Source organism: Equus asinus, chromosome 27 (genome assembly GCF_041296235.1).
Source record: "Equus asinus isolate D_3611 breed Donkey chromosome 27, EquAss-T2T_v2, whole genome shotgun sequence".
Classification (NCBI taxonomy): domain Eukaryota; kingdom Metazoa; phylum Chordata; class Mammalia; order Perissodactyla; family Equidae; genus Equus; species Equus asinus.
In genome coordinates, this window is record NC_091816.1 from 24,239,481 (window position 1) to 24,367,191 (window position 127,711).

Consider the following 127,711-nt stretch of genomic DNA (forward strand, 5'->3'; position numbering starts at 1 on the left):
ATGCCTCCCAGCTTCTACGGTTCTGTTATTCTCTGATTATGTATTTATTTTTGTTTGTGCTTTGAAAATAAGGAAGTGACCTAAATACTTGGAAGTTGTCATACATCAATCGATATCACTTCTATTATGTTTTCCGTGCATATGTAAAATTAGCTTTGGTGGGCAAATTGTCTACTGTAACAGATACACTTGCAATTGCCCCATCTCTGTTCCAGAGGGAAAGGCTTACTCCCGCAGCTGCTGGTCTGTTGCCTGCAGACAGCGCTCCAGGGTCAGCCTCCTCAGGGAATTGCTCTTGGCTAAAGAAAACCACCTTGCTTGAGGCATACCGTAGCCTTCCAGGGAGCAGCCTGTTTCGAGTGACTGATCCATGTGGGAGTGTAAATACCTCGTCCATCTACCCCAACTTGGGACAACTCTGAAAGGTTCCACCAGCTCCAGAGCTCCTGGTGGGGTTGGCTGAGGTCTTGGGAGAGACTAAATCACAATCCAATTTCTCCCTCTGTCCAAACTTGCTTCTTTATCTTCCTCAGCACAGAGCACCCCCAATCAAAGGCCTTCATGCTAATCTCCCTTCATCATCTGTTTCCCAGTTAATCCAACCCCATCATTCATTTAGCCCTCCCAACAACATTAGGAAATAGATCCAATTATTAGCAAGCTTGTGGAGGTCCGTTTCCACAATCACCCTACCAGAAAGTGATAGAGCCGGGATTTAAACCCAGGCACCCTGGCTCCAGCATCTCCACTCTAAACTACTATAATATTTTGCCCCCTTGTTCTCATTCACTTCTCAGATTTTATACAAGTTTCCTCAAGTGTACATCTCAAAATCATTGCTTGCGTGCATGTCTATTTTTTCAAATACTGAGTACGTTTTCATGTCAGTCTGCAAAGGTGAATGCAAGTTTTGAAACAGACCCAAAAAACAACTTTCGAGATAAATCACTCCAGTTAGGAACCTGGGAAACCATCCAGCAGTCCTAAATCCAGCCCCTCCCCAAGTCTTTTGAAAACAGCAACGAAGACAAAAAGAACAAAATCCTCCTGTTTGATGTTCTGCAGGTGGAGAGAGTCGAGGAAAGTCAGTCCCCCTTGTGGATCCTGGGGGTGGCGCAGACCGGAGAGGTCGCTCTTCACACCTAGATTACTATTTGCGGTTCCTACCTCTGTTGGGGCAACAGCCAAGCGTGGGACCGTGAGCATCCCAGGTGAGCCCCTGGTGCTTCCTGAACCCTCTCACCCACCATGCCTACCTGCACCGATGTTCTCCACCGCTTTCAGAGACCATCAACTGTAGAGAGAGACTTTCTGTTCTGTGAGGGGGTAAACCTGGTTGTCCCTATAAACCAGGGAGCCCATCACAGGTGGCTGCGTAGACTGATGCAAAAGGTGGTGACAGTAGGCAGGGTTCTGACTCAGCTCTGCTGCCACCACACTCAGTGATTTTAGGGAAACTGTAGACCTCACTCCATCTTCAGTCAAATGAGGATAATAACATTGTTCTTCCTTCATTTAAAGCAGTTGTGAAAAGTAAATGTGAGAATAGCTGTAGCATTGCTTGGAGGTGACAAGTATAGTTTCCAGAATACACTGTTACCTCCTCTGGAAACAGACGTGGAGAATCAGGATTACTGTTCGTCAAAAAATATTTCAGGAGCCAGCCCCACGGCCGAGTGGTTAAGTTCGCGTGCTCTGCTTCCGAGGCCCAGGGTTTCGCCAGTTTGGATCCTGGGCGCGGACATGGCACGGCTCGTCAGGCCATGCTGAGGTGGCGTCCCACATGCCATAACTAGAAGGACGCACAACTGAAAAATACAACTATGTACTGGAGGAATTTGGGGAGAAAAAGCAGAAAAAAAAAAAAAAAAGATTGGCAACAGTTGTTCGCTCAGGTGCCAATCTTTTAAAAAAAAAATTTCGTATCCTTTTCTTTCTTCCTACAGACAACTCAAATCTTATGTATATCACTAAATGGCCTCACGTTTTTCCTTCTTGGGTGAGGTGTTGGTGTGAATATATATTAGCTTAATAGCCGTCTAATCCCCAGACCAAAGGTCTCTGATTGGAGGTCATGGACAAATTCAGTTTACAAACAAAATGGATTTTGACTCCTATAGTGTTGTAGTTGTTTTTTAAACTTGAATTCGCTGACAGTAAAAACCCAGATTCCCAGCTTTGTTAAAAAATATCAGAAGATCTGGCCTCTTTCCCACATTACAACAATAGGCTGGTGCAGACTAGCAGCTGCCCTTTTAGGTAGAGCACATTAGCTCCAATTTGCCACAGTCTCCACCATTCCCTATTACAGCCCTCTCACTGAGGCCAAGTGTCAGTTGCAGTTTATCATCACACTTGTAAATCCATTCTGCTCCCTTGAATTACCTGGCCCCCCAAAGTCTTTTGAATATGTCATTTCTTATTCTCAAAAATGCCAGGTTAAAGTCCTGGCCAATGGACCCAAAGGCATACTTTCTTAGGTGGAATGGACTTGTGGTAACCCCAGTGCTCTTAACTGTTCAAGTTGGTTCAGGCACTGGGGTTCATGAGCCTAAACAATTGATAGGCTATTTGCAGTCTTTACAACTCAGCTTCAAGACATCCTCAGACATACTTGAAAAAAATGGTTGTTTCTGTTAGTTGATGGTGCCCTAAAGCATTGTTTACAGCCTTCCACTGAATGTCTTTGAGGCCAATGCTGTTTTAGAATAGTCTCTAGAGTCTTCTGTTTCCTCATTCCCACTGCTACTGGTCATAATTAACACCCTCATCTTATCCACAAAATATTATATCACTGGTCTTTTTGTCTCATCTCTTTTTTTCTCCAATCTATCTGCTTTACTGAAGCTCAAGTTGATCTTCCAGCAAAACAAACATGATCAGCTCTCTCTTCCACTTATAAAACACCTTCTGGCTCCTACTTCCTGAAGGATAAAGTTTGAGTTCCTTGTGAAAGACTCTCCCCCATCTAACCCTAAACCGCTGCTCTGTCCCCATCCTCTGCCACATGCTGGATTCCTCGCAGCTCTCCATGTGCACCCAGGCCTGTCCCAGCAGGATTTGCATCATCTATTCCCTCAGCTTGGAATGCACCACCCACACTTCTCAGGTCATAGAATTTCAAAGACCAGTACATTTTTTTTTTAGAATATTTTTTATTTTGCCTTTTTTTTTTTCTCCCCAAAGCCCCAGTACATAGTTGTATATTCTAGTTGTGGGTCCTTCAAGTTCTTCTATGTGAGCCACCAGCACAGCATGGCTACTGACAGACGAGTGGTGTGGTTCCACACCAGGGAACCTAACCTGGGCCGCCGAAGCAGAATGCACCAAACTTTAACCACGAGGTCATCAGGACTGGCTCCCAGTATGTTTTTTTAAATGTGGGAAATGTGTGTTGTTTTTATTAAGCTAAGGAAGAGAGACTATAAATTATAATAATACTATTTATTATCACCTTGATTTCACAAGAGAAAGAAAAACTGCCATACTCCAAAGGTACAAAGTACATCATCTCAAACCCAAGTTCCTTTAAACTGCATAAATCTAGCTTTTCGAAAAACTTACTACCTTGCCCTTATTTTTCTCACTTCCCCTCAAACAAGTGAAACATTAGTCACCAGTGTCTGTCTTGGGCTTGCTTTTGAGACCCACTCTCCTACCCATCTTTTTCTTTCTAGAAAATTCCCACCCATCCTTCAAGATCAAGTCTGAATGCTGCTTCTTGAGTGGAGTCTTTCCTGAGTCCCTGAGTCAGCGTTAGTCTCTATCCCCTTGTTTACGTCCTTGTGATGGGGTAATATACATGGGTTTTAGTGGAGGTTTCTTGGGCATATGGAAGAGAGTGTTATGCCACAAACCACTAAAGCCCCTTAAAAATATTCTTAAACATACCCTCTTCTCCCAAATTTTCATCCCCTATTGCAGCTGTGCTCCTCTCAGTGTCTCTTTTTAAAACTTCTCCTTCAGCCTCTCTAGGCTCACCGCTCCATCCTCATTACCGCAAACTGCACTGGAAGAGACTTCAGTAAATCCTGAATCTGTCTTCAGCCCAAATGACAAAGCGCTGTGCCTCAAGCTTCCTTTAAACCAGCTTGCCCTTCTCCGTCTACTTAAAGTCTTGTGGCCCCAAGGAAACCGGCAAACTGAGAGATACTCAGGGCAGAAAAAAGTCACCCTGCTGTGCCTTACACACACACACACACACACACACACACACGTGCATGCACATACATGCATACACAATTTTTTTAATGAAACAATGAATGAATGAAAGTAGCCAGTATTGACACAGTCCATGAGATGCCATTGTTCAGTTCTTGGGAACATCCCTGGTACCTTCTGTCATTTGATGCATTTCTTGTTTCTGTAGCCACAGTCTCCCTCTTGTCTAGAATGAGCAACAAAACATTTTTAAGACATCGGGGCAACTTCACTAGGACACCAACATCTGGCAGCCCGTCATTATGGGAGATAACCATGCTGAAACGTGGATGAAAGTCATGCTCTGTCTTGTGTCCAAATCAAAGGCAGGAGTCTTTAATGGTGGAATAGAATGGACCAGATGTGCTTGCCCAAAGGGCTCAGTGTGCACAGGCTTATAGCAACTGCATTCATTGTTGTTCCTCTGACCCCGTTGGCCAGCTTCCTGGCCCTGGCTGTCAGTTCAGTTTGAGAACTCAGGGAGGAAAGGCCCCACGTTGACTTTGGCCTGGAGACCCGAGAAATCTACAGCATAACTGTACCTAGACTTCCTAGAAACTGTCTATTGCTTAACCAGACCTGCTATGGGCAGGGTCTCATGCCAGCAATGCACATCAAGGAAGGCACAGCTTGGCTAATGATCAATGAAATTCTCTGAAAAAATCATGCCCTCTGTGTTCTTTCCTCTTCTACAAACCGTGGGCACTGTTGATTCCCTGGGGGCTCCTTCACTATGTCAAGGCTGTTCCTTATCTGCTTGGAGACAAGACTGCATAAGCCATGGCATGTGACACTGTATTATTATGTTATGTTTTTGTTTCTGTTTATTGGGATGAATGAAGGGGCAGGTGGAGAAGGGAGCAGAAGGGTGTTTAGTTTTTATCAAGATCCCTTGGTTCCAAATTTAGTCACTGAAAGAAGCAATATCCTTTGGTCAGCTTCTCTGAGGATAAGGCAAAGCATAGTGATGGAAGATGCAGGCCTTTCGCAAACAACCAGGCTGGTTCCCCGGCTGTCCTGGTCATCCCACAGCCCTTGGCTGCCCCTAGTGAGGCCACCTTCCTCCCAACTATTGAACTGCTCACATAGTCCAGTCACCCATGATTTCCAGTGACTCTGGAGGTGTCTGTTCTCTCCTCTCCTGCTCCCTCACTACTGGCTTCCAGACATCTCTAGCCTGTATAGAAACTCCTTCCACCACTGCAGCCTTTTTAATAGGCTCCTTACCCTGCTGACTTAAGCTCCCAGGCAAATAATTCTTTAGTTGAGTTTCATTTAATCCTTTACAAGTACTTTCCTTCCTGGGGGGGCTTGGCCCCCACCATGGGATGAGTCAGGGCACATCACTCATAGCCTCCCAGAGGCTCAGAGCCCAAGGCCCATGCTGCCGGTGAGTCTGGCTCATTCAACATCCTTTCCACACCTGTGCGGAGTTTGTCTTCTGGGGACCTTGTGCTCAGACCTTATATCTGTCAGAGCCCACCGAGTGACGTCAGACACTTCTGCATGTGTCAGAATCCCAGCGCTGGTCAAGATTCAAGTGACTTTCCATGGAGCTTCTGGCAAATCAAGGGTGTGTCTAGATGGTTGGTCAAAGGTGTCTTAACATCCCTTGATTTGAAGGAGCTTTGGCCTGTCCCCAGCACCTGGACTGTCTCTGAAGCTGCACACTGCAACACAGCTTTGGCCCAGTCAAAACTCCGTTGCCGGAGTTTCTCTGTTTATGTGGCAGAGAAACGGCACCCCTCTCTCCCCACCTTTTATAAGAAATGGCTCTGAGACCCTCCTGGAGGATGAGAAAGTGGACGTTAAATAGGAATAAGCCCCTTTTGTGATTCTAGCAGGCCTTAGAAGGAGAACATCAGAAACCAAACTGCCTTCCACCTCCTAACAGGACCCACTGACTTCAAGAGCAGAACAAGTGCCTTGTTAATTGAGGAGTCTCTCAGTATGGGTTTCAGCTCTATTGTCTCCAGGAAAAATTATCAACCTTCGTCTCTGAGAGATGTGTTTGTTTTACTAGATTAGCTAGCTAAGTCCCAGCAGGCCTGCAGCCCTCCTTGTGCCCTGTGTGGGAGGAAGAACCCAAGAGTGAGGGGCATCCTCTGGAAGCAGTGGAGTTCTTCAGAGGATGGGGCAACTTATAAACAGAGACACCGGAAGAAGCAGGGCTGTGGTGGCATGGGAGGAGCATGGATGCAAATCAGCAGTTTGCAGGGGTCGGAAGTGTCCTTGGGGGTCTCCCACAGAAGACTAGGTCATGAGAGGCCATGAGGAAGAGTAAGTTTTTAGGTAGAACTTTAGCGCTCACTCTCTTACATTGTAATTCCTCTATTTTTTGGGGGGGATTTTTTGTGTGTGTGTAAAATATACATAACATAAAATTAACCATTTTAACACTTTTTTTTTAAAGATTGGCACCTGGGCTAACACCTGTTGCTAATCTTTTTCTTTTTCTTTTTCTTCTTCTTCTTCTTCTCCCCAAAGCCCCCCAGTACATAGTTGTATATTCTAGTTCTTCTGGCTGTGCCATGTGGGACTCCGTCTCAGCATGGCTGCATGAACGGTGCTAGGTCCACACCCAGGATCCAAACCAGCGAATCCCTGGGCCAAGCAGAGCATGCAAACTTAACCCTACTCAGCCACGTGGCCAGCCCCAAATCCATTTTTTTTAAGTGTAGAATTCAGTGGCATTAAGTACATTCACATTGTTGTGTAAGCATCACCACCGTCCACTCCCAGAACTATTTCACCATCCAAAACAGAAACTCTATACCCACTAAACACTAACTCCCCATTCTGCCTCCCCAACCCCTGGTAGCCTCTGTTCTACTTTCTTTCTTTATGAATTTGCCTATTCCAGGTACCTCATATGAATGGAATCATACGGTAGTCCTTTTGTGTCTGGCTTCTTTCACTTAGCATGATGTCTTCAAGATTGATCCATGTTGTAGCATGTGTCAGAATTTCCTTTCCTTCTAAGTCTGAATAATATTCCATTTCTCATATAAACCACATTTTGTTTATCCATTCATTTGTTAGTGGACATTTGGGTGCTTCCACCTTTTGGCTCTTGTGAATAATGCTGCTATGAACATGGGTGGGAAAGTCATTGTAATTCCTTTTTACAATTATCCTCACCTTGCAGTCTGGTGTGCTAATGTGGTGGAGATAGGAAGGGTCAGGTGCAAAGGGGAGGTGCTAGCCCTCCAGCCCACCAGCACATCCCCCCAGGCTCTAGCTGGAGGGGACCACAGTTCAGAGTCCCACCCAGCAACATGGGCAATGGCGGAAGCCCATGATGACAGGGGAACACCCAGTGAGGACATTTGCAGGAGAGAAAGTGCGGCCAAGCTTCCAATCACTTCTCTATGTAAGAGAATGCTGACCCCAGGGAGGGGATGGGGGCCCCTCGCACATCTGTTTGGTGATTGCATTCATGGTACACAGAAACAGTCTGCAAAGACGTGAATCAAAATGTTTAGAGTGCTTATTTTGATGTTACTGGTGATATTTACTTTCATATCAAATAAAAATAGAACTATTTCCATTTTTTAAAAATGAACGCCAGGTTGATTGCTCAGGAAAAAAATAAAATTTTTTCTTTTAGTGCTTGCATTCAAAATACAACTGTTGTCAACATTGTAGTTCAACTGTCCCTTCTTCAGGCTCTGTCCAGGAGCACATTTTTGTGCATCAGAATTGTCAAAAATCTTATCAAGGTTTTTTGATGTCAGTCCTAAAGACAGTGAGTCGTGGCTTAATTGAGTATCCACAGTGCACATAATGCTGTGTTAGGAAACTACAAATAAGACAGATATGTATTTATATTCTTGAGTTATTGTAGTCAAAAACAGATTGAATCCATGTAATACAGATAAAAATAAACATAAGGTCAAATTTCCATCAACCTCAGTAGAAATGCTTCTATCACATGTACGTATGTTTAGAAGGTGGAAAGTCATGCACTCTGTGGGCTCAGTGTCCTTGGGGTGCAGTTTTGGGGCAATCCAGAGGCCCTGCTACTCCTCTTGACCTCTGCAGGCCCTGGAGACCACGCCCCTGAATGGACAGGAGCACGTTGCCACCTCAAATGCCTCCATGGCAGGAACTGAAGAGTGAAGCAGACAGGGTATAAGACGGTGACCATATCATTTATCTTCCAAGTGCAAACGCTTTTAAGAGTGAGAAGGGGCTTTATTACTAACTGTACGGGGACAATTGCCATTGACTGGGGCCAGCTAGGTAAGTCAGGATATATGCTCCTTCTAGATATAAGCATATGGAATGAGGGGCCTCTAGCTTTAACTAGAGAGCACATCCTTATCTAGAGAAGGGAAATACAACATCCTTTAAAATAGGGACCAAAGCAAACTCAGGGCCACTGAGTTACAATGTTTGAAAGCAGATCCCTGCTTCGCAGTTCCTCCAGGGGAGCAGAGCAGAGCATCAGGCCCACGCTTCCTCTGGGTGTGCTGCAGAAGCTGAGCAACTGACACATGGGTGCACGCGATTCTCCCTTCTGTTACACCGAAAACTGGAAACAACCGAAACGTTCACTAATATGAAATGATTGGGGAAATCATGGGCTATTCATGTTAGCTTTTACTGATAACGTCCTTAAAGATTTTTCAGTGCAATGGACAAAAATCTCATGGTATAATGTTGAATCCAAAAAAAGACCACGAAATGACACATATAAAATAAACCTAATTATATTGTATATATATACACACCCATACACATAAGCATGTGTGTATATATGTCTATGAAAGCAGGAAAGAGATGTATGAAAGTGTAGTTTACCTCTGGGAGATGGAGTGAAGAATGATTTTTGTCTTTTCTAAATTTTCTATGAGTTTTTTTTTTTTTAAAGATTTTATTTTTTCCTTTTTCTTCCCAAAGCCCCCCGGTACATAGTTGTGTATTCTTCGTTGTGGGTTCTTCTAGTTGTGGCATGTGGGACGCTGCCTCAGCGTGGTCTGATGAGCAGTGCCATGTCCGCGCCCAGGATTCGAACCAGCGAAACACTGGGCCGCCTGCAGCGGAGCGCACGAACCCAACCGCTTGGCCACGGGGCCAGCCCCTCTATGAGTTTTTTTTTATAGTAAGTATATATTGCACAACCAGAAAAAAGTGCTTTATCTATGTGCATGAGAGCTGAATATACATGTACATGAGTGCATGTGTCTTCTGTTTTCTCACGTGGTCTGTCCAGCATCTGGTCTACTCTACCTGGCCAGAGAGTCCTGTGTCATCTTCCTACCCTCAGCTTTGGGTGGTAGTCAGGATCATGGAGGGCCCATGGAAGAGTCAAAAAGAATCCTCAGAAAATATCTGCTCCCTAAATTCTCCGCCCAGCCCGGTGCCAGGAAGGAGAGGTGATGGAATCTTGTTACCAGATTAGTAGAGGGGCTGTACACATACTCACAGTGAAAATTTTTCCTGTTATTACATGATCTTCAGACACGGGCTTTCCTGTGCTTAATCTGTTTTCTCAACGATATCCTCTCTGCCCTCCCCACCCCACTAGAAGGAAGGTTTTTGTTGTTGCTTTTTTTTGCGTTCAGAGCAATTCTGTTGGTAAGGCTGGATCCCATTGCCTGGCCAGAAAGGGGAACCCATTCAAGACCTCTGTCCCCTGTGGTTCTATGAGTGGGGAGATGCGTAGGACGGTTGTCACCACACAACCTAGGAATACGACCCGACATAGTCTGTTTAGCTACTGGTTCTTTGGATTAAAAAATATCACAGAATTTGGCAATGTAGCTCTGTTCTCTTCGGAGTCAACAGCAGTATATTTTGTTTCGTGTATTTACTTGTGCATACCGTACTTCATTAGAAAAGGCTTTGAGATGGCATAGCACAATTTATATTTTTGGGTTTGGTTGCACTTATTCAATTTATAATTCTTGGTTTGCCAAAATTATTTAATAATATTTTTTAAAAAGAAAGAAAGAGGGGATGGCCTGGTGGCATAGTGGTTAAGTTTGCCCACTCTACTTCAGTGGCCTGGGGTTCGCGGCTTTGGATCCCAGGTGTGGACCTACACACCACTTATCAAGCCATGCTGTGGTGGTTTCCTGCATACAAAATAGAGGAGAAGTGGCACAGATGTTAGCTCAGGGACAATCTTCCTCACAAAAAAAAAGAAAGAAAGAAAGGAAGGAAGAAAAAGAAATCAGAAGCAAGGGAAAATAAAAGTAGAGGAGGAGACCAGAGGGAAAGTTCCTGCACAGAATGCCTGTGGTGAGGTCCTGCACAGTTATAAAGGCTGGGTGGGACACTCAGCCAAGAGCTCCCTATTGGTTAAAGAGAATCCCAAAGAGAAGAGTCACTTTATAACTGATTCAATGAGGAGGGGACCATGAAGCAGTCTTGCTTTACGGTTCTAATCATTTTAAAGCACGAGCAGCAGATAGCTGATACTGCATGGAAACTTGTGTTGAAGGTGGCAGAGCTAAAAGATGGAAGGACGCCAGGAGCCTGAATCTCCGCCTGGAGGAAACCTGCCCACCAACCAGAAATTTATATTAACCATTTAGGAGTTTGTGTGTCATAGTAGCTGACCTGCCCTAATACACTCAGGAGGAGAACTTATTATTGCACAAATTGGTGTCATCATCTTTTTATATGTTCGGGTCCCCTTGCTTCAATCAGACTGTAATTGGAGCATACCTTTTCGATGTTGTTCTTCTTATGTCTCCAGAGAGCCTGGCATAGAGCCCTGCACACAGTAAGCCTTCGGTAAGTGCTGAAGGACCAGCTTGACAAGCTCCCAATGGGATGAAACTTGTGCTTTGTTTTCAACAGTGTTTAGTATAGGATTATGTGCTACTGGTCACTTTTAATAAAATTTCTTGCTATTGAAGAACTTGAGACCCAAAACTCATAAAGAGTGGAAATCTAAGGGAAAGAAATAAAATGGCCATGTCCAAAAATCCATTGGGAATTTCACTGAAAGATGTTTATCTCTTTAATCCTGGCAGTTATGGAATGTACTGGAAGCTTCAGTAGAACTGAAATGGAACTGTGAGTTGGGAGCAGGCTTGGGGTCTCTTGGCCCAACTCTGCCACTAATTGTGTGACCTCCAGTTTCCTTGCCTGTAAGATGAAGTCAGTGGTTCCCACATGAACTTCCACAGACTAATGTCACATTGGCTACCATTCAGTTATATCTCTACATCTATATCTCTATATATCCCTCTGTGATTTTGATGCACAATTAGATTTGGGAACCGCTGAACTAGGTGATCTTAACCCATGAATCCATCTTTTATAACATGGAAACATAAATTTACTTTCCTGACCTAAGTTTGTAGAACTTAGAACTAGAAAGAGACATAGGATTGACTAATCCATCTCTTTGGGGAAAAAAAACCCCAAAACGAACAACCGAAAAAACACGCCTAGCAAGTCCAAAGATGAAATGGAAAAATAAACATGTTTTTAAAAAGATTTGGTAGAGGAAATATTTTCTTTGACAGGATATCAGAGAATTTGTCAAGAGTTATTAAACAGGGAAGTCAAAGGTTCCATTGCAGGAACTTAATAAATATTTGTTGATTAACCAATTGATGTGGTAATTCAAGCAGACAAGGAATTTTGTCGCTGTTTTAAAGGCAGGATTTCTAATTGCCCATTCAGGATAAAAATATGCTTTATGCTCTCCTGTGCAACCTAAACTATCTATTCCATTATTCAAACCAACATCAAAGAGGATTTAACGTATCCTTTGGCAACCAAAGATAGAACTTCTTTCAGGCAGATATTAATGGTTACTGTTTAGTTATTGCGAAATATTACATGGTCCATGCCCCACGCTTGACAAAGCAGGTTTGAATTCTGGGCCTTCCAGGAATTTCAGGCAGAACTCTGTAACCTTCGGGGGCGGCTTCATTCCTGGCTGCTGGCTGTTTACCACGCTTCTGAGCAAAGCCCAAAGGATGATGGTGGACCTTTTCAAAACAGAAAGGATCCAAGGTCCTTTCAAAAGCACAGCAATCACAAGAACTATTGATTCTGAAATCGAGCAGTTTCCAGTGGTACCAAAGAATTGGCCTATTATAGTAATCAGAATATATCTTCTATTCAACACATTCCAAATTACTTTCTATTCAAATTGTATTTTTATTCAATGTATTCAAAATGTTCATTCTTCAAAATGTATTCCCCAATTAGCCAGCACCCTGCTCCCCACTCCCTCCACCGCCTCAGTCAGTTGTTCCCACCTTTATTTGGAGAGCTTGGAGCGTACTTGAATGCTATTTGCTCTAAGTTGTTCCCTTCATCCCAACAGTGCACTCACATTTCATGTAAATTTGAATTATGCAAATTTTAAATAATACTGTGTAAAATAGTAATAAAATATCACCAAAAGGGCAACATTTAAAATAGTGCAAATTCCTCCAAATTTGTATGACTTGTCCAGAATGGCATAACAAAGCCAGAATACTGACCTTGTGAAACTTAAACCATGTTTAGTCCCTTTTCTGGTGGCAGCCCCACCTTAGTGGTGGACAGAAACCCCCACAGGCCTGGGTCGGTATGAGGGCAAATCATGCTGCAAATCACAGGTCAAGGCTTTCATGAGTGATTTTGGGGATCAGAATTGGCCACCCCAAAATGTGTCTCTTTGCCTTGATTATTTTTAAAAACAAAAGACTCTGAAAAAATCTTTAACCTTCCCCCTAATTGCCTAAAAGAATTTAAGATAGAAGGCCCTTCCAGGAAGGAGCGGCTACTGAATACGTGAGGTAATTGTGGTGAATGTAAAATGTGTCTCTGGGGTCCCATTGTCTATAGATGGCCCAGCAAACACTTGTTTAACAAACATTTGCATTTCCATCTCCATATAAATTGCTTTTCTCTATCTTGAAGCCCCAAACCACTAGCCCCCACGTCCTCCTTTGTCTTTAGCTGAAGATGGTGTTTAAGGTGGCGGCTTTGGCCATTCTGGCAAGTCACTCAGTTTTCCTGAGTTTCTCCCGTGTTTGCATGTTGTTAAACTTTGTTTGATTTTCTCCTGTTATTCTGTCTCCTGTCGATTTAATTCTTAGACCAACCAGAGGGACCTACATAGTAGAGGAATTGTCTTCCTCCCCTACAGTGACTGTAGTGCTGTTATTTCAACATTCATTGTTTTAATAGTTTGACATCTTTTCTATCCTCTGATAGCACCATCTAAACTTTTTTTTTTAAGATTTTATTTTTTTTTTCCTTTTTCTCCCCAAAGCCCCCTGGTACATAGTTGTATATTCTTTGTTGTGGGTCCTTCTAGTTGTGGCATGTGGGATGCTGCCTCAGCGTGGTTTGATGAGCAGTGCCATGTCCGCGCCCAGGATTCCACCTGCAGCAGAGTGGGTGAACTTGACCACTCGGCCACGGGGCCAGCCCTGCACCATCTAAACTTTTATAAAGCTGTGAAATTGAAAATGTACAGTAAATTACTATGAAATAAAGTTAGATGCAATAGATAAAGAGGGCCTGACGCTGGCCGTAACCCATAGTGCTGTTAATTTAGGAGAATGTCTATGCAAAATAAAAGGGATAGTTCTAGGACATTTTTTTAAAACATCGTTAGAGCAAAAATATGCTGCTGTGATTGTAGACTTGTGCGCTGAAAACGTCTCCCCTCAGCCGTTTTGCGATTGTAACTACGTGTGGGAAAATCAGACTTGAATGAGGTGTGTTCTGAATGATGTAGCTCTTCAGGAATGCAGTTGACCTTAAAGCGTTTTCATGTGACTATAGCGTATACGCCTCCCAGATTGTAATCTCTTTGAGAGGAAGCAGAAGCCATCTGTTATTTGTATATTCCGCGCTCTAACTACCTAATAACGATAATGGTGATCTTGTCACAGAATTTCACTGTTTACACAGTGAGTTGTCTTGATTCACCCTCGTGAGGATCCTGAGAGGTGAGATTTCTTATCTTCCCCATTTTACAGACGGGGACCCAGAGGTGTAAAGAGATTTATTGATTTGCTCATGTCACTCTGCAAGGAGCGGTAGAGAAGGAAACTGTCAGATTGATCACTGAACCAGGAACCTACAGGCATGCGAACGGACTTCTGACATTTGCCTCACTCTGAAGTCCAAGTCTGACTCCTTCCTTTGTATATACGCACGTTCTAGCCACACAGAGGACGAAAACCTTTCTCTACCTCCCTCCTGCATTGTCTGTGTCTGTGGTCCCCTGCCTGTTTCCCTGCAGAATCACTTAGTTAAGGCAACAGTTTCGTTGGAGGCTGGCTGGTGATCAGGAAGGGTCCCTTGTGGGCCCTGATGTTCTGTGCATGGAAATGTGTCTCTAGAAACGGTGAGGAGAGGAAGGGCACAAGCATGTCAGAGCAGAACTGTCTTAGCTACAGGTCCCAGCAAGAACAGCAGAAGTCAGGGGACAGTATTCTGCTTTCAGTCATAACTAATCATGAGATTCCAGACGAGCCCTTTAACCTCTCTGGGCTTAATTTCCTCATTTGTAAAATCAGAGTAACACTGGTCCAAACTACCTTACAGACTGTTGTGAATGGTGGGAATGTTTTCTTTCTAACGCATGCCACGTAGGGCAGGACAAAGGCAAGGACCTAACAAGAGTCTCCATGTTGCCAACACCCCCACCCACCAGCCCTCCCGGCCCCCTGGCGGGCGAGGGCGAGACTTTGTTGTTGCTTATTTTCAAAATAAACTCAGCTTTTCGAATTCAGAGAACCAATAACAGATATGATAGCTGGTCAAAGAAACTGAAATAGGTGTTTATAAGCAAACCTACTTTGCTAGGTTTTACAGATAGAAAATTAAATTGTCTCCCCTTCTGGTCTATCAACTTAAATCTATAAAATTATCCAGGTATAAGGAATGAAATCAGTTTTTAAAAAACGTATGTTGGAAATGCCCGGAATAGGTAATTTAGATGCCTTAGTGAGGAATCATCTCTCCTTGTTCCAAAGTGTGTCTAGGGGAGAGCTTTGCCAAACCAAAGGAGATCTGGTAGGGGACTTGTCCTTGTCATCTGGAAGACAGTGTGTGGCTGTGCTCATAACACAAGGAAGAAGGAGGGCCATTTAGTTAGGTCTGAAAAGGCTTGAAGCTCCCACACACGCACAACCCTGGGGAGGGGGCTGGAGAAAGGCTACAGCACCCCTTCTGCTCTCCCCAGGCCACCACCAGCCAGCATCCTGTCCTTTGGTGCCGGCCCTCCTCCTTCCAAGCTGTCTCCGGTGAGCATGGGATTCCACTTGAGTTAATATATCTGTGGAAAGTTGTCATAGATGGTGGGATTGCCAGGAAAGGAGAGCAATAAGTTTTGTCTTGTGATCAATTAATTCTGGCTGCCTGGGGTGCCATGTTGAGAATGAGTCTCAGGCAAGACCTGGCTCAGGGACAGAGAGTAATGAGCATCCATTCCACATAGCTGCATCCCTTCTCTCAGGCTTCAAGCTCCCTTGGGATGGTCTTGGCTGGCAGCCTATGGCAACCAAGCTTTTTTGTTTTGTTTTGAACACACCAGAATTGTGCATAAGGCATGGGTGTTGTATAAGTCAGGGTTCTCTAGTGAAACTAAATATACCGAGAGAGAAAAAGAGAGACTTATTACAGGATTGACTCATGTGGTATGGAGGCTGAGAAGTCCCCCGATCTGCTGTTTGCAGGCTGGAGACCCAGGAAGGCAGTGGTGTAATTCAGTCCGAGTCTGAAGGCCTGAGTGTGAGGGGCTAATGGTGTAAGTCCCGGTCTGAGCCCAAAGGACAAAGATCCAGGAGCACCTATGTCCAAAGGCAGGAGAAGATGGATGTTCCAGCTCAGAGAGAGCAAATTTGTCCTTCTTCTGCTCTTTTGTTCTATTCTGGCCCTCAGTGGATTGGATGATGCCCACTGGTGAGGGCAATCTTCTTTACTCTGTCTACCCATTCAAATGCTAATCTCTTCTGGAGACAGACTCGAAGACACACACAAAATAATGTTTTACCAGCCATCGAGGCATCCTTAAGCCCAGTCAAACTGACACATAAAGTTAACCTTAAGCAGTGTGTGAGTTTGTGCATTGAGAACAAGGGCCCTCCGTCTTGCTTGTTGTGTAAATTAATTATGTAAATGTGGAGTTCACAGAATCCTCAGATCGTAGATGATCTAGTTGAGCTCCAGACCCCTCCCCCCCCATTCAGCACCTTACGTACTTGCCCATTCGGAGGATGAGCAGGGAGGTTCAGGAATGTCACATGACTTGCCCAGGGCCACTCAACCATTGGTAGAAGAGCCAGGACTAGACTTATTTCTTCTCACCCTCCTGTCTTGGGACGCAGCTTGCATGACCTGGTTATCTGTCAGATGGGAGACACCATGAAGATCAAAGCCTGGAACTAGGTGTACCTACCCGAATGGGACAGGCACGTGGAGAAGATACTGAGAGGCCTTTGCTAAAAGCAGCTAGCGTCTGGAAACAGAGTGAGGTCTCTGAAGGCTGTGGCTGCAGAAAGAGGTGGTGTAACCCAGGACAAGCTGGGAGCAGATAATGTTGGAGATTTTTCAGGCAGGTGGTGCCCTGGTGGCAAGGAGCAGGCCCCAGGCCCTGGGCCCATTTTCAGGACAGGCGTCCTGTTCCTGGGGGGGTATCTGTCACTGGAAACTCAGCCCCTCAGGAATTCAAGTGGTTAGCAGGATGCAAACATGGATACTCAAGGTTAAGAAACAGGGCAGGAAGCCAATGATTGGGTCACAGATGGGGTTCATTTTGGGGAGTAAAGGAAGAGCGTTTAAAGCAGAAGCCATAACAGGATGTCAGAGTGTTGGTTAAAGCCACCAGGCTGTGGGCAGGGTTGGCCCCAGAGGCCAGACTGAGATCGAGCCTGCAGGTTTAGGATGTTTAAAGGGGAGGGTGCAAGGACAAAACTGAAGGCTGCTGACCAGGTAGAACTTTCCACTGACGTTTAGTCCAGTGCTCTTTTCTAGTAAATATTTATCTGTTAGAAGTTCTGCACAGTTCTGGAGACTTTTCACCCTTGTACCTAACAACACACATGAAAGAAAGGTAAAGATATGAGGTTCTGATTCACTCCTGCTGGTTTGGGGAAAGCAGCTATATTTACTCAGATTTGGCAATCGCGTATTGGATAACTCAAGTAAACGAAAGTCATAGCCCTCAGACAGATTCTTCCATGCCTAAGCTTCAAGTTCTTCATAAATGCTGGGAAAATGGGCATTTGAAAAGCCTAACATAAGTCATCCTTTCGAAGAGTCAAGCAGGGCATACAATGTGCGATTTTGTCCATGAGATGATTGTCATCAACGCTCGTTCTCTGGAAGAGGGGATTGAGATCCATATCTGAGGCAGGAGAGAGCCAGGGGAGGAATACTGGTTTCTGAGCATGGCTCTGCCACTGCAATTATTCTGGACCGTGTCCTCGTCTGTGACCGGGGGACCACACCCCCTAGAGTGATGAGGATTAAACGGAATTGTACCTATTTAAGGGCAAAGAAGGAAGTTGCAGAGAATCATTCTCCTAAAACTTAAATCCACAATCCCATCCTTCTTTCTCAGTTACTCAGATGTTTTTGGCTCAGCTCGGGGGTGAGTACTCCGCTGGATTTGGCCTGTGTAGACTGAGCCTTGTGACTAACTCCACTGTCCCTCAGGAGCTTGGTGGCCAGTCTTTCTAGCAACAACTCACCTGTGTCTAATCACACTTGCTCTCCTAGAGCAGTAGAGAGAGGCTTATATTCCTCTCAGTGTCCATGCATCTAAAAGTACTGGGATCAAGTCATATCAAACTAAGGGTGAGGAAAGTTGTAGAGATCCAAGAAAAGAGGATGAATGAGGTTCACACGGGATCCCCATGGCTCCTTTGTGACCCCCCCCTTGTGGACTTTCTCTCATCCCTTGTTCTCCCAGGGACACATCACCTATCCACCCTTGTGGGGCAGGCAGCTCAAGCTGGACTCACTTCTGAGTGTCCACAGGACGTTGCCCTCGGGAAGTTGCCAAAGCCTTTAGGCAAGGAACTGACCGCACTAGAATTGGCATGGTCCAGCCCGGAATCAGAGATGGTCCCGATGGGCCTTTTCAGGGCATATGGCATTTATTTCCTGGACAGTTTCTACGTGTCTGCACTGAGCCATCTGCTTTATATATATGTATGTATTCTCACAAAAACCCTAAAGAGTACGGTAAGCCATTGTAGAGGTGAGTAAGATGAGGATGATAGCAGTTAAGTGGCTTGCTTAATGTTGCCAGCTAGCAGGTGGCGGAGCCAGAACTCAAGCCCAAGTCGGCTTGAGAGCAGAGCGCATGCTGCTTATATGACACCACGAAACCTCCTCCCCGGAGAAGTGCTAGTTGACTGGGCTCGGGACGGTAGGGCTGTGTGCTGGAGCAGAGGGATCAGAAGCCCACAGCCTGATAGATCGAGGCCGAGGGTCCAGCACTGCCAGCTTAGACCCCCCCTTCCCTCTTCTTTTTGCCTCCTCCCTCCTGTTCCTTTATTAATCTGGGGGAACCCCAGGGAAGTGAGGGGAGCTCGGGTTCAGTCTGGAGGTGCACCCAGACAGCGAGGCTCTGTAGACCAAGCAGATGAGCCAGAGCTGTGAATTCAACCTGACAGGGAGTCATTGGACATGTACCAAGTGCTCAAGGCAGACAGCTTGTGTCTTCATTAGGGAGCAGGACAGTCACCCCATTTGTCAAATGCCAACCAGGGTTGTATATGACTAGGGGCCAGAAGGAGGGCTCCAGGTGGCGAGGGCTCAGTCAGTATTTGAGAGCAAAGGAGAGCAATGTGGGTGATGGGAAAGGCTCTCAAGAGACACAGGGACACCTGTCCAACTTCAGCCTAAGCAATGTCTGGTTCACAGTAAATATTTGTTGAATGAACAAATAAAAACCAAAGGGTGGTTTGAATTCAGACAGGAAGAAATGAGTTGAGATGACATTCTAAGAAGGAGAAAAATCACCAAAGAAGTCTTAGGGGCAGGAATAAGTGAGAAGAGGGACGAGAAACGCCATGGTTCATGTTGGGAGGAAGTGGCAGATAACATTGAGTAGTTGTGCGGAAGTGACAAATGCAGTGCCTTGAATGTCTAAGAAGTGTCTGTTCCGCCCTATAGACACATGCTACTTGCAAGCACTCAGACATCTCCACTTAGGTGTCAAATAAGCATCTCAAACTTGTTCCAAGCTGAGCTCTTGATTTTCCTCCCAAATTCCTGTTTTCACATCTTAGTTGACGGCAACTCCATCCTTCCACTTGCTCAGGTCAAAATCTTGAAGTCATTCTCGGCTCGTCTCTTTCTCTCACAAACTACATCTGATCCGATTAGGAAAGAAGACTGGCTCTACCTTCCCAGTTGTTGCGGATTCTAGGATGCAACCCCTTTGCACCACCTCCACTCGCCAGGCCCCCAACACCTCCTGCCTGGATCACCAGGTGGCCTCTACGCTGATCTCCCAGCTTCCTCCCTGCTACCTTACAGTCTGTATTTCATGCGGCCCCCAACAGCACTCCTTTAAAATGCAAGTCAGATCACGTCACTCTACTCAAAACCCACCAACAGCTGCCATCTTTCTCAGAGGGAAAGGCCAAAGTCCTTAGAATGTCCTGCAAGGCCTTCGGTCCTGTGCGCTCCCCTCCCCCTCCACAGCCTCACCTTGTCCCGCCCTTTTCCGCCACTCACTCCCTCTGCTCCAGCCATGTGGGCCCCCTGGCTGGTCCTCAGATGCTCCTACTCCAGGGCCTCTGTAATTGCTCTTCCTTCTGCCTCTAAAGCTCTCCCCCAGATATCGACATGGCTTCCTCACACTTCCTTCATGTCTTTCCCCCATGTCACCTCCTCAGTGAGTTCTTCCCTCACCATCTAACCTAAGATTGTATTACTCTTCTCCCTTGGCACTCATACTCCTCCTTGCTTTATTTTTCTTCATGGAATTTATTATAGTCTGACATACTACCTGCTTGTGTCTTTCTCCTGCAACGAGAATATAGGCTTTGTGAGGACCAGAATTTTTGTGTTTTGTTTATTGCTGTGTATCTAGCCCCTAGAACTCTGCCCAGCACATAGTAGGAATTCAATACATCTATGATGAATGAATGAATGAATGAATGAATGAAAACTTGGTCAGGGAGCATGTTGAAAGCAAATAACAACAATAATAACACCAAAACTGTTTAATTTCAGCTATTGTCTGCATATTGGTTAAACTCCACCTTGGTTTAGAAAGACTCCCCTTAGCTCTGTCTCACTGTTGGTCTTCTCTCTGTCTACCACTGTCAGATGGAGGTTTGCAGTTCAGTTGACAGAGAAATTAGATGGGGTTAGGAGTTGAATTGTGTCCCCCAAAAAGATCTGATGTCCTGCCCCCAGTAGGTCAGAACGTGATCTTATTTGGAAATGGGTTCTTTACAGAGGTAATCAAGTTAAAATAAGTCATTATGGTGGGTCCTAACCCAATATGACTGATGCCCTTATAAAAAGGGGAATTTGGACACGAGACAGATGCTCAGAGGGACAAGACGGCCAGGTGACGATGGAAGCATAGAGACTGGCATTATGCTGCCACAGCCGTGGAGCCCTGGGGCCCCCAGAAGCCAGGAGAGAGGCTCTTGGCCCTCAGAAGAAACCAGCCCTGCTGACACCTGGTCTGTCTCAGACTTCCAGCCTCCAGAACTGCGAGACGACAATTTCTGTTGTTGGAAGCCAGCCAGTTTGTAGTCTACGTTACAGCAGCCCTAGAAAATGAAGACAGATGGAATGCTTCCTCTTGGCCAGTCAGTCAGCCTGATTTGGGCAGAAAATAGAAAAGGCAGACCTCACTCACCCTGATGCTGGAGGTGGGATGTGGAGACGGACTGGAGTGAGTATGGTAGGACATGGGCCTGACATGAGGAGCAGAAGAGCCACATAAGGACAGAGTGGCGCTCTGCAGACCAGGGTTTTGTTCGCACCCCTGCCATGCATGGCCTGTGTTGTAGGCAAACCGCTCCACCATTTAGGCTGCCACGTCGTCCCCTGCCAAATGAATTTTTGGAGGGAATCTTGTGTATGGCTCCAGCCAGCACTCCATGTTCCATTGTTTGATGGCATTCTTTGAGGTCCAAGCACCAGCAGAAGTCAAGAAAAAGAACATTTGTTTAAACGGTGACTATGAACACATTTTTTAAAATAACTATTAATTTGCAGAGTCCAATGGAACAATTAAAAACCTTTGTTCCCCTTAGCTGGCTTTTCCTCAGCTTTTATTTCTAGCCTGGGCTGATGTCATTGATAAAATGAATGGAGAGATGAGTCAGTGCTTGAGTGGGGTGATCGGCCCTCCGTGGTAACTGCTAAATTAAGCTAGCTGTAGCCTTTTAAGTTCAAATTAAAAGCAGAAGTGGGGAAAAAAAAATCATGGTGAGGAAGTGGCCCAAGGGAAGATAATTTTTGGTCTGTTAGAGAATAGTTTGTGCAGGGGGCTCCAAAATAATACATAATTGGCAAGCTTCTTCTCAACTCTGCTACTTTAGTCCCAGCAGAATTATATGTCAGTTGTATAAACTGCTAAAAATAATTAGCAGTTTTACAAAAAAAAAATCATATCCAGACGGAAAAGCTGGTGTCCTGGGAGAGCTACGTCTCTGAAATATCCAGATTTGGAAGCGAGATTAACCGCCTTCAAAACCTGCCGCGGCGGTCTGTCATCACTTCAGCGTCGCAGCAACCCAAAGCAAGCACTCCCTCCCCCGAAAATGGGGGGCGGGGGGCAGGGAGATTGTGCCAGATTCGTCTGGACAAGACACAGCTGTTGTCTGAGCCGGAAACAGGGACTAGAGGTCGTCTGTGCAAGCTCCACTCAACTCAAGAAATTGGAATATGACCAACCAATTCATTCAATATATCCTTACGAGAACCAACCACTTCCCAGGTGCTAGACCCTAGGAATACAAGGCAGACGCTGTTCCCGCTTTACAGAGCTTACAATTTCCCATAAAACATCTGGAAATTATGATAAAAACTGTAAGGGAAACAGAAAATCACAAAGGCACTTGACTTAGCACGATCAGGGAAGGCCTCTTAAAAAAGGTGAAATTGAGACCTGACAGATGAGGAGGAGCTAGCCGAGTGAAGATTAAGAGCCAGGCCATTCCAAGCAGAGGGAACAGCATGTGCAAAGGTCCTGAGTTAGGAAAATTAATGTCTCCTACTGAAGCAGAGGGAAACAGAGAGATAAAAATCCACGAGTTGGACAGAGAGTTGTGGATCTAAGAGGACCTTAGAGAGCCATTTGCCAAACACCATTATTTTATATTTTCTAAAGTTGAGCAAGTCTTGTTACTTTCCCTAAAGTCTCACAGCAAGTCAGTGGCAGAGGAGAACCAGGATCTGGAACTCTGGACTATTCTTTCTTACCAATTCCTCTCTTTAACCAAGCAGAGCAACTTGAATTTATCCCAGTCCTGTTCTTCCAAAATATTAGTAGCTCTGTGTGTCATACAACAAGTGAATTGCAGATTTGGCAGCGATATGAGGTCATTTTATGTTATTGCATGCATGCGTTCATTCATTCATTCATTCCACGGGTCACTGCTCTCCTCTGGGAAGACTGTGTGCCCAGAGTATTGCTACTTTTGTGGCAACTGCACTTCATCACACTGCTTTTATATCCCGTGTACTTGCCTGCAGCCTCCTCCAGGCCTAGAGGTCCATGAGGAGGTCAGGATCCATCCTGAGCACAGAGAGTCCCCTGTCCTTAGCCCAGCATGTAGAAGGTGCTTCATTGATATTTGCTGAAAGCAGAATGAATGACTGAATGGATAGATGAATCAATGCAGATTGAATATCCTCAGCTCCTAATTGGAAAATTCACCTGTGAGAATGTAGTTCTGTACTCATGATGCTCCAGGCATGTCTTCAAACACCATCAGCAGGGAGGTGATATAACATGAAATGCTTATCTGCCGTTAAAGACCATTAAAATTCAGCAGCAAATTTTACAATGACCATGGTATTCATGAATATTTTCTAAATTTTATTTCTCACTGTTTCCAATTAGTAATGTATGCATGGTTCCAAGGTCAAAGCAATATGTCAAAGTAGACTTCGTGAAGCCTCACTACCATCTGTCCCCAGCTATTCTATTCCCCAAGCCCCGGCCCCACCCCTCTGCGTAGGGCCACCATACCAACCAGTTTGTCTAGGACAGTCCCAAGCTATAGCTATTGCCTTGGTATAAATATTAATAGTGACTCCTTCACTCTTAAAGATATCCCATTTAGGCAAAAAGTAATATGGTCACCCTATCTATAGTTAACCACTTGCACTACTTCCTTCAAGCTTTCTTTATGCAGAATCAAGATAATAAGAACATTTATTCCTATGTTCCTCTCTTTCTCATCTATTCTTTGCAGCATCTTGCTTTTCTCCTTTACGACTTGGAGCCTTCTCTGTAACAGAACATAGAGATGGTCCTCATCTTTCCTTTCTTCTCCTCTTTTGTTTTGGAGCTGCATGGCACCCATTGTGTGGACGACTATGGCTTATTAAACCATCTGCTATTGATGGGCAGCTGGATTGTTTCCAATCATTTGCCATTACAATCAATGCGGCCCTGCTCTATCATTTACACATGTGCAGTTGTGTCTGCAGGAAAATGCTCAGAAGGAGGATTCCCGAGTCGGACGGCATTACACGCCTCTGTAATTTTGATAGATCTTGCCAAATCTCCCTCCACTGGAGTAGTGACATTCTGCAATGCTAAAACAAAGTAAGAGATCCTGTTTTTCTACAATCTTCCTCTCAATGTCTCACTCACTACGTGATGATGCAGAATTGGAAGCTGTGACCGAGAAGGGAACACTCCTGGCTTAGATCTTCTCCAGAACCAGACGTGGCTCCCCAGACCCACCAGAGAAATGCTAGTATATTAAGATTTTATTCCAATAAGTGATGTAAGTTTTTAAAAAAAATTCTTTAAATTAAATGCTTTCATCAATACCAAGAACTTTCAGTATTTTCCTATCCTTTTTTCTTAATGGTTAACAGTTTTTCTACTAAATCTCTTCAAAATATGGTTGCTAACCACTGGTGCTTCTTTATCTGATGCATAGAGATTGTTAAGAACTACGGAAGATTGTTTTGTTGATAGATATGTGTGGGTGCAGTAATTAGGTACATAGCATTTTGGAAATACTTACATCGGGCTAATGATGTAAGTTGAGTTAATTGCTTACATCCCACTGTTAGAGTGGCCTTGTTAGAATAAAGAAAATCAGCTTAAGTGGAAGATGAAAATCACGTTTCGTTATTTAACTCATTACTAAAGAATTTCTCAAACTGTGGGCCTGGGGCCACCTACTTCTGAATCATCTGAAGTGCTTGTTGACAGGTTGACTCCTGACTGCCTTTATATCTGTCAGGTTTCTCTCTACTGGTCTTTTCACATGTCATTGTTCTGATCATTATCACTGTTGTCCATAGTTATCGATCAAAAGCCATGTACTGGACACCAGAAAAATACTGTGGAGGAATCTCCTAGCTCCCCTCACCTAAATTTTTTTTTTTTTTTTTGGTGAGGAAGATTGGCCCTGAGCTAACATCTGTTGCCAATCTTCCACTTTTTGCTTGAGGAAGATTGTCACTTAGCTAACACCTGTGCCAATCTTCCTCTATTTTGTATGTGGGATACCACCACAGCATGGCTTGATGAGCAGTGTGTAGACCTGCACGTGGGATCTGAACCTAGGAACCCTGGGCCGCCAAAGCAGAACACACGAACTTAACTGCCACACCGCTGAGCCGGCCCCTCACCTTGATTTTTAAAAAGCATATGTTTTTTCTCTTTTTTTAATTGTCTCGTGATTTTTTAAAAAGCATTTCATTATGAGAATTTTCAAACATAGGTGAAAGTAGAGAGAATAGCACAATAACCTCCATGTATCCACTATCAGCTTGAACAATTATCGACTCATAGCCAGTTTTGTTTCCTCTATATCCACACCAATGTTCCCCCACCCCTAGAAATCCCAGACATGATATATTTCATCAGTAAATATATTTTAGTATGTATCTAGAATTCTTTCTACTCCCAAGAAGAGCAGTCGATAGGAAAGGGGTCTTAAGAGGCCCCTGGGGTGGTGGAGAGAGGTCATCCTGGAGGGAAGATGGCTCAGCTGGGTGTCTGGTGCCTCTCCTCTGGGCTGGCTGTTAACCTGCTATGAGCAGTTTGTGCTAGGCACATTGTGAGGTCCCTCCTGGCTCAAAGACGCAGATTCTGTGCTATCTCCCGAAGGGGCTGTGCCTGCTGATCTGTTCGAGGGCCAGAGATGAGAGCGTTCACTGAGGCTGTGCCCCGGGCTGGGGAGGGGAGGACCGCTGAGCACTGGTAGCTGAAACACATTTTTGCTATAAGGGAAGTGCTTTGTTATGGCTTGAATATTTTGCCAGACTTTTCCCAACTTCAAGAGATTTTGGTTCAGAATTTCAACAGCATTTTGCCCTCATTCCCCTGCCCTGTGCCACCACTCAATGCTAAAAAGCATTCTTTCCTCTGCGATCCTCAACATCTTGCCTGAAGTCCATCTTTTTCTCCCTTTTAAAGAAAAAGAAGGAAGGGGCAAGGGGAAAGGGGCATATGTGTACAGATGTGTACGGTGACGGATGGCAACTAGACTTTTGGTGATGGACATGATGCGGTCTATATAGAAGTCAAAATATAGTGATGGACACCTGAAATTTATATAATGTTATAAACCAATGTGACCTCAATAAAAAAAAATAAATAAAATTTTAAAAAGAAAGAAAAAGACGGCCATATGCAATCTAACAATTTCTGTTTTTATCGAGAAAACCCAAGCACTTCATTGACTGGTTACAAAATGCTGCTTTATGACTTTACAGCCATGATAGGCTATCGTTCGTAATCCTCTAGAAGCCTAAAAGCCTTCAACTCCTTGTGCTGGTGACCTGGGCAAGCCCTGTTGCATAACAGACAATGGGAAACCAAAATACTTTGTCCGAACCAAGGCTCACCCACATCACATCAGTAACAGAGACGGCAAGAATGAACCACACACCCGAACTGCTGGCACTGCCAAAGAAACCTTATAATCGTCTCAGAGTTATAAAGTTTCCTACAAATTGTGAGAGGGCATGTTTGAAGGGTAGGCTCCTGATTGATCTTTGGCCCCAAAAGCAAAGGGCTTCTTGCTGTTGGAACTGCCTTTCGTGAAGTTGGCCATTTCGTGTTCTGGTTTCTGCAGGTTCTTTTTACTCCAACAATTCCCAATAGCAAAGGTCTTTCATCACTACATGAACTCTGTTTAAAAGAAACACATTTCTTCAGCCTTAAGACACCATCCTGCTGTCTTGTGAAAGCCCATGGTTTCAGCGCAAGAAGCAAAGGATTGGGACACAGGCTCACATTTGTCAGCTTCGTCAGTGCCTTGTTGTGCGACTGTCCAGGCATTTGGGTCCTAAGGACACTTGAAGGAAGCCTGTTGAATGAAATCAGCCATCGTACAAGGCACTCTGGAAAAAAGAAGAGACACCACGTTCCATTTTTCTTGTATCATTCACAGCTTGATAAATTGGACCTGAACAAAAATTTGAAAAACATAAGCAAAGAGATGTAAATTGCAACAATAAACTACCTTTTTCACTCGTATAGTTGACAAATATTTCAAAAGATGATAATACCCTAATTTTAGCAATGGTGTAGGAAAAGGATTCACTGATAACAGGAGTATAAGTTGGTACAACGTTTCTGAAGAGCCATTTGACAGTACATGTCAAAAAATCCTTTAAAATGCTTGTGCTTTAATCTACCAATCTCTCGTCTAAGTATTTATCTCAAGAAAATAATCAGACTAGAGTTCAAAACTGTCTGTAACAGGTGTTTGTGACAGGACAAATTAAGTGTCCAAGAAGGAAGATTTGATTAAATGAGTTGTTATAAATTCATAAAATGTAAATCTCTGAAGTCATAAAAAGTTATGAAGTAGAGCCGTATTGATCGGCATGGAAATATTCCCTGATACATTTTTTTGTCTTTTGCATGTATTTCTTGTCTGTTTTTCCCCCTCTTTGCAATGTTGGAGGCTCCCATCCACTATGGCTGACATCAACGAACAGGGATACTGAGTATAGAAGTCAGGTGCTCAACCCATTTTTATCTGAATAGACATTAGAGTTCTGACAGGATATGAGTATTGTTAGCAATTTCAAGAAAACCCACTGGTTCCCTTAGAGAAATGAAACTCAGAGATCATTTGGAGGTCAAATATACCTTTAGGGGGCCCAGCCCCATGGCTGAGTGGTTAAGTTCGTGGCTTCCCTTCGCGGCCCAGGGTTTCGCTGGTTTGGATCCTGGGCGCGGACATGGCATCGCTCATTAGGCCGTGCTCTGGCGGCGTCCCACATGCCACAACTAGAAGGACCCACAACTAAAAATATACAACTGTGTACGGGGGGGGCTTTAGGGAGAAAAAGGAAAAATAAAGTCTTAAAAAAAAAATCTCTTTAGGAAAAAGTAGCTGGACTGTGTCGTCGCAATTCTTCTCCTTGGATAGTCACTTTCCATGATCGCCCTTGGAGGAGTCTAAGGAGGGACTATTTTCTTATCCAATATTTTTCACAAAAAGGTCTTGATGGAAAAGTGAAATCTGTTCAGCTGGAAAATTAGAAATAAAATGACAAAATGCTGATTTAATATTAATTTAATATTGAGATAGGTGAAAAGGAAGGAAAAGTCTTTGAATCTAAAAGGTATGTTTCTAGACGTTACTTGCAAAGGGAGAAAAATGGAGCACAAACATCTGAGGTGGGTGGAGAAAATGCTTAACAACAATTAGAAATTGGGTCTAAATCCTTCCCAAGCAGTGCTGTTATAAATTTAGAAATTTGTTCATTAAATAAACATTGATCAAGTGCCTATTGTGTGGCAGCTTGGATATGTAAAGATGAGCAAATACAGTCTCTTCTCCCCAAAGAGCTCCAGTCAGTCCAGACTGTCCTGGATTTGGTAGGGGGCCTGGAACGTGTTTTTGTTCTGTTCTAGGGAGCCAAGCCCCATTCTACATAACCGTCAATGATCCATTCAATTAATTTTTCCCAAACTTGATTAAAGTAATTTAACTTACTGGTTGTTTCAGTGTCACATAGCTATAACCTGTCCCCTGCATGTTGGGGTGTCCTGGGGCTCCGTCCTGGGCCTTCTTCTCTTCTTTATACACATTCCTAGGTGACCTCATGTAGTTTCATGGCTTTAAATAGCATCCATATGAGATGACTCTAAATTTGTCTCTCCAGCCTCTGCCTTTCCCCTGAGTTCCACAATCAAATTTGCAATTGCCTATTTGACATCCCCACTTGGACGTCTAGTACACATCTCGGATCTCTCTGGGGACCATGGCAGCATAAGATCTGCTCCACCTGGCCAGCCCTGCTGGCCGGTGCTAAACTCTGCTGCTGCTGTTGCTCACATAAGAGCGGGAAGGAGGAGGAACCCTCCTCCCTCGGTTGCCAAGTTGTTCATTGACTCAGTTACTTCCGCTCCTCTTTTCTCTTGATTCTGAGCCTGGGATTCTGCCAGAACCCCGCCTGACCCTTCGTCTACCTTCCCCTGCATGTGTTTTGGATTCAGTCTCCTCAATTCACATGACCCCATCTGCTTTTTATCATTCATGAATTTTCTCAAAGTTTTAAGCTTTCTGGTTGCGCTGCTTCTTATTTTATATCTCTTTTTAATTCATTCTTTTAATGTTTTAAAGTATTTTTTTCTGGGAGGTAGAAACGTGCACTTAGTTTTCCGTCTCGATTCAGTATCCATTCTCTCTTTCTTACAGATTCAGTGTTATACTGAATATAAGCCAGTCTAATAACTCAATCATTCTGTTAATTATCATTCTGTACTCTAGGATTATAATGTCTTCAGGGGCTATGGAGATGCGGAGCGCCACTTCATCCAAACGCTAAGTGACATGCAATAGTTTGCTGAAGAAATAGAAAGCAATCAGAGGTCTAATGGTTATTGTTCCCTTTAGCTATGAATGGTCGCTTCTCACGTCCTTCAGCGTGTCTTGCTATTGTAATTGGTGGTCTTATGTATCATACTATCCCCTCCCCTTTAGACAAGAAAAATGCATGTGCTTTATGGAAGCTTTTGCTTCTCAAACTCCCCCTTTAGGGGGAAGAGATAATTTCTGTTTTCACAATTACATTAAATAAGAAAAAGTTTATATATGAGAAATATAAGGGCCGGCCCTGTGTCCGAGTGGTTAAGTTTGCAAACTCCACTTTGGCGGCCCAGTTCACTGGTTCAGATCCTGGGCGTGGATCTACACACCACTCATCAAGCCATGCTGTGGTGGCCTCTCACATAGAGGAACTAGAATGACCTACAACTAGGATGTACAACTATGTACTGGGGCTTTGGGGAGAAAAAAAAAGAGGAAGATTGGCAACAGATGTTAGATCAGGGCCAATCTTCCTCAAAAGAAAGAGAGAAAGAAAGAAATATAAAACAAAATGAGGAATGCTCTTGAAATATTACAAAGTGAAAAAAAGGAGATGCAAAGCTGTAAATACCGGGAAAACTCAAATGTCCACCAGTAGATGAATGAACAAAATGTAGTATATACACGTGATGGAATAGTATTCAGCTTTTGAAAGGAATGAAATTCTGATACATGCTACAACATGGATGAACATTGAAAACATTATGCTAAGTGAAATAAACCAGACACAAAGGGACAAATGCTGTATGATTCCATTTATATGAGGAACCTAGAATATGTAAATTTGAGGCCGGCCCTGTGGCGTAGTGGTTAGGTTCGCGCTCTCTGCTTCGGTGGCCCAGTTCACAGATTTGGATCCTGGGTGCGGACCTACACACCGCTCATCAAGCCATGCTGTGGTGGCATCCCACATAGAAGAACTAGAAGGACTTACAACTAGGAGATATGACTATGTACTGGGGCTTTGGGGAGACAAAAAAAAGAGAGGGAGATTGGCAACAGAATTAGCTCAGGGCCAATCTTCCTCACCAAAAAAAAGAAGCATACCTTTAAAAAAAAAAAGAAAGAATATGTAAATTCATAGAGAAATAAAGTAGAATAGAGGTTATCAGAAGATGGGGGAAGAATGGGGAGTTATTACTTAACGGAGAGAGTTCCAGTTTGGGATGATAAAAAAGTTCTGGAAATGGATAGTGGTGATGGTTGCACAAGATTGTGAATGTACTTAACGCCACTGAATTGTGCACTTAAAATGGTTAAAATGATAAATTATGTTAATTTCACCACAATTAAAAATTCATAGAAAAAATTATATGCACAAATTTACAAAAAAGTGCATGCTTTGAAAAACGTAGGATAATGTATAACTAGATATTAAGATATCTCTGAATACTGATTGACTCATTCAAAAAATATTGATTCTTACAAAAAAGGCATATTAAATGCCTACTGTGTGTCAGTTGCTTTTCTAGATTCTGAGGATAAAGTTGGTAAATAAGACAAATGGCCCATTACCCTAATGCAGGGGTAACAGATATTGAGATTATAAGAAATTCTTTCTTTTTTGACTCTCTATATTTTCTAAATCCTTTTCAATGAGTATTCTATTTTTATACTCAGGAAAAACCATAAGTGGAAGAAGGGAAAGAATTATGAAAAGCAATGTTGGCTTGAGGTGGACTTTCTCCCTTTGTTTAAACTCATACCCCACCAACACAAAGAGGAACAGGTCTGATGATGATGGGTAAGGGGGTGAGACGGAGTCAGAGATCGAGGAACGAGCGAGACCTGTGGTGCCCATTCAGTCTACCATCCTGCTCTTCTGCCTGTTATGTTTTGGGCTTTCTGGCTTCCAGAAGCATCTGGACAGCAGTTAGTCTGTTAATCCTACGCACTCTATCCCAATCTGATGGTGGTTTACATCAATGTTCAAAAAGATTAACAGCTTAGCTTTTCTCGTGTCAGGATTTTATCCCTTTAAAAATAGCCTGGCAATAACTTTCAAGTAATTGTTTTGGCCCGCTCTCTCCTTACAATAGGCCATTAAACGTCTTCTAGAGACTCACAAAGCTGCTTGGAAAATATCAGGCAGAGGTTAGTAGGCTTACAGCTCAGCACCTCTCCACCATGAAATGGTTGCTATTTTTTGGCTCCTCTTACAACAGAGCAAAACTAAGAATAATTTCAGGGCTTTGCGATGTAAAAAGTCCCCGGGGGCCTCATTTCTACATCCCCTCTCCACCTCTGAATAACTGGCCCTGTGTGATTGTTCATTCTTGTCTGATCTTGGCTGGGGTTATGGGAGGGAGGCTGACCTGGATGAGTGGAATTTGACTTTCTTGATCATGATGCAAAGAGGAGCCCCCACCCCCTGCCCCCTGTGCAGAGAGAGAGGAATCGTTGTACTTCCTTCTGTGAGAGATGAGAGATCCACAAGATGAGAGCTCAGCATCTCTGGCTGAAGCTCTCCTGTAATTCTTCTGTAACCTTTGGCCTAGGGGTCTATCTTAGGCAGTATTTCCACACTCTTTCTGTCATTGAACTAGATTTTGGAGGTATATGCACATCTGGTTTTTAGGCTGTGAGCACCCAGTAGGCTGATACCACGTTTAATTCTAGCTATTCAATGAATGTTTAATTTATAAGTATATGATGTGTGAATAAAATCAGCCTTGATGGCTTCATTTTAATCTTATTCACAAGACAAATTTTACTCTATTTCCCCCACAAGCAACTGACATTTTTTTCTTCTCCATTCCAATTCTCTTCATCTCCTTCTCCCCCAAATCTCCAGTTATCAGTTCTTCCCATTGAAAATTCCTTCTCTACTCTCTGTTCCTACTTGTTCGTGACCTAGTAGCTTTATCTGGGAAAGCCTGTGTGGTTTGGCAGTTATAAAGCACAGGCTGCCTGAGTTCAAATTCTGATTCTACCAGTTGTTTGCAACCTCTGCATGCCTCGGTGTCCTCATATGTAAATTGGGGTTAATAATAGAAACTATGTAGCAGGCTTATTGGAGGAGGGGTAATGAGTGCAAAGTATCTAGCATGGAATCTGGCAATTGAAGAAGGATTTAACAAATGTTGTTAGTGATGTCAGCTAAATGGGTATAGGTTATAACATTATTTAGCTATGCAGTCCTATCTTCATGGTCTCTGTCCAAATCCAGACTTGATCAAGTGAGGAGAAAATGGATAATTGGCTTCTGAGGAACAATCTGAAGAAACGGTTGGCACTAGAGGAGAGGTGACTGAGAAGGGTAACAGCTCCCGCCTGCCCAGCACTGTCGGCTCTGGGAGCACTTCCGTGTGCCTCAGCCCCGTCGCCCTCCAACAACCCAGCCATCTTCCCAAAGACTGAACTTCGGCAAATCACAAGCTCACTGACATTCAGTGACCCTATTTATCAGCTGTATTATTTCCCCCTTTAAAAGGAAGAAGCTACAACCTAGATATATAAACCATTTGTCCCAGGGACACACCACAAATCAGAGACAAAGCTGAGTTGAAATTCCAGGTCTTGAGAGGACCATTCTAGGACCTTTGAGAGACACAGACCTGCTGGGTCTGTTCATTTCCACTTCATCCGCCACATTTCCACTTAATCTGTCCTGCTTCCAAGGGCCTTTGTCCTCCTAGTCAAGTCCCAGCGAAATTCTCTCATACTCCCAGCCCCAGAGCCAGTCCCGGATGCCACACATGCAAAACGTGAGTCTCTTCACCCCTCCTCACATACTTAGTGGGGATTGAGAACAAGCCACCAGCCCAGACCAGATCCTGTGGCCTGGCCACAACTGCTTGATTCTGATGACTCCCTGAGGGACTTTGCTTTCTGTCAGAGCTGGCAGCTTCCAGAAGCATCCTCTCTCTCCCTTTGCTCATCTCTAGCTGGGCAGTCCCTCCTTAGTTCTGATCTGTTGCCCGGTCAAGTCTCCAGGCCACGGGGGACCAGCCTTATCTCAGTTCAGTTGTCAGTGGCCTTGGCACCCAGCCTGGCTCCATCTCTAGGGCTTGAACTGACCCACAGCATCATTTCCTTCCATAAACAGACAGATTTCAGGGAACAGTGCCTCATCCTCTTGGCTCCCGAGCACTTGAAGGCTGCCTGTGTTCCCATGTCCCAGGCCTTGCTCACCCAATTTACAGACTCTTTCTTTACCCACTGCTTCAGAAACTGGGGGCCTCCTTCTTGCTTACTTCCCATCACCCATTTCGTCAATGGACCTATGATGTTTTGCGTCCAAGTAGCTTCCATTTCAACACAACCATAGGATTGCTAGGGTCTCTTTATGGAACAGAATTGGACTATCCATTCCAACTGTGACATTGGGCAAGTCCTTTTACTGCTCTGAGGCTTTACTTCCTTCTAGTTAAGATGGGCATTAATTTGATGACAGCTTTCTACCATAAAACTCTGTGAATTTCAAGCTGAGACATGTTTTCTGTTACCTGAGGTCTTTGAGGGAGAAAATATGGTTACCAGGCTAATATCTTTAAATAAGTGTGTCTGTCTTCCGGAGGAGATTCTGAAAATTTTCTCCACCATGGATAAAGAGCTGTAGTCTTTATTTCCAATGCATATCCCTCATGCTTTTGCTTGAGGATGACTTTTTCTATCTATGTAAGCTAAATCATAATGGTCATTTTTTTCTACTTTCAAACTACCTTTAACATTTCTGTAAAACACCCTTAACTTTGTATGGTAAGCTACTTGCATGAAAAGTGTGATAATTTCCTTCAATATGAAAGTGGTTTGGAGACCTAAAAGAATAAAAATAAACCTTTAAAATGAAATATCACCCACGGGGCCGGTCCAGTGGCGCAGCTGTTAAGTTCGCACGTTCCGATTCTCGGCGGCCCGGGGTTCTCCGGTTTGAATCCCAGGTGCGGACATGGCACCGCTTGGCACGCCACGCTGTAATAGGCATCTCACGTATAAAGCAGAGGAAGATGGACACGATGATCAGGGCCAGGCTTCCTCAGGAAAAAAGAGGCGGACTGGCAGTAGTTAGCTCAGGGCTAATCTTCCTCAAAAAAAAAAAAAAATGAAAAATGAAATATCACCTTGATGCCATTATGGAACATTGAAGTCACGGGATTTCAACGTTCTGTATTTTCAATTACAGTATGTGCTGTAATTGTCGGCTAAATGATTAATTTTCATAGTTCTTTTCTCATTTCTGCTTCTTAAGATTTCTTTTTATTTCTTTGTTTCTTGGTGGGACGGGATTAGCTCCCACCATGTCACTGCAGAAGCCGCATTAACTTAGCAAAGCATTAATTCGACAACTAAACTTTCACAATCCTCATTTACGCAAATATTCTTACCAAAAAGCATGTGAGACCCATATGTTTTTTGAGTCAACACAACCCAAAACATCTGTTTGAAACATAAAGTTAAATCACTCCAGGTTTACAGGCATGTTGATTGGTAGAAAAATATGAATCATTACCTGGATTTTTTTCTTATCCAGCCTAATCCTATATTTTCCTCCACAGAGATTGACTCATCAAGCCTATTTCATCCTCCTAGGAACATAGTGAAATTAATTTCCCAGTCACCGTTGCATCTATGTGAGGCCGCACAACAATGGAATGTAGTGGAAGTGATACTGCCACTTAGGGGCTAAGGAAGTTCTCTTTTCACTTTCCCCAATTGCTGATTGGATGATACCAAGATGATCTTGAAACCTGGTGTCAAAGATGGCAGAACTGCACAGGAGGAGATGTGCCACCAAATTGTTACACGGAAGCCCACCCACCTAACACCCAATTGGACTGTGAGGTGAGCCATTAGAGTTCTGGGGTTGTCTGGTGTAGCAGTTAGCAGACCTGGCTAATACAGTCCTCTCATCCTTTAGGTTGAGCAAATTAGAGAGTGCAGTCTTTAGAGTAAGTACCCTTGCTGCATGGCGTGGTCAAAGATGGTGCTCTTCATGGGATTGACAACACTCCTACTGCTTACTGTGCCTTCACTGTAAGTAATATAATTGACATGCCCTCAGCAGAATGAGAAGGGAGTTCAAAGTCAGGAATGTACACTCTCCTTCAGTTTACCTTTGTTCATCCATGGCAGCCAGTCCCACCTGTCAGTGTTCAGAAGCCTAGCAAGATCGCTCCCTATTTTGGCATTTCATGAATACAGCAAAATGGGCTCTCTGGTGTGACTCAATCTCAGAAACCAAAAGAAAGCATCCCCATCCAGCCCTTTACACTTCTCTCAGATCATTCATAAACATAATCTGGTTTCTTTCAAAATAGTATGATTATCTAATTTCCTTCATTAGTAGCTAGTTAAGCAATGCTTTTGGCTTTCCATGACCCAATTTCCTGGGTCCCTGAGTTCATTTAAGGCTTTTGCTCTTACTCTTGCATCAGCTACGATCTCACTTCTTTAATGTAACCTCCTGTTTTTCTGTTTAAATGTACTTGTGTTTTTTCTATGTTATTTACAAATATGAATGTCCTGGAACCCTTTGCATTATTTCTAGTCCACTGCATCTTCACACACATGTGTATCTCTTTCCCTGCCATTTCCTGAAAATGGATCTCAGGCCATTTCCTCTTGGATCTATCTCTTCTTTAAGAGCAAGAACTTTGAAATTAGAGCTCAATAATGTAGAGATCTACTGTTTCTATTTCCCTGTACCACAGTTGGCACCAACTGTTTTTATGAACCTCCCCTCCTGGTTCAGGCCTCTTACAGGATTATCTAAACAGAAACCATTGGTTGCCAAATCAAATCAAACAAGATAATATCCAATTTTCTCTTTTTTCTCTCACACTTCTCCTAATGTTTAAATTTCTCCATCAATCAATTCATAAAATGCTCTGGTACATTTTCCAGGAGCTCTAAGATGAGAACAGAAAGATGAAAACAGAAGAAATACAAGCAAGTTCATACGTAACATGTGAGACTCATTTACATAAACCATTTGAGAATAAGATAGTATATAAAACTAGTCATCTAGTAGATATAAAAAGTGCCTTCAGGATTGTAGAGGGGAGAGATAAATGTGTGCTGGAGAAAAGGGAAGATTTAGTAAAGATGGGATTTGGCCTTTAAGGACTGGTAGGCTAGAGCAATAGGAAGGACAAGCATTTCATACTTGGGGAATATCATGAACAAAGGCACAAAGGCAGAAATAATAGTAACAGTCACAGTGGGTCTATTTATTATGCATCTGTTATGCGCTTTGCATCATGCCAGGCCCTTTCCATTCGTTGTATCTAATCCTTACAGCAATCCTGGGATTATGAGCTGGGTATTTTACAAATAAGAGAACTCAGATTTCGAGAAGTACTAAATGTCAGAACCGTGATTCAATGACTGTGCTCCACGCACTACATAGGAAGGTGGGGGCAGTTAAGAAGGATACCACCCTGGAGAGTAGGAGGCAGTAAACTAGACAGATAGGGGAAGCTAGGTTATGGAGACACTGGATGTTGAACAAGGATGCTGGACCTGACCTGATAAGTAACAGGAAACTGTTGTCGATTTTTTAGCGCATACATAGCACAACAAACTTTGGAGTCAGACAAGATATGAGTTCAAGACCATATTCCACATTAGCTGTATGACTCTGAGAAATGTAGTTGAACTTGCTAAGATTCAGTTTTCTCATTTGTAGAATGTGTTTAACGGCAGCATCAATTTACAGGGTTGAAAGACTGAAATGAGGCAATGCTCTTAAAGCTTCTGCTAAAGTACTTGATAAAATAAGCGTTTAATACATGATCCTATTGCTACCAATGTAACTGAAACAGAGTTTAAGGAAGATAATTTAGAGAAAAACAGCTAACAGACTATTCCCTGGAGAGATGTGATGGGATGGCTCAAGATTCTTGGGATAAGGAGAGACCAGGTAGGAATGAGTTTACAAACATGGCCGAGATGAGTCCACAGGACTTGGTGACTGATGTAAGGGACAAAGAAAAGGAAAAGCCCAAAGACAGAAATTTAGGAGAATTTGAGAAGTGTGATAACATGACCAGAAATTGGGAAGTGAAGGAAAGAGTTAGTTTTGGGGGATAAATGATGAGTTGAAAACAGTACATGTGTTCGGTGGCAGATGGTAGTTAGTCTTTGGGTGGTGAACATGATGTAGTCTACAGGGAAATGGAAATATAATGATGAAAAAAATATAGTAAACTTAACCAATTGCAAGACATCTTACCTCTGAAAATTTACAAAACGTATGACCACGTGAACATGATTCTGGGCCCCTCCTAGGGCCTTGGAAGAAGGAGTCAGTGCTAATGAGGGGCTCTGAAGCCAAAGCTTCACTAAATTCATGGCAAATCCACCTTTCTACTCCATCTCTCTCAGTTTTGTTTCCTCATCTACAAAATAATAATAATAATATTTGCTTTGCCCATTTGAAAGGTGGTTGTGTCAAACATAATGAAATTATCTAGGTTTTTTTTTTCTTATCACTAGACAATGAGTTAAGCCAACTTTTATTGAAGCTTAAATTGTGATATAGAAATACATTTCAACTGATTTAAGTGCAACACCATGAAGAGAGAAATTATGGAGCCAAATTTTCCTTTCTGTATAACACATGCTAGGATTAGTTTAGATTGCTATTCAATCTACAGTTTTCATTTTTCTAGGCTTTGTTTCACACAAATGTGTTCAGTTTTTCAACATTCAGTAGAGATCTTAAATCTATTAGGAAAAAAAAATCAGACCTCAAGCCAACAAATGTCATTAAATCTATGGGCCACTGTTCAAGAACAAAATCCATTTTGAGCATTGGTCCTCAGACGGCACCGAAACATCAGGTACTGTGCGCTAGTTACAGAATCCAACTGACCCACTGATTGGAACCTTCTTCAATAAACTTTGACCCAACAACATGCTTAAAATATGTCAAGAGTGTTCCAATCACTTGATTTCAAACCAAGTAGATTTTATGTTTAGACACACTAAAAAAGTGTTTCATTTATAAATACAGAAGGAACAAAAACGTCACTGCATCATTCCAGAAAGGATCAACAAGATTTTGTGAGGATAAGACGAAATGCAAAATTCAGTTGACTTCGTTGTTTTCTCAGCTGTTTAAATCTCATGGTATTTGCAAATATAGCTAAAAGATGCCAACTCTTGAAAGCTCGTGTTTCTAGTCATTTCCCATTGACCATTTTGGAATTTTGTGTGTTAAGTATTATGGAGAGCATTCTGCTTCAATGTGTAGGTCTGACAAACCTGAACTGTTGTGATCCTGGGCAGTCATTCACCTGATCCTACGAAACCATGGTGAAAGAAATACCAATAAGAGGAACAGATGAAGTCAGAGCACTATCACATCCATCACAGTCACAAGATGGCAAAGACATTGATTCTGCTTTGAACCAAAGTTGATGGCATATTAATCGAAACTAGTGGGAATGGCAGCTAAAATAAAAGTTAACGTGAATGATCTGAGCTGACTTGACTTATTGAATCCAATACAACCTTATCTCAAATCTCCTTGCTGATAAACTTAGTGTTAACAATTCTCTGATACTACTGCTTAGCACGTTAGTAAGGGCACGGTACTCGCAAGAAGCTAATCTCATTTACTAGGGAGCACAGAACGGCGCGTGGTTCCCATACAGTTCAGCGAGCATATACCAGTATCCATCTACCTGTCTTCCCTGCTAACCAACACAAGAAGTTTATTATCACTATCTCCCAAAAGAGCCCATGCCAATAAAAAGAGGCCAAACTCCCTTGACCTTAAAAGAAAATTAAGTTCAGGCTCCACCCTCCTTCCCACTCTGGGATACAAGATTAGTATAAACCCACAGTGTAATAGTGTGTTGCTTTCTTGGGGGAGGGGGCTATGGAGGGGAGACACCATGGTGAGGAACAAAATCAGTTAAAGGGATAGAAGTGCAGGAAGCAATAATGCTAAAATAGTAACACACAAAATGGATAACTACAATCATTTTCTTAAGTGCACTTGACTCGTGGAAGAAAACCTTTAATTGCTGTTGCAAACAACATCTGTATGAAGTAGAAATTGGTTTCCATAACATTAGTAGAGAATACGTTCTAGAAAGTGGAGGTAACTGGGTATAAAGTCCTGGCAGCAATTTAATAGAACAGTCCCGGATGGCTAGGCTGAGGCCAACACCTGATGAGGCTGGAAGCCTTGTCTGTGGGGAATCTTGGATGACACTTCGAGGAATATTACACTGTGCGTAATCCAAATTGAATTGTTTTCACGAGCGTTGTAAAGTTTCCCATCATAAAAAGATTTTCTACAAGCACTTCAGTTTCACAGCAAGAGTGGAGTAGGATATCTAAACACAGAAGACAGCATTTGTGCAAGATATCTAAGTCCTTGAAATAATAATGCACACAATTCAAAATGATTACGCTGTCGTTACATCTAGTGCTTTCTGCAACTACAAGGTGGTGGTTATGAAGAGAACAGCACCCAGGATCAATATCTAAAGAAGAGCCACGTCTTTCTTCTATGCGTGTCCTCTTTTTGTGTTTTTTCTTCATTTTTCTTCATTAACTCTGATGTTGTTGCTGCTGCTTAGCAAAATTGGTGAAAACAGAATTGTAACCATTGGACATAGCATTCTGGCAATCAAGACATTTAAAACCTTCAGTTTTCTGGAGTCAAGAAAGCAATGTGCCACATTTAGAACTCTGATTTACATGGAGGGGGTCACACATTTTCCTGGCTTGAAGCCTTCCCCAACTTTTCTGATCAGGTCATCCTAGGAGGTCTGACTTAAGCTGATTTCAAAGCTAAGAAAAAATTTCTAGTTACGTAATGTGAATAGCCTACTAAGTTCCTTCTGATTTCTTTCCAATCATTGAACACCCACAAGGATTGAACAGAGTGCCCTCAATGACAGAACCTGGCATCAGGTCACGAATTCCACTCTCATGAGTGACATCCTTTGCAGTAATACCATCTTTCATATAGAACTGCTCCATAACTGCTGAGTCAAGCTTACTCAGCAGAATTTCCAGGGTTTGATCCCGCTGACACATCACCCAACTTTCTAGGACCAAAGTACAGAAGTACCGACAATCAGAATTCCTACATCTCGTACAATACACAGTTTCATTTGGGAGAATTGCATTAAGAAACACTATCTCTTCCTGGAAAGTCCGATGTGGGTACCCTTGGTGAGAAGGCTTCATGAAATGCTTAGGAGAGTAAAAGAAGCTTTGAATGGAGTCAAACCCACTGTAAACCCTAGCAAGTTTCAATGGGGGAACTAGTGCTTTCAGAAAAAGGTGGTACCACATGTCTTCAAAATGAAACATCTCCTAGAGACAAACATGCTACTGTCACTGAGCACAAAAGCTTCCTGCTTGTCAGTTTTTGTCACACTTATGATTGAACATTGCACATCCTTCAAAAGTATGCCCTGATGGGATCTCGGGTTGGTGCGGACATCCCCAGATCTTCGGTTTGTATGAGGTTGCTACCTGGAGAACCAAGCCTCCAGCAACTTCCAGGTCCCTTCCAAAAACTGTGAAGCTTCCACCACCATGAGCCCAGCCAACAACCAACAACCATAGAAAAGCAACTAAATTAAGTCTCTTCTGCTGCTGCCATGGATTGTTCCAGCTATGTTACTAAAGTTCAGGTTCTTTTTTTGGCTATAATTTTACATTAACTTTTTTTTAAAAAAAGGATTAATAAAATTTTCCCACTTTTTTTTGTTGTGAGTGAAAGTTGAGCGTGAGTCTGTTAGAAACAGAGGCAGATAGAGTTCAGTCCCTTGTAGTCGGCTGTTTCTCCTCTGAGGCAGAGAGCAAGGCCCACTAGAGTACGGGTCACACTGTGGAAGCCGAAATCATCAGTTTTTTTTTGTTTTTTTTTTTTTAATTTTACTTCATTTTTTTCCTTTTTCTCCCCATAGCCCCCCAGTACATAGTTGTATATTCTTCGTTGTGGGTCCTTCTAGTTGTGGCATGTGGGACGCTGCCTCAGCATGGTCTGATGAGCAGTGCCATGTCCGCGCCCAGGATTCGAACCAACGAAACACTGGGCCTCCTGCAGCGGAGCGCGCGAACTTAACCACTCGGCCACGGGGCCAGCCCCCGAAATCATCAGTTTTTGAAAAGTACTTTCTATTACTATTTAATGCATCAGTAGAGTTTATTCTCACGTATATTTTCTAAATTTGGCTACCACCATCTCTCCCTTCCAACATTCTCTTCTTACAAAAAAACTTGGACGCTCCACCCATTGAGAGGTGGAGTCTCTGTTCCCTGTTGGAATTTAGGTCGGCTTGTGACCACAGCAGAAGTGATACTATGACTCCCCAAGTTAGGTCATAAAAGGTGATCCATTTTCCACCTGGCTCTCTTGGGATGTTTACTCTTGCAACCTAACAGCTGTGAGGAAGTCCAAGCTATAGAGAAGCCCACATAAGGAAGAACAACTTCCCAACCATGGAGGGAGCCATCTTGAAAGTGGATCGGCCAGCTCCAAGTAAGCTGACACTGAGTGGAACAAAGACAAGCTGTAGATTCATGAGCAAGATAAATGATTGTTGTTGTTTTAATCCTTGAGATTCTGGAGTGGTTTTTCATGCAGCAATAGATAACTGATACACCATCCATCTTTCCAATTAGCCCAGCTCCGCTCACTCCACACTGCACTTCTCCCCATTCCCCGATCACACCTTACAATTCCCTCTCCCTAGACCTTTTCTGACACCATTTATTCCATTGGAATCTCCTCTTCCCATTGAAATCTTACCTATCCTTGAAGGTTTCACTCAATTGCCCTTCCTCCCCTCATTGAAGCTCCCCTCATTGCCCCAATTGACTGTGATACCATCCTCCTCTTGAATCTTGAAGAACTTTGTTTCTACCACTTGTGTAATGCTTATTGCCAGGATTGCTAGTCAGCATATTTATCAACTGGCAAGGCCAAGTGTGGACCAGTCAGAAGGGAGGCCTGCCGATTTATTAATCCTGTGATTGTCCTCCACCTTGCAGCAAAGTTGCTTCCACATCGTCTTAGCCTGTATACCTTGAGGGTAGGGCACTACCCATACTTTTGTAAGTGTTCCCATCCCCCATGCAAAACAGAGGCTTGCATGTAATGTACTATATACATTATTTTATGAATAATTTCTTGAGACTTAAAAAGTTAACCTCTGATTAGTAAAAGAGAGGGTCCAGAGAGAATACCCAGGGAAAAAGAGAGCTTAAAACTTAAAACTGCAAATAACTGAGAAACAAAATAAATTTTCTCAAACCAGGATCATGAGGCCACAAGATTTTTGATCTGAGAGCTTAGAGATCATCTAATTGCTTCTCACACTTTCATGTGCCAAAAAATCATGTGGGGAAAACTGGGGTTGAGGGGAGAATGCAGATTCTGGATTCCACCCCTAGACATTCTGAGTAAGTAGATCTGGGTGGGGTTGATGAAATCTCCTTCTTAAGGAGCTCTCCAGGTGACCCTGATGCAGGTGGTCTGTGGACCACACTTTCAGAGGCACTGGTTTAGTCAGACCCCCTCCACCAAGTGTCTAGGTTATTCCCTTTGAACTGGCCATGGAGTGGAAGAGGAAGCATGGCCAGAAGGGAAAAGAAGGTGGGAAAACCATAACTTCAGGGCTGTCTTTGAAGGAGAAATCACTGCCTTTACTCTTTGGGTGGTGGCACAATGAAACAAAAGTGAGACACTTTTGTGGTGGTGGCAAAGTGAAACACTTCACCGTGATCAGCAGGGAGACCAGTAGCCTGGGTGGGGAGTCTTCTGTCTGGGGGTGTCCTCAGGAGTGGTAATCTGTTTCCTCGTAGTCAAGTAAGATGTTAATTGTATGAATCACTGATGCGGTTCAGCCTCCACCCTTGGACCCTCCAGCCAGTCCAGTGTCTAATATCTTTTCTCGCAACCCCAGAGCTAACGTTAGAACCCCAGATTCTAAGATTATGTACTTTAACCCCTTATATTTTTTTCAGAATAAAATCTACACCGTTCTGAATCCTTCAAATATTTAGAAATGAGTCCATGGAGTCTTTCCAGCTTTGTTCTTTCAGCTTCACTCTCCTTATCTTCTAGAATCTTTCACAAAAGGAATTAACCTGCCCTAGAATCTGTGTCTCGGGATGAGATCCAGAGCCATGATCTATTCCTGCGATCTCACCCTATAATCTCTATGAGGTGGCTCTCCAGCCTTTCAAATCTCAATATTTCCCTAGCGTAAAAGCTGAAGGACATCTTTAACTAAAACAGCTTTTCTTCACCAGCGTCTTCCTCATCTTAGAAGGCAGGAAAAGAGAGCAGGGAAGCAATAAGCAGCTACCACTGAGTCACCATGAATTATTGTCAACTTATCCTGAGACCTGAATTACTCAGGAGCTGAGAATAGCCATTTTTGTGAAGTTGTAGGCCTTTCTGAAATGCTCTTCGTTTTCCCCAATCTTTGAGTATTTTTAGTTTTTTATAAATATCTGCCCAGAACATAGTTTAGAAAACTGACATCTACTAAGTGATCGAGACCCTGTGGAATTTGAAGACTGGAATAGCGTGCAGTATCATCCAAACATAACCATGAGGATGAGCAAATCCCTATCGTTGCCTCAGACTTTCCTTATAGCAAAACCCCAGACTTCCTGTCATTGCTCTTTAATATCTGTGCTTTGTTCATTTCATTACAACAGGAGCATTCATATCAACATTGTACAAAGCCTTCTTTAATCACGTGAGCTCATTTCATGCTACGTGACGCTGTGAGATAGGTATTATTTTAAGATCAAGAAACCAAGGCTCTGAGAGGTTCAATGATTCATCTAAGGTCACAGAGTTGATAAGTGACAATCAGGGACTTGACCCAGGACCTCGATGCCAATTCCGGGCACATTCCACCATGTCATGTGGTACTTGCTCTGTGTGTGAGCCAAGCCAGGCCCACATTGCTTGTTCATGAGAGAACCTGGACATGGGACTGAGAACAGCCAAGAGAAGACATCTCGCAGACCTCCAAGTTCAGGGAGCATCACTGAGCCAGGGCACCGGCTGCTGTGCTCTGCTCTGAAATCCATCTCTGTCTTTGCTGAGGTCACCCTTCCCACAGGCTGTTCCAGGTGGAAGAGGCCCCTTCCCAGCAGATATGGGACTCCTCTGACTGGTGTCTTTGTCTCAGGACTCCCTTTGGCCTTGCTGAACTTTGCTGAGACCTCAGGGGAGCCGAGAAAGCTTCCACCCCACCTTCCTCCCTCTCCTTCTTAGAGTCAGACCAAATGCCAAGCCAGCTCTGGGCTCTCTACCTACTTCCTTGTTCCTTCTCATCCCAATCAAGTCTGACTATGTGGCCCCAGCCAATCAGGTATTTTCTATTTTTCGCTTCCTTATTCTTTATTCTTTATCCTGTGCAAGCTTCCTGCCTTCCACCCCATTTTTCAGTTCTCTAAATGGAGACTGTCCACTTCATGAAGTGTTAAGTAAAGCTTGTATCACCTAAATTGTCTTCTTTAATCATGTTTTTACCCCAGTAAGAGGCAGAATCAGGCCTTGAACACAGATCTTTCTAACTCTCAATCTAATACTCTTTCTATTCTATCAGAGGCTCTTAACCTAGGGACTCTAGGAAACCCATAGGAAGCACACAGGAAATGTTGATCAGGTAAGGATCGGTATCTTTCATTGGATTCTCCAGGTGGTCTGTGGCCTCCCGAAGGCTCAGATGTGGTCTGTGGCCGCACGGAGGGGTTGGGCTGCTGTTTGCCTGGTGCAATCGAGAGGAAGAAAAAGACAAGAGCAGAAGTGGAGGAAGGCTGCGTGTTGCTCCACTCACCAGTTTCAACATCACTCTGAGCTGATGTACCAACTCCAGGGTGGGTAACAGTGTCCTGTCCCCAGGGGCATGGGGTGACAAATGATCTATGCCAAGTCCCATGCATTCCCCATTGTACTTATAGACCTATTCTAATCACTGAGAGAAACTTAAAATACTGGTGTGTGTTGTGGGCCTGCCCTAAGACTATTGTCATAGGTGGAGGTTGGGAGGGTCAGAGAGGCCACAGGGATGAGGACTGGGCCTGCCATTAATTACTCTCTCTAGCACATGGTGATGTGGCTGGGTTGTGATCTGAAATGGAGAGGAAAACCAGTGGAGCTCAGACTGTAGACACAGAGTGGAAACAACTATTGATGAATTAAATACTAAATCTAATTTTACTCCGGACTTCTGGGCCACAGGCCTTCCTGAGTATAAGAGGAATGGAGATTTGAAATGGCTGTTTTTATTCATTTACAGGTATTTGTACAGTTGTCACTGCTACCACCAGGCATGGAGCTAGGGAGCTCTGTGTAATATAAGGGTGAACAAGGCAAAGTCTGTATGTGTGCATGTTACATAAACAAGTAATCACAATTGAACGTGACAAGTCCTATACCAGACACATCACAGAGAGCTGTGGGAGCACCTCCAGAGGAAAGAAAGGTAATATCTGGGGGATGAGAAGCAGTTCTGGGAGGTGACATGTCAGCTCAATTAAGTACCATGTATCAAGTGCCAGGCACGGTATTCGCCCTCGGGTAGAAGAGGTCTGGATGCAGGACGCCTGCTGTCAAAGCCAGGCCCATAGGCCCAGAGGCATGGAAATGACAACCTGTTCCAACAAAGTTCAAGTTCAGAGTAGCACAGCCCTGGGAGCCACAGTGTGTGCGTGTCCTGGAGAAAGTGACGCCTGAGTTTGGTTTTGGAGCATAAGTAAGAATTTACTGGGTTGCAGGTAGAAAGAAGCAGAGGTTCAAAGGCTTTCCACAGAAAAGTGAAAATAACGGTATTTATGGAGCATTCATTCGGGGACAAACACTGTAGTAAGTGCTTTGCAGACATTATCTCCCAGAGCAACATTTTATTTATCATATCAATGTCCTTTCTTGGATAGAAGATGACCCTCAACCCCAAAAGGGCCTGGCATATCCCAAGCATAGCTATCTACCCATCCATCTCTATCTATCTATCATCATCTACCTACCTATCCTTATCTCTCCCAGTGTTTCTTCAGGAATGAGATTGCCAAGTGTCCCTTGATTCAGTTCCCACATGTGTGTGTGTGCAGGTGTGCAGATGCACACGTGTAGTTGTGTGCGTGAGTGCATGCACTGCCCCACACCAACAAGCAGTCCTTGGATGGCAGCAGGGCGTCTGAGAATTCAGCTCCATTCTGACGCTATCTATCCATTGGCAGAATCCCACTCCACAGATAGAGGGCTCCGTCCCACGAGACCACAAGTGCAGGTTACCTGTGCTTCTGACCAACTGGCTATAAATCAGAGGTTCCCACGACCCCCTCCTCACATTTGGTTAATTTGCTAGAACACCTCACAGAACTCAAGAAAACCTGTCTAGTCACTAGATTACCAATTTATGACAAGTTAAAGGATGTGAATGAACAGCCAGATGAAGAGATGCACAGGGTGAGGTCCTCTACAAAGGAGCTTCTGTCCTCATGGAGCTTGGGGCCCAGCCCGTGGCACATGGAAACATTACTGTTCGCCAGTGTGGAAGCTCTCCGAAAAAGGGCCAATGAGCCCTTTTGGGGTTTTACAGAGGCTTCATTAGGTAGTCGTGACTGACTAAGTCATTGGCCATTGGTAATTGATTCAATCTCATGTCCCCCTCCCCTCCCCAGATATCAGGGGCAGGGATGCAGGGACTGAAAGAACAGGGCTGGTTCCAGGAGAACCCCTCCTTGGGTGGGGTCTAAAAGTCACCTTCATTAACATAAACAAGACACTCATTTCACCTTTATGGCCTTGAAGCGTTTTTCAGGAACTGAGGACAAGAGGCCAAATATTAATAACAGATGCTCCCATTGCTCTTATCCTTCAGGAAATTCCAAGGGTTTTGCCATCTGTGAGTCAGGAACTGTGGATGAAGACCAAATAGATCTGAGAAATATATTTTGGTCATCTGAACGACCAAATATATCTATTTCTTATCACAATATCATGCACAGATATAGGATTTTATTTTCTTAAGAAATTGTAGTTTTCTTCTAATAAACAGAAAACACACTTTCAAAAGTATTGGCTTACGTCTTCCTCTGTCAAGTCAGATGAGTGATTACTGAACAAAAAGAGAACACTATGTTTGGAAGACGGGGTGCAATTAATATTGAAATACCTTGAAAGGAGATTTCTTGGTGATATATTTCATCTTGCTGTCTTAAACTGTTTCAAGTGACACCCCGGTTTTAACTGGAAATTCATGGTTTGTTGGAGTGGTAGTGTTATGAATTGGTAGCTTTAGATCTATAAACCTGCTGAGTCAATAAAGTTCATCCGAAAATGCAGGGCTCAAATGGTGGACCTGCCAGGAATGCTTAACAGCGGAAACTCCTTAAGGAAAGCAATATGTACCATTGTTGTTCATTGAACTGGACAGTCTTACATGTTTGCAGATTGAGCAGGGAACTATTTCTTTGGCTAAAACTCAAAGAAGCATTATTTTCCCTGTGAAAACATTATTCCATCTGTGAAAACAGAAGGATTGCGGGACTGTAATCTCTGAAGGAAATGGGGAGATGGAAAAGGCATTGTGAGTATGTACTCTTCAGAATAAAGAATATTTGGTTTTCTTTAGTCATAAGAGAGGAGGGCAAGATTCTTTCCTCTTTCAACTTTAATACTTTTGAGCTTTATCAGTATGCATTTGTACCTCTTTCCCTCCAGTTCTAGAAAAATGTCTTTTCCTCTGCAAGAAACTAATGGCTTTACCTGTTTTCAAAAACATTTGCCCTCCATCTCCTCCAACTTTGGGGTCTCCATCCACCAGCAATCCCTGTTTCTATCTTATTTTCAACCTCTTCCATTTTGCTGGCTCCTGACTCAAAGCCTATGGGTTTATACATGCACATTAGCATGGTACACTTGTTACAATTAGTGAGCCAGCCTTGATACATTTCTATTACCAGTTTAAACTTTGTTCAGATTTCCTTAGTTTTTATCTAATGTCCTTTTTCTGTTCCCAACGAGGACATTATGTTACATTTTGTTGTTCTATCTCCTTAGGCTCCTCTTGCCTGTGACAGTCTGTGTCTGACTATCCTCGTTTTTGAAGACCTTGACAGTTTTAAGGAATATTGGTCATTTTATTTTGTAAAACATCCTTCTACTGGGCTGTGTCTGATGTTTTTCTCATGATAGACCTGGGGTATGATTTTGGGGAGTTTCCTGGGGGAGAGGAATACATGCCTAATGTAGACACAGCCTCTGATGCCCCAGCCTCTGATGCCCACCCTTTCTTTAACCATCCCCTTAGCAAGGGCTAGAATTAAAAGCACATTGGCCATCATGAATTGAGGGGGCGGTACTTCAGAGGACCATGCTCAAAAGAGAAAGCTGTAGAGGATCAGTAGTAATCACAACTTTGTAGGTGGCAATCACAAGTGGGAGCTTTTGACACAAGGCCATTGTCAATCCGCCCCTCGGCATGTACCAAAAAGGACTTTGACTCTCTTTAGCTTCTCTAGAAGATTGTTCAATCTGCTTTAGACAGATGTAGACTCAGACCTGGCTAGAATTAGCCACAAGATTTTAATCAAGCCAAAATGTAATGGGGGCAGGAACAACTGAAGAGAGATTCAAACTGCCATTAGGAAATTTTCTCCACAGCGACATCCAACTGGCTCTCGTTCGCTCAGCTAGAGGGATGTTGGAAAAAAAAGAAACGAGCAAGAGATTTAAGACTGGATTCCTATTTTCTCTGAGTCACAAAATAGAACTCCCAACTGTGGAGTCTGGAACCTTCGCTCCATGAGAAAACCGAGGCTGTGGGCTGTCAGTCTTTGTGACCCCCTCTATAGCAGGCACTAGTATTCCTAACCTACAGAGGATGAAATGGGGCGTAAGGCAGATTTGCCCAAGTCTGAAGCCTGTGTTCTTAACCCTGTGCAATCCTGCCTCCCATCAAAGTCCCTGTCCCATGGTCACAGGCCAACCCCATAAACTGGGAAACTTTTTAAAATGATTAGGGAGAAAAGGTTTGGTGAAGTGTTAGCACTGAAAGGGACCCGAAAAATTGTTTAGTCCAGCCTCATTGCCAGAGGAGGAATCGGAACTTCTAGGGGACGAAGTTACTTCTCACTGTCACACAGCTGCTTCTGCCAGAGAGAGGAGAAATGGAGAGGTAACTCCTGGTTGTGTGCCTTCCTCCATCTAGAGCTGTCGATCATCTGCATCAAGGGCTCAAGCCCAGGGAGAGGCATGCCAATTATGGGAAAAAGGTGTCTTGGGGCGAGAAGGGATAAGAGGGGACAGCCAGTGACAACTGTCACGTCTTATGGGTTGGACTGTGATTCCCTCCCCACCTCCCAAATTCATGTGTTGAAGTCTTAACCCCCAGTACCTCAGAATGTGACCTTATTTGGAAATACAGTCTTTGCAGATTACATCAAGTTAAAAGGAGGTCATTACGGTGGACCCTAATCTAATACTACTGGTGTCCTCATGAGAAGGAAAAATATGGACACAGACAATACAGAGGGAGACCTATGTGAGGAGACACAGGGAGAAGATGGCTGTCTCCAAGCCTAAGAGAGAGGCCTGGAACAGATTCTTCCTGCCCAGCCTTCAGATGGAACCAACTCTGCTCATGCTTGAACTTCTAGCCTCCAGAAGAATTGTGAGGCAATACATTTCTGTCCCTCAGTCTGTGGTACTTTGTTATGGCTGCCCTGGAAAACTAATACACCACAGAACCTGGGAAGTACCTGAGGAGGCACGGGGCTGAAGGACTGGTTGGACAAGAGGAAAAAAGAGAGGCTAAAATGATGAAATCGTGGGTGGGGAGCAAGAGACTTGGGCAGAGAAACCAAGCATTAGCTAAGTGGAAACCAACAAAAACGAAAGTGGAGTCGTATGTTTTCTTCTAAATGAGAGTCTAGTTCTAGAAAAACAGAGCTGTTAAAGAGGCCATTGGAGAGCCGGCTGCCCTCGCCATCACTGTACTACGTGCCTAGCACACTGTGGGAAGAAACGACTACTGCTGCCACGTCCAGATGTTCTGGAAAAGAGAGAAGCCCAGAGAAAGTCCTGAGGATATTATTCGCTGGAATCAACTTGAGTACGCTTGAGGCCTGGGATGAGCGCATGCTCAGGGGAAACCAAGTCCAAGGATATTCGGGTGGCTATTATGCGCATGCTCTGGAGGCAGAGTGCCTGAGTTGCAGAGTGCAGAGCGCTAGTTCTCACTAGCATTCAACCTCTCTGTGCCTCAGTTTCCTCATGTGTAAAAGGGGAATAACGACAGCACCCACCTCACAGAGCAATGATGAAGAGTCTATAAGATAATGTGTGTGAAGTGTTTCGATAAATGATAGCTGTCATTATCAGAGGCGTTTATTATAACGATAATTCTTTTCAGGCCTCAAATTCAAAGCAGTACCAATATCAGCCCTCCACCAACTGCTGGGCACTGTACCTGGGACCACCGTGATTGGAGGTTGAGGACACTGGCAGGCCTTGGGTGCTAAGAGAAAAGTGCCATTTGGGATAGGAGCCTGAAAAAAAATGGCAGCGGCCCCTGAAAGCCCCCCCAGCGGGCATGGCATGGATGCAGAAAGTCTCCAAAGCGCGCAGCCAGAGCGAAGCAGGGTAGAAGTTGGCAGGTTGAATACTTTTCTTGAGCAATGTCAAGTCTGCGTGCTGCTCTAACCGTACCCGGGACTGATCTGTCCAGGGTTGCTTCATTTCCAGGGCATGGTAGAAGTCCAGACAATAATCTTACCAGCCAGGGACCCCGTGTGGGGACCGTGGTGAAATTGGGTTAAAAGGGATCGCGAAGGTCAGTGCCAAAGAAAATAGGAAAGGAAAACCCTCGGGCCACCAGGGCCCCTCCCTGCAGGAAACCTCACCGGCCTAGAAGTCAGCAGGGCACGTGGTTGAGGGTGGAAGATGCAAAGAGGCGCCCCCGCGCGCGCGGCGCCATCGCCCCCGGGGTTGGCCAGGTTCTGGGTCCAGGCGCTACAAAGTACCCTTTGCCCTTGCTCAGATTCGTTATGAAACGCGAGGGCAGCTCAGGCGACTCCAGCCGCTTCTGCGCGCCGCGTCCCGGCACCCACCCGCTGGCCACCCGGCGGGCGCGCGGCGGGGCGGGGCTGCGGGCGGGGCGGGGCGGGGCGGACGCGGCACGCGCACCGGCAGCGGCCCGGCTCCACCGCGGCCCGGGCTGGGGCGCAGCCAGTGCGCGGCGGCCACGGCGCCGCCCTTAAATAGCATCGGGAGCCGGCGCGGGGCAGGCAGTGGGCTTCGGGGACGGCCAGCCGAGAAGGTGAGTGCTCCTGCCGCGGGGAGCTGCGTCCTTCCCGCAGCGGCCCCCGGGGGCTCGGCGGAGGCTGGGGGCTGAGGCTGCCCCGCCAGCCCGAGCCCGGGAGGCGGCGGCCGCAGCGGAGGCGCATGAGCCGCCCCTCGGCTCGCGGGCCCTTCCGCTTTTCCGGCCTCCCTTCCCGCGGCAGCGGAGGCCTCCGGCCCCGAGCCGCCGCCGCTTCCTGTGCCGGATCCGGGGATGCCCACCCGCCGCCTCCCGCGGGCGGCGCGGGCGCGGGGCTGGCGCACGGCGGGGTCCCGGTGACGCGCGCGGCGGGGCCGGCCTCTAGTCTTTTTCCCTCGCCGGGAAGCGGGACCCCCAGCTTCACGTGCCGGGAGATGCTCGCGTGGGGCCGGTGATGGTGGTCTCACGGCGACCGGCATCCCTCCTGCCCCCGAGGCAGGGGTTTGGAGGCGCGCTCGCACCGCGAGTGGAAGCATCGGAGCCAGACTGTCCTCTTGCCTCGGCGTGGTGGTGGCCCCCAGCGCGGAGAGCTTGCACGAGGGTCAGATGCAGCATCGAAAGCCGGTTGCCATATGTAGAAATTCTCGCGGTGTCTCCAGAGGAGTGCCCATAGCCGCTGCACAGAGCCATGATGGAGTCATTGATTTAAGGAGCCTGGCATTTTTTGAAATTAGGAAACAAAGATGAAATCCATCACCTTGCAGCGTAGACGGGGAGTGGTGGTGGATGACTTGAATGAACACGTGGACTAGAACCTAGAGACACACACTCCTGCTGATCAGTGTGTACGTTAGAATTGCAAACCCCTTTCCCACCCCACTCCCTTTCAAGGTTGTGGAGTTTAATTAAGACCATTGTAAAAATGTCCTTTGCCTTTTAAAATCAAGACATTTAGGCTTCTCGTTGGCACGGGAGTACCCAGAATGCCCTGTCAAGACCCTTCCTTTTATTTATTGACCTTTGCTTAACATGAGAGAAACTGGTTAAATCTCACAGTTGGGGACACACATTTCACCTGTGGTTATCTCATTGTAAACAATTATTTGCTGAAACCAAACAAAAAGTCAATCACAAACTTCTGGTTGATTCTACATTTTCAGGTGGAAGTGGCAGGTTAGGTGGGCTTAAAACTTAAGGTTTGAGTTGACAGGCTGAGTTGGGTGGGCTTGAGAACGTGGCCCTTTTAAAGGAACCCTTGCTTCCCATCCGTGTGGGGCCGGTCTTGGGAGATGCTCTTTCCCGTCCTGACTCACCTGGGAGAATCTCTTCCCCGTCTGAAACTTGACTCCTTATTTGTGAAAAGCCTGTGTTAAACAACACTCTTTCACGAGCTGAAATTCTATAACTAGAAAAAGGAAGTCCTTAAAAGCAGCACCTCATACCTCCCACCTTCATTTAAAATAATACAGATAGAGACCATATATTATAGACCTCTGTTTTCTGCATTTACTGTAAATAGAGAAGACTTTAAAAGAAATCACCCTTCTCCCACAATTATAAGCATTTTCATATATTTCCTTCCTGTCTCTGTGACGCATATTTTGGCAGTATTTTTATTATTATTGCAGGCAGCCTGACTAAAAAGAAATCTCTGGGCTTTTTAATTTGGGGCATTTAAGAGATAGACACTTGTGACAAATGCAGGTAGGGACAAGTATGTATTTCTGTCATACAGGTAGAGTTTTCATAGCTGTCTCTGCTTTTGGATGAAGTTTGGAATAACTGAAAGCGTACCAGCGTGCCACAGTGTCTCGCTGAATGTCGAGGTCTTGTTACATCTTTCATTTTTGCTGTAGCTGTCTTGTGGAAAATGGTTGTGTTGGGAGGAAAGGGTGGGGAAATATCAGAGTGTTTTGTCATTGCAGCTGGGAATTTCTCCTTCTCTTTCTCTTCAAGTTTCACTTTTCTGGAAAGAGCAAAACTGTAGGAATACTAGTAATTTCTAGATGTTGATGCTCAACAACCTTAGAGGGAAGTATAGTTTTTAAGGTCAATTGCTGAATTTATTGTGCAAGTTTGCCACTTAAAGCATCTGCCCATTATTCATTCGCCTTTACTGTCTCTCATAATCAAATTCTGTTAAATTAGAATCCATTGATAATGTTTTATGAACAGTGTTTTTTGGGTGACGCAATTGATTGATGCTAGTTGGCCAAAAATGACAAATGGGTGTTCGACTGTTTGCCCCCTGATTCATGTTGGTGTGAGCAGGATTAGACTGCTATGTTGCAAAATATGAAAGAACTTCCTTTAAGGCAGCTCAAACCTATTAGTATCCTAAGGGCTCTTCAAGCCTCACTCTCTGACAGGCCATGGTCAGACAGGAGATAGATGGAAGGTGCCAGAGTTTTTATTGAAAATTGTCAGTCTAGCTTGGTGGTGAGAGGAATGCATTAGAGTCACTTTACTTTGACACCCGTGCCTGGAGACTAAGTCCCAGTGATCGGAGCGCATCTGAAGCTGCCAGCGGTTGAGTTTGAGTTTCAACATTCTGGTACTTACAGGGCCTTATGAGAGTTTTTTAAAGGAGCACAAGCCCTGAAGTAGTAAATGGACTTTATGAACTAGAAATAGAGGCAACTTAACTCGTGTTTGTCGCCGCACCTCTGAGATGGTCATTTTCTCTCCAGTTCCTAACCTAACATGGTGTATACCAACTCGTAAGAAATTCTAGCTTGTATCAGCCCCAGCTGATACGTAATTTGAAACACTTGCCCAAACCACAGTAACAAGAGAAAATAAGATGTAATCTGAGTTCTGTTAATTTTTCTGCTTTTTTACGTCTTGACATTTAGAAGTTCTTGACTGTGTTGGAGACCACACAGTATTGAGTTAGTTCTAACCTTTGCGGAATCAAAAGGGGAGGATGAAATATAATGGAGCCTTCCTTGAACAGGGCCGGCTTGGAGAGACGGCACATTCGTCGAGGAGGAGGTGAGAATGCTGCTCCCCTGGTTCAGCTGCAGGCCAGTGTCTTCGAAACTGGTGGCTCTGTGTAGGTACCTGGGCTAAATTCTCTTCATGAATTAGTTGCCAGTCTACAATCCAAGTAAAAATTTGAAAGCTGTCTAATATCTTAATCAAAATCATTTGCCTCAGAAAAGCTACATATTATATAAATATAAAATTATATTTAATATAACAAAGTAATATAAAAAATTAAACATAAAATTATATCTGTATATATACTTTTTATATTATAGGAATCTATGCTTATTATAGAAAATTTGAGAACTATAAAAAATAAAACTCTTCAAGAGGTTAAATACTATTAATATTTTTGTGTATTTCTTTTTTGTGTTTTTCTGAATAATTTTTAAAATCTTAAGAATATATTTTTAATTGAAGATAAAAATTTTGATAACTTAATTTTAATCACCTAAGTTATATTGTGAACATTTTCCATGTTGTTGTGTAGTCTTCAAAAAATGAGTTTTGAAAATTACTGCATTATATAGTTTGTGGAATGTGCCATAATTTATTTACCTTTCCCCTATTGTTGGATATTTAGGAACAGCCATCTATTCCAGAACAGTTCACCAAGCTTCTCATATATTTAAAAATATCTTTAAAAAAAAATTAGGGCATGTTCTGCTTTCAAACTGTTGAAATTGACAGTGATCTGAAATTTATTTTTATTAATGAATGGTTTTAATGGATTTTGGGGTCCATGTGTTCTGGTCAAAAGCTGTTGAAATAAGGATTTCATGGTTTGGAAAGATAAATGGAAGGAAGTGAGGGCATGGAAGGAGGAAACGTGGATTGCCTTTTACACCATTTCTTCATTCTGGGAAGGGCTTCTGGTAAATGTATTATCTGTCCGTTTGTGTAGTTTGGCTGCTGTAGAAATTGGCACTTTCCCCTCAGGTTTGTTGTGGGAGAAATGTCCGTATATATAAGGCCAAAATGCCCCAGATACCATTTATTCTTTTATTAAGCAAAGTAAAGAGAAATTTGCTACAGGAACTAGGTTCTCCCTTAAGGTTTAGCTGTCAGCTACAAAGCAGAGCAGGGTCAGCTGAGGTGGGGCCGCAGCCAGGCATGGGCAAGCTTAGGACATGATGAGTGATGACAACAGCTGACAGTTCAAGACATTGTTCTCAGCGTTTCAGATGTGCAAACTCAGTTAACCCTCCCGACAAGCTTCTAAGACGTAGGTCCTTGTGTTATCCCTATTTTACAGATGATAAGAGGTGCAGAGAGTAAGTCGCCCAAATCAGGATTTGACCCTAGGCAGTCTGGCTTCAGGGCCAGACCCTTGACTGCTTGACTCTACTGCCGCTATAGAGCTTCAAGGATTCTTAGTCCAAGAGGAAGACCTGGAAAGTTCCAGGTTATCCAGCTGGTGGCAAGACTGAGGACAGAACTGGGTCCTCTTCCGCGTCCTTGCTCCTTGATTTCCCCCGGTGTCATTTACACTCTGTCTTGTACCAGAGTGTAATTCTCTCGTCTATTAAAAGTTTTCAGCATGATCTAGGGGGCCGGCCCTGTGGCCTAAGGGTTGGATTCATGTGCTCCGCTTCAGTGGCCCGGGGTTCGCAGGTTTGGATCCCTGGCACAGACCTAGCACTGCTCTTCAAGCTATGCAGTGGCAGCATCCCACATAAAATAGAGGAAGATGGGCACAGATGTTAGCTCAGCTACAATCCACCTCAAGCAAAAAGAGGAGAGCGCGTGGAGTGGGAACAGGGACCCAGCTTAGCAGAGAGAGTGGAGCATCTCTCGCTGAAGTAGAGATTGGCCTCACCGTGGCACGGAGGTTTGCTTTCTGCTGCATATCTCTGACCAGAAACAGACGTTCTGAGCGTGTTCTAGATCACACTGAAGACTTTTAGTAGACAAGAGAATAGGATGGTGGATTTTCAGACTTTGAAGGCACTGTATCATCTAGTGGTTATGACCCCTTTTTCCCAGTACAGTTTTAGGTAGAACTCCGATATCCGAAATAAAAGCAGGGCTGCATGGTTGGAGGGGGAGGGGGTGGGCATCCCAGATCACACAGACACGGTCGCTTCCTCAGTCTCCCTTGTTGCCTCTGAGGCACTTCAGAACAACCCATCAAACTGAAGTAGCCTAATTCGCTGACCTGACAAATGCAAGTAACTGTAGTGTGGAAATAGGGTGACTTAGACAAGGTTACACAACCCCTGTTGCCCTCTGGCCATGACCAACAGTGCACTTTCTTCCTGGGCCCTGTACCTGTTCGGGGAACAGCTGGACCTCGCCGTTATCCTTGATTTGTGTTCTGAAATCCAGCCAGCCAGCAGGTTCTGCTTATCCTGACTTAACTCTCCGTACAATATCGTCCAACACACGCTCATTTCTCCCTTTCCTTCTCAGCATCACCTCCCTAATCTGGAGTCTCTCACCTCTGGTTTAAACAGCAAAGGTCTTTAGTTAAGAAAGAGGAGGAGAAGGATGACTCTTCTTAATGTAGAGCTCTCATCGAATCACTCCTCTGCCCAGAAGCCTTCCAGGGCTCCCCCATAAGGCCCCAAGTCTTTCCTTAGCTTGGCTGCTGGGGACTTCTAGAATTGGGTTCCAACCTGCTGTTTTCCATGCCTTTCCTAAACCACAATGTACTGGGACTTTTGGAAGGCAAACTCTGGTAGCACAGGGTTGGACCAAGATCCCCGCCCCTCGAGACTCTATATGCGAGTGCTCTCTTCTATCTGACCGGCCTTCCTGTGTCCTGGGCCCTGTGTGCCTCACTGGACCTGTCAGCAATGACATTCCTCATCCCACACTCATTCCTCATGGCCCTACTCTTCGGAGGCACTTTTCTCGGAGTGATTCACCGTCTCCAGACTCCAAATCACTCGCTGCAACCCGAGGCTGACATTCAGCTGGGCTGCACCCGCAACCGCGTTGCTGGTTAAAATGTTGAAATGCTCCCATACTGGTTAGAAAATATCTGCCACCCCAAGTGCCCCCTCCCCTAATCCGTGGCCCAGTATGGATCTCCTGAATCCTGTTCGGGTGGCATTGGCCTACTTCTTTTCCCATTGGTTGATGCCTGGCTGTGCTGGTTATTCAGTTTTTTGAATGGCTTCCCTCCCTCTGTCCTTCATTTGCCTTTTCGTGAATGCAGATCTTGCTTCCCCGGATAGGCCCTCCAGCCACCCTCTAAGCTCTGGGCATTTAGGATACCTAGTCATTGTCATTTCTGTGTTTTCGGCATCATTTAACAGAGGGTCTTATTCATAGTGAGCACTTAATATTTATTATCTGATGCTTGATTGAGACTAGGAGACATTCCGATGGCCAGATGTCCCATAGAAGGGGTCACTGACAAGAATATGCTATGTCTAAATGTTCCAGGTTTGTATATGATGATGCTGTGCAGAGCTTAGATCTCTGGACCAAAGCCTGTGCCTTCATTGGGTGGACCTTTGTGTTTAGAAGTGCTGTACATGCAAGGTGTCTCTTTCAGGGTAATTTCAGTTATGTTTGAGTAGCAGGTGGCTGTGGGCGCTGCAGGATGTGGGAGGGAAGGAGCTCAGTGTCAAGTTCCAGATAATCTTACATAACTGTAATATAGTCTTTGTTTACCTGGCATTCTTACTAAAAATCGTACCTTGTTTCTGTGCCGCTAGCGAAATAGTCAAAGAGCTGTTTGTTCCTTCTGTGAGACAGTTCAGCATCAAGCAGGCCTCGGAGGCATCCCAGAATGTGGTGTTGGCAGGGACCTTACCTGTCAAGCCATCCAACCAACCACCTCACCGAGGACAGAACTGAGATCCAGGAGGTGTGGCTGAGCAGCCCAGAGCCCGGCTAGACTGAGAACAGTGCCAGTCTGTGTTCTTTTCTTCTGACATGAGTCAGAGGTAACTGCCACGGATGCTAAGACCTCGCCAGACTTCAGGCAAGCTGAAGATACTTGGCCCATGAGGCAGGGGCTGAAGCTGTGGGGTCCCCACGATGGACCTCCTCAGATGAGGCCGGCCCCTAGCCTGTCATGGCCCCGTGGCTGTGATTCTCCCTTCTCCAGAACAGCTGATCCAGTCTACTTGGCCTCCCACACTTGGCCAGGTGATAGTCACTGGCAGTGTCCTGCCCGCTCCAGCGTGCTTCTTTTCATCACGGGGCAATGTCAAGTATCGCTGCCTCCCTCCTAGATGGTGGCAGGCGCTGTTGCTCTGCCTCCTGAGTGTGGCAGGCTTTTCAGGGTCCTCCAGTTAGCTGTTTTATCTATTGCTGCCCAGAGTTGGGAACTGATGGAGACTCTAGCCAGGCAAATGACCAGAGAGGTGGCCGTACTGCTCAGGAGACTGAAGGGTAGTCTCCAAAATGCGGTAGGCGTGCCCTGGAGTTGGGGGAGGGTAGACCATCCATTAGGGTGTGAGGTGGAAATATTAGAACTTCTACAGATTTTTATTTTTAGCTTTCTTTTTAAATTCACATTTCTGTATTTTATAATGTTCAGAAAATATTTGCACAGTGTACATGCATATACTTATAAATAATTACATTTGCTTATTAGAGATGCATTTATTTTTTTTGATGCATCGTCAGAAGTTTAGGAAACCAGAAAATTAGCTCCTTCTCCTCCATCACTGGCAAGAGAGCTCCAGAAGCAGTTTTTAAAAGGAGAGAACTCAAGTTTGTCCCATAAAAGCGTATGCAAACTGCTTTGTGAAACTAGATTGTGATTCATATCAAATTGGTCTCTGACTTCAGGAGAGTCAGGTTAAATCCAGAGTATGTTTTGCTTTTTTGCATGCAAAACTTGATAGTGTAAAAGCCTCATTAGGACAAGGAGTTTCTGGTTTTGGTTTTTTTCTGTTTTGTTCATTATGGAGTCCCCCGAGCCTAGAGCAGTGCTTAACGGGGAGTGGCTACTCAACGAATATTTGCAGTTTGGATGCATGGACCTTTTCCTGCTTGACAATTAAATATCATGCTGGGTTGGCTGCCTCAAGTCAATACTGAAGTTGGCTTTGTGGAAACCTTTAGTCAGTAGGCGTGATGCGGTGAGGGGGGTGGCGCGGGTGTGGTGCGCCAGGCAGTCAGTTATACTCCCCGCAAATGAGTGCTCAAAGCTGTAGGATCCTAGAGCCGAATGGGCCTCTGACGTGTGGCCTGGATGATAAGATGTTTGGGATTTGCTTTGAAGAAAATGAATACAAAATGAAACCGTATTAGCCAAATGTTGATCATTATTGAAGGTTAAGCTGGAGAAATAGGTAACGTGGTCTACTTTTGAATAGATTTGGAAATTGTCCTAATAAAAATTTAAACAAAACCTAAAGGAAAATGGGGACCCCGAACTAGTGTCACTTGTTCCGAGTAGGAAACAGCCGGACCGGACGATCTCTTTTTCTTTCTTTGGCTCTTTGAAACATGGGGTCCTTGTTCTCTAATTCTCTGCAACTTGTTACATTTGCTTTGTTTCAGCTTCCCCAGGGCCGGTCACCCCTTCTTACAGTGACCTGAGCTCCTGTTGTAATTCTAGCTCACGTCCCATGGTTGTACCAACACGTCCCTTATCCCTCCTCATACAATGAGCGAAATCCTGGTTAACGTGGTCTCTGTTCCAGGTGTTGCCTCCTGCAGCGCCCCTGAGGTCCTCCTCAGAGCTGAGGGGTTTCAGAGGCCAGAGGCCGGAACAGGGTCCCATGCTCTTTAAAGGTCCCTTCAGTCCTGAGGAACCGCACAGCCTAAGAATATTTTGTAGGTTCCATTTGTCTCTGCTTTTTAGGGTCACAGCAGTTCCCTGCTGAAATCTGTAAAGACTCAAAAGTGATTTCTCCCAACCCTGTGAGGAGTGGCCTGCCTCTGTCTGGGTAGAGAAAGACCTGTCTTTGTCTTCTGTCTTCCACTTACCCCTGTTCTGCCAAGCCGTTTCTCTGGCTTATCAGTCCTTCTGAAACCTTGATCTATTTTAAGAGGTGTAAGGTAACTCTACCCAACCTTGCATCCCTTCAGCCTCCTTCCCCAGGTCACTGATATTTGAGTGTGGCGACCTCTGCGAGCTGCAGGGACCAGGCCTTTTCCTCCTCTGTCTCCTGCACCGGGCCTCACCCTGGCTGGGATGGGGACGGCTCCATAAATGACAGCCGGCTGCGTCGGGGTGAGCTGCCTGCAGCCAGCTCTTTCTTAGCCTCTTGACGGGAACGATCTCCTGGGAGAGAGGCAGTGTCTGCGGCCTCTGGTTATGACACTGTTGTTCCTAACCCGCCTGCCGGGCCAGCCTCCTCCACACTCCCAGTGCTGGCTGGCTCTCAGGCTGGCTCTGGGGTGTTTCCCCACCCCCACCTGTCTCTGCCTGTTTCCATCTGGCCTGCCTCCACGCTCCCGGACAGCCCTCCCTCATTCTGCAGCCCGTACACAGTGCTTTCTCCCACCTCCGGATGCTTGGAGCCCCAGGCCCTCCACCGCTTCCCTCTTGGGGTCGTGTTTCTGTCTGTAGTTTGGTTAACTCTTGCAGATGTGGTTGTTTTCATCGGTATCTTAAACTTGTTGAAGGCAGAGAAAACACTGTAAGTGCTGTGTCCTCGTGCTGGTGGCCTTCTCTTTCCGAGGTTCTAGGGACAGGGTTTTTTCCCCCTGTGATTTTCAGAGTATTGTCTGTTAATGTGCAGTGAGACCCTTTCTCAAGGGGACCCTTAAGTGGAAGTTGCCCAAATAGCTGCTCAGTGGCTGTGCCAGGGCCCAACACAGGGCAGATGGTGAGAGCTTAGATATATACTTTCTGGGAGGGGCTTCTGCTCCATCTGTCATTCTGCTAGAAGGACAGGATGCCCCCCTGAGCCTTTTCTGGAGCAGGTGGGAAATACATAAATACGAGAGGAAATGAACTGACCTGACCTAGTTATATCTTCTTTATCTTGAGAAATTTTTTAAAAATACAGCAAAGTACAAAGATTTGTAAAGTCATAAAACAAATACCTGTATGCCCACCTCCTAGAAATGACAGTGATTAACATTGATTGTCTTCTTTATATGTCCTCCTGTCACCTGGAGTTTCTGGGTGTAGGTGAAATCTTGCTATTTGGTTCCAAGCGCCAGGATTGTGTGGCCATGTCTTGCCTCCTCTAACGTCGTTCTGGAGGTGCTCCATGGTGTTGGCAATGGTGGAGGGCATGGCTTTCCTCGGTTCCCACTCCTTTTTGATGCCCTCTGAGGCCCGCACAGGCAGTGGTGGAGCTGGCTCAAGATTCTGCGGCTCATCAGGGGCACAGCCAGTACCTAGAACATGAGCTTTTTGCATTCGAGTCTAGTATTCTTTCTATTCTGTCTCCTTCCATATTCACTATTGGAAGTAACTGCTATGGACAAAATGTCTGAGGGGACCACAGGACTTAGATACCTTGTCTGTGTGGTTTCTCAAACTCCCCATCCTGAGGCCATCAGTGGAGAAGAGTTTCTGCCTAGCCAGGTCCACCTCTGGCTACTGTGAAAGGTCTGTCCACTTTCCTAGTAAATTATTCTCTCCTCTCTTGGTGGAACCTCTCGCTTTTGGGTTTCCTTGGTGGTTCATTGCAGGCCAGGAAGGTGCACAGTCTGTTCTTCTGGATTATTTTAGTGACAACAGGAATTTTATTTCCTTTTGTCATAATAGGCTCTACTTATATTGCCTAATTCCTCCCGACTATGGTGTCATGTTCTTTAATGTACAGTCCCACAGACATAAATTAGGACTCTTCTCTGCTGAATGTCAACTGAATTAACATGCCTTATTAGATCCAGTTGATGAGTGGGAAGCTTAACCTACAGTAACCTCTTCTGTCTTGGTTCTTGCAGAAGGGCTGGGTCAGCCTAACAAACAAGTCTTCTTGTCTCCATCAGCTGAAGCAAAACTGATTGACTGAGGCTGTCTGTTCTCTCCAAGCTTGCTCCCTTCTTAAGCTCTTAGCAGTAAAATTCCCTGCCTCGTCATGACCTATGTACAGAGATTGCTTGACAGTATTAAATCAATGTTTGAAGATCTTGCTTCTCAGGAATTTTTTTGAATGGAAACGTTTCCCCTTAAATCTGTTCCGCTAAGATTTAACCTTGCTTTCCCACACAGAGGCCTTTGTGCGACCTGGCTATCTTCATTGGGCATGTCCTAACCATAATTATCATCTTCCCAAGAGGATGTACATGGCAGGTCTTCACAGCTATGTTGAAGAGAGAAGGGAGGAGAGCTATATGTTTTGTTTCTGGGTTCTGCTCTGGAGGATGTTGGGCAGGTCCTGTTTCCAGCATTCTTTACATCTCAGATGGCCACTACCCGGCTTTCTCGGTGTTTCTGGGGGAGTTCTTCCATTGCACTCCAGCTCATGGGCTATTTCTCTGGTTTAGAAGATTCTCTTTTCTGTCATAGAAAACTCACTTACAGAAGCCAATGGCCAGCCCTGGTGTCAGGTTCAGGACTCAAATCCTTCTTCTGACATTTGCTGTTTTACTTAAGAGAGAGATTTGTTTGTTCTCTTCCCTTCCCGCAGGCAACCTTGTTTGGTTTTAAACTGATCTGTAGTCACATGTCTAAATGTCTGTGCAAAAGTCTACTAAGGAAAAGAGACGGTCCTTGCCCTTAAATGACCTTGGGGTGACATCATACATAAGTGAAACCGTTTGAGACATGTAAACTTCATGGGAAGGTGGGCAAGAGAATATTTTTCTGTAGCCTTTAAATCATTGGCTTGAAACCATTTTTTTTTCCCTCCACATCACCTGGGAGATGCTGCTTACTCCCTTCTAGCACGCTGACTCACAGCAGCTCTGTGGGGTGTAGAGGGAGGATGCTGAAGTTTGGAAATGCTTTGAATACCCACTTTCTCTTTGGAGAGTCACTATTCTATAAATACCTCCTCCGGGGGCTTGCAGTAGAGAATTGGTCAGAATCACAGAGGGTCATTCATGACTCAGTAAATGTTTAGGAAGCACCTGTTCTGGGCAAGGCACCCGTTTAAGCACCAAGGGCATATAAAGGCAGATGGGAAGGGGCCCCGGCCTGGTACAAGAGAGAGGCATGTATGTAAGAGAAGCGTATACTCACCATAAGTAGAAAATAGGAGATGCTGAAGACCACACGAGAGCTACAATTAAAGTGTTCTGGAGGTCAGAGGAACGACTGACTGCTTCTCGCTGAGGGGCTCCAGGAAGAATTCACGAGAGGAATTAGCCTCTGGCCTACTTGGGTAGGATTTGGACCTCTTCAAACAGGGCCAGGGAAAAGAGCTGTAGTTAAAGGAGACAGCAAGGAAGGGGGCATGCAGAGCGGGATGGAGCATAGGGGAGGCTGTGTGTGAAGCAGGAAGGGCAAGAGTTCAGAGGAATGGAGGTAGCACGCACTGGGACACTTGCTTCCATGGCCGTGTTGGGGCCAGGGGGCCAGTAGGGTAGCTTGCCCAGAGAAGCGTGGGGTGAGGATGGAACGTTCTTCTGCTCACATGTGGAGGAGGGTTTTTGGGACCCTGGAAGGTTGGGCTGGGAGCTCACAAACCACCTTCCTCTCTCCCTCTCCCCACTTCTCTTCGTTATTCTCCCAGGCTCAAAGCTCAGCCTTCCAATTCCTTCTCTTTTTTATCCAGTTATATCCACTTAGTTACCAAATCCTGGTGTGTGTTTTTTTACGTGATTAAAAAAATTTTTTTTATTGTAGCAAAATACACATAATATAAAATTGACCATTTCGACCATTTTTAAGTGTGCAGTTCAGTGGCATTAAGTACATTGCCAATGTTGTGCAATCGTTACCACTCTCTAGTTCCAGAATTTTTCATCATCCCAAATAGAAACTCTGTACTTGTGAAGCAATAACTCCTCATTCCCTGCCCCCACCTAGTAGCCTCTATTCTAGGTCCCTCATATAAGCAGAATCATACAATATTTGTCCTTTTCTGGCTTCTTAGCATATCATTTCCAGGTTCATCCACGTCATCACATGTATCAAAATTTCATTCCTTTTTATGGCTGAGTAATATTCCACTCTGTGGGTACACCACATTTTGTTTGTCCTTTCCTCTGTTGATGGACACTGGAATTCAAATCCTGGCTCTTTAAAGCACTGTGTGTCATGGCTTTTTGTCTGCATCGCCTCCCACCTTTGTCTAGATTTGAGTCACCACGTGCCTGGGTCACAGCGCTCACCTGTTAAGGTCCATGGGCTTTGCCTTCAGACCTGGGCTCTAGTCCTCTTCTTGGGTGGAGCTGGGGCGGGACATCGACCTTCTCGTTGAGGGTGGTGACAGCTCCACGCAGTGAGGGCTGTTAGGAGGGTTACATTCACTCCTGGGTGGAGTTGCTTAGCACAGAGCCTCACACCAGTCAGTGCTTAACAGACAGAAGCTCTTAAAGAAATCATAACTTCAAAGTGATGTCCCTCATCGTCCTCCTTCCCTTCTCCTGTCTAATTTAACCGTGTCGTTTGTTCCATGTGAACTTGCCAAAATCCTAGAGCTGAGGTGGGGAGTTGCTTCCGTCATCTTGTTTCTGTCCCCGTGGCCTGAGGTAGAGCTCGTTTTCTCAGATGACCCTCATCCTTGGAGGACCAGCCCCACGTGTGCCTTCTGCAGGCGGCTCCCCGTGCGAGTCTGTGATCTCTTTCATAATTTCTTCTGCACTTACCTCCACCTGTTACTCACTATTTTGTGTTATGTATTTTACTTCCAAGCCTCACGAAGGGAGTCTTCAAGTTTTTCCAAGTTTGGACCCCCATGTGAATATTAAATAATGTCCATGCCTCCATAGAAGGTGAGGGAGTCCTCCAAACTCTCCTTCAGTCTTCATTTTAGGGTCTTACCAAGACTTTCCTTTTATGGTCACTTTATTTTGAACAACAGCAGGTGGAGACGGTACCTTGTCCTGAAACCACCTCTGCCAATCCCAGTCTTGGGTCCTTGTAAAGGTCAACTAGCTGAATTTAACTTTTTCTAAGGCAAAGAAATTTAACACTTGCTGGGTGGTTATCTCTAGGGGCTTGACCTTACAAAGCCAAGTATTGGATATTATTGTAAAAAGCTTTTAAAAATCAGTTTAAGCAGCCATAAAGTATGAGGTTTTGTTATATGAATGTGGACTCATAGGACAAATTTTTTAAACTGTCCTAACATTATACAAATGTGTTCCTGTGACTTGGGAGCATTTTCTCAGTGATAGTCGCGTGTGACTTCAAAAAATGCTTCCACTATAAACAAACATACGGACAAAGAGAACAGATTAGTGGTTACCAGAGGGGAAGGGGATTGGGGGGGGTGGGCATAAAGGGTAAAGGGGCACATTTATATGGTGACTGACAAATAATAATGTACAACTGAAATTTCACAATGTTATAAACTATTATGACCTCCATAAAATAATAATTAAAAAAATCCTCCCACTTTAACCACTTCAGTGGAAGAGAAAAATGTGAAGATGTGCTCCAAAAAGCTGTTAATCCTCACAAAGTGGCTTCAGAGACACCTAAGGCCCTGTTTGAAGAAGCATATTCAAAGAATTTTAATAAGATATTAATGAAATATGAATAGAAAAACAAAATTTCTAAAGTAATTGATTTTGTCATGTGACTTATATATGTCACTTAATGAATATAGAAACTGCTATAAGTAGACATTTGACCATTTCATCTAATCTCTAAAAGTGATCTGTCTAGTTGGACATGTTATATTTGGAATCTCTTTATTTTGGGGGCGTGTTGGTAGTTGTGACTTGTGGCCAATCAAAATGGGTGAGGTATGGCCCTAATCTTACTGGTTAAGAATTAGTCTAGCTTTGGGGCTGACCCCCTGGTGTAGTGGTTAAGTTTGGTGTGTTCTGCTTTGGTGGCCCTGGTTCCTGGGCAGGGACCTACACCACTCATCAGTGGCCATGCTGTGGCGGTGACCCACATACAAAATAGAGGAAGATTGGCATAGATGTTAGTTCAGGGTGAATCTTCCGGAGCCGCCTGCCCTCCCCCCAAAAAATTAGTCTAGCTTTATACTTGCTTTTAAAAGATTTGTGTCCCGCTGTTTCTCTGATAACTTTAGTGGGTATGGGCAGGGAGTGGATTACTATAGAATGATTCAACCTGACTCGGATATTCCAATCAGGTTTCTTAAAACGGGGCATGTCTGCCTCATTTCTCCTTTCAGAGTCCTCTTGGAAATTGAATTGGTGACCCATAGAATCACTTTCATGAAAAGTGAATTTCAGGCTTGCAATACTTAGTTGGGAAGAAAAGCTTCAAAGCAGTGGATGGAAACACTAACTCCCTGTGTAACTGCTTGCTCATTGTGCCTGGAATCTCACAGTTACCCAAGTGGTCTTTCTCCTCATGCCCAGAGTGATGCTCCAAGGGCAGCGACCACAGTCAGGAATTGCTGTATGGGATGGGGTTTGCACAGTGACCTCTGCTTTCCTTTGTAATCGGTAAACTCTGACATCTCCCTGGAGCTCCTGTACCTCCCTCTCTCTAGGGAGAGCCCAGCTGCTCTTTTGGTTCAAGAGGGGACGGCTTAAGCAAATCTAGCTTTAGGTAGTTTGCCAGGCCGGGTTAAGGAGCATGAATCCAACAGTTTTGGAGTGGCACATTGAAAGAACAGCGCACGGGCAGTCTGCTGCTCTCTTGTTCCTCCCCGAGGCCGAGCTCTGCCCAGCTAGTGGAGGACAAAGGGGCAGCTTTCAGCCTTCTGTAAATAGCCTATTGTACAGGGAGAGGAGGTGGAGCAAGGAATGGCAGCATCTTGCCAGCTTGGCTTGCTGCTTTAAGGAGAGATGTCAGGATTTCTTCATTTGCTGCTTCCAGAGCAAGGGTGCTATTTATGTGGATTTGTTGGAGGGCTGCATTCCTATTGAAGTGTTCCATCAAACCGCTCTTATTCTGCTGGATGAAAGCTTGAGGAACTTGAGAAGGAGAGAAACTTCTAGATCACCCATTTTTTGGTTTATAAATGACATGAAGAAAGTAAAATGCTAATGTAAGTATAAGTTTGCAGAATTGCAGGAGCTGTGTGTATGTGTGTGTGTATCTGTGCACACTCGTGTGTCCTTAGAAAATGATGCCTTTGTGAGTCACTTCTGGCCCTGAACCACATTTTTTCTGGTGCAAACGGAATGGCAAGAGGTGAACCTTTATGTACAGTGGGCCTCGAACCCACATGTTCAGAGGCCAGGGTGATGGGACAAATGCCAGCGGTTAGATGAGACATCAGCTGCCAAGCTCATGATACTGTGGAGTGTGAGCACTGGAAGGACCTTCAGATGCCACCCACTCTCACAGTTGCTAACCTAGGGTGGACTGAGGGGGACTGGTGAGCCCCATGTGCAAAGAGGCATGTGGATGCTCTTAGTGGAGAGGGTCAGCGGCCCACAGAGGTTAAGAATTGTTCGTGTAGAGGAAAATGTAGTCTGGTTGGTGTGTGGTCTTGGAAGAAGACGTTGGGAAAGCCTTTGAAGTCTCCAGCCTCAGTTTCCTCCTCCTCGTTTTGTGTTGTGGCGTTCAGATAAAACACAGGACGTGAAAGTCTTTCCAAAACACTAAATCAATGCTGGTGACGGTAGTCGCTCAGTTCTTCCCGGGGTTCGGACAGACAGCTACCGGGATTTCTGTTTTCTGACAGTCCTGCAATCCAGTTTCTGATGCCCTGCCCTGTACATCCATTTCTTCCCAGGTCTATTTAAAGGCGACCTCTGCTCTGGTTCTTTGCACCGGGGCTGTGCCACATCTCCCTGGCCATTGTTATATTCCCTGCCATTCTGTGGGTTTAGACCCCAGCTTTATAGAAAATTCAAAAGACCCAACTGAGCAAACCCACTTCTTGTAGGTGTGGGAAGGAAGTGTGTGCAGGGATAGCTGTAGGGGAAGGAGCAGCTTGCTGCCAAGCGTCTTGCGTGTTCCTGACCTAGAGGTAACTCGCTGCTTAAGACTTTAAGCCGATGAATCATATTCTTAGAAAATAGCAGCATAATTATATGCCTGGGCTGTAAACTTCCCCAGATGACGGTGTGGAAATTTGCTTTTGAATTAAAAAAATATTCCAGCTAGAACATCACTGGGATATGAATAAAATCTGAATTTTAACCATTTGTTGGCAAGTACATGATTCTTGATTCTTCTTGGAGACCTGTGGGGACTGTCTTAAAGCCTTTTATTTGTGTCATCTCCAGCATTTAAAGACTATTTGGCTAATTTTCTTTGGACGTCGGTCTGCCTCCATTTCGAAATACCCCAAGAACCTTTCCTTTTATAGCAGTTAAATAGAAAAGCAAAGATTTGTAACACTTTCAGTTTACATTTAAGAGTTGTTCTTTGTTGTTAATGCTGTCAAGTCGAGTTGATTCCGACCCCTAGCGATCCTGTGTACAGCAGAGTGCAACCCTGCCTGGTCTTCTTGTGCTGTCCTCTCCCCTTCCAGTGCCGTATCAGACACTGCCCCGCTGCTATTCATAGGGTTTTTGTGGCCAGTTTTTTCAGAAGTGAGTGGCCAGGTCCTTCTTCTTAGTCTGTCTTAGTCTGGAAGCTCTGCTGAAACCTGTCCACCAGGGGTGACCCTGCTGGTATTTGAAATCCCAGCGGCACAGCTTTCAGTATCACAGCAACACGGAGCTGCCACAGTATGACGACCGACAGACCAGTGGTGTGGTTCCGTGACTGGGAAATGGACCCGGGCTACGGAGGTGAGACCACCGAATCTTAACCACTGGACCCCCAGGGCTGGCTAGTTGTTCTTTACGTGGATCTAAAGGAGGTGGTTGTCTTAGCTTGTGAGTGCCTAGGCTCTAGTTTTCCTGTGTGCAGCATTAACTGATTCGCTCAGTGAAGTAGGTTTGCAGCTTGTTACCTGGTTGCCAGCTAAGAGGCACGAATTAAATTGCTGTGGCTTGTCATTATCACCCACTAAAGATAAGAATTTAGCTGAATTTAAACTTTTAGCATTACAGGTTAGTATCTAATAAAATGCCCTTGCATGGGTGCAGCTAAATCTGTAATTTTCTAAAGTTTTATTTTTAAGTTTTCTTTCCTAGACTTATTTCTAGAAATAGACTTCTTTATTTCTTAGTATAATGCTGTCTACAGTTGGCTACTGCTGATGCTCAAAATAGACAAAATGGATCACCTGTTTATGACTGTTTAATGGGGGAATTGTGGATGTTCTCACACAAGGATGGGATTCTGTTGAACAGCTCCTGTAAATTCACGCGATCTGGGTTTTGTGGACATTACTTCAGGGACTTTTGGAAGAGAAGAGGGAAGGGCAGGGTGTAAGTGTGTGTGTGCAGGGGTGGGTAACTCCTCTGCAGACTTGGAGTGCCGTGGGGGTCCTGAAGACAGCTAGAAGATGGAGTGATCTGAGGGGAAGGCACAATATATGCATAAGGTTGCCTTGCGTTCGTAGAGTTGGCATTACAGTTTATGAAATCTGATGCCCAGTGCCGAAGGACCAGACTCGATTTATCTGCATATCCTCCAAGTCGCCGTTTAAGCCTCCCTTCCACAGAGAGGCCTGGCCTGATCACTGGATCTCCCTGGTGGTAATGCTTATCACACCTTCCAGGTTTTTCTTGTTTGCTGTTGTATCTTCCCCGCTAGCTGGCTAGCCCAGGGAGAGCCCGACCAGATGGTTAGCACTGTCTTCCCAGCCCCCCCACACAGTGCCTAGGCCACACCAGACACTCAGATACGTTAAATGACTGGCGTAGCTCCATTCCTATGAATTCATCTAGAATAAATCTGCTGAGTGTACTATGGACAATCTGTTTCTTTCTTGGTCTGTCTGATGTTGGTTTGACATTACCACCCAACATCTGATCATTCATTTCGAAGGTTTTTAAAAATATGCCCATTGTCTCTTCTTATTGGGAAGCTGAGCAGAAAGAAAACAGTGTCTGTTTTCAGAGCTGGCACTGGCAGTGACACTAACTGATGCTGTCCCTGCCCAAGGGTGGAGCAGTGGGGTGACTCTGCTCCTAGCTGCTCATTGGCCCGTTTTCCACGCTCTCTTCTCCTGAGGAGTCAAGTATAGATTTTTGTCTGCCAGTTACCTTTAGCCCACTGGGCAGCCGCATGGGACGTGGCATGTGACTAATGCCCTAAGAGACCTTGGCAGGCCAGGCAGGCACTAGCTGAGCTCTTCCAACCCCTGCCCCACCCCTCCCACCTTTTCTGTTCCTGCAGTTGTGTGTCACCCAGCAGTCAGTGAGTGATGAGTGGTTTTGTAAGTCCTGGTGCTTTCTCTCCAGAATTCTGACCTGAGGAAATTTGCTTGTCTGTTCCTTCTCTGTTGTTGTGTTGAACCTCAAAATTTCCTGTGTGTGTGTGTGTGTGTGTGTGTGTGCACGTACAACTACACAGACTGTTGTAGCACCAGACTGCATGAGCTGAGCAAATACGTGATATATAAATACATTATATAGTGTTGATGGCCAGTGAAAACACTTGATATTCTGCTACTCTGTAAAAAAAAATACAATAACATAGATAGAAATTTCAAGAGGATTTCTGTATTTGAAAAAAGAAACTTATTTTCAGTTTTGTGACCTAGCTGTTTAAAAGAACATATCATAAGTAGCTCACAAATACCATCTGAAGTTATAGCTAAAATATTAACACCTAGTGGATTTCCAGGAAGTTTTTGAGAAAAGTCTTTCAGATCATTTACTGTTATTTCCTTCCCTTTCCTGCCAAATGTACTTTAGAGCAATTATTCATTGATAATTTTCCAGTTTAGAATTATTCTCATTATCTGCATATTTTTATACTGATGTGTATATAAGTTGTCTATAACATTCAATTTAGGGTTTTCATATACATTGGGTTGTCCATCTGATTTTCGTCTGTGTGTTTTGGCTTCTTAGTTTTGTTCTTTTAAACTCCTTGTAGTCAGCACTGTTTTTTTTATTACCTCTGTACCTTACTGTTCTGCACGCAGGACTCATCAGAGAGTATTGGTAGAGGAAATAGTAGTAATACCCAGCATTTATTGAGCAATTTTTGGTGCCTCATACCATTCTGAGCTCTTTATGTGAATCATTTAGTCGTCCTAAAAGCTCAACGAGATAGATACTATTTTCATCTCCATTTATAGATGAGGAAACTGAGGCACAGAGACGCCAGAATCATATCGCTGATAAGCTGGGGAGGCGGGATTTAGCAGTGGAATCTGGGATCTTGAATACTATTCTATACTTTTGCTCAAATACCACGCTGCAGTCTCTCTCTCGATATTTGGTGGTTGGCTTAAAGTTTATGTGCACCAATTTATTATTATATTTTAGCTGTCAGATCTTGAGGACCGTAAGGAATTATTTTATCAGAATAGCCAACTACGGTTTCCCCTGCATTTATATTGTTGCTTTTATGGTACAAAGAGGATGGGGAAGGTGAGAGACACTGAAATTTAGGTTGGTCTCTTTCACCAGTTGGGGAGCTTGTTCTGAGATTTGTTGGAAGAAATGGAAACTAATGGCCGTGAGATGGTTTGGGTCTGCATGGGCCTCTTCATTAGCCGTGATAATGAGAGTCGAGTGCATTTGATTAGATGGAAGAGAATAGGGATAGAGTATGAGCATTTTATGGCAAGAATTCCTCATGAGTAAAATCTTTTTCATGTGGTTGGTGAAGACTTTACATAAGATGATAGAAGTAGAATGAATTCCTCAAGTGTTTTTAGAAAAATGAAATCTGACAGCCAGGAAGAGACCTGGCCCATTGGACTGTGGGTTTAATGCCTTGATGGGTCAGCCAGCCATTGAGTTAGATGATTGGCCTTTGGGAATTGTAGAGAGGAGTCCCACCTCCCTGGAATGAACGTGGCATTTTTCTCTTCTCACAGAATTCAGCCTCGGGAACCACCAACACAGGACCATGGAAGCCCACGAGTTGTTCCAGTATTTTCGGATGCCGGAGCTGGCTGACTTCAGACAGTACGTTCGTACTCTTCCCACCAACACGCTCATGGGCGTTGGAGCTTTTGCAGCCCTGACCACTTTCTGGTACGCCACGAGGCCCAAAGCCCTGAGGCCACCGTGTGACCTCTCCATGCAGTCGGTGGAAGTGCCGGTAAGTGGGGGAGCTGACCTGCCATGTGGGTTTTCTCAGTGTTTCCTCAGATTCATTAAGCCCCATTGAGTTATATATTGATCACAATGACAATCGCAGTCAAATATTTGCTCGCCAGGGCAATTTGTAAGCCGAAATGTGCTCAACCAACAGAAGTTTGTGGATAATAAATGGAAGTAGAGGCCAAAATATAGGGCAGAGGTACAGATGAGGTGGCATTGGTTGGTCAATGTGGGTTTACCTGTCACACAGAGGTTCATTTCAGAAATCACATTGAGCCTCTCCCCTGTGCTAGGCATTGCAATAGGCCCAGAAGATTCCGTGAGGGGAAAGGACAGGCACAGAGTCCTGTTCTCGCAGGGCTTGTGTTCCAGCAGAGAAGAGAGTTATAGAAAGAAGGATTTCGCTTGTGGTGTGTCTGATGCCTGGAACACATCCCCCAGCTGTTGAAAAGGACTCTCGGATTTCAAATAGGATGACGCTAGACTAGGAACTTGCCAGAATCACATGGCCATAGAATTTAGGATAGGACTTGGAGGAACAAGGACATTCAAGAGGCGTCTAAGGTTGAGCCGTTCAGGGCCATGGTTGCATATAACTTAGAGAAAGTAAAGGTCATGCTCCCACTGGTATGAAAATTAAACCGGAGCATATGTTCCACAATTGGGGCTTACTAGCTGGGGTGGCATGGGGAAATCTAGAGACCCTTCCGGAAAGACTCTTCGTTCTCTTGTTCTACCTTCCTTCCCGTTGGCGTCTCTTTTCAAGGTTAGTAAAAAAACATGAGTGGTTGATGAAGAAGCCAAGTTCTGAATGGTTCTCTGACTTCTCACCTACTCTCTGCTTTGGAATTTCTTGCTTTCCCCTACCTAAGTCCCAATTAATTTTCAGTATTTATTGCTTTCAACATGTGTGAAGAGGAATATTGGGAAATGCAGAATTGCCTCATTTGCTGCACTTAGATGTAGTGTGAAAGGTCTGGCCCTGTCCCCCCGCTGATGGCCTCAGGAGGAGAATGTGCCCTTCCAAATAGAGCCCTGGCCTCGTTAATAGCTTTTGGTTATTTATAGGGTTTTAGTTCTTTGTGACAATTTCTTGGATTCACTAATGTGAAACTCTTAAAATATATAAAAAGATATGTCAGTCTCATTCATGCCAAAATGTAAAAATAGAATGACTGAACTACTGCTGAGGAAAGTTGGCTTAATGCTTCATTTCTGTTTAGAAGGTAAACCTAATATTTCACGTCAGCTAATTATATACCAATAATGAGAAGAGTTTAATTTTTTCTAATAGATATATGTGAGTAGCATTGCCATCGGTACAAAAAGAGTACTTGGCAAGTGTAGATCTAAGATATTTATAATTTAGCTGTAACTATAAAAAAGGCCTAGTTCTTATTGTATGAGAAATTGTGGAGGCACCTACAATATGATTTTTAAGTTCCAGCTTAGCATAAAGTCCTTGAGCCTTATTAAAATAATCATATATGTTCTCTGTAGAACAATTTAAAACTACAGATAAGCAGAAAGAAAGTTAAAATTTGTAATTCCCCGACCTTGTATAGAGGTTTCCTGATTTTTCTCTTTGCTTATAGAAATAGATTTCACTCTGATTTTCAGAATTTGTAGGTCTTAGGACCGGATACAAAATTTGCTTTGCATTTCTAAAAAACTTAAAATATCGAATTTAAGATTAGCATGGAGTTGTAATGCGTAGTAATTATAGATACTTTTATATGGCCGGGATCATCATTCGGATTTCTGTGGCAGAAAGAGGACCTGAATTCACTCCATTGAGTATTAATCAGGAGCCTATATCTGGCACTCTTGCCACGGCTGATCGCCAGAATAAAATATTGTTGCTTTGTTCCTACTTTGAAAACAAGTACGTAATGGCATTTGCCAGTCCCCACCCACGCTCCCCCTCTGATTTCGCATACGGGGTGTTTTTCACCCTCCTGCTCCCATAAACTTTACATGGATATTAAATTGAGAAGAATCTGCCCTATTTGGTTTGGCTGCAACTCATCACTACCCACACTGGCTGTTTCCCGGCCACAGTTTTTTTAAAGCAGCAGCGCAGAGATTCTTATAAGTTACAGCTTATAAACTTTCCTTTCATAAATCAGGGCCGTCGGGCTGGCCCTGTGGCTGAGTGGTTAGAGTACCATGTGCTCTGCTTTGGCTGCCCGGGGTTCATGGGTTTGGATCCTGGGTGTGGACCCACTCCACTCATCAGCCATGCTGTGGAGGCATTCCACATACAGAATGGAGGAAGTTTGGCTCAAATGTTAGCTCAGGGCTAATCTTCCTCAAGCAAAAAAAAAAAAAAGAGGATTGGCAACAGTTGTTAGCTCAGGGCAAATCTTCCTCACCAAAAATAAATAAATAATAAATCAAAGTCTTGAAGAGGATGTTAGCACTCATCCTATGTACCTGTGCAGGAAAGGCAGTGAACACATATGCTGTAGAATGGGACAGAGAAGCTGACGTTAGGAACGACATCTGTAAAGTCTTTCTTACATTTCTGAGCATGGTTTGATCAGGACCCTATTTAGAGAGCTGTGTCCCTGTGTTGGCAGTTACAACTTACCAACAACCTGCAACAGCGACCCGCAGGCTGGCCGGCCTTTCCCTACGTGTCAGGGAAGAACTTCCATCTTCCAAAGGTTTCGTCCGCTGCTGCTCCGTAACTCTGAGCAGGAGATAGAAACAAATTTTTGTGTGTCTTTTTATTTTTTTAATCACTTTTGCAAGTGATGTGCAAGTTTCTGGTTTGGGCTAATCTCAGCCTGTTCTCTGAGATGGAGATCCGCATGTCCGCTAATGAAGATGATCTTTACTGGAGTGACTGGAAACCTTTTGGGACCAGTCAGGGCTCAGACCTCGGTGGTTGCAGTTAAGGGACACAGGAGAGCATGTTGGGGCCTGAAGGGTCCAGAGAGGCAGAGAGATGTGGCAGAGGCTGGACTTGGCCCCTCTGCTGAGACCAGGCAGCCTTGGGAGAGGTCACCTGACTTTTCTGACCTTCAGATTCCTCATCTGGAACACAGAAGTGACAGTCCTTTCCCCGCTCGGTGTTGTTAAGAGGACTGTATAGATATATGCAGAGTGGCTGCCTGGACCATAGTAAGTATTCAGTAAATGTTAGTTTTCTTCTTCTGTAAAGATCTCCTTTTTTAACTCTCACATTTTATGCATGAGAACACAACTGGGGTCCAGAGAGGTGAAATTAGATCATACACTTAGTGGAAGATCTAGAACTCTGTTACGCTGCCTTCATTACAGTAGTTGAAAGATATGTATTATAACTAGGACACTGTGGGGGGGGGGGGGGAGGATAAATAGGGACCATAAGGAAAATTTGGGTCTGTCTAGATAAATTTGAAGAGTCAGTGCCTAGAGCTTCTGAACCCAGGAGCAGGCTCTTCTGGAAATGGATATGCGGGCAAAGGAGTCTAAAAGTAGTGGTGGAAATTGAAGTAGGAAAAGGGACAGGTGGGAGATGGAGTCTGAGATCCACATATAGGGTGGATGTAGGACCAGAAACTGTCAAGGATGGAGTGGCGGTGAGGACCAGGGGAGGAGGGCATAGAGCTCTTAAAACGTGGGCAGCAGCAGCAGCAAAAGCTGATTTCTGGTAAGTTTCTGGCTTTCTTCATCCTCTACCCCTGAACCAGGCGGGACGTAGACAAGATCAGAGCTTGGTGCTGATGGGGTTGTAGGACCTACCAGAGTTTGAGGGATTTAGGCAACAAACCATTACAAAGTATAGATGAGAAGCGCTGTAATTGCTGAAGGGGGTGGTAGAAAGAATGTGTGAATTTCTCTAATTGACAAGAGATGTCATGTGGGCATTGAGATGGCTTATTTCTCAAATTAGGTTAGAAAGATTTTTGACAACTCTCACTGGATTGTAAAGTACTTAAAGGAAAACCCAAGTTATCTGTTTTGTTTTTTAAACATCAGAGAAGGCAATCAATTGTAGCAAGTAAAAACTTTTATCCAGTCCTTAGCGTTTCGAAGACATCATCTTAAGATTATCAGACTTTAGATTAAACTTTACCTCTGGTAACTAAACCAGTTAGTCTAACGGATTCACTGTTTGGGCTTGTTTCTGGACCTTGGTTCTAGCATGGGTTATACCTTTTAATAGGCCGATCCCGTTCTTTGAGTATCCCATCTTGTCTCCAAGTTGGGTGACTTGTTTCCACCCCAAATAATCCTCATGACATTCAGGTCGTGTGCTGGCTAGATGACCCTTTCCGTGAATGGTTGAGATTTAAACATCCATATGTTGGGATATATATGATTAGCAACTTGCCTTAGCATTGTAATCCTGTGCTCCAGAAAGTCCGATGTGGAGGATGTGACACCTGGATTTAATTCTCCATAAGTCACAGAGAGTAGTTATCAGGCATTCATTTGGCCAGTACTTGAGCATCTGCCACATAATGGGCACAATACAGGCAGGAGGAGGCTGCTGCCCTTCAGGAGCTTACACAAGCCAGCAGGAAGGACTGCTGAGGACTCCTTCCGTCCCTGGCAGAGGACAAAGGCCATCCTTAAACTAAGAGTAATCCAAGGACTTGTTTTCATGCCATGAAACCGTGGTTCATTCTCAAGTGGGAATTTGAAAGAAACAAACTAAATGTAACATATCCAGCCTATGGAAGCAATGCTCAATAAATAGCATAGTTTTAAAATTCGAAAGTCACAGTCCACTGGAGGCCTTCTCAATGCCATGGCTTGCCTGGACAAACCTCAGACCTCCTAGCTCACGTGCACACCTCAGCAAGGACTAGCATCCTTAGTCCACGTTTAGAGGGAGCGAATGGAGACTGGTACTGAGTAGGAGTTTCCCATGTGGGTTAACCCATGTGGTTAGTGGAATCACTCATTTTACACCCGTGTGTGTGTGGAAAGACTTGCTTGAAAACTGGCTCAAGCAGTTTCTGCAAGAGAAGAGAGCGGGTCGTTGATTCATAAGTTTTTATGGAGACTCGCAGTGGACTTGTGGAGACCAAGTCCAGCCTATGGGGGTAATGACGGTGGAAAAATCAAGAATGGTGATGCCCAAAAAAAGTTGAACTCATAGAGTGAGTTGCCCTGGGCTGGAGGGTGGAGGAAGCAGGGAGAGTTTGGTAAAAGGGTACAGACTTTGAGCTGTCAGATGAGTGAGCTCTGAGGATCTAATGTGTAACATGGTAACTATGGTTGAACACTGTGTTGTGTAATTGAAATTTGCTAAGAGTAGAACTTTAGTGTTTTTACCAAAAAAAAAAAGGGTAAATATGTGAAGTGATGGATGTGTTTATAATTAACTCAGTGGCGGCAGTTTTTTCACAGTGTTTTATGTGTGTATCAAATCATGTTATACACTTTACATCTGTTACATTGTTGTCAGTTTTATTCAATAAAGTGGAAGGAAAACAAAGAATGGCGATGCCTTTCTGAACTTGAATGGCCAGGGCTGACTCAGAGCAGGGGCGCTGTTGTGGAGTTGGGCAGGGTCAGACACGGCTCTGAGGCAGAAGGGTAGGGACGAGCCTGGGTGGAAGCTGCTAGGGCAGAGTGGGAAGCGAGTTGTCCAGGAAGGGCAGGTGCGGTCACACGGTGAAGCCCTCACTCCTCTGACACCAGCCGAGTGGGTCTGTGGAAGGAGTGCAACAGGGGGGCATTAGACTAACTAGTTTGAACCGGGTGGGAGGTAGCAGGTCAACACTAAGAGGAAGGGGGAGATATTAGGAACAGTCTAGTTGTTTCTGCAGTGATTTGTACAAATAAACATAAACATAAACAAAATTCTCATCTCATCAACCTCAGAACAGTCGACTAGAAGTGCATGTGAGACTCTGGAAGAATCTCTTGGTTTGGTGCTCTGGCTTCCTATGTGTCAATAACCCTTAGGTAAATCCTGTCTGTTTTTAGGCATTCACTTTCATTTACTTACCGTTTGTAATTGCAGGTTCCTACTCACTGTTCCCCACGGCCTGTTCTTTCCTGATTGCAAAATAATTGTGATTCTGGTCAAACAGAGATGTGTGCCGAGATCTGCCTTCCAGTCCCACCTCTGGCTGCTCGGTGCTATGGTACTCAGAGAATTTTCAGACATGTTTTCCTGAAGGGTGACGCTATCTGAGGGCATCGTCAGCAAGCAGCCCCAGCAGTTGGGGCAATGGGGGTGGGATGGAGAGAATGTATTTGGAGGGGGGTGTTCTTATTGAGAAATGTTATTCTGGGAGTATGTAAGCATCCACATTTTCATACCACAGGTAATTTTAGCACCTTTTCTAAAACTTAATCAGCTTCTTAATAACAAACAATGAAAAACCTTGCTAACTTAATTTTTCTTATGAGACTCACATTATAGGAAACTTAACTGAGTTCCTCTGTGGCATTAGACTTGCCTGCTAACTCCATAGTGCCTAGTGATGCGGACGAGGTGTTAGAAGTGTCAGAGCTGATAATGGCAGTGGGGGTTGGGTGGGTGTGCTGCAGGATGAGGGGTGGGCATTGCAGAGAACCGAGGCAGACTTTCTGATCTTTGCACCAAGACCTGCCCACAGAAGTATGAAATAGCTGCCTTTAGGAATTCAGAGAAAGAACGGTGATTGTTTTAGGGGAAGAAAAAATTTCTGGGTCCCCTTTAACTGGGAAGAAAAAGCTCAAGTTGACTATATAGGAATATAGTCAAGCAGGTCGGAAAACACAATTTGATTTTGTACAAATGATGCCACTTCTCACAGGCTTCATTAAGCAGGGAACATGTGTACACATAAGTGACAGAAATGTGTGCTGTAGTATTTATTTAAATCAAAAAATAGCCTCCCCTGGAGCTAGCCTGGTAGCATAGTGGTTAAGTTCGCACACTTCACTTTAGCAGCCTGGGGTTCGCCAGTTCGCATCCTGGGCACAGACCTACACACCACTCATCAAGCCATGCTGTGGTGGCATCCTGCGTACAAAGTAGAGGAAGACTGGCACAGATGTTAGCTCAGGGTCAATCTTCCTCACCAAAAAAGAAAAAAAAAAAAGGCTGCCCCAAGCAGGGTCAACTTGTGCCAAGTGGAAAATGACAAATGGAAGCTTTCTGAACCTCTTACCAAAAATCCCGGCTTTACATCAGTGTCTAAAAGACTGACAAAGAGTAAGGAATAGAGACTGGTTCCCGTCACATGAGTCAGAAGTGAAGCCGAATGCCTCGCATAGTCCAAAGGGCAGGCAGGAAGGGATGCAATAGGCAGGCTTGTTTTGCTGGAACAATGTGTGTTTGGGGAATTTGGATTTTGTGACTGTAAACTTTCTTCCCTTTCCCCGAGGTGGGAGGGTGTGATTTTCCCTTCTGTGGTTGGCTGACTTGTTCTGGTGAGATGATTGCAATGTGTTCGTTTAGTACTCTGTCGGCCTCCCACACCCCTTAAGCAAATCCTCCAATTGGGATAGCGAGGCATTCAGGAAGTTGGAAACTGGAGGAGGAACTAGGCATGAAAAGGAAAAAGGCTGTGAGGATCAGAGGAGAGTGTTGAAGAACCAAAAAACCCAGTCGGGCACCGGTGATCTGGGCCCCGTCTTCTAAAAGATGAAGATGAATGACATGTGGGCAAGTTTGAAGCTGCTTGTGAACCACACAGCAAATCTCCTAATGTTCCTGGATGTCCCTTGGAGCTGGGTTTAAAGCTTGGCTCCACCACATTTTAGATGTGGGACCGAGACTTGAGGACCTTCCTCTCCGTCTGTTTTCTCATCTGCAAGGTCGCTGGCCTGCAGCAGGCGCTCAGTAACTGTTCCCGCACCTTCCATCTTCCCTGAGCTCAGGTGACGACACCCAGCTCTGATCATTACTATGATGCTTCTGCCCTCTCTTTGCTTACTTGAGTGTAAAGGATTTCGGGAATTAGCTAGTTAAATGGTGAGCATGAATAGTGAACCTACAGGTTCATTGTTACCTGTGACATCTACAGGCCAGCATAATGGGGGAGTCTAGGTGTTTTTTAAATATCCTGTCCATTGTCGTTCAGAAAATATGGTTGGGAGGGTCACCTATCGGCTGGCCTTTAAAGGCCCTAGTTTGCTCTGTTAAAGATCTGCTGTGGCCGGATGTGAGAATTGATGGCCAGAGAGCTTCTCTTAGAGGCACTGGATGGAAAAGTCATTTTGTGCCTGTTTATATAAAGAAGAAGTTAACGGTGCTCTGGGCAGGGTAAGATGCATGTTAAAATGTAAGTGTTGGGAGGAATGTATTTCACATGGAGGATATTGGATAGAGGGGGAAAAAAGTCATTTCTATCCCCCTAGGACTGTGGTTTCCACCTGCTGCTTTTCCCCCTAGAGTTGAATTTAACATTAACATCCAGCCAAGTCTTCAACAGTCTTGCTGGAAATGACTCAGTTCTCCTCCCCCTCTCTCTGCTCTCTCTTCCTCCCCCTCCTCCCTCTCTCCTTGTCTCCCTTCCTCTTCCTGCCTCCCCCCATCCCTCTCCATGGAGAGAATAAACAAATGTTGGTAACAGTGTGCGTGGTTGACCGTTATGGCCTGTAGGTATCCATTTCTAGAGATGAATGAGACCACAGTTTATAAAGCTTGGGTCTGTCTATCCCCAAGAAATCTTCTGAGATGGAATTTGCTTTTGCATTTAGATATGGGAGTGGCACAGAATTACTTTCACTGTCAAGTGTTCCTTTTTGTCAAATATTGGCAGGAGTTCTAGTCTTGGGAACCACTGATACGCAGATGTTTGCTGTCCTCCTGCCCTTACTGCCCCCAAGGGGAAATTGAGCTTTTACTTCCTAATGAGCCCATGTGGGGAGACTGACCTCCCGAGGAACCTAGCCTGAATAGATGCTGCAGAATGTACTCGTGACCACTGGTTGGCTGTGTAGTGGGTTTGACTCGCCATCGCTTTTATTTTTTCAAACTGGGAAAACTACGTAACTGCATTAAAGAAGAGTACAGCAGAAGCAATAAAAGACACTGAATCCTCCCAGACTCAGTCTTATGGACTAGTTTCCTGCACATTCGACTGGGATGTCTGCTTAGCTCTCCCTGTTTCTTGAGCACAACTGAAACCCCCATCTCCACCCTCAATTGGTAGGTGGTAGCAGAAGTCCAGAAAGGCCAAATTTTTTTTGAAAATAATAAAGTATTTTTTCATTTAAGTAGATGTTCCTAGAAATATCCGCACGTACTTGAATAACCCCAAAATTAAATGCCCTGCTTTTGAAATGGCTCGATTTTGTAGCACGTAGAGACATCGTGAGCTCCGGTTGTGATAGCCGTGCTTGCCAGCACGCGGGGTGCAGTCCCTTGCCTTCGCGGCTGTAACTGAGGTCGCCAACACCCCGTGTTTACATAGAGCATTTTTGTTCAAGAGGATGGTAACACGTCCGCACGTCAAAAACGATGATTCTGGTTCTTTATGGGAATGTGTGATCATTTCATACAGCGACAGATTTCAAAGCACCAATCTTGTTGCTTAGTGGCGTCCACTGCCATTTCGTTCAGCCTCCTTTCTTGAAATCACAGTGTGCCTTACCCTTAAGTGACAGTGTGACTTTTTACTCAGTTTCACCTCTGCCTTACGCTGGTGTACCTTTTTGGCATAGAGCACATTTACTGCCTCATCTTCAAACTTTTGCTGATTATTCTAATTGCTAATTAGAATAATAATAAATATCTTGTTCTCAGGTTACTTTGTCAACATGATGGCTTTATCTGGGATATAGTGAACTTCTTTAACTTTGATTTGGCTGTTTTACCTTCCTGTTTCTCAAAGTCCTGATAATTATATACCACCAAAAAATTAACCTAAGAATTATTTAGTTAAAAGTTTGTTATTAAATTAAACTCTTGAGCAGTGATTCCCAAAATAAGAATTGGGAAATTGACTTACTATCTTGAAGGGATGTGGTCTCCATATATCCAAAGTAAACTTAATCTCTTTTCTCAAACCTGGCCCCAATCCCTGGTCTTCTATTTTTGATAACATGGAGCTGCTGTCTTCTCAGCCTTGCCACTCTCCCCTCCTTTTCTTCTAAGTCCAATTACTTGCCAAATCCTGCCCATTAGCACTTAGTGCATCCAACATCACCATTCTCCCCATTCCCACTTGCCGCTGCCCTAGTCCAAGCCCATATAAGTTGGTTTCTCTCTAGAAGATCTATTCTGTCCTCTGCTCACACTCCTGGTAGATCTCTTTCTAAAGCATTACCCCGATCTTCACCACTTCTCTACTGGGGACGCTAATGTGGTTCTCACGCACGCGTGCACCAGAATCCCCTGAAGGGCTTGCTAAAACAGCCTGCTGCATCTCACCCCTACGGTTTCTGCTTCAGTAGGTCTGGTGTAGGGCTGGCTAATTTGCTTTCCTTACGAGGGCCGCGTGTTCCCCTGACCATCCTTTGGGGACCTCGGCTCCAGGGTGAACTTGTGCTCCTTAGAGTCTAGGCCTGTTCGTGTCTGTTCATTCTGACTTCCGCCATGCTCTTCTGCTCCGCTAGTGCTCCTTGGAGTCCCTCTGGTCATGTAAGGATAAGACTCTGGCTCCTTCAGAAGAAGCTCTGTGTCTTAGTCACCTGATTCCCATCTACCCATTGACAGCTGTGGGCACTTCTCAGCAGAATGCATGGGGAGGGCGATATTGCTTTTGCAGATATCCCACTGAGTAATACCATGAATGAGTGAGTGTCATGATGAGAGGGGTAGAAGGCACATCCTTAGCAGAGTCATGAGGACCTCCCTGTGGCCCCTGGGCTGCCTGCGCCTCCAGACCGTGTTGACAGGCAGAGTGGATGGGGCCAGCGGCCAGGAGGCGGTTATTTACAGCAGCCGTGTCTTCTTCACTGGGCACACCTCTTACTTTCCTTAGCTTTTTCCTCCTTCCCATTTTCTGTCACTCAGTCGCCTCCCCTTTCTCTTCCTACCTTAGCCATGATGCCCTGGGTCTTTCTGGTGGCTTCCCAGGTTGAAGAGGCTTCTGAATCTTACCATAAAGCCACAAAGTTGCTTCTGAATTTTAATCGGAATATTTGCTGGAGAAGTTATAGGCTAAGAAGGACTGGCATTGTACTTAGAGCATGTTATAGGGTGTCTGAGTAATATTCTACATGATCATTTTTTACAGGAAAGTTCTTGTTTAACGAAAAATAACCCTGGATATGGACACACGGTATCTCCATGTTACAGAAAAGAAAACAGACTCAGAGATTAAGTAATAATAAAGCATGATTCTCAACTGAAGAGATTTTTCCACCTTTATGCAAACGAATAACATCTTTGCTTTAAAAGTAGCATGTTTAGTTAATAATTATGTTTAGAATCGTAGCTACAGTGTTAGGTAGTTTCCGCCAAGATAGACGAGACTGATGATTAGAATATATGTTAGAGTAATGTTTACTCCAGAAAACTATTAGCGGTTTTAGGAGTTAACCACACAAATGTAGCACAGAGTAGATATTGCAAGAATGTATATAAATGTATAAGCATAGGAAAAAGTCTGGAAGGAACTCACTAAACTGATAATAAGGGCTAGTCATTTTTTTCCTTGATACACTTCTGGACTATTAAATTTTTTTAAAGTATATAAATGATAACTTGGGGTGGTGGAAGACAGAAGAGGTCATGTGGGAGGAGGGGTGAAGGATTCTAATTTAAAAAAAAATAGAAGAAGAAAAAGAATCTATCACAACGTATCTGCAGTCATTACCTTAGAAAGGGTCCCCACCGCAGTTCCTCCCCTGGAATATGTCCCAGCTGCCCGTCCGCTCTGCCTGGCCAGACTGTCTAGTCTCTGAGACCCAGCCCTGTGCCCGCTCCTTCATGAAGCCTTTCCTGTATTCTTTCTTCAGACCTCAAGCCAGAAAAAATCCATCCTACTTTTGAACAGTCCTTTCTTGTGGGAGCAGAAGTTCTTGTATCGTAGTCTCATTTCCCTGAGAAAGTCTTTCCTGATGTTTGCAATGTGAAGGCCCCTCTCTGAAATTAAAAAAAAAAATTGTTGGCTCTGACATCGTAGTAGCACAGCTTTTATTTATCAGTCTCTAAAGAGTGCTTAGGGGTTGTGTGGATATCTGGTCCCCTTGTAGCAGCTCTGTGGATCTGAGGGCTCAGCAGCTCACAGGCTGAGAATCACGTACTACTTGTTAAGATGACTACTGCTGCTAGTTAGGCGTTCTTGTGCACAGCCAGTGTACTTACAAAGCCGACAAATGAAGACAGCTGAGAGAAGGATGCCCAGTGATGTCAGAGCTGTGATCCTGTCAGTGCTGCGCATCACACTTTTAAAGAGGAGTCTGCACGCTCACACATTTTGTGGCTGATGATCGTAACTATTAGATGCTATATGAGAAACTGAAGTTTCCTAACAGATTATAGTGCAGTTGGCAAAGAGATACAACAGTGGAACTAACCTTAAAAGAATATAGATAACACTATGGCAGTAGAACTGAATGGTGTGTCGTTTCCACAAGAGCTGACTCAAAATCAGTCGATGGCAGCCGTGTGAGCATTGTCACAGTGTGTGGTGGTGGCTAGTTTCCAGTTCTCCTCCTGTTCTCTTCAGCCTTGTCTGGCAGGACCAGTGCTTATAGGTCTGTGAACCTCTTTCTCTTTTCCTCACTTGTTTCCTTCGCCCAGGGACCGTTTGACAGACATTCGGTCCTGGCCTTGCTTCTCAGAAGCCTGCACTTGTCTCCAGGTGAATGACTGACATTAGCGCACCAGCATGTCCTGTGCTTCAATCCATTCAACCAACGCCCACAGGGCAGCTACTCCAGAGGGGCCCCTGGAGGGGATTGTGGGCATGCACGTCAAGCTTTTTCTTTTTAACGCTTTCTTCTAACATGCTTGTCTGTCTGTCTGTCTTTTTCCATAGGGTAGTGATGGCGCTCGGAGATCCACCCTCCTTGATAGTGACAAGCCCTTGGTGTATTTCTACGATGACGTCACAACGGTATATGAAGTTTTCCTGAGGGGTATACAGGTGTCAAGTAAGCATTTTACTGAATTTGTGTGACTAACGCTTAGTGGTTTTCATTCAGAAAGGGTGGTCCTTCTGCAGAAAGGCATATTACTCACATCTTTCACCTACTTCATATTGTTCAAGTGTCTCTGTCTCCGGCCATAACTTCTCCAGAGTGAGTCCGCAAGCACACTAGCCTTCTAGATGTTGCCCATGGCAAAGGGGGTTCCGTGGCCCCGTGTTCTTCAGCATGTCCTGTGTTTTATGCAGAGTCACAGATCCATTAGCTCATTATGGGCTCTGACTTTTCCTGCAGTCAACAGACCTGTTTAATTGGGCTCAAGCCAACATTTTTCAAACTTACTTGACCGTGAGACCCATATTTTGAGAAATAAACGCTGGCATCAAGGAAGCTGTGTTCCATCAGAGACAGTCTGGGAATGTTGGCTCCTGGACTACCCTTAATTACTAACGATGGCATAGGAGGCCCGGGACACCGAGCTCCTGCCTTCCTTTCCAGCCTCTCCCTTCCAGGCTCCATGTGTGCTGCCCTCAGGTCACACTGAACTTCCTGCAAAGCCATGACCCCTCTCCTCTCTCAAAACCCCATACCTTTGTGCCCCTTTTTTTTTCTCCTGATCATAAAGCCTTTTCTTTCCTAGCACCAGCCCAGGGTGCTTGACACATTCTTACTAATCTTGTAAAACTCATATTGCCTTTCCCCTTTTCTAGAAAACCTTCCCTGTCTATTGTTTTCATCCCCTGCCTCCACGTGAGGCATTTCCCAGCATTTTGTCCCTATTTCTGTATCAGCCCCTTCAGGGGACAGAGGCGTTTACCTGCCCTTCTCCCACTGGCTGGCTCTCCATGAACAGGGCAGCCATCTCTCCTCTCAGCACTGACACAGGGCCTGGCACACAGCAGGTGCTCATGAATGTACCCTCAACGATGGAGAGAGTCCCGTCTGCTTTTTCACGCCCCACTTTTTGTTTTCCCTTCTTTGTTTTTGCCTCTTCCCAGTTCCTCTCTAGAGATGGTCTTTGGGCTCCATGCTTTGTTATTTAGATCTTTTAGTGATTAGCTTTTATTTTTGCCACTGCTAGCTAGATTTTAATCTCTTTATGGTCAGGAACTGTGTGCTGTTGTCCTCTCTGTCCCCCACGATATGTTGCATGTAATCTGTGCTCAAGAAGTACCCATCGTTCTTACTTGATACTAGTAAAACTGGATTGCTTGGCTCAGTGGGTTCACCCCAATATTCCTGTAGCAGATTCATTAAGCCCCGCTGTCAAGAGAAAGCGAATTTACTTCTGTATTATTTAATTTATGAACTTCCTCAAAGATAGTGTCAGGATTTGTCTGTGATAGTAAATATCCATAAGGTAGAGCAGCCTAACATAAGGCCACAAGAAAATGTTTATATATATATGTATATAATATAAATATATATGTATATGTATCTATATACATATATATGTAGATATATTCTTTACCCCTCCCTCAAAGCATGTATATGTATAAACGTATATGCATTTTTTCCAGTGTTAGCAGAAGGTGGGATTCATCAAGGATTATGATGACTTACATCATACTTCTGATTCTCCCCTGATCTTAAGATAAATCCTGTAACTTTTTGGGGGTTGGTCACTTTCTCTACTTGGAAAATGAAGGTCTTGAATGAATGTTTCAGAGAAGTTGAAGAAAAATAAGTTCACGCTTCTTAACCTCTGCTGATTGAAGGGAACAGCTCTGTGGGTTAGTTTTTTCTTCCTTTTTTTTTTTTTTCCCAGAGGAGCTTTTTATTCTAAACTTTCATTTTCCTAGGCTACTGTAAGATTCAATTTCTCTAGGAGAGCAAAAACCAGCATCTGGATAAGGTAGTTAGGAGTTTGTTGAATGACAGGAGAAGCCAGCCTAGAGGTTTGAAACCTAGTGTTTTAGAATTGTACCTAGGAAGCCATTGATAAAGAGTGAGGTCTCTGTCGGTGCTTCGCATCCCTACGTGCACTTTAGTGTCGTCTGGGGAGCTTTTAAAAAATGCTGAGTCTCGGGCCCCATCCCTGTCCAATTGCATCAAAAATTTTGTTAGTAGGTCTTGAGTGTAGTATATTTTGTCAGGTTCCCCAGGTGAGCCTGGGGGTTGACCTCACTGTTTAGAGCAGGACCCTGTAAACTTTTTCTGTAAAGGGCCAGAGAGTAAATATGTTAGGCTTTTGGGGCTGTATGGTCTCTGCTAGAATGCCTCACTGCAGTCTTAGATCATAGGTAAGTGAATGAGTGAGGCTGTGTTCCGGTCAAACTGTGTTTACAAAAATAGGCTGCAGGCCTGATCTGACCCCTGGCTGTAGATTGCTAATGCCTGGTCTTGAAGAATAAAGTAGCATTAGTTCGTAGGGTGAGTGTGTTTTTTTTCCATTTGAAAACAACTTCTGATGGAACTTGTCATGTTCAGTCTTTATTCCAGGCCCTGTGAATTGAAAAGGGTCTGAGAATAAGGCCCTCTGTGGCTCCTTTCTGTTTTCCACAGGCACCCTTTAGAGACAGCCAAGAAGTCGGTGTGAAGGAGTGGGTTTGTCCAGCCTGGGTCCTCCCCCTCCTCATGATGGGTTCTTGAATCCACCTTTGTGTCACATTTCTCTTGTCTAGGGTGTAACTCTGTGTAATAGGCCCAGGCTTGTCAGGGCCCTAGATGGGGCCATGCTCTGCTTTCCCTCCCACTCCCTCCAGGTCCCCAAACCAAATCTGAACACCTAACTCACACTCAAACCTAGAATGGTGAGGCCAGATGTGTTGTGTCCTCAAAACAGAAATGCAAATGCTCCATTCAGGTGGGAGATAACCAAACATCCAACTTCAGATGTCCCTGTAGAAGGAGCCATGCAGGCCCCATGTAACACGGAGCTGACGGAGTGACCGTGTTTCTAGTTAGGAAATATTCTTGGATGTGGTCAACTCTGATCATCTGAACATGACAGCTTGTGTTTCAGGTGGATATGGCTTTTTCTTTCAACAGCTACCAACTGAGCTTAAAGTTAGCTTGGGATTGATCTGTAGAAAGAAACTTGTACAGTTCCAAATATAAATGATTTGGAGCTATCAATATTACTATGCTAGCCCTTAGCGTGAATAATTATTATAGCTTTTCTTTCCTTCTACTTATTCGGTACCTAAATTGGAATCAGGACGCATCCTGATATTTTGTAACTTTTGCTTTCATGAATGCCCCCTTATTTTCCATCATTTTGCATCTTATCTTCCTTTTTGTTTCTCTGTAGTCAAGACTTCACCCATGTCGGATGGGTGAAATAGGTGAAGGGTGTTAAGAAGTACAAACTCCCAGTTACAAAATGAATAAGTCGTGAGGATGTAATGTGCAGCATAGGGAATTTAGTCAATGATACTGTGGTAAGTTTGTATGGTAAAAATCATTACTAGACTTGTCATGGTGATCATTTCGCAATGTATATAAATGTCAAATCACTATGTTGTACACTTGAAACTGATATAATATTATATGTCAAATACACTTCAATGAAAAAAATAAGACTTCACCCATGTAATTAGAATTCCAGGTGATTCTTGTTACCTTTGGTTATCAGAATTTGGGCACTTAAAAATTATATTTTCCATTTCACATTCTGAGTTAGGATGCTTTAAGCTTTTTTAGAAATTTTGAAGGATACCTCTTCTGAAAACCTATGCTAGGATCTCTTTACCACTCAGGGTATGACTTCTTTCTAACCCAATAGGGTATTGAAGAAGAATTGACAAATTGAGCGTCCTTAAAAATTGTATTTGCTTTATCTCCTCTCATTTTCCTCCTTTCCTGCCCCATTTAAGAAACAAAATAGAAATAAGTAAACAAAAAATCAGACCGAACCCCAGGAAGAAAACTGATTTCCAATCTGAACTCACTGTTTCTAACCTGACGACCTCTGGAGTCTAGCTGATGCTTTGTAGAAGGAGATGGGATGAAAATTATAATATTGATGCATGTTGAGCCCATCCTTTGTTTTTTCATGTTTTCTCTCTTTTTTTAGATAATGGCCATTGTTTGGGCTCTCGGAAGCCGAACCAACCCTATGAGTGGCTTTCATACAAACAGGTGAGCTTTCTGTCTCTATGAACTCCTCTTGCAAGCTGTAGTGCTTAAATATGTCCGTTTTTGCAGCCATTGGATGTTAGGGCAGGAAGATTTCTACCAAGTATATGTGCTGGACCAGCTCAGAGCTTCACGATAAGCATACAGCATCCAAATGGAGAAATTTTACACAAAGATTTGGGAACAACTAGTTAAATCATTTACCTGGTGGTTCAAAGCACTTTCCTTTGGAGCTGATGTAATGCATTGTGGAGTATAGTATAATTTTTAAGATAAAATCTAGAAATGTGCTTCAAGTGGGTGACTCTTCTCCTGGACACCATGCGGGGGTAGGGTTACTTCTCTCTGCCTTAAGGGGTACTAGAAAAGTTTAGAAGCTCCAGTCTAGTGTAACCCTCTCATTTTATAGATGAGGAAAACATGCCCCAGGAAGGGATGGGACTCACTCAAGGTCACAGCTGGTTAGTGGCAGAACCAGGACCAGAAGTGAGGTCCCCGCCATCTGTTGGAGTGCTCTTCATTGCATCACACTGATCCTGACCAACATGGGACTGGTGTGACATTTAACCCCAGGGCAGCCACGGAGAGGAGCACAGATGTTCAGAGATGACACCTGTGTTCTGTATAAACACAACGGAAGCTGGGGTGTGGGTGTTTCTTCTCTGGTCACTCTGCAGTCCCAATTGGTCCACGGCTACAACAGTTGAAATAGTAATTTGGGAATGGCAGATAGCAGAGCAGGCAGACATTGCTTTTTATTTTTATGATGATTACAACAAAGCTGGGTGCCCCTGCTCTCCTCAGTCTCAGTAGTACCCAGGACATTCAGGAGCAGCTGGAATTGTCAGCTTGGCTGCCTTCTGTTCCCAGCGCAGCTGTCCAGGAAACAGCTCCTGCCCTGGGACAGGTAGTCCTGGTGGTGTTCATGAATACACAGGAACTTCCTCCTCCTGTGTTTCGTGTGAAGGGTGCTCTCAGCAGTTGGTGTGTTCTGGGTGTGTATGTGGGGGAAGTTGTCGTGAGGAGCCACGGAGCCAGCTTGGGAACAATGCTCACTGGTACTCCCTAGCTTGAAACCGATGTTTTCTTCCCTTCCCTCATCTGAAGATCAATGACGTGCAGAAAGCTTTGCTTGGGCGTCTCTCTCTCTCTTTCTCAGAGCTTAGCATACCTTGCTTGTATTGTAGAAGGAGCGAAGGGCTGTAACCCAGGTGACCAGAGAGATTTTCACTGTTTTTATTTTGCCTTACCAGAGCCAAACACTAGTGTCCCATCCAAATAGTCGTTCTCAAGATCTCTCATTGTCACAAGTGGGGCACAAACTCTTGATGTGTGTTGGCCATTTAAGATTGCACGATGGTACTTCTCACAGTAATATATTCCTCTGTTATTCTGTTGTATGTTCACCGGAAGAGAGAAGATGCAGCCCTTGCAGATTGGAGTTTTCAAGGCAGATTGAAAATCCTTGGGTTTTCTGAGGGTGTTAATCTGTATATTGTACATTTTAGTCAGAGGCTGGTGAAGATACAAAACTGGACTTGACTGGAGCCCACCGTGGACTTGTACATTTAAATCTTTTTTTTTTTCCACTGGCTCAATGCTTCTGACCTTTGGGGGCTAGCAACCCCTTTGAGGTGTTTTGAAGAAAGATAGAGATCTTCTTTCTAGAGATAAATACGTATCTATTATCCTAGTGAGCGCTGCAGGCATTTCCCAGGTTCTCATCCCTTAAATGCAAGCAAGAATTGTGAAACAGTACAGGGGGTATGAAAGTAATCAGCATATTCATGTTTTTCTTGCTCTTGCCTCACCAGTGTCAGCTCTCCTTCCCATGGGCACAGCAAGGGATGGCACTATGTGCCACAACCAACAGGGTTCTGGAGCAGGAATAGGTGTGGCTTCATTTCCTGAGGGCGTGGGTGTGAATTAAAAGTGCTCTTGAGGATCCACCAACTGAAAATGAAGAAAAGAATGCCAAATTTTAAGATTCAAAAAAATTTTTTTTAGTTAATTTGAGGTAGGAATGGGGAGAGAATGGGGACAGGTTTATAGTCCTGCCTAATTTTTCTGAATCTACCTACTTTTGCTTAGTTGTAATAATGGTACGCATTTTTGTCCTTATTTATTTTACTTAAAATTGTCACAGATATTCTAAGTTTGATAGGGTTTTCATAATTGTAATGTTTACTAGCTATATAGCATTTCTCAGAGATTTACCACTGTATATTGAACCCCCCCCCCAAGTCGTTGGTCTTTTTTCCCCTAGCATTTTGTGATTTTAGATAATTTTGAAATATATACCTTTGTACGTTAAGTTTTTTAAAACCTCCTTCTAAGGTTGAATTATTTCCTAAGAGTAAGATTCGAATTGTAGAGCCTAATGATAAGAGCTGGTGCTTATTTTTTTAAACGTCTCCCCAAACTTGCTATTTCTGTGTTTATACCAAATGACAAGTTTTGGCTGCTCTGCTACTCTTTATAAATACAAAAAAAAAAAAAAAAACCCACTATGTCCTTGTATTGCTTTTATAATTTTGTAAGATTTTATAAAACTAAAGTATAAAATAGGAATGTGTGGGAAACCCTGACATACAATCATCTATGACCCGCCACTTTTGAGATGAGATTCACTTGCATTTCCGAAGGACCGTATTGATCAGTTCTCTTAAAAGTGAATTCTGATGAGGAAATCCTTGTATTTTACGAAAACGTGGCACTCCAGGAGCACCTGTTTGCTCCCGCTCTCCTTCTCTGTGCGGTGCTGCCTGCTGGCTGAGATGCTGGACTCGGCCGTCGCCCAGCAAGCTTTGTTCCTTGACTTGGGCCTGATGCTCTTCCTGGTTCTTTCTTCCCCATTGCAGGTTGCCGAAATGTCAGAGTCTGTGGGGTCGGCGCTGATCCAGAAGGGCTTCAAGGCTGGCCCAGAGACGTTCGTTGGCATCTTTGCCCAGAACAGACCGGAGGTACTAACCACTGGGCCCCGACCGTACGTGGTTTTGAGAGTTCTCAGCTCTAAGAGCTGGTCAGAGTTCACCCCTCCTGCTGCTGGAGACCAGATCTGTGATCTGATATCTACTGAGAATATGACTTTGTGTTACACCTTAGAAAGTGACACATGTGAAACCCCAAACCAGAGCCTCCTTAGCCTTTAGGTAGAAAAAAAAAAAAAAATCACTTTTTTTTTCTGATTATTGGTTTTTGTTTTTTTAAGATCAGGTCCCCAGCCAAAAACTAACAAAGGAGTTATTAGAACAAATGACTAATGAAGAAGTCTTCTCGCTTTAAGGACTACTTCTGTGATTAGAAACATAGCATTAATCAATTATAGAGAAACTTGGATGCATTGCTGTCGGTAGCAAACTCTTATCTTTTCTTTCTGAAAAGTTTGAGCTTTTCCTCTGCTCGGGTTACCAAGTTTAAAATACCATGGGCGACAAGGAAAGTGCCTCACTGAGAGCCAGCCTTATTTTAGACACGCAGTCTGCTGCTTGGCTGTCTAGGCTCATGCATGTGGCTTCTATAAACCATTGAATTAAAGTGAATTTACATGAGAAGCTCTTTTGGAGTATTGCTTACAATGTTAGTGAACAAACTGATGGCGTAGCTGGCTTGGGAAATTTCAAGCACCAGGCTTGAAGAACTGGTTCTTAGATCTACTGGTGTCCAAGAGTCATATTGGTTTGATCCCTGTGCTACTGACTGTTTTACAAATTAGCATGGTTTCTTAGCGTTTTATGGACTGTTAAGGGAAAAACAGCATTTTCCACAGGTGGACCATGACTAGGTTCATGAAATTGAGTTTCTTTCATTTTAAGTGAAACCCACTCAAATGAACACATTCAAAATGTGTTTGAATGTGTTGTTTTAGCAGGATTTTTATAAGGAATCTTTAACTAGGATGCATATTCCTTACTTCACGGAGTAGGCACCCTCCTATATTTATCAATTAGTTCAGTAAATGTTTATTGAGTGCCTACGGTATGCCAGGCACCATGAGACACCAAAGCACGACAGTGACTTGAATCTCCTTTGGGAGGTACCACGTTAGAGAAGACAGGCCCATAAGCTGATACATTCTCTGTAACGGGGTAGGTGTGGAGACAGGGCAGAAGGATTGTGGGATCTCAGTCAAGGAGGACTTCCTGGAGGTGGCATCTGAGTGGAGTCTTGAAGGACATGAGGGTGGGGAAGCCAAGGGAATGTCAGGAACAACCTCATGTTTGCATCTGGCAACATGTTTGTGTTGGGGAATGAAGCATTTTACTGTGGTAGAGCTTGGAGTGGCAGGACGAGGGGCAGGGAAGAGAGACCACATGTGCCCCATGTACCCTAATAAGGAGCTTGGACCTGACCTCTGCATTCTAGTTTGAAATTGGTTCCAGGAAAAAAAAAAAAGGAGGATGGTTCCAGGTGAAGTGAATGTGGGTGGACTGTGCTCCCTTCCCATGGCAGCTGTGCCTTTATCTGTGTCTGGAGGAGTTCTGCACAAGGCTTGCCAGCTGCAGCTGGAGGTGATGGGCGCTGCTGAGGCCAGCCCCATTTGCCCTGTAGGCAAAGGAGTCACTATGTGGCTGATGAGTTTAGGAACAAGATGACCTCTAACCCAGTTACACTATCACTTCTTTCCTTTATCATTTTTCTGGGGAGATTTTCCCAGAACAATTTTCCTGTTAGGCAAGTGTGTCTCTCCTTCTCCTACTCCCGGGCAGTATTGCACACTGCCACCAGGTCGAGCTTCCTCAGACCACACACCGAGAAGTCCTCAGTGGCTGTGCATTGCCTGCAGAATAGAGCTAGGCTCCTCTAGCCAGGGGCTTGCTCCGGCCCACCTCTCCAGCCTTGCCATTCCCTGCTGGAACATCCACGTCAGCCACATGGCTCCCTGACCCCCTTCCTGCTTTCAATTGGATAGTCCCTGCTATTGGCGTCTCCTTGTCTTTCTCTTCCATCTGTCCAAAATCTGCTGCTCCTGCAAAGGGCAAGCTCAGTTTCCTCCCCGACGAAGGTGGTCCGTTGTGGGCTCGGTCATCTCTGAGTCAGTCACTCTCTTGTATTGTTAATTCTCTTTTCACATATTTGCCTCAATTCTTCAGGCAAATTGCACTTTCCATTTGAGAACGGCACAAGCGTTCCCCTCATGGGAGTCCCTCATGGTGCCAGGCACATATCAGTAGATACACACGTGTTAATTTTGCTGCATCCAGTGTTTCCACTTTGAATCTAGAGTATCACTCTCCTTGGAGTGGTTCTATGATGACACCTCGTTCTCTCCCCCTGACTTTTCTCTTTGTTTAGTGGGTCATCATTGAACAAGGATGCTTTGCATATTCATTGGTGGTTGTCCCCCTCTATGATACCCTGGGAACCGAAGCAATCACCTACATAGTCAACAAAGGTACGTCTACAGCCTTTGGGTGGCTGTTGGCCTAGTTATTGGTTAGATCCAGTGACTTTCCACTTGCTTCTGTTTGATTTGATAGGGATTTTATATTTAAATGCACCTTTCCATTCAAAGAATGTAGTCCTTAAAATAACCTGGTGTTGGATCTTATACACTCAAGCTTTTAAAATCCTGGAGCTTCTTCCTCATTGTGTCTCTTTATTTCCAGTTGAACTCTCTCTGGTTTTTGTTGACAAGCCAGACAAGGCCAACCTCTTATTAGAAGGTGTCGAAAATAAGTTAACACCAGGCCTTAAAATCATAGTTCTCATGGACTCCTTTGACGTTGATCTGTTGGAACGAGGCAAGAAGTGTGGGGTGGAGATCCTCAGCTTCAAGGCAATGGAGGTGAGTCATTCTACCCTGCCCACTTCTTTGGAGGGTTTCCCTGAGGTCGTTTTGGCTCAAATGTGGTATCTAGAGCAACCGTGAATCCCAACTCTGGCCCGCAGTCTCAGCAACCTGTAAAAGGTGCAGAGCAGAAATTCCTGTCTCATGACTGGAAAGAAGTATGCCCACTGTCAATCCATCACCTCTTATGGGAAGAACTCTCACAGCGTGAGTGGCAGCACGCACGTATTTATTCTAGAGTACTGACAAGCCATGCCAATAAATGCCAGCAATGTGAATTTCAGATTCGGGTGGAGATTGAAGTTTGTATGTCATCTTTAGGCTTTGATGGCTTCTGCTTAGTGATTTGTCTCTAAAATGGAGCCAGATAGAGAAATCAGCCTCATTATTCTTTTTCCCAGGTTGCTTTTGTAGAGTCCTGGTAAATTTCCAGCATAGATGTTTGATTTGGTTTATTTGCATATTAAATCTCTTAAGATTCACATTAATCACAACTTTGAAGGTAACTGTTCTAGGAAGATGAGTGTGGTCCGTATTTAAATGGGTCGTGTGACATTGGATCATGTAAAAAGCTGAGTCCCTCAGTTGGACATTGATTAGAATTCCATCCAGGGGCCAGCCCCTTGGCCGAGAGGTTAATTTGGCATACTCTGCTTCGGAGGCCTAGGGTCTCTCCGGTTCCGATCCTGGGTGTGGACCTAGCACAGCTCATCAAGCCATGCTGGGGCTGCATCCCCCATAGCAGAACTAGGACTTACAACCAGAATATACAACCATGTACTGGGGGGCTTTGGAGTGAAGAAGAAGAAAAAAAAAGAAAAAAGATTGGCAACAGATGTTAGCTCAGGACCAACCTTAAAAAAAAAGATTTCCATCCAAAGAAGCTGGCAAGAGGAGCCTCTTTTTGTGTACACATCATAGTAATAGGAAGTAATAAGCTAAATAGAGTAAGTCATTCTCTTTCTGAAAATGTTCTAAGTATTTTCCTGGAACTGTTATAAATAAACTTTTAAGATTTATTTATAGTTCTCCTTCTGCAAAGAATTTGAGGCTACAAGTAAGGATCTATAAAACTTTTCCTGGGGAACTTAGTACTCATAAGGAAACTGTCATTTGTCCTTATAGAGCCTCTGCCTTATATGCACACATGTGCATGCACACACACGCACACACGTGGCAGCATAGAACATGAGTCCGTAAAAGCTAATGGGTGTGCTGTTGCATTAAATTGGGTTTTTATCTAGCTTTTTAAAACCTAACCTTTCCCCACATTTGTTTTTTTTGCTTGTAATTCCCTTTCACGATAATGTAATCTCTTTTTCCTCCATTTTTCTTCCTTCTCCTTACCTGCCCGTCACACAGACACACACAGAGGAAGTTTTTGGTCTTTTTTGACTGCTATATGATAAAAAAAAGTAATTTTAAGATTAAAAAATTTAGATGAGTAGAGTGACTGAAGATTGTAATATAAAGTTTATATTAAAATCTTTATTTATAGAAGACATTGTTTTATACTTACCTGTTTAATATGTTTCATGTTTGGTTTAAAAAATCTTATGAGCAAAAGATTAAGTTTTGAAGAAATTAATTTAATTTAATTTTATTTTATTTTATGTTTTTTTGGTGAGGAAGAGTGGCCCTGAGCTAACATCTGTGCCAGTCTTCTTCTATTTTGTATGTGGGATGCCGCCACAGTGTGGCTTGATGAGTGGTGTGTAGGTCTGCACCTGGGATCTGAACCCACGAACCCCAGGCTTTCAAAGCAGAATGTGTGAACTTAACTACTATGCCACTAGGCCAGCCCCAAGAAATGGATTTTAAATTAGCCTTATGGTTGATCATGTGATCAAGTTTTGATTAATGTGTATTTTTCTAGGAGGAACATTAGGAACATTGGCATTTGGAATTTTTGCACTTTTTTCAATATTTATTATGAAAATTTTCAAACATGCAAACAAGTTGAAAGAATTTCACAGTAGACCGTGATATACCCACCGAGTCTATAATTAACATTTTAATATATTTACTTTATCACATATTAATCCATCATCAATCTATCTCTTTTTAATGCATTTTCAGTAGTTTGTAAATTTTATCACCCCTAAATACTTCATCATGATAATAATTAACTAGAATTCAGTTTTTCTTCTGTTTATAGTTCTTCTTTTGTTGGCATTTGGAGCCTAAAGATGACAACTTGTTTATTTTTATGCTTCCTGTGCTGTTTTCCAGACGATGATTTCAGGTTTCAGGCTGTAAAACTTTCTCGGCAAATAGTGCACTCGTTTGGATCATGTTTGTTCTCAATAAATTAAAAGCCAAATTGCATACACTATTGCTTTATTTTATGCAACCTCAATTTTTGAAGAATTAGAGATCCCAAGAAGTTACGTAAGAATTTTGAAAAGATAAGCGGAAATTTGGACCTGATAAAGATTATTTTGAAAAAAAGAAAAAGATAGAATTATTATTGCTTTAGCTCTTGGCTAACTTTAATGTGATGTCAGTGTACCTGTTTTTAATCAGTGGTCTGTTTTATATATATATATGTATATAAAATTTAAAATGTGATTAAGATAAAAAACTTTATTTTTTTTATTTTATTTATTTTTTTTAAAAGATTGGCACCTGGGCTAACAACTGATGCCAATCTTTTTTTTTTTTTTTCTGCTTTATTTCCCCAAACCCCCCCTGTACACAGTTGTATATCTTAGTTGCAGGTCCTTCTAGTTGTGGGATATGGGATGCTTCCTCAACGTGGCCTGATGAGCAGTGCCGTGTCCACGCCCAGGATCCAAACCCTGGGCCACTGCAGCAGAGTGCACGAACTTAACCTCTTGGCCACGGAGCCGGCCCCAAAACTGTTTAAAACTTTATGCTGGGCAGAAACTCACTGAGCTGTGACCACACCCATCTAATTTCTGTTTAATTGTAGGCCTACTCACTGCATGTGCTCACTCAAGCTGTTCCATTTTAATAGGAAAAGAATAGAAATAGTTTATTAAAAAAATTAATAGAGGGGCCTGCCCGGTGGCGTAGTGGTTATGTACATGCGGTCTGCTTTGGTGGCCTGGGGTTCGCGGGTTTGGATCCCAGGTGCTCACCTACACACTGCTTATCAAGCCATGCTATGGCAGCATCCCACGCACAAAATAGAGGAAGATGGGCACCCATGTTAGCTCTGGGACAGTCTTCCTCAAGCAAAAAGAGGAAGATTGGCAACAGATGTTAGCTCAAGGCCAATCTTCCTCACCAAAAAAAAAAAGAGATATTAAAGTGGCCACTGAGACTGCCTTCATGCAGTAAAGTGAACAATATCAAAATGAATCCTTGGTGGTAACTGGGAGCCAGCCTTTGGGAAATGCAGCACCTCAGAAGTGAATCTGTCGTTCTTAACCTTTGTGTCAATTCAAGAGTGGCCTTAGATCCTCTGTCCTGGCCTGTTTTATATTGGAGGTTCTCAAACCCTTTCTCTGCTCCATTTGGGGAGTACACATGTTGGAGCCTCTCCAAAATCGCTAGCATTTCAATTTGGCAGACATTGATTTTTCTCTTTAGATTGAAGATGTCAGTTATGCAGGACTGAGTGATCCCGGGCCGTGCTGAACTCTCTTTTTGGAGGATGCAGAGCATCTGCAGGTCTCTGACTGTGGTTAAGAGTTAGGCTTTGTTCAAGGCCAGAATAGCAAGTGGGAGTGAGGACGAGAAGTATAACGTAAAAGACGTTGATTCCTGTCTTTTGAATAAATCTTATTTCAAAGGCCAATTCTATTACCATTTATATAATTTTATATGAGAGAAGACAACTGGAAAGTGGCTTCTTAGAACAATGGATAAATATTTCGGTTCAGGTTCATTAAAATTGCCGTAGTTTATTTAATTTTAAATTTATGCTGTCTTTGAGCTGTGAGTGAATTCCACAGTAAAGTCAGCTTGAAGTGACTTAACGTGACCTTACTCTTTACATTTAGAAAATGTTCTCATTTGAGATTTTTTTCCTCTTCTAATTAAGGACTTGGGAAGAGCGAACAGACAGAAGCCCAAGGTAAGCACGCTGTGTCAGACCCGGCCAGAGCCCTCTGGCTAGTTTCCAATATCCAGCCATTTCAGAAGCAAGTAGATATCTTGGGTGATGTCTTATGGCTTGTAGTTTTGTTTTCTATTCTGATTTATACCAGATTTTTCTTTTCCTTTTTTATGTGCTGTAGCCTCCAGCCCCTGAAGATCTTGCCGTAATCTGTTTCACGAGTGGAACCACAGGTAAGTTTTGAAATGGAAATTGCTTCTAAGTAGTGTCTTTGTGTGATGACTTACTTGAACTATGGAGGGACAGAAGGCAGAAGAGACAGGAGTGGTTCAGGGGCTGTCCTCTTGTCGCTCTGCAAGACGTTCTCCGAATCTGCGAGTGGCATGTATTTCCTCAAACATTTATTCAGGGTGACAGTTGATTCACCCATCTTCCCGGGGCAAACTGTATCAGTGGTTTCCTGAAATAAAATTCCTGGCTTTCCTTCTCTTATTGCCACACACTCTAAAACTTGCCCATGTTAATACAGATTAAGATAATTCGTTTCATTTAAAGGATTGTAGGTTGCTCAGAATTTACTGTAGTCAACTTTTGGCTTTTGTGTGTGTACCTAACACTCGAGGCAGTTGAGGCTTTAATTATACAGGGTTTCTGGGTTTCCTTAATTTCTCTTATTCTTGGATGGAGCTGCTGTCCTCTAACTTTGTTCTGCTCATGTGTGTTCCTCAGGCAACCCCAAAGGAGCAATGATTACTCATCAAAATATAGTGAGCGACTGTTCAGCTTTTGTGAAAATGACAGAGGTAAACTTTGGGCATATCGTCATTTTCTTCATATTCATTGATTGGCATTAGGCCTCAAGAAAGAAAGCACTAAAGGCAGCAACACTGTGTTATGTCCGTGCTGTATTTGAAACACTCTGAAATATAGATAAGGTCTGAACTTTTCTGTGGCCTAAGATCACCTTCTCTTGAATGGTTTCCATTGTGGACCTAATTGCTCTTGCCTGTGACCATTAAGGTGAATTGACAGATAGAATTTACTATAACTTTTAGATAGTAAAACTTTATTTGAATTCTGCCCTATAGATCTTTCCAGAAAAGAACAGAGGAGAAATGACTCTCTTGTGCTTTTATGTACTGTTCCAGTGTGGGGAAAATAATTTCTTTAAGTTAACAACAAAATGTTAAATGTTGCTGAAGGTTTTTGAATTGTTGTTATTCGTTATGGTTGATTTGACTTCCATTTTATGAGGATTAAAACCTTGAACTTCTGTTGATCTCCTGTAATCTTAAAGTTTGCTATCCAAGTGTCCTGGTCTGCTCAGGCCACCGTAACAAAATAGCACAGACTGAGAGGCGTAAGCAAAAGACGTTTATTTTCTCACAGTTCTGGAGGCTAGAAGTCCATGATGAAGGGGCTGGCAAATTTGCTTTCTGGTGAGGGCTCTCTTCCTGGCTTGTAGACAGCTGCCTTCTCACCAGGCCTCTCATGACCTTCCCTCTGTATGCACATGGAGAATGAGAGAGAGGTTTCTGGTGTCTCCTCCTCTTCTTACAGGGACACCAGCCCTATAGGATCAGGGCCCCACCCCTATGACATCATTTAATTTTGATTACCTCCCCAAAGGCCCTATCTTCAAATAGAGTCACAATGGGTTCCGGCTTCAACATATGAATTTCGAGTGAGAGGGCCTTAATTCAGTCCATATACCAAGGGTGTTTTTCAAACTTGCCCTTTAAAAAGGTACTTATTGAATAATAGAATGCCTTTCCCTCATACCCTTTGCATGTTTTTACGCAATTTGCTTTTGCAGTCTCTGGAGGAGTTCTCCAAGCCTTAATTTTTGTAACAGGAGCCTGTGCTTAGTGGTTTTTGGAACTGGGCATCTTTGGTGGCTGCAGAAGCTCCATCTCACTTTTACTTGTATTCACCCTTTCTTAGTCCCAAAGACCTATTTGGTATATGCTTTCTAAACAGAATTCAACATTTAGTACCAAAGCAAAATCTTAATTTCCTGATTGGCCTTCACAGAAAACTTAAAATGCGTTAGCGGCTCATCGAGGCAAACGAGACAAAACTTTGTTGAAAATTAATTATCAGGGACGTTTGCAACTTTGTAAAACTTTTAATCATGCTACTGCACATTATTTTTAGTACTAAATCAGAAAATTGAACAGTATGGCTCTTCTTGAGTCTGATTTCTCGTTGCGTAACAGTTTCCTACTGAGAAGTACTGGTTGGGATGCAGGTCATGCTTGAATAAGATTCATCTGAGATAATGGCATGATCAGGCCACCTCATGTGCTGCCGGGGCATCTGTGTTTGCTCAGGACAGATGCTTTCACTTGTTGTCACAGTGTTAGGAAGGATGGTCCAGCTTTGGGGAAGGGAAGGGCATGGCTCAGAAGTGGGTGCACGGCCCCCCTAGGCAGCTTGACGGCACCTTCATTTCTGTGTTGGTGTGGCAGCAGCTGCTGTCAGCAGCCCTGGTTGGGGCCAGAGTTCTTCAAGTTAATAACATGAGCATTCTAGGCAAACCCTCACTGTGCCTGGCCCTCCGTAAGCCCATATGTAGCCATGAAATGGAAACCAGATGTCCAGACTTAGTCTAGATGCACACCTATCCTGATCAGCATTTTATCAGAGAGCAAATCCCCTGGTGCCAGATTACAGCTTGTGTTAAACAAATTGGGGTATTTTTCATGGGGTAAAGTAGAGCTTTAAGGTAAAGATGTTGATCAAACTAAAATACTCAAGATGTATTTATACTATAAATAGAAGGAGCTTGGAAATCCAGTTTCTCTCGTCTTTTCTCTAACTTTCCTTTTATAACATAGTATGCTATCTTATGTTGGAATGGGTCTTACATTTCTTACTTTAAGATGAAATAGAGCTTGCTGGGGAGTGGGGTACTATAACTTTGAAGCACTAAACGATGAGAGCACGTGATCCCTTAACATCCTAATTTGGGCAAAGTTTTATTATTTTGACTGAAGTCCCGAATGGATTTATTTTGTCATTCGAAATGACTTGCACTCTATTTGAATTATTAAAGTATGGCTTCTCATTTCATTCCGTGGTGAGAAATAATTGCAGGTCATAAGCAAAAGCAGTTTCTCCTTTGTGTTGAGGTATTACGTGCTCTGAAATACAATGGAAAATTACTGAAAGTCTTACTGCTTTTCTGCCCTGCCGGTGTCTTTGCTTACAGACTGCGTTCAGGCCTTGCCCAGATGATACTTTGATATCTTTCTTGCCTCTTGCCCATATGTTTGAGAGAGTTGTGGAGGTAGGCATTGAGTTTTATTTTTCTTGCTTGTTTGCATTCTGCTAAGATGTTGTGTTTTACAGAAAGTACTTGCCTTGACTGCCAATGACACACACATTTCGTTTTTACCACTTGCACACATGTATGAGCAGCTCATGCTGGTAAGTTTGCTGTGTAGACTGTCGTCCCCATAGATAATTCTTTGCTCAGCCCTATTTTAGGAATGGATGCTAAATTTTTAAAAGAGTATAAATTTTTTTTCTGCGTCCGGATCCTTGAACTTGAATCATTCGTTTTAAAATTAGAAGCTCAAACTTTTGAAGGATATGAGTATGAATATAGTTCCAGAAAGAGTAACTGTAAAAGTAGGATTTTTATGAACATCATTATAAAGCCTCGCGAGGCTTCCGCTGTGGGAACCCTCTGTTTTTTGCTGTGCTTGTTCACAATGCACAAGTTGACTTAAGACTCATCTTGTTATCAATCTTCTGAGTACCCTTGGAAAAGCAGGATGACCTTTTGCGGACCTTTGCCTGGTCTCCCTGTACACAACTGTGTGACTAATTTAAAAACTAGCCAAGAACTGTCTTTTTTCCATCTTGGACAATTTTGGATTGTATCCTTATAGGAAAAACAGTGGGCACCATTCATTCATTTAACAAATATTTGTTGAGCACCAGCCATGCACTAGGCACTGTGCTAGGTGTTAGTGACAGAGAGGTGACTGGTAGAGAGCAGACCCTTTGATCGGCTGCCTCCCTAAAGGATTTACTTACCTCTAAACGATTAAGGATCATTGAATCCCATCCTCCATCTATTACTTCTGTTGCTTGCACACCTTAGGAGATCTTGTGAGTTTGTAAAGTGATCTCAAGTGAGTTAATGATGGACTGTATGTTCCTAACTGTAGTTGTAGAAGTATGCCTGGGAGGCAAGCCACACTGAAGAAGCAAAAACCTCTTGAACATTAATTTTTTTTTCTTTTTGAGGAAGATTAGCCCTGAGCTAACATCTGCCACCAATCCTCCTCTTTTTGCTGAGGAAGACTGGCCTTGAGCTAACATCCGTGCCCATCTTCCTCTACTTTATATGTGGGACGCCTGCCACAGCATGGCTCGATGAGCGGTGTGTAGGTCTGTGCCTGGGATCCAAACTGGCGAACCCTGGGCCGCCGAAGCGGAACATGCGAACTTAACTGCTGTGCTACCTGGCGGGCCCCCTTGAATGTTAATTTTTAAATAATGAACCACAATGTATCTTTCTTGTGGTTTCTGCTTTCAAGCCTGAGGTCATTTGTACCTCCATGGCATCATCTTTTGAATCTCTCTTTCTTTTTAAAATTTAAAATAGGCAGACTGCGTCAAGTGCATATGGCTTGCCAGTGCAATTTGCATCAGACGGGAAAAAATTCATGCAGTAGATTGTAGCTGAATGGCAAGCCACTCTGGTGTTAGATATCCTCGTGTCTCAACTGCAACATATTCAGTGGCTTTTCAGAAATTTTTAGTTAGATTCAAATAAAAGAAAATGAGACTTTGATACATTTGGACTATAGGCAAATAGCTAAGTTTTTGTTTTAAGAATAAATTAGACCTAAAGTTTCTGGAAGATTGAAAAGATTTGGATTATATAATACTATATCATTGAGTCAGCAGATATTTATCTTGAAGCTAAACTAGCAGAACCTCTATGATTGTGCAAAACAACACACCCTGGGTTCTCACTAGCTCCCCTATCTGGTGATCAAGAGAATACCCCATTTCCTGTCATGCAATGACTGGAGATTGCAAGAACATTGTTTTAAAAGCTGCCTACATTTAGGAACTTTAACATTTCTGGAAACCAGTCCAAAATGCTAAAACTGAAACCTTGTGCCTTGTGTGTCTCTGTGTGTATGCTGTGTAACCCCTGCTACAATGACAAACCGTTGGGTCCCTCTGCTTACCTCTCTAGTGTGTGATGCTGTGTCACGGAGCTAAAATAGGGTTTTTCCAAGGAGATATCAGGCTGCTTATGGATGACCTCAAGGCGCTTCAACCCACTGTCTTTCCTGTGGTTCCAAGACTTCTGAACCGGATGTTTGACCGAGTAAGTTCCAAGCACAGAGCCGGGGACAGAGGGCTGGCCCCTGAGTCTGAGACTCGAGTTTGAATCGGGCTCAGCCGGGTGCCTTCTGTGTGACCATGGACAGTCCTCTTAGTGTCACACAACTGCAGTTTACTCATCTGTAAGACTAGAATGCACTTCCCTCACAGAGCTGTCAGTAAGGATTATAAGAGAAAACACACGTGCAACACTTTGTAAACTGGAAGGCACCGTGCAAGGGTAAGGTGGCCAGTCATTTGATTTTTTACACTAAACTCTCCGAGCTGCTGTTTTCTCATCTATACAACAGACTGTTACCTCCTCTCCCTGCTGTCTATCTTATAAAGATGCTAATTGTATCGCATGAAAATAGTAACTATGAAATGATTTTATAAATTTTTTTTTAATTCTAGCAAATGGTTTTATAAATTAGAAAGCTCCATGCACATGTGGAATATTACTTACTTAGCCACATTGAGAGAAGTGACTAAGCCAAGCTGGGGACTGAGAGGAGGCCAGTCCCCTGTGGTGGGCAGTTACAGCGTGGACCGCACAGCCAGGGCGAGATCCATGTGTGGCGTGGGCAGTCTCCAAAATCACTTAGGACACGGCACTTTTAATGCTCTTTATTTTAAGGCCGGGCTTCTGTCATCTATGAGAACCTTGTCATGTTTTAATGGTTCTTCAAAAAAATCTTTTTAAAACAGATTTCTTGAGATATAATTCATATACCATACAATTCACCCATTTCAAGGGCACAATTCAAAGGTTTTTAGTACATTCGCAGAGTTCTGCAACCATCACCAGAGTCCCTTTTAGAACATTTGTGTCACCTCAAAAACCCTGTCGCTACGTTTCAGCTATCATCCTCCACCCGGCCACCCATCTCCGCCACTAAGCCAAAAACTTATCTACGTTCTGAATCTATAGATTTCCCTATTCTGCATGGAATCCTGCAATATGTGGTCTTTTGTGACTGTCTTCTTTCATGTAACGTGTTCTCAGGGTTCATCCATGTTGTAACCTCGATCAGTACTTCATTCTTTTTAATAACCAAATAATATTCCACTGTGTGGATTTAATCATCTTATTAATCCATTCATCCTTTAATGGGCTTTTGGGTTGTTTCCACTTTTTGGCTATTATGAATAATGCTGCTATGAACATTCATATTTGAGTTTCTGTGTGGACATGTATTTTCATTTTTCTTGGGTATGTACCTGCGAGTGGAATTGCTGGGTCATATGATAACTCTGTGTTTAACTGATTGAGAAACTGCCAGTGTGTTTTCTATTTTCTTTTTATTTTTGGCGGGGGGATGATTGGCCCTGAGCTAACATCTGCTGCCAATCCTTCTCTTTTTGCTGAGGAAGACTGGCCCTGAGCTAACATTCATGCCCATCTTCCTCTGCTTTATATGTGGGATGCCAGCCACAGCATGGCTTGATAAGTGATGTGTATGTCCACGCCCGGGATCCAAACTGGCAAACCCTGGATTGCTGAAGCAGAGCACGTGAACTTAACAGCTGGTGCCACAGGGCTGGCCCCAGTCTGTTTTCTAAAGCTGTACCATATTACATTCTCACCAGCACTGGAAGAGGGTTCCGATTTCTCCACATCTTCACCAACACTTATTTTCTGACTTTTTACTTCTAACCATCCTAGTAATTTCGAATCTTCTTATTTCTTGACTCATTAGATTTTTGGCCAGGCAAACACCACACTGAAGCGATGGCTGCTGGATTTTGCCTCCAAGAGGAAAGAGGCAGAACTTCGCAGTTGCATCATTAGAAACAACAGCCTGTGGGATAAACTAATCTTCCACAAAATACAGGTAACAAACGGACTCACACCTATTATTTGTCACGTAAATAATTTGGGTTTCAAAATTTCTGTGAGGGCTCTTTTTTAAAGACAGGTATGAAAGTGAGAGAGAGAATGACACATTTTAATTAATTCTGGCACATTTCTAAAAATTAAGGACAAAGCCAGTAGCTGACCCTCAGTGTCTAAGACAAATTTGAACAACATTGTAGCTATCTAGGGCAGGAAAGGAATCAGTGTGTTATAGCCTTTCCAATTTTCCATTTTGTTTCGCTTTTCTGGAACAAGTATGTCACCCTTGAGATAATTTTTTTAGGCATGAGTGATAAAGTATTTGGAATAATATTATGTCTAAAAAAAATGCCAAAAGTGTGGTAGTGGCCACAAATCCACCACACTCTTATTCTAATTCCTTTAAAATACCTGCAAGTCAAGGTGTTGGCTTGTTTCCATACCTGTTGAGAGCAAATGGTATAGTTTCAAGTGGAAAGAGGGTCCCGTCAGGTGTTCCTCTTAGGAAGGCCTGGGAGTTCCCGGGCGTTGATGAGCTCTGTGCGGCCTGAAGAGAGGGACCTGGTGGGTTAGGATTCCCAGCAGGTGTCTTTGAGGAGCCCGCTGACTTCCAGCTGTTTGACTCTCATCCTCTCCCCTCTCTCCGCCTTGTCAGTCAAGCCTGGGAGGAAGAGTCAGGCTGATGGTCACAGGAGCTGCGCCCGTGTCTGCTACCGTGCTGACGTTTCTGAGAGCAGCCCTTGGCTGTCAGGTGAGTGGGTTTCGCGGCAGCTGTTCGTCTCAGACTTTATCAGGCTCTAGAATCTTCTTTCCAAATGTCGTTCTTACTGTGCTTCTGTGTCTTATTTTTGTTTGGAAGATCATGTTACTCCTAGGTTGCTTGGAGAAAGAAAGAAGTATATGTATCATTGACCCTAGGCAGGAGAATATGTGTTCGTGCCCAGCACTGTGTCATTTTCTCGAGGGTAAGGCGCAAAACGTGCCTTAGAGTCAGGTGTGAGGATATGGGAATGGCAAGGGGTCGTGAGTGATAAGCAGACCTGTGTTAAAGGGGATGGGGGAGGTAGCTGAGACTGAGTGACAAATGGGACGTGTCAGGTAGAACCGTGAGCTGAGAGAGGGAGTGCTTTCCTGGGCGGGTTGTGTGCCCATCATGCCACGTTAATCTTCTCCGTTGCCTGTCTGCAGGAAGGGAAGTAGAGATGAAATGGACGGCAGCGGTGTGGGGGCGAAGATGTTGGGTGCTGTAATAAAGCCTGTTGTCATATTGAACGAATTTTCCCAAGGGGAAATTTGAAAAGAGATTTCACCACAGTCGGCCATTATTCAGGAATTAGAGAAACTTAGTTACCTATGCACTTCCAGCAAAGGTGTGACTGACCCACCTCTAATAATGTTTCATCTCTTGGTGACCCAGTTTTACGAAGGCTATGGGCAGACCGAGTGCACGGCCGGGTGCTGCTTGACTATACCTGGAGACTGGACGGCAGGTATGGTTGGCAGGGACATCCCTTATGGGAATCTTATTGTTGGATTGGAATTATTGGAATTGGGTAAATCATTGATTCATTAATCAACCTAAATGAGTGCTATGTCTCAAATGATTAGGCCTTGGGGCAAACAATCTTGTGATCAGGGAACTGTATGCAACATGTCTCCTGTGGCAGAGTGGGATGTCATTTAGAGGCTCTGACCGTAACGCTGGTGGCAGTGGAGACTTACCTAGATCCGGAAGGTGACGTCTGAGAGATGGTGCCTTTTATGAGCTTTATCAGAGCTTTCCAGTCATTGACTGGGGCCTAATTATTTGCTGGTAGATTTTAATTAAAGTTACACCGTGCCCTGTGCTAGATGTTGAGACTACAGAGAGAAATGAACACAAGTCCTTTTTCCCAAAAGGAAAAATGGAGGAGGACAAACACAAAAACAATTATTGAGCACCTGTTGCAGATGAGGCTCTGTGCTAGGTGCTCATGATATACGTTACGTGCGATTTATCCCAGCAGCATCCCTGTGAGATAAGTCCTGTTACCTCTGAGAGGAAAGGGTTGATTGTTCGTTAAAAACCATGTAAATAATGTGTAAGAATTTACACAGCGTTATGCTTTGAGGCCAGGATTCCAACCCAGGTCTGACTGCAGAACTTCTGTGTTTTCCCCTCTTCCACACTGCTGGTACATTCCACACTGTGATAAATAAATTCCCAGATTTATTTGGTGTATTATAAATATGAGCAGTATCTGGTCACGTACATTCTACTATCTGGCACTATCTAGTAGCCAATCCTGGCATTGGCATGAACAGTCTATGAACGTTTTTCATGCTGTTTGTTTAACTTTTAACCCCTGTTCCTTACCAGCTAGAGAATTTGGAATAGTGATCTCTTTAAGCTAAAATTATGAAAAGATAGGAAGAATTATCTGCGACGTTCTTGAATCATATCTAAATCTCTGCTATTTTTGTGTTGGGAAAAGAACCCAATCTTAACACCCTTTGGCAAGAGAGTTAAGTTAGCTGTGAAAAGAAGCGCTGTCCTGTCTTCATAAACTTAAGTATAAAATATGTACATTCATACTAAGGAAACAAAGGCGATATTGATCAGAACCAGTGGTGTGTGAGAGAATAATCAAGGTTTGCCAGAGCGACATTTGTTCTTTCTCCTTGTAGAGAATAGGGATGTTAAGAAGTCCATGTGCGGGAGGGGTGACAAATCATAGGCAGGGGTCATCAGATCACAGGAGCCAGGTAGAAGTTTCAGAAAGCTTGCTTCTAGGTATTTGTAGAAACCCTTAAAACCAGCAGCCAAATTATTTATACTTTGAAAAATAATTCACAGCGTTAAACATGAGAAAGGTCCCTCAGAGACTTCAAATAGTTTGTGTCTATTCTAGGAATAAGTGCTCTAAATTAATTTACCAGGAGGAGACTGGCTATAATCACAGAAACCAGTAGTTTACACCAGCTGTTCTTGTAATGAGCAGGCTTGTTTGTTAGAAAAATAATTTGGCCTAAGGATCTTGGTGCTCCCCTTAGGAATGATGATTCTTCTATTTCATATACAGGCCATGTTGGTGCCCCAATGCCTTGCAATTTAGTAAAACTTGTGGATGTGGAAGAAATGAATTACCTGGCTGCCAAGGGTGAGGGCGAGGTGAGTGGAATCCATCAGTCGTTTACCCTCGTTGTCATTTCCTCTAATAGTTGCCATGGCAAGGACAGTGCCATTTCTCAGCACAGTGTCATGTAAAGCCATTGAGCTTGAGGATATTGGTGATCCCAGAGTCAGACAGGCTTCTTATGGAAGGTACACATATGTTTAACTCTCAGGGGGTGTGCAGGAGGGGGACCACTAACACTTGCCTTCTTCTGCCAGACGTGATCGGGACTTAGACCCAAGAGTGTGCAAAGGCTCCAGTGGCCTGTGTCCTGGGGCGTAACTCCGTCTGCTGATTGCCCTGGATACCTATTAGTGAGCTACTGGCTAGCAAAAGGAGAGCCTAATTACTTCAGAGTGATGTCATCCCCCGAGGGGCTTTCTAGCAGCTTTGAGCCAGAACCTGTGATGAGCATTAGCCCTACAATTTGACTGCAGCTGAGGTCTTAAGAAAGGGAAGCGAGGGCGTTGGAGGTACCACCAAGGTTCCACTGGGACTCTGTCAGCTCCCTCTGGATCAAGGAATTCAGGGCTTCCAGCTAAAGATTGGGACACACACACCCCCTTTTCTCTGGAGAAGCCCCAGGAAATACAGTTAACAGGTCATCTTTTATTCCCCTAGTTTCATTGAGATATAATTAACACATGGCACTGTATAAGTTTAAGGTGTACAGCATAAGGATTTGACTTACATATGTTGTGAAATGATTGCCACAATAAGTTTGGTTTGTATCCAGCATCTCTTATGGATACAAAAAAAAAAGGAAAAAATGGCCTTTTACCTTGTGGTGAGAACTCTTAGGAACTACTCTCATCCCTAGGATGCACCTTTGTGATGAGAACGCTGAGCATCTCCTCTCTCAGCAGCTTTCAGATGTACCACAGAGCAGCGTTCCCTACAGCCGTCGTGCTGTACATTACATCCCTCGTACTTATTTATCTTATAACTGGAAGTTTGTACCTTTTGACGGCCTTCACCCAGTTCCCACCCCCAATCTTTTCTTCTTCAGATATGTGTGAAGGGGTCGAATGTATTTCAAGGCTACTTGAAAGATCCAGAAAAAACAGCAGAAGTTCTGGATAAAGATGGCTGGTTACACACGGGGGACATTGGAAAATGGTTACCAGTAAGTGGTCGCCTCCCCTGTTCACACATAGTTTTGTTCTACTGTTGGGAAGAACATATCCCACTTGCCGGACAGCAGCCGTGTGGCAGTGGCACCCTCACTTTTGCTTCCTTGCCAAATGGTATGCTGTGGACACTTCCATTGCCTGCAAGGACAGCTTTCTACTCTTAGCATACTCATATTGGATTTTCAACTTAACTGTAGCAAATATGTTTTGTTTTGATGTTTGACATCAGTTCTGGTTGCTGCTTCCCATTTGAAATCCAGAGAGACTGTGGCTTTTTACATCTCAAGGCTGTGCCTTGCTATCAAGGCCTTAGTTAAACAAGGTCTGGGGGACATCGCGGTAGACTGCCAAGAATGTATGATGGGCAAGAATTGGTGAATACAAATATCTCTTGGGTTTGTCCTCTCATTAAAAATAGGATAAGCCTTTCACAGATTAGGCCTGCTCCTTTGAATTTAGTCTCAGAAGTGTTTACTGTAGAGAAACGGCAGAGTCCATCTTAGGACTGAGAGACTTGTAAAAGAAACCCACCCATAGGCTCGATCAGTCTTCCTGGCTGTGGTGACGACCACTGCTTTTCCTAAGTTGTTCGTGTGTTTAATTGCAAGCACTAAAAGGGCTAATGTAATTTTTACTACTGTATATTGTTCGATTCTTACAGATTCAAGGTGCTTAATACTCTGAAATTTTTATTGATGTGAAAAATGCACCCCCCCAACTTAATTCAGATTTCAGAATACCCAAGCTGTTTAGAAATAAATTAAGTCCCTCTTTCCAGTTTCAAAAGGGATTGCGTAGCAGCTCTAATTCTGGCTCTGGCTGTGATGAACACATCTCAGAATCTCTCTGGACCTCAGTCTGCTCCTCTTGAAAATGGAGGAGAACTGATGTGGACTGAGAGACCCCTAGAGACTTTCTGACAGAGACTTTTAGAAGCGTGAGAATGACCCGAGGGTGGGGATGGGTTGAAAGTGGGAGATGGGAGTGGCGTTATCAGAGGGGGAGCTTCCTGGCATTTGGCTAGTCTGCTCCAGAGCTTCCAGCATCCCCACAGTTAATATGTTGGGCAGTTGACTGACCCGACGCAAAGGAGCAGGAGCACCCCGCTTCCACCCCAGCCCTGAAACAATGATAAAGGAAACTGAACTTCTGCCTTTGTGTGGTAAACACTTACTGAGCCCTCATTCCGCAAAGCACTGTGGGAGGATGAGTCTGTGTCTCTGCGCTCAAGACACTTGACCCAGTTGGAGAGGCAGATATGTATGCTCCCAAATTGGATATGACACTGAATGAAGCTTTAGATTGAAGCTGGCAAGCACAACACTGCTCGTTTGCTAACGAAGGTGAAGTGGGGTGAGCGTGGGCTCCGGAGTCCCTTCTCTGTTTCTCTGCTTGGCTCACGGGCCTTGGGCAAGTTTACTTAATCTCTCCAAGCCTTAGTTTGCCTCCTGGTAAAACGGATTAATAACTGAGCCCTGCGGAATGTTATTAGGGTTAAAGGATAGTGCATATCAAATGCCCTGTCCCGAGTGTGGTTGACACTGGGTAGAAACCAGCCGTGGACCCACTCACAGCCCCCTCCCCTCTGATAAACAGAATGGCACCTTGAAGATTATCGACAGGAAAAAGCACATATTTAAACTGGCACAAGGAGAATACATAGCGCCTGAGAAGATTGAAAACATCTACCTGCGAAGTGAACCTGTTGCTCAGGTGTTCGTCCACGGCGAAAGCCTGCAGGTGTGTGCTTTGTGAGGGGGGAGCTCTGAGGCGCAGGCATGGCTGGTGCCTAGCACTCTCAGGACCCAAAGAGGGTGGCAAGTTTGCCATGAGTCTGAATTGCCTTTCATGTCTGACATGCTGCATTATTATTGACAAATTACTGGTTTTTGCTAGCTTGCCATTTCTTATCCAGACAAGTTTTTTGTCTTTAATTTCTATGTTTTTATTTTAACTAGAGTAGTCTGGTGTACCAAGGGAAGTTGGATAAAGATACTGGGGAGGAGGGGAGGGGGCAGGTAAAAATATGTTTCTAACTTAACTATGAGGGAAAATATGGATATATGGGTTATAAGAAAATCTAGAATTTTCAAACATATTAAACCAAACTTATTTATGCTATGCCTCCTAAGTCACTTTGAGCATAGCTGTAAGCCAACATATACTTCAAGTTGAAAACCAAGGTCAATATTGCAGTGAAATGTCTGTTTGCCAAAATGTTGGATAAATGGTGGCAAGGAAGAAAAGGGGATCTTATTTCCTGAAGGTTAATCTTATTACAAATCTTGAGATTTTTAAATAATTTGAGAAGACTATTATCTTTTGAGAGAATGCACCTATTTTTCTTTGACCTGTAATCTTACCATACCTTTGATTTTTACTTAGTTTTGTTGTTACTAAATTGTAAAGAATGAAGTGTTGGCAGTTTTTAAAAAGTGAATCTGTGTACATTTTCTATTTCTCTTTTTTAAGGCAATTATCTGATGTCTATGATCTTGTTTATTTGACCCTGTTTTATTAAAAAATCCATATATATATTATATGTAAGTAAAAATTAGGGTTTTTTAGATCTTGATTCCCAGTGGCTCTTTTGAAACATTTATTGCAAAATTCCTGATGCCATCTGTATTTTAGAGCCAGGAATTTTTAACATGGGCCTCATGGACTCCTGGGACAGGTAAAACGTTCTGAAGAGCGGATCTGTAACTTCCATCAGATTCTCCCAGGGGCCCACGATGCAGAATAATAGAGAACCACTATTTGAGACCATCTGGAACAAGCCATGTGCTAACTCGCTTGTCTGTGTTAAAGGCATTTCTCATAGCAATTGTGGTACCAGACGCAGAGACAGTAGGTCACTGGGCCCGAAAAAAAGGATTTGAAGGATCCTTTGAAGAACTGTGCAGGAACAAGGTGAGGTTCTGAAGTATGCGGTCTACCGTCTTCACTTTGTATTAGGTGCAAAGGGCAGGGACCTCCATCACAGAAAGTATCTTATTTTTCTTGCCTTGTTAGGACGTCAAAAAAGCTATCCTAGAAGACATGGTGAGACTTGGGAAGGAGGCTGGCCTAAAAGCATTTGAACAGGTGAGACTTTCATTAAAACGCATGAATTCCCATAAAATAAGTTTTGGACTTGAAGATTTTCTTATGAATAGGTTATAGAAGAGGGTGAGATGGCCTGAAGAAATCCCTGAGGAATGAATAATGGAGTGATTTGGCAGGGGAAGAGATGTCTTTAATCAAGGATATAAATTCTCTTTTCCTGGAGGTCATGGTACAGTCCTGAATTGTATCCCAAGAACAGGGCACTGCCGAGTGGTTAAAGTTCACTGTGTTCCACTTCCGTGGCCCAGGTTCGGTTCCCAGGCACAGAACCACACTACTTGTCTCTCAGTAGCCATGCTGTGGTGGTGGTTCACATGGAAGAACCAGAAGAATTTACAACTATACACAACTATGTACTGGGGCTTTGGGGTGGAAAAAGGGGAAAAAAAGGAGGAAGATTGGCAACAGATGTTAGCTTAGGGTGAATCTTCCCCTAAAAAAAAAAAAGAAGAGGACAACCACCCCTTGTGGTAAGAGGAAGGATTGGATTGCCCATAAGGGTCTTTATCCTCTTCAGAGGCTTAAGTGCTTTTTAGTCTCAGGTGGCCTCTATGCTCTTTCGTCCTTTCATAGGCTTGTTTATTTGCAGGTCAAAGGCATTGCTCTCCACCCTGAATTATTTTCCATCGAGAATGGCCTTCTGACCCCAACAATGAAGGCTAAAAGGCCAGAGCTTCGGAATTATTTCAGGCCACAGATAGATGAACTTTATTCCACTATCAAAGTTTAAGGTGAGGAAGAAAGCTTGGAAGAAACCACACACCTTCACAATCTTCTCCTGATGGCCTTCATGTTGGTAATTTTGACGACAGCAAGCTTAGGGAGGGAATGTCCATGTTTGACTTATGCATTCAGGGTTCGTGTCATAGGAATATTAGAGGAAATGGAACACTGCCTTACAGCCACCTCGTGTTGCAGACCATGTTTATGGTGATACACAATTTCCAAAATGAGCCTTAAAAATTGTAAAGGGGAAACTATAAATGTGCTAAGTTATTCGCGACTTCCTCAGTTAAAAAGGCGGGTGTGAAAACTTCTGTCTCCCTGTTTTTCTAACCAAGGGAGAGGACTTTGCTCTTTCTGGGATGTCTGCTGCTTGCTGCAAATTCTGCAGTTGTCTGCTGCTCTAAAGAGTACCATGCACTGGGGGACTATGTCCCCTGTAAACAAGAACTGTCTCGGCTGGAGAATGTCACAAGTGGACCAGAGATTTGGTTTCAGTCCCTGCCACCTTGCCTTTCCCATCCCACGTGTGCTCTCACAACCCTTCTGATTAAGGGTTGTGAAACCCATGCTCTTCTCCACAGTCCCCTGTTGTTCCTTTGGAGCAGGAGTTTCCTAGTGAAGTGAAGGACAGACCCAACTCAGAACGGTGCAGAGTCTCCGATGGATGGCCGTTCGCCAGGGTGAATGGATTCTGGCACCCACGGAGCAGCATGCTCTCGGACCCTCTCCTCCAGACCCGGTTTCCTCCTTCCATCCCTTCCCAGAGGTTATTAAAAAAAATCTGCCTTAGACTCTACAATGAAGACAAGCATTTCAAGAAGGAAATAATTACCTAAGTCAACCATGCTCAACTGTGACGCTTAAATAACTGTCCACTTTATCTTCACTGAACCACTCTTTCTGATGGCCAACAGATTTTTAATGTGGTTTTCATATCAAAAGATCATATTGTGATTAACCGGCTTTTTTCCCCAGAATAAACTCTCAGGCAAGGCATGTCTTTAAAAATATTAAGGGAATAGATATACTTGGGTACTTATTTAAATGGACGGTAATAAACCAATACTCTTCTATCATAATGCTACCCGATTTCTATAAAATGTATTTGACAAGCCAAACTTCTAGGATGTAAAAATCTGGAAAACTCATTTCCTGGGATTAACTTCTCAAGGGATTTTTTTTTTTAAGTTAATTTGGGAAATTAGCAGCATTTCATTTTACTGCAAGTGTTTGCCACACGTGACTGAATTAAGTTGTCATTTCTATATTTAAAGCAATTGTTTTTGGGTATGTGAGAGTATATGTATTATAGAAGCACAACAGGATTTGCACTAAAGAATTGTTGTTGTAATAACACTATTTGGTAGCCTAACTTCCTCTGTGTATTCTTAATCGCACAAAAAGTCAATAATTTGTCACATTGGGATTTTGATTGTTTGCTTTCACTGTTGGCTATTTCTATGTTTTATAAACCAAAACAATTTCCAAAAACAACGCAGGAAACCAAAATAAATATTTCTGCATTTCAAGTGAGTGAAGCTTCTCTTTTCTCGTCGAGTGTAATATTTGGGGCAGCCTTTGATGAACTCAAGCAAAAAGCGACAATGATGCTCAGGCCCAAGCCCCTCCCAACTGCTTCCTCCCTCCCAGGTGTTCATCCTCTAACGGCATCCTCCTGACACTTACAGATGCTGACCTAGGGCCTCGAGCCACGTTCTCTGGCAACAGTCCTACGGTGTTGTGGAGAAGAAAATCACGGTGTGAATAATGTAGATATTCTTGAAAATGCAAAGTCTTTGCTGGAAAAGTGCATTTCAGGAGACAACGGTTGGAGCTGGTGGTTCTTGGGTGGATTCCATTCTGCTGTATTTTAGTAATTCTCTTACTAGACAACTGCTTTAGAAGATGTCTCATTTAGAACAGCCAGCTTTCTCTTCTTTTCCCCTCTGTCCCTACCCTATGCTATCATTTGAAGGATTTTCTTTTCCATAGGTGTTAACTCCATGTTCTTATGTAGCCTGTGGTGTTTAAATCAGTCTTCTTCTTTCCCTTAAATCTTGTGTTGGGTGTGATGATTTTTGGTTTCTTTCTTCAAAACCCAAACCCTGCGCATGTATCTCTGGTAAGTTTTCTAGGCCATTCTACCTTTTTCATTTTAGTTCTTAAGATCCTTGTCTTATCTTACCCTCCTCTTCCTCTTTTCTTCTTGAGGATAGTTATTACCTTTCTTTCCTGCCCTTAGCATGGAACACTGGACTTAGGAACTAGTACGTCTTCATTAAATACACCTTGTTTGAACAAGTACCTGAAATTTTGAACAAAGCTCCTCTTGCAATGAACTTGATAGAAACGCTGGGTTTTTTCTTTTTTTGAAAATTGTGGAAAGGACACATGAAATTTACCATCGTAACCATTGTTAAGTGAACAGTCCAGTGGCATTGTGTTCACATTGTTGTACAACCGTCACCACCACTGTCCCCAGAACTCTTTGTCTTGCAAAACTGAAACTCTACCCATTAAACACTAACTCCAGTTAGACCCTCCCCCTGGCCCCTGGCAACCACCATTCTGTTTTCTGTCTCTATAAATTTGACTCCTCGAGGGACCTCGTATCAGTGAATCATACAGTATTTGTCCTTTAGTGACTGGCTTACTTCACTTAGCATAACACTCTCAAGGTTCATCCATGTTGTGGTGTGTGTCAGAATTTCCTTCCTTTTTAAGGCTGAATAACAGTCTGTTGTATGTATGCACCCCATTTTGTTTATCCATTCATCTGTTCATGGAAATTTTGGGGTTGTTCCCACCTTTTAGCTATTGAGAATACTACTGCTATGAACATGGGTGTGTACAAAAATTTTGTTTCAGTCCCTGCTTTCAATTCTTTTAGGAATACACCCACAGTGGAATTGCTGAATCATATGGTAATTCTGTGTTTAATTTTTTGAGGAATTGCCATACCGTTTTCTACATTGGCTGCACCATTTTATATTCCCATTGACAGTGCACAAGGGTTTCAGTTTCTCCACATCCTCACTATTCCTTGTTGATTTCTGTTCTTTTGATAATAGCCATCATAATGGATGTGAAGTGGTATCATTGAGATTTTGATTTGCTTTTCTCTAATGATTAGTAAAGTTGAGCATCTTTTCATGTGCTTATTGTTTATTTGTGTATGTTCTTTGGAGAAATGTCCATTCAAGTCTTTTGCCCATTTCTTAAATTGTTGTTTGGTTTTTTGTTATTGAGCAATAGGAGTTCTTTATATATGCCGGATATTAATCCCTAAATACTTTTCAATTCGTAACTTTCACGGCACACTGTTTGAGTCAGTGCCTGCTCACAACAGTAGACGTATGATGGTGCTCCATCTCAAAATCAAAACTGCACCTCAAAAGCCCAGTGGTCTCTATCTCAAACCCTTCTCTCCAGGCAGAACAGAAAAGAAGAAGTGTGGTTGACTCAGAATGAGACAGTCCTTTCTGCTCTCCAGGCCCTCCATGCTAAGCATCTTCCAATAACTGCCATGAGAGCAGGAGTCTCCCAGTAGAGCCTAAGCTGGGAGGCCAAGGCAGGGAAGAGCCAGTCCTGAGGAGTAGCCCTGCTGTCCCCTGAGCTCATCTTGCCCCTCCCTGCAGGTCCCAGCTGCCACACACCCTCCCTCTTTACCTAAACTCTGAAAAGCAGTTTATTTTTAAGTATATTTGGCATTTGGTAGTTTAATATTTTTGCCCCACTCCCTATTTTTAGATTCCTTGGAAGAATAGTAAAATAAAGTGTGTTGAATGTTGCCACATATCAGGCACTATTCTTAGCATTTTACGTAGAAGACCCATTTTCCAACCCTCTGAGCCAAATACACTGTTGTCCCTGTTAAAAAAATAAAATTGACCTGAGTAAATTTTGAAGATCTAATTGGCTTTATTCAATGATTCATGACTCAGACAGCACCCCATCTAGCAGATAGAGAGGAGCTCCGAAGAGCCGTACAAAATGAAAGACTTTTATAAGTAGAAGGAGGCGGGACAAGGATGTTATACAAGCGAAGAGGGGATTGTTTCAGACAAGGTCACCTTCCTTTTGGGGACAGTGGGGGGGTCTGTCAGGCAGATGACCTCACGAGTGCTGACCAGGTAATTCCAGATTGAATGGTTTTTAAGATTCCACTCCCGGGAGAGCTTGAAACTGTAATTAAGTTAGGTAGGAAGTCTTGGTTCGGTGACATAGGCTTAGCACAAGTGACTCCATTTTGGGGCTGTTGTCTTGTTTTTTAATATCCACACTTTACAGATGATGAAATCAGACAGCACATACCTAATTTGATCAATGTCACACACTCAGACAGAATTGGAGCTAGGCAAGCTGGCTGTAGACACTGGGCTGTCAACCTCATGCTCTGGATGTTTCTTCTTGTCTTCCTTTGGCAGTGAACTTCGGGATAAAATATGTCATTGGATTACTGCTGGCACCAAGAAACAAGCTTCAGTACAAATGGTTTGATTCCTATCTAATGATAATTCTTTGTCAAAACAGGGGCTAATACCACTACACAGAGTTTTATTCTGGTTTTATGGCTTATCCAAAATTAAACATGGTTGCTATCTGTGATGGTGGTAACCCCACATCTGTGAAGAACCAAAAGTTTGTTAGAACCAGCCAGTCTATTTTAGGAGGAAAATCTGTATAAAGCTGGGTCGCAGACATATGGCGGGTTCACGAGATCCCTTAGAAGTGGTCGGAATTGTTAACAGTGGAGATAAATCAGCTGCAGGTGTTGTGGATCCACTGTGGGCAGTACGCTGTGCTGTGTCTTCACTTTGCTCTCATTTCATTCTCCCAAGACCCCTGTTGGGCAGGTGATCGATGCATAGTTATGTGTTGACTGCCAACTAAGTGCCCTGTATAGTTCTGTGCTGTGGGGACACAGCAGACAAGATCCTGCCCTGGAGAAGCTCACTTCCTGATGGAGAGAGATGGACAATAAACAAGAAAGCACATGGACAACTCCCAGTTGTGATGGGTGCTTTGAGGAGAACAATTGATAGAGTATTGGAGCGGACCACAAGGGCCTGTTTTAGGTGTCATGGTCAGAGAAGGTCTCTGAGGAGGTGACACTTGGGGTAGTCATCTGAAGAATGAAAAGGAACCAGCCTTACAAAGATTTGGGGGAAAAGTTTTCAAAAAGAAGTAACAGTGAGTGCAAAGGCCCTGACGTGAGGAAAAGCTCAACATAGTCCAGGAGCTGAAAGGAAGCCGATGTGGCTAAGGCAGCATCATTAAGTGGGGGAAAGAGTGGCACTGAAAGAAGTTAGACAAGTAGTAGGGCCAAATTACCAGGCTTTGCAGCCCAGAAAGGACTCTGGGTTTTACTCTGGGATCAGGAGGAAACCCATGAAGTGTTTTGAGACAAGGAGTGACATGCTCTGAATTGCCCTTTTCCAACACTCCTGGCTGCTGCAGGGGGATCAGAGCAGAAGCAGAAGCCAGGTAAGGACACCATAGTGCACGACGGCAGCTTAACCAGGCTGGCGGCAGGGAGATAGAAGAGAGAAAATTTGAAAGCAGCTGGAGGTAGAACCAGTGCGCGTGTGGGGATCTGGAAGAGGGCTTGTCTAGGGTGTGAGCACAGCTGGGCAGGTGGTGGAGCTGCACTTCCTGAGCCAAGAAGACTCAGGCATTGATTTTGGGAGAGGGAGCCAAGAGGTTGCATTTGGACGGTTTCTATATGACGTGCCTGCTGGATAACCATGTGATGAGTCTGCAGCCTCAGAAGACAGGTACAGTTGGAATGTCAACAGCATACAGAAGGTAAAGAAGACTTCGCCAGGTAACCTGGGGAGCAGGGGTCCCAAAATAGAGCCCTGGTGTCCTCGCAATTTGAATGAGAGTTAAAGAAGGAGCCAGCAACTGGGACTGAGAATCACCTGCCATGGAGGAAGGTGGGAACCAAGAATGTGGTGTCCCTGAAGCCGAGAGAGAGGTGTTTCAGGGAGGGAGGGGATCAGTTATGTCACATGCTGTTGAAAGGTGGAATAAGGTGGGAACAGAGGAATGTCTGCTGGATCCGGCAATGCTGGCAGCCTTGGCAATGTGTTCCAACGGAATAGGGAGGACAGAAGCCTGTCTGGGTCGAGTTGAGGCGTGAACTCCCGGGAAGTCAGGAAGAAGGGTAGACAGCTCTGGTTGGAAGTTTTCCCGCGAAGGAAGTCAGATGAATGGACGGTAACTGGAGCAAGATGGGAAGGTGGGAGTTTTGCTTTTGTTTGCTGGTGGTGGTGGTTTTGAAGATGGGAGATACGAGAGCATAATGATATGCCAATAAGAATGGTCCAGGAGAGAGAGAGAGAGTGTGATGATGAGAGAGAGAGAGGAAAGAGGGGAAGATGCTGTCCTGAGAGTAGAAGGCTTAGATCCAGTCAAGTGTAGAGACCGGGTGATAGGAGATTTTGATAGGATGCTTCTTCTACTGCGACAGGAGGAGAGATGGAGAATGTGGGTTAGATATAGGTAGATTCATGGTGATTGAGGTAGAAAAATTAGGGAGCTTCCATCTGAATACTTTTCTTTTTTCATTTAAGTATTATCTCCTTGTTTTCAATGAGAAAATAGAGTCCTAGAGACATCAGCTGACTTGTCCTAATAAGCGGCTGGGCTGGATTTTCTGACTCCAAGGCCCCTCTGTGCCTAGGTCCCCTTTTTGCTGCGCCTTCCTCTCCCTGGTATGATGCCCAGTGCCCTGAGCACCAATCACTGTGTTAGATGAGTCTTCTTAATTAGCCAATCCTCAGGCACAGCTAAACTCTCCATTGCAAATATACCCGTTTGCAGTTTAAGTCATGTCACAAGGCGGAGGTGGGTAAATGCCACGGATCCTGGAATGTCCTTTTTGTATTTTCATCCATATTTCCTGCGATTGTTTCTTTTCATGGCAACATAAGCAGAAGAGAACTTGCCAATCTGTCCCCAATTGCTGGGGCAGAGCAGGTGGACAGAGGGTGGGAGGCCCTTGGCAGCACGTTGAGAGGTGAGGGTCGTGGGTCTGTTAGACTGATCACGCCCTGGGCATCTTTCCCAGCCCTCAGCCTCCAGCCCCCTCCGCATTTACTATGCAAGGTGGCTGCAGCCCTGAGAGACTGAAGGGGACTCTCCTGAGGTTGGCAGCACAGAGGCAATTTCTCCACATCTTCCTCCACCGAGCAGCCTCAGGTCCAGGGTGGCTGGCGCCTGTGGATATGAGATCTGTGACAGCAGCCTACACCCTCGCCGTGGCTGTTCTTTCACCACAGTGTCCTAGCGTAGATGCCAAAATCTGTGTTCATATCCAACTCACTTCACTCAGCATGAGTAATGGGGAAATTGACCCGCCTTACTTCGTATCCATATAATTGGCATAAAAAGAAATCCAGATTTTTCCTTTTGACTTTTAACTCCTTTGCTCTGTTGACTTGCTCAGATGCGAGAATCTCGCTAGAGGAATTCTGCTTCTCGGCACTGGTCTTCAGGGGCAGGGGGATTCTGTTCTTGGCCGGAAGCAGGGTGTTTTTATTTTTTTTTCCCCACAAATACCTTTTCCATGTAAGTTCTTAGCCACTCTCTTTTGCTGCGATTTTTAATGGAGGGAGGGTTTAATCTGTCAAATTTCTCTAACAGAAATTGTCCTTGCTAAATCCTAAGGCTGCTGGATCGCCCGCAGGCACTCCAGGCAGCCTCCCTGCTTTGCGCACGTGGCTTGTTAAAATTGGAGGGTGAGTCATGGGAGTGACAGCAGTGCCTGAGGAAGAACCAGAACCGTGCACCAAAGGGACACAGGTGAAGTGTGTAAAAAACCAGTTCGCTCACATTCTGCATGGGCAACATGTGCAGACACACAGGGACTCTTGTTTTTGAGTTTCTTGCTTTCCCACACCCCCTGCTACTGCCCTGCCCCACCCTGCTGCCCTCCTGCCAGCTCCTCAGCCCCACCCAGCTGAGTTGTCAGTGGGCCCTGCAATGGGGAGAAATTCCAGGCCTGCCCCAGGCAGCCTCAGCCACTACATCTGTCTGCTTCCTCCCTTCCTATTCCTCCTGCCCAACCAGGGCAGCGGCCATCTCTCGCTGGGACAATTGCACCAGCCTCTTAATTGACCTGTTTGTTTCCCGCGTTGGTCTCTCCTGACACACCCATTTTTCATCCACTTGCAGCCAGAATGATTTTTCTACGGCACGACTCCATCAGGTGATTCTGCCGCTTCGTCACTCAGAGGTTTCCTATGGCTGTCAAGCCTAAACAGCTGAATGTACTTAGAGGAGGTCTTCTCAGACTTCATGGTGCACCAGAGCCCCTGGGGATCTCCAGTGCACATTCTGATTCGCTAAATCTGGAGTCAAGCCTGCAGTTCTGCATTTCTGACAAGCTCCCGGGTGATGCCTGTGTGGACAGTCTGTGCACTATACTTTGAGGAGAAAGGAACTGGAGGACCCCTGCTTGTCTCCCTAGCCCTATCTTTTGTCACCTCCCCAACTCTGTCCCAGCCACACTGAATTTATTCTAGCTCCCAGAATGCATCACACTCTTGTTCAACACCGGGCCTTTGCACATGTGTTTCCCCTAGAGCGCTCTCTTATCCTGGCCTGGCTGGCTCCTACTCCTTTATTTCAGTCCGACTCTAGATGTCACTTCCTCTAGGAAGCCTCCTCCAGTTCCCCAAGCCCAGGAAACAAATTGTTGAGCATGTCTGTGGCCCGGCTGTGGTGTAAGGTGGAGGGGTAAGGTGGTAACGATCTTCTTTTGCTAAGTGACAAGGTCAGAGGGGTGAGTGAGCTGGCCTATGAGGTCCAGGGAGCAGCCAGAAGGTGGGGGAGGCATTTCCTCCTACAGAAGGTTCTAGAAAGAAGGCTTTCATGTCACCTGGGGGTTAGAGAGTGAAGCCTGTGTGATCTGAGCTTGTCTGATGGGTCAGTGGCTCATGGTACCTTGGCTCTTCCACTGTTCCATTCTCGGCTGAGCAGAAGGGATCACAGAGGTAAGGACACTGGTCACTCTGAACTCTCTGACCAAGGTCAGCCTCCCAACTGTGTGTGTTCTCAGGCCGCCCAGAAGTAGTGTGAGTTTGAGCAAGGTCATGAAAAGGATGAAAACTTTTTCCAGAAAGTTCTTTTTTGACCAGAGAATCATGGAGACAGATTTCTACTGTAGAAATTTTCTCTTATTTACTTCAGAAAATTTTTTTCTTTGGGGTGTTCTTTCATCTTCTTTTCTCAGTTTATGTGCTCATTTGGCCCTTTTTACAAATTTGAGTTATAGAATTATTTCCTATTTGGAAGTTGGCTATTCTTTGGCTAGAGAAATCCTGGATTTTGCTGGAATGCTGCTGCCAGGATTCCTGTACCAGACTCAGCCCTGCAGGGAGCTGGGAACAGAGTCAGAAACATGTGACACAGCATCGTCATGGCATAGTGCTCGGCCCTGTTCAGCCATGTGATCTCAGCTTGGGTAGGAGGAGTGCCCATTAGGTCTGGAAAAAGTAGAACATTAGTTACAGAGCAAGTAAGTTCAGTAGTCGGGTATCAGAGCCAAGGAAGTGTTGGAAAGCATGTGACATAGGAAGGCATCTAATGTCATTGCAGTTTGCTACCACGGAAAACATCGTTCTGCCCTCCAACTTTAAAAGACACTGAATAATACTTCCTTTTTGAATTTTATTTCCTCTTTTTTGTGACGGGAACACGCAAGGGAAGGTCCTTTCCTTCCTTGCCCCCACCCCCACCTTGCCCTCCTGGGACGTTTCGAGTTTGTTTTGCGGTGTCATAGTTACAGATGTTGAGCTGTTAGTCTGTTTAAAGCAGATAACCACCCTAGTTTATTCCTGATGAGAAGTGCCAAGTGTAGTGGGTTCTTGCATTTCCCAATAATTAGTAGGTGCTGTGGGAAGTTAAAAAAGAAAGTAGAAAATTTGAGAAATAAATTATTCTCTTATCCCCAATAGAAAATCATACTCTTTGCCTTAAGGGAAAGTTACAAGAATGGATTTGATAAATTATGGAAGAGGATAATGCGCATGAAGGGGAAAAATGAGTTGAGCAAGGGCAGTTAAGATATCTAGTTTTATTAATCTTAAGCTGACTTGGAACCAATATTTGCAGTGTCTGAAAATGAGTAGCTCTGTGCTCCAATTACATTTCAGATCTCCAGTCCTGTTCTTTATCTGCCCTCTCGTGGTCACAGAAAATTCAACAGAAGAGCTCTCTAGAAAAAAAGCAAAGAGATGCAATAAGAAATGGTAGCCTTTCTATATGTCTAGAGACCTCTGTGTTCTTTACCGCTTATCTTCATGAAAATCCTGTAAGATAAATTGTAATATTCTCATTTATATTCTCATTTAAACATCAAAATACTATTCCCAAAATATGGAACTAATATATGTATTGACCCACTTCACAGGAGAGGTGTATTTCCACTGGGAAGTGTCCATACCCACCACTTAATTTACCCCAGGGATCCAAGATGTTTTGTAGTTCTTTATTTTCTGTATTTATACTATAAAAGCAATTAGTTTTTCTTTTCATTTCCCAAACATGAAATTATATTACATAATTTAAGGACCTGCCATGTAGATGTCCTCCAGCATCCTGTAGCGGCCTGTTCTCTGGTGTTTCCGAGCTCCCTCAGCCATTGCTCACATCACTCCAGGTTACCTCCAGGGCTCTGGACCCCACTGTCTTTGTAAGTGAGCATAAGTGAGGCCATCTTGTTACGCTAAATGGCCCCAACCCCTCCTCTGTGTGATTCCTTGCTGCTCTGCACGTACTCTAAAAAATTCACATGCTCTCCTTATTTATGCCCTCTGCTTACACATGTACTCCCCTATATCTTGATAAATTAAAGCTTTGTTCTATGAGTTTCTCTCTAGGAACAGGCTTATCACAGGTGGAAAGCATACTTACAAGATATTCATCATCACTTACAGAAGAAAAGAACCATGAGGGACCCTGGAGTCCATCATGCCTGAAGGCCGACATTTCTAAACCTCCTCCTTACTGCCCATCTTTCCTATATAACTGCCTCAAGATTCTGTCATCCTTGAAGATGGGTTTTTTGAGACATTAGTCTGCCATCTTCCTGATTATGCCGGCTAATCGAATTAAAATTTCTTTTCTCCATCCCTAACTGGTTGTGAGTAATTGGCTCATGGCAAGCAGAGTGAGCTCATTGCTTGGTATCATCTCCACCCCTGTGTTTTCAGTCCCCTTCTAATACCCATGCTTCACCCCATCCTGAACACTATCCCTAGGTCTTCACAACCCCCTAGACACACCGACACAGGTTGTTGAGTTTAGCAAACATTCACAAAAGGTTAATGGTGGAAAGAGTACAGCACAACATAGGCACCATCTTAAAATAGAAAATATTGGCCATGGCTTCCCCATAAATAATCCACCATTCTCTTCGTGGGCAGTTTCTCACTGACCAGATCTTCCCTTGGCTATAGCTTCTCCCATCTGCTGGGCTCTTCCTCTTCCCTCAACTGGCCCTTCTCCCCTCTCCAGCTGCCAGCCTCCAGCCCCCCACCCCATTTCTATTAATGTCTTTTGATGAGCCTTTGTGTCCTCCTCCTCTGAACCCCAAACTGGGCTCTACCCTTGGCTGTATACATTCAGATGCTCTCAAAGGTGCTGTGGTCCCCACCCCCAGCAGTACAAATAACCAGCAGAAGCTTTGAAATTGCTATGTGGCATCAAATTCTTAGGCAAGGCTTCCGCTCAACCTCTGACCAGAGCAAACTGAGAGTCTTCTCCATGTTATAGTATTGTCTTGCTTTATCATACTACACACACGCTAGAGGTTCTGGAATGTGCCCCTCACTGTCTCCCCTTGCCTCACCCACATTGAGAATCACTGCTCTAGGCTAATAGTTTACCTGAGAAAGCAGCATGATGGAGCAGAACAAATGTGAGTTAGAATTCCCAGGTTGGAATCCTGCCTTCCTATGATTAGCTCTGCAAGTGGGGGCAAGTTTCTGTAGAGGACTTGAGTTGTCTGTCTCCCAGCATCCATATCCCATTTCCCAATTTCCGATTCCCCCATCCACCACCCCAGTTCCGGTAGGAATCCATGTGTTTCCAGGAAGCTAATGAGTGTATTTCTTTTCCTTGGCCAAAGGGGTTGTGTGATGGCTAATGTTGGCTAGGCCACAGTGCCCAATTGTTTGGTCAAACACCAGTCTAGATGTTGCCCTGAAGGTATTTTTTAGATGTGATTAATATATGAATTAGTAGACTTTGGGTAAAACAGATTGTCCTCCATAATGTGGTTGGGCTTCATCCAACCAGCTGAAGGCCTAAGAGAAAAGACTGGGATTTCTCGAAGAAGAAAGAATTCTGCCTCAAGACTGCAACATAGGCTGCCTGAGTTTCCAGCATGCTGCCCTGGAGAAGGCAGACTGAAGGCTGCAACGTCAACTCTTACCTGAATTTCTAGGCTGCTGGCCTACCCTATATATTTCCGCGTCCACAATTGACTGTGTGAGATAATTCCTTAAACTAATTCTCTCTCTCATGTGTGTGTATATATATAATATTTTATTGTGTAAATATATATACATAAGTAAATATATATATACTGAGATTAACTTTATATTTATAAGTGTATATATATATATATATATATATACACACACACACACACATATATATATATATCTATATATCTCCTATTGGTTCTGTTTCTCTGGAGAACCCTGACTAATACAGGTAGGTATGTCACCAAAAGCTGCTCCAATTAGAGTAAATCTTAGGCCTTTTTCTGGGAATGTGGGATTTGGCTACTCTCTCTAAATGGTGGAATTCAGATGTGAGCCTTGGAACAGCTGCCAGCTGCAAGCCCTGGGCCAGGATCCTAAAATCTAATGCAGGCACTGTCACTTACTATGGGGACTGCTCCTTAGTTGTCTCATATGTAAAATGGGATTGTAGTGCCTACCACATAGGGTTATTGAGAGGATTAAATGGTTTAACAGAAACTAAACACTTAGAACAATGCTTATGGTAAATAAATGGCAAGCAATAGGATAGATTGGAGTATATGAGGAAGCCATTTGGTGTAAAACTAATTTGGCCTGTCC

General features: G+C 44.0%; 1 protein-coding gene, 1 long non-coding RNA gene and 1 pseudogene across 13 annotated transcripts; 2 read left to right on the forward strand and 1 right to left on the reverse strand.

Moving 5' to 3' along the window:
* Positions 1–34,735: 34,735 nt before the first annotated feature.
* Positions 34,736–38,603, forward strand: LOC123281426 (uncharacterized). The gene is made up of 3 exons (XR_006520889.2): positions 34,736–34,967; positions 35,044–35,159; positions 38,383–38,603. It is a non-coding gene; the product is annotated as an uncharacterized lncRNA (long non-coding RNA).
* Positions 38,604–39,692: 1,089 nt separating this feature from the next.
* Positions 39,693–40,496, reverse strand: LOC123281460 (S-adenosylmethionine decarboxylase proenzyme-like; annotated as a pseudogene).
* A 10,787-nt stretch (positions 40,497–51,283) lies between these two features.
* On the forward strand, positions 51,284–116,140 carry ACSL1 (acyl-CoA synthetase long chain family member 1). 12 transcript variants are annotated; one of them, XM_044760476.2, is made up of 22 exons: positions 51,294–51,448; positions 54,345–54,443; positions 72,190–72,416; positions 85,291–85,405; positions 89,418–89,482; positions 92,341–92,442; positions 94,775–94,874; positions 95,089–95,267; positions 99,283–99,315; positions 99,479–99,530; positions 100,027–100,100; positions 102,512–102,589; positions 104,522–104,656; positions 106,353–106,487; positions 107,145–107,240; positions 107,907–107,979; positions 109,552–109,640; positions 110,654–110,770; positions 112,374–112,517; positions 113,589–113,690; positions 113,793–113,864; positions 114,475–116,140. In XM_044760476.2, exons 3-22 carry the CDS (start codon positions 72,222–72,224, stop codon positions 114,613–114,615), a joined length of 2,097 nt encoding a protein of 698 aa, XP_044616411.1. In that variant the 5' UTR covers positions 51,294–51,448; positions 54,345–54,443; positions 72,190–72,221; the 3' UTR covers positions 114,616–116,140. The 12 variants fall into 12 exon arrangements, with proteins under 12 accessions (XP_044616412.1, XP_014694992.2, XP_070356115.1 ...); XM_070500011.1 differs by lacking the exon at positions 102,512–102,589 and adding an exon at positions 102,652–102,729; XM_070500009.1 differs by having other exon boundaries at positions 51,305–51,448; positions 54,345–54,382.
* The last annotated feature ends 11,571 nt before the right edge of the window (positions 116,141–127,711 follow it).

Bases quoted from the DNA above. Each gene is read 5' to 3' on its own strand.
- ACSL1 (XM_044760475.2), top strand. From the start codon at position 68,974: ATGACGACCGACAGACCAGTGGTGTGGTTCCGTGACTGGGAAATGGAC. The intron at 69,035-72,189 runs GTGAGACCACCG...CTCTTCTCACAG, and splicing joins AATGGACCCGGGCTACGGAG to AATTCAGCCTCGGGAACCAC. The intron at 104,657-106,352 runs GTAAGTTCCAAG...TTGACTCATTAG, and splicing joins TGAACCGGATGTTTGACCGA to ATTTTTGGCCAGGCAAACAC.